We start from the raw sequence: 144,179 nt of genomic DNA on the forward strand, positions 1-144,179 counted from the left end.
CTTCAATGGAGTTAAATCTAGGCCTGCATAACCTAAAATAAATCTAATTAAAAGAAATCTAGTTCCTATTTCCTTTTTATAGCAATACACCTATCTTTTAATTGATGATTGAAACAATCATGCTTGACTAGTGATTATTCTTTCACAAGTATTAAGCTTTCTTTAGTACAAAAACAGAATTCAAAAAGAATAATGGGGTAAGGAATTAAATTTGAATCTTCTCTGCATTTTAACCATTCACTCACACCATTTGTTGCCCTGCTGCAGCTCTGACAATTATATACAAACAACCTGCAATTTAAAAACCTTTAGCAAAGTAAAAGGTACTGTTTATTAACATGATTGAGGAATACATAAAAAAATATAAGCAGCTTAGTAATATATAATCAAAATAATCAGTACAGTAAATATATTTTAATGGTGTACACTGAAGGTTTTCATTCACAAGTGAAGAGCAGTTTACGTCACATTTCCATAAAAAATCAAAGTTGCATTATTTCAGGGATGATTTCCATGCCCAGAGCCTTTACTGGCTGTTTCTTTCTTTTTTTCTTGATTTTTATTAATCTTCTTTCACCTTTTTTCTTATTGAATCCTAAAGGTAAAATTAACAAAGTAAGATTAGAAGACATCCAAGATTATCAGAAACAAGAGACAAGGCTCATTTCCGTTAATCTAAAAAAAAAAAAGAAAAGAAAAAAAACATTGTCTTACCTAAAATCTTCATATGCCTGACCAATGCCAAGTTGTCTTTTTGCTGTTCTTTTACACTGCACTTACTGTCCCTCCTTCTCTGCCTAGCTCTGTGTCTCTCCCGATTTCCATTTTCATTTTTCTGAGACTTTCAACTCTTACATTTGATCAGGCCAATCCTCACTACCAAAAGTGGCAAGAGAATGTTTTGACCCACACAATATTTACCTCTTAACGATAGCCGGGGGCAGTATCACTTCCCATACCTTTCTTACAGATCCTCAAACACGACTTTCTGGAGACGAAATTATTCTCATTCCCACCACAACCGCTGTAGCTAAATGGGTGACACCTTCCAGTCGAGAAGTTGTAGAAAAATCTTAATTCTTTGGCTCTGCAAAGCCCTCTGTCCATAGGGGTCATGCACAAAGAAGGGATAGGAGGGGGTTCTGGAAGTACCAAGAAAAACAAGGTGAGACAACACTGCAGCCTTTCAGTTTTAGGTCAATATTATTTGAAATTTTTGCTGGCAAATTTAATTCTGCTCTCCTGAAAATCCAAGATACTTGGCATAAGCATCTTTTTATTATTACAGAAAAAAAAAAAAAAAAAAGCAGAGTAAAATGTCATTCTGTCTTTGGATTTCCAGCAAATGCTTACCTGAAAGCTATACCTTTACCTGTGTTAATGATAAAATTGCCATTTCTGCCATAGGTGAGAGCACACAAGTTCATTTTGTGGGGTTTCAAGTGAAGCACTTGTAGAAAGTGATGTGAAATGAATTAAACGTGGATAGCTTTAAAAATATGGTAAATATTTCTAATAATTAATGGAGTGAATAGCTGCTAGACATTCTGAAAACAAGGAGAAGGCAAAAGTACCCAGCATTTCCAATGTAAGATTCAATACCTCAGTGCTCAGTTTGTTGAATGACTACAGAAAACTTGACCTAAGTAACAGGGTCTGTCAGCAGCCATTCAGCAGCTCTAAAACAAGAGCTTGTAACTTGCAGAATAAAAGAAGGACTGAATGTGAAGAAGAAGTGCACAAATTAATGGAGATGCTGGTGTGTTAGAGCTGCTGGCAGGATTTTACCATTCCAAGGAGAGGCTGATGGTTTGCTCCTTCAGGGTTGCTGCAAGTGAGATCTGAAACACTGGAGGATGAACCCGAGGTAGCCAAAGGACCTGGGCACTGGAAATAGTTCAAGAAGCAAATCCATGCCAGAATTCCCAAATCTGGAAGAACTCCATCATCCACCACCCAAGAGTGACTAATATACAAATGGGAACTGGTAAAATTGCTGCACAGGCTGCAAGAAGCTGAACGGGAGCCATTATATCACCAGTTATGTGAAAATCCAAAGAACACCATATTTCCTCAGGAAGCTGCAGAGCTGAGGTAGCTGCATGCATAAATGCAATAAATGAATGCATAAATGCAATAAATGAATGAATAAATGCACATGTGAAGCCAGTCAGATGGAACTCTGGAAGATACAAAGCCACACAAGAGGAGTTCGGTGGAAAAACAAAGTAAAAATTTGAGGAAATATTTGGGTTACAGCAAAGCTGAAGACATCCTGTGGTCACAAAAGTGGGAAGCAGATGAGTTGCTGAAAGTGAGAAGTTATGCATTAAAACCTGGGCAATTCAGGAGGCTGACAAAATATCCAAAAAGCACGTGCTACGTCTTAGGTGTCTTACATATGGTACAGCTGCTAAAAAAAGGCTAATCTGAAACGTATAATAGCTGATCTGGTGTGAAAAAGTATGAAAAACTGCTGGGAAAGAAATAGAATGGTGTGTTAGCAACATCATACTATTAAAAAAATATAATTTCAGAACCGAGTAATGAGTTGCTTTTTCAAGATAGACTAAGTTAGTTTCAAGTTATAAAATGAGAACCTCTTAACTTCTTTTCATAATTGCATGACTAAATTTCACTCTGGGTTCAGAGTAGAAGCCCACAATGTGATAAAATCTTTATTAAACCTACTGGTTTTTATTATGAAAATGGTAGTTCAATTAATTAAGGCAATGCTTTTGGTACTGCTGTGAGAACTCTTGAGCCTGGAACTAATTTAATCTCTCTCTAGCCGGAGAGGATGTTAGTTTTCAAAGCATATGTTCAGCATAGCATACCTATTTTAACCTGCCAATTTCTGAACCTACAAAGAACAGAGCAGAAAGGCTTGCCAGTGAGCAAAGGGCCAAACAGCACAGGCGTGTTAATTATAACAGAGAATTCAAATATACACTTTGTAATGTCAATTACTTATCTGGCATGTAGAATTCTCCAGGGAGTCCACAGTCCCCTCCTGAAGGAGTTCTCACAATGACTGCAAGATTTGGGGGAACCGTGGAGCCAGCGATGAGGTAAACAGGGACTGCCTGTGTACGTACAGCGCACCACAGAGAGAGCCAGGTGCTAGAATCCCTCTTGTATTCTTCCCAAAAATTGTTATTCCTTATATCACTGTCAGATAAATGCCCTAAATACCAAGCACTGTTCCTTTTTTATCTTCAAAATACCTGCATGTTCTTCACTCGCAGAAGCAACCAGCCTGTGAAGAAAATCTCTTAATTTTGCCACCTAGAGCCATTTTTTTCCAACAAAACCGTATTTTAAAATAAAAACTAAATAACCTATCATAATTTCCTCTATGCTGAAGATCATAAAAATTATAAATTTATTTGAATGCACTGATGACTAAAAGACTTGACTTCTTTTAGGTAAGCAGAAAACATTCCCTGTGTCATGCCCAGCATGTCTATTGGCAGGACAATGTGAAAGCCTGTGAGGCAGTGTGTAAACAATGTCACCAGGACATTACAGCAGGTGAGCTGTCTCTGTTCAGCTCCAGTTCCTAGTGCTGTATGTGATGGAACAGAAAATTGAGCTGTTATACCTGTTCTTGAGTTTCTCTCCCAAATGTTTCTATTTTACAACTCCATTTTTCTGAGAGTTGTTGAAAAGTTTTCTCTCCTGCTTTTTTTATCAAGAAAAAAAAAAAAAAAAAGAAAATGAAAGAAACAAAAGTCCCACAAGCTGCAAAACCACATAAAAAAGAAGAGGTACACATTGTATGGTTTAAGATTCAATTTCTATAATACAGCCCTTTCTTGAGTCCCATCCCCCTGAGGTATAAAGACATGACGTGATCATAACCTCAGAATCTCTGAAAAATGCACATCCAGATACAGACTCACATTTATCAGAAATAACACCAACTCTGCATTGCAGCAATAATCTTTTACCCCTCTTGCTTTGCAGGGCTTGTGTGACAACAGACTGCTAATTATTCACACTAGAAAACAAGTTTGAAATGATCTTGGGAGGAAAGGGAATGCAGTGAGCATTATTTCTCCCCAAACATGAGTGTGTGACATTCATGAAGCTTCAGGTTTATTGCCAGATTTTCAATATGTGCAGACTTCAGCTCCTCATTTCTGGTTGCAGCAAAGCAAAAATAAAAATCTTCAAGTGGACAAGCTATTACAAAAATAATGAGTCATCTGCACTTGACAGTAATCCACAGATATAAATTGGTGCAGATCCATTAAAGCAAATAGAACTGTGCCAATTTATATCAGCAAAAGATGACCCTCACTCTGTACTCACAGGACCTGCATCCTTGTGCTATTCTGAATTCACTGAGCTGAAAATTGACTTTTAATCCTGTCTCCCACTCAAATGTCACAAATCAAATGTAGGTATAGCGCTTGCAATTTTCTACCATAGATCACACAAAATGAAAGCTTTGATTCTTAGCCTCACTCTTTCTTAGTTTGCACAGAGAAAAAGTTATTATAGATGTTTCAGCAGAGTGAGGCCAGAACAATCCTCAATCTCTGCAGAAAGTTCATTGCTGAGAGTGCTACAAACTTCATGTCTGTATCCATGGTTTGCTTTATTTGGCCATAGAACAGTTTAATCTTCTGAAGATCAAGAACTATACTGTAAATCTAAAACCCTGATATTGTTACAGAGTTACACATACCAACAAAGTTTTTTTTTTTCTTAAAATCAAGATGAAATAGCATGTCAATTGTGAGGTGAGGTATTCTATAAGAGACAACTGCTTGTAATTTTTTTTTCATGTTTTAATGTAAATTAACTAAATTATATTTAATTTTTTAAAAGGTCTTTGAAAAAGATACATAGCCAGGCCAATATACATAGCAAATAGATATTACAATGGCAGATCAATTTGCCTGTGCTTGAGGAGAAGGACATCAGCTACTCCATCCCAAACTGTTCACCCTGATCCTCACCTCCTATGTCAAGTCTAATTCTTGTCCCTCACAGAAAGCTACAGACAGTCACCCTGCATGTTTGTGTGACATGGCTCTGCCCTGGAGCTTCACTTTATAGCTGCACCTCTAGAAACAGCAGCAATGGAGACAATGTTCTCCATGTCTCTGTGGAGAATTCAGCTGTCAGCTTTGGCCTTCCTCTCTAGTGGGATTGCACAAAGCACCTGATTTTAGCCCGTTCCAGCAGCCTGAAGGGTACAAGCTGATGAAGAGAATAGGAGCTGCATGAGGCAGACAAGTGCAAGACAGAGGTCACACAATTAGGAAGAACCTGTTGGGTCTTCAGACTTTCCACTGAAATTCCCTGGTCCTTCCACGGCTGTGCTTCTCACCCAACCCATTCTGCTACACTGACTCCTTGTTCCATCAATCTTCAGTTCTCTTTCTCTCACCCTCAAAGTCTGCTGTGCAGGAAAATTCCCTAATGCTGACACAATCAAATCCCCTTCCATTTCCTCTGAGAAAACATGGTGAAGCATGCTCCTTTCCTGGTATAAATTTGCTGTTTGGAGGGTTCAGGCATTCATACTATGACTAAAAACCTTCAGAGAATGTACATGCCCCTTAATGCCCCTAGACTTATTACCAGACCTGATGTAATTCACAGAGTTTTCAGTGAAATAGGCTGCCAAAAGCTTTACTGTTTTCTATTCATTCATTTAAAAAACAGAGTGCATTGATGCTTTGCATGTGGTAAACAAACACAACTGTACAGAAACTTACATCAAACCAGCGGTGCCTGTAGATTACAGTGCAGGAAAAAAACAGGGTACAACACACATTCATGCTTTATTAGACACTCCACTCTAAGCAAAGAGCACAGGAATGCCACCTACACATCTGTTAGCTCACAGAACATATAAACTGCAAAAACCTTAGCGAGTCTCTATGCCATCACTCAGTCCTCAAAAGTACAAGCAAGTGCAAATGCAAAAAACCAACATAAATACTTGGTGACAGTGCTCAGGCTCTTTCCAACTGTTTGTTGCTTCCTCTTGCACAACTGTGGATCATAAAAATGACACGCTTCAAATTCAATCACCCTGTACAGTGTGAGCAAGCACCAGCCATCTACAGTGGACAGTGTCCACTGCTGGTACTGTTAAAGCCTAGCCCTCCTCAGCAAAGGTCCAGAGTCCCATCTGCATTATAACACATAGGGCAAAAACACCTTGGAGCAACATATTAAATTAATTAAATTAAAATTAATTAAATTAATTAAAGCGTTTTAAATTAATTCATACTCACTGTGATTATACTCAACCCAAAACTGAGTTTAATATGGTCACAGTGAAAATAAAAACATTATGGTATTAAATATATTATACTATGCTATGTTCTAAAATCCAAGTGTCTTTCTCTTTTAGTGGGTGAAAAGAATTTAAATCACTTGCCTATCAGAGCCTCAGAAAAATATTAATTTTGACTGAAAGAATTATGCATCACTGCTTTTGCTCTTTGTATTAATCAGGCCTTTAGGAAGTGCACACTTTTAACAGAGAGGGGTCAGTCTTCCACTTGCTGATATTTATGAAAGATCCATAAGTTGTGACGTATTTCTTTGCTTTAGATTTCTCTGCTTATCAAATCCTTTGGCAAAGAGGAAAGCCCATTCTTTAGTCTCAGGTATGTCAGAAAATGGGTTGAAAAGGAAATGCAATCCATATAAAAGACTGAGAGCTAAGAACTGCAGAAGCCAATTCTTACCAAAAAAAATAGGGAACTGGTTGGGCTCCTCCTTTGGGGAACTGCTATTCAGGGTGTTGGACTTGTCATTTGGAGCAGCTGGCAACAAATTAACTAAAAGAAAAAGAGACAGCTGGTGTGAAACAGTCAAGGGTGTAGGCACATCCAAGCTCTGGAAATCAGCTGTGATTGGCCCTGCTCAAACCCACTACTGATGCCAATTGCCAAGCAGCATCTCTAAGGCCCCAAGGCTCAGCAAACTCAGGTTGCTCAAACAACTTTGCAATGGGATCCTTTTTCTTCCTTAATTTTACTGATGTAAAATTTAGATCGTACAGAGTTTGGTAAGGTTATTTTTATACTGCCAGAAGACATTCTAACCTTTGCAATTGTAAGCCTTTTTCAAAATGAGTATTGCTGGCAAGAAAGTGGCTCTGAAGCTACTTTTAATGTTAATGACTTCCCTGTGCTCAAGTATTTCCAGTGATATACAAATAAATGGGGAAAATCAGTGGCCAAACCAAGGAGCACCAAAGGGGTTGATTATAAACAGCAAAAGCAAATTCTTACCAAAAATCCCAGGAGACTGGCTGGGTTCTTCTGCTGGGGAACTGCTGCTCACAGTGCTGGGATGCTCTCCTGCTGGGGAACTGCTGCTCACAGTGCTGGGATGTTCTCCTGCTGGGGAACTGCTGCTCACAGTGCTGGGATGCTCTTCAACTGGCAATAAATTTGCTAAATTAAAAAAAAAAAAAAAAAAAGGAAGTGAAAACTTTTAAGAAAAGAAACAAACAAAAATTGGTATCAATGATTCAATATCTCAAAAGTAAAACTTTTGATTTATTTAGACTGTGGCAATAGCCCCTAACCATCTCTTCTTGGGTGTCCATGCAAATTTACCTAAAGGTACTATTTTAGACTAAAGTAATGAAAAAGAATATTCTGCAGCTTTTAGTCCAGAAGCTAAAAGTGGAATTACAGCCCAGGAAGAAATGCTTCAGCAAAAGTAGGAAAAATGCACATGGATCTATATTTATAATAATAATAATGAAAAAAAACCTTTAAAAAGAAGCATAGTGGGTCTTTTCTACTCTAAGTGTGAATAAGCTCGAGTTCCCCTTGCCAAAATGACAGCTTATGAAACAGTGCTGGAAAAAGGCCCACTAGAGACAAGCAAGATAAAAAGGTCTGGAGGCTCTCGATGGGAAAATGTATTCACATTATGAATAAAATGAGGCACTTGGTGAAGGGAGTTCTGAAGGTTACTGCATCCTGATGTTGAATAATTTGTTGGAATGAGCAGGACAAGGAAGCAAATGACTGGTCTGTGGTCAGTCTGAGTGGCTTTGGTAGCCTAAGCTGCACGGCCAAGTCATTCCCAATTGCTAGTGGGAAGCTAGCAATACATAGTGAGTTAAAAATTCCTGTATGGGCACCTCTTGTCATTACAAGACTTGGTTGAAAGGAGTATATGCAGAACTCTGGGTTAAAAACATACAGAAGGGGTCTATGGTATTATAAAGCCAAACAAATGACAGATTTTAGAGTAGCTGTCATGAGAAAAGTAAAAATGTAGGAGGCCTGTAATATTCCTTAAATAGTACCTGCCAATTTTTTACTCCATACTTTACATTTTGGTACTTTTATTTAAAAATATGTATAATTACTATAAATTTCATATATCAATTACTGCTGCCTCAGGGCACCCTAAATTGCCTTATTTCCATGCAAATACCTTCAAAACACACTGCTTTTTATACAAGAGTAAAGCTAAGTGATTAAAAACATCAACTCACAGTTGTCTTGGCAGGTAGTCTGGCACTCCTCCAAACTCCTGAAGTTGTTCTGGTTTCCTAGGCACCCACCATACTTGAATGCCTCACACAGTTTTGTCTCTTTGTTGTAGAAGTACCTGGTAAAATACCCTCGGCAGACCCCCGGCTCTTGGGCGTGGAAGCAGAAGTCAGGCTGTCCTAGAAACAATGTTAAATGATGAACAGGGTTTATCATTTAGTTTTCATATGAGATGATGGTCTTCATTGAAGAAAAAAACTAAAATGCATCACAAGACAACAACAGAACTGGAGGAGGTTTACAAAATAAACTTGTGACTTTGGGCTAAAAGCCAACTATAAAATTACTGTGTTTTTTTGGCTGTTTTTGTTCTATATTTAATTATAATATTATTCAATTGAATAATTATAGGAATAAATTATTAAACACAATATTATAATTAGTAAATATAATTATAATAATGAAATATGTTATATTTTAATTATAGTAATTATTTAATTTACTTTGTTCTATGTTTAATTATTTATATTTACATTGGAACATTATAGGGATATTTATTGCTCTGTTCAAGTAGCCACTAAACTACATCTTGAGAAATGCCAACTAATGAGTCCTTTAAAAATTCCAAAACATTGACATTCTAAGTAGAAAAATAGTTTTTATTCTGATTTAAAAGAAGACCTGAACCTCAGCTGGATCACTTGCACTTAAGTACACATCCTTGTTATTTATGTTTCACTCAATGTTAACACAAAGCAACGCTCAAATAGAAGAAAAAAAAGGAAGGAGTTTTAAAATAGAACAGAAAACAAATCTAGCAGTGCAGTTTGTCTAGGGCAGTTTATCCTTGTAAAAGGGTACTGGAAACAGGGAGACAGAGCAGCTATTCTACAATATTTCAGTCCCAGTTCTGAGTTTGCAATCAGTAACTACAATATCAACCAAGGAAAAGTTAACAAATGAATATTGCATAATTTGACTGAATATCACAGCATGATATCACATCCTTTGGCAGGGAAGAAAAACACACAGTCATATGACAATCCCCAAAAGTCAACTTCTCACCATATTCAGTTTTTGCTTAAAATAGTTTGCTTAAAATCATGGTAACAATAATGAATATATGTGGAGGAATTCTCAGATTCTTGCTAATAGATATTTTGAAACATGATTCTTGTCTGAGCTGACTTGCTAAGAAAAATCTACTTAACCATCATATAGGAAAATCCTATCCAGTGTAACATATAAAGGCCTTACTTAGCTGTGAAAATTCACAAAATATTGAGACTAAAATGGTGTGCAGCCAGCTGTCATTAAAAAAAATGGATATAGAATAATTACTTTGAAATGCCTAACATTTTAGAAGTAGGTTATCAACTTGCAAAGAAGTTAATCCTGTAACACCTATTTTAGGTATGTACATATTCAAATTCATTGCTAGAACAAGATGATTTTTAAAGGCTGTTGATGCACATGTTGAATTTCTACAAAATATTATAATAGCTCATAACAAGTGTTTTTCTAAGAATTAATTGGCAATACATTGCATTTCAATTTTTATAATACTTCATGAACAGCAAAAATTAATTTTCAGAGCCCACACGCAAAACTAAATCACTAAAATATTCTTGAATAAAGCAACCAAATCAACTCTTTTCAGCATTCCTGAATGGCTTAAGTTTGATTCTTCATTATAAATTTCATTCTCTGCCAGTAAGTGTAATCCACAGGTCAGGTGCTTCACCTCTCTCATTATGCAAAGGCAGCACCTGTTGATGTGCACAGATTCAGAAAGCTAAGCCCACACAGAGAAATAAATATGAGAAATACATGCAAGGCACGTGCTGTACTGTCAGCTGAAAACAGAGGTGAGACAGGTGCCTAGACAATGAGCAGCAAGGCTCCACCAGGAGTATCTGTTCCATCAGCTAGGAGCTCACAGACAACGGGAGCTACAGAAAAAATTCTCTCATCAAACATTGTACAAGAGCATGAAATAACACAAAGGGATTATTAGATAGACATTAACTGAAAAAGGAAGGTAAATAAGGGTATGCAAAGTAGGCTACAGGACTATGACTGATTCTTAAAAACAGATGTCTTTAATTTAGAATATTCTTATGTTAAAATAGTTCTTGCAGGTTCTTGGAAATGAAATTAAGTCCAAACTAGCTGAGTTCCCAGCTAACTTTTATAGCCACTTTTGAAGAGAGAGCTCATGAAGGCAATATAATCCTAACCATACAAACCAGTACTATACTTCTAAATGCCACATCTTTCTCCAAGGACTCAATATTCAAGACTACATTAGTGGAAACAACAGTACCTGTGCAATAAGGCTGATGACAGCCATGGGCTGAATTTTACAGGATGTGTTCTGGTTTGTCATTAAAAGCAGGGAATTAGGGTCAGCCCTTAAAGGAAACAGTGCCAAAGTCTGCAGTGTGTGTGGAAAATCAACCTTAGTAGCTTCCATATATAATCACAATTTTTTTAAACACATTAAGAATAGAAAAGCCAGTAGAAAACAGGAAAAGAAGACCATCATCTCATATGAAAATATCCCAAATACCATTCTGTAAAGATAGGTAATTCGATTATAATCTATTTCAAAATGTATGTGCAAATGCTTGCGTTTCTGCAAATTACTAAATGCACACCCATTCAGGAAGACCCAAGTAGAAGGAGAAATGAAGGAGAGTAAGCAGAAAAAGAGGAGCTGACTTGTGAAAAAGTGTACTCAAGTCTGTGTTTGTAGAGCTCTGGCTGCCCACAGTGGGCCCCGTCCAGGCGAGTCTCCAATGTGCAAAAGGGAAGGGTAGAGTAAGTCTTCACAAGCTCCAGTCTGAGTGTTAAAGTGAAATATCCTTGTTAGGAACATCAGTTTTCTCAACAGACCAACAGTGTTCCAAGTAAGGGACTCCCAGTACTTTAGCACTGGCTATTTTGGGAGTCTGGGGTATCAGGAATTTAAAGTTCTGTTTCAAGCCTGTCCCTTCAGGAATGGGAAGCTTGCTCCCTTGTTTGATTTGCAATTAGGGCATCTGCCCTAACCTCTGGTAGCTCCTCCACAGACAATGCATAGAGAGTTCTGCTTCAGAGCAGTTTTTCCTACTTTTCTAAAAGTAAAAAGGCATTAGTGCAAAGCATTTAGCTTGTTCTCAAAATACACTGTAAGAGCTCCCTGTCATGGCTAATTATACCATGCTTGGATCTCTGCCGAGTCCCTCTTTTTACTGAAGAAAGAGAAAAGAATCATGATGTATTTATTTTCATTTTGTGCAGAAGAGGTTGCAGCTACCATCTTCAGTGACCACAACTGACCTCAAATTCTTTGATGAAGACAGAAGATTTGGACTAAGAACTCACTTTAATCTGACATTCCTGTTTCTGTTAGAAGATAATTTATGTATTGTTCTGAGCTAATAAAATAAAATAAATCCCTTATTTAGAAGGGAAGAATCTTAGAAGTAGAAGAATCTTAGATTATGATGTAAATATAATTACCTTTCTTAATTTTTGCTAACGCCATCTTCTGAGGAAATTCTGCAAGATAAATAAAAGTAAAAGTATTTAGCAAAAGCAGATATGTTAAGTCTGGCCTGTGATACCAGTGTGTTTTGCAGTGACAGCAAGCACTGAGAAGCAAGAAAACATAATCTCTTCCTTTCCTTCTTCTCTTTATTTGAGAAGTAGTGCAAAAGCTCATTGCAGAGAACTGAAGTATCATTTCCTTTGTACAGGAAGACCTGCTGTACTGGAAACTTGACAATACAGCAAGTACTGAAATAAAATTATGCTGATTTAGAACTGAACAGGGAAAAAACTCCTCTTGCTACTGCATCCAGGATCCTGTATCATGCAATCTCACTCCTCAAAAGAGGAATAATTAACAGACTAAGAACCCGACTGCTAATACTGCTCATAGCTTTGGAGCTGGCTGAGGGAGACAGTAGGACTTCCCTCATCCTACCCAATTCCCTTTGCTCTGCCATCCAGGGCCTGAGTGAAACTTTCCTCATGCAGTTAATGATATTAAGGCCACTTTGGCCAAATATCTCCAGGTATCCCAGGGGCTGTAGATGAAAACTTGGTCTGCGTGGTTCTCTCTGTGCACGACCCGCAGCAAAGTTGTTATTGTCATTTTTAATGCAGGAGTCTGGGTTTTATTGTATCAGCTCAAGAAACTGGGTATCTTAATTCAACCCCAAATTCCTTTTTAGGGATTGAAAACAAACCTTCTTCTCCTTGTAGGAGACAGTCTAATGATAAAACTGCAAAGGAGTCCAAGGGCAGAGCAGATCATCCAATGTCTGAGAAAGGCTGACAGTATTTGGACAGCTGAGAGAAAGGTGGCCAGCAGCCTCTGGACTCTGCCATAGTCACCTTATTTGCATTGCTTCATAATTCTTGTTTTGTACTTCACTGCCCTTTTGTATTATATTTCTACCCTAGTTTTCTCTGGAAACCTGCTGATGTTGTATTTTCAAAGCAGATCTATTAGGTAGAAATTCTGTCATGACACATTTTTCCTTCCACCTCTGGGACAAGGCAGCTGTTACCCTTTAAAAAATACTAAAGACATGGCACACACTTCAGAGTGATGTAGCATTTCTTTGAACAGATTTCCAGTTTTTCCTGTTAGTAGGAGGCTTGGCCCTCAGCATTTAAACCCATGACCTAAACACGGACACGCACGTCAGGCTGTTTCACTAATCTCACTCAGCTGTCCCCTTCAGGGCAAAATCAGCAATCATACTTTGGCATATGATCTCTACTCTTCTGGCAGAGAAAAGGAAAATTTTATTGTGAGTTTTTACAGGCCTAGAATATTTTAATCTTACTACCATGTCAACTGTGTTTTTGCTTCTGGTTTCAGTCAAAAATTCAAATCCACATCTGAATTGTTTTCTTTTTTGTAAACAAAGTGTATTTCTTAGTAGATCCACTCTAAATAATAGACATAAGAATTGCCATCATGACCAGAACCATTTATCAGCAGGTATTTTCCCATAGTAGCAAGCTTAACTAGCCTAAAATTGATATTCACTGCCTTGAAAATTAAGGTCTTCGTGCAAGTGATGACATTTGTGACTATACTCATATCCAGTAAACAATGGAGCCTATAGGCAAATTCCTCTTAGAAAGTACTTTTTCATTCCCTGAAGTTGCGAGTATTGGGCACAAGAAACAAACAATACAGCTGATTTCTAGGAAGCTTGATTCAGAAGTAACCATCTTGTCTCAGAGAGCCAGCCTGCAGCTGGGCCCTCTGAACTCTGTTGTACTGATGTCAGTCAGTTCTGCCTGGTGGCTTATTGATTCCAAGAGATAACAAGTTATCCTGATCTGGCAATTCACTCATGCTGCCTCATTCATTCTTGTATTTGTGCTGAATATTGAAAATCAAAAACTTTGACCAGTCACATTATTTCTTCTGAATTTTTGCATACATTAGATAGCTGCCCTTGACTTTATATTTATCAATACTGGTCTTCACATTCTTCAAAGTGATAATTTAGTATTTCAGATTTTTCTTTATTTCTAAGCACTTCTGTGTCACTCATACTCTCTCTTCAGACTCATTTCTACGGTCACTAAATAGCGATCTCCTACAGTAACAAATACTGCAAATATAAGTAAGATGGATACAAGTACATACTGCAAGACTGTACAGACTGAGTTAGATTTAACAAAAATTCACATAATTATGCAGGGTTTTGCTGTATTATGTTAGCAAAAGGGATTAATTTAAGGGTTTACTTTGCTTTATGCCTGATAGTCTGCAGCACACTGTACGTAACACCAAATCATTTTATCTGTATTCAGCGAATACAGAGATCTTGAGCCTTTGTTTTTCCTCTTCCTACAAGCAGATCCAGCCCTTGGAGAGTCTTGGATCACTGTTATTCATACACAGAAAAGTGTTCATGAGCTGAGTACCAAGATGTAGACACAAAGCCAGTTCTCATTTTAAATAACTTTCAGTTTTATACTACAGAGTTATGCCAAATATATGCCATACAGTACAGGACTTGGTCTAGAAGATCTGTTTCAGATCCAACATATGTGTCAGAATCAAAGTAACACTGGGTCCCTTCCAACTCAGCTTGTTCTGTGAAAACAGCAACATCAGATGGAAGAAATAATGTGATAAATTGTCACTCATGACACCTGTTATGACTTTTGGACACTTAATTCCAAATTCTGCATCTATCAGCCCAGCCTTTTCCCTTTTATTCCTCTGTCTTTAGCCTTTAAACTGAAATTGAGGGCAAACACTTCAAATTTCCTGTGACAGGAAGTGTCAAGTTTTGGATGAGATACTGGCAGGTGCAAATAACCCCACTCCAAACATGGTGAAGATGCTGTGGGTCCTGCTGAAACCCCAAACCAAATACTAGCTGGAAACCACCAAGAGCCAGCCTGGTGTCAGACAAAGAAGAGCTAATTCCCATCCTGGACTCCAGGTCTTTCTGAAACTGAGTGCTATTCAAGGAAACAATAATTTTCAATTTTTTATCTTGAAGGACTCTACTCTTTAAACTTGGTGGAGTCATAACTAGAAACAGATTAATCATCTGTAATGAATTCCTTCACTGTTTGATTTTCTGCCCAGAAATAAGATCTGCTCCCATACAATAGTCTGTAAGGAAGATTTTTAAAACCTACGACTTGAATTCTATCTTACTTTGGTATTTTTTTAAAACTCAGGTATGATTAATCAAAGGCACAAATAGTATAGTTTGGGGAAGGAACAGTGTTGTAAACAGCTTTTATCCTTACCAATTGCTAAAATACCAAATACAGGCAAATGAGCACCAAAATAGTAATCTGCACTTCTGGAAGTATCCGACTTCAACATAAAAAGAAATCCATTAGTATAAAGGTTCTTCCCCTTTAGAGCCACTTCAGGAAGAGTTTGCTTAAGATCTGTTTCAGATCCAAGTAGGACAGGGGTTCCTGAGCTTTGTGTCTGCTTGCATGTAGAGCAAAATGTTTTTCTTCATGTCATCCCTTTTCCTTTCTTTTTTTTTTAACTTTAAATGCTAGATTGTTATTTAGTATTTAAAGAATTGTGATTTCCACATACTGTTTTTTTTTTATGGGATCACATTTTAATAATTAATACTATTTTAATATCATTACCACTGTGTTTAGCCATGTATTGCACCTGAAAACAGAGCAAGGCTATGACTGATTCTTGCCACTTCTTCCCTGGAGCACCTCTGGTCTCTGAGGCTTATTAGTAAATCTGTCCAAAAACCATCAAAAGGTAAGATTCAAATTAATCCTTAGAGTAGAATGCACTGGAAAATTGTCAAAGTCAAAACTGTTACTCCATTTTTTAAGTGGATGACAAGTTCTTAGTGAAACTTTTTAATGTTTTTCTTTTTTTCCATCCTGATAGAGATAGCTTTATAAGCATGCAGTTGTTTAAAAGCAAAACCTAACTGAACAGAAATTATGGTGGCACCAGCAGATCAGAAAAATAGATCTGAAAGGTAAATAATATCTGGAGTTAATAAGTGGTGAGTAAATAAAATGCGTGCAGCCTCCTCTTTGGAAAGACCAAAGGCATTGAAACTAGGTATGCTTTCAAGGAACATGGAAATGGCTTATTAACATTTGCAGATTGTTAAGATTAGAGGCATTAAAACTAGCAAACACTCTTGAAATGTTACTTTGGGTAATGTGTAACCAGATCCAGCCAGTATTGTAACACTGGGTTGGGAAACAGGCACTTTGATTTCTAAGTAAATTTAGCAGTAAGATGCAGTGTAATTTTGATCAGGAAATACAGATGTGTTGAGAAACAGAATGTAACAGATTTAAAGCCTGACCTAAACACTATGTAGACATGAATTCTGGAAGGGACAGAAAAAAAAATTAGGTAAGAGAAATTTACATTTGTTGCCAGACAAAACCTGATGCTATAAATTACCTTGTCACATATGAAGTCAGCTTTGGCCAGAAAACCCAAATAAGAGCTTCTGAAATCAACTTTCTAATCTGAAATTTCTTGGAAGTATTTTTTGTAACCTATAAAAACTTGCTGTGCTTACAAGCAACCTTTGCTAATCCTAGAAGATACAAGTCTTCTAATTTTCATCCAGTTGTATGAGGAATTTGTACAATGTTAAAAACCTTAATTAAAAGCTTGAATTTTAATAGCAAAACCAGCATTCACAAGGCACTTGGTGCACATTGTGCTGTGTATCATATGTTAGATCTCATTTTCTTCTTTCCAATGATTAACTGAGGAGGTTTCAATAAAACAAAGTTGGAAAATGGCCATAACTGACATTTTTAATGAGAATTATCTACTACTGTAGTAACAATTATGTTGAAACAGAGAAGATGGCCAAATTTTTTGATACCTTCTCTCAGCTTCTCAAGTAAAGGACAAACCTGGGATCAAAACTTGGGTTAGACACTCTGAAAGCAATAAAGAACATCTTTGCTACCCACCAGGTTAGCCTAGCCTCAAAATCAATTTCACTTAGGAACTCATCCAAAACAGGGCCCTAGCTAGAAAATAATATGCCTTGCATTGGTGGCTCTATTCCACAGGTACACTACAAAACCCACCTATCTTTCCAAATCCTGAATGTCTGCTTGCACCATGTGAAATAATTCTGATGACTAAAACCTACTTGGGAATATAATTAGAGGAATCCTATTTCTGTAATAGTAGGAACTGAAGAGGGCTTCTACTTCCCCAATTCAAGTGCTTTGTGAATGAGAAATAACAGATGCAAATGAAGAATTGGTAGGAGGGTGAGGGGATGGGTACTGGCCTTTTGCCACACACTTCTCCTGGCATTCCTCCAGCGTTAGGAAGTTGTTCTCATTGCCGTGGCATCCACCATATTCAAATACTTCACACTTGCGGCTTTTGATGTTGAAGAAGTAGCGGATGTGGATGGCTTTGCACGGACCATCGTCTGCTTTCATGGCACAGAACGAGTGCACGAGCTTCAGTGGTGGCAAACCAGCACCTGGAACACAGAGGAGAAGCAGAATAGCTGAGTTAGTTTGCTGCATAGTGTAACTCCCCAGTGAGATTGCTTGTGTGTTCTGCTAGAGAGGCACTGCACAACATCTGTCTGCAAAGCTCCGAGCACGCTGAACAGATGGAAAAAGAAAAACATCATCTGCGTCGGAACACAAATTCCATTCGATCGGTTCAGATGTGTGGCTTCAATTTTCCACCAAAACAGCTCACAGTATAAACTTCAACTCCTCATCACAAACCTCTAAACAGTTGTGGAGTGTGGCTTAGTCGCACGAGCTGGGGTGCAATGCTGAATAACAAAAACACACAAAGACACAAAGACCACCAGGGCAGAAAGGTTTCCTTGGGCTCTATTCCATGCACTACTCCCAGAGAACTTGGCTTGTAAAGGATCTGCCAGGGAACAATGTAGGATGGCCAGAGCCCTGCAGAGGGCATCCCTCTCCTGTCAGATGGCACTTCATGGGTACACAAACCCTGTTGGCACCACTGACAGGCACCAGACTCCTTTTTCTTTCATCTCACCCTTCTTGCATTACAGCTTTCAACAGCAGACAACTAGAAAGTCAAGGCAAAACAAAACTGAATGTTTTCAAATGGTGTCCTTTCTGTCTTTCAATATATATTTGGTCAGGGAATGTTGTGTATAAATTGTCATATGCATTGTGAAGAACCCTAGCAAGTTTCACCTGGTCAATGTCCATAAGGAAATTCTGACTAGCAGTCCAGTTCCTGATACTGTTCCCTTATAAATATATGGTTTTCTATATTTTTCTGTTTTGCTTTTCCAAGGCAGTATTTTATCCTAGAGGGTTTTGAAAGCTCTACAGAGCTTGTGTGCTTGCCATAGGAGCCAGAAGAACAGACCTAAAGTTTTTCATTCATTCTCCTACAGCTAATCAGAACACTGATATCTCAGAACATATATGCAAACATATCTATCTGTGCTCTTTGCAGTGGCCCAGGAAGAACACAAAAAAAAAAAGGAAGAGGAGAGGAGTTTGTATGATCATGTAATCATTATAGATTTCTACTATTACTAGTTTGTTTCCAGTATTAATTAAAAGAAGGCTTATGATATGGTGAAAAGGGAACTTGTGCACTTACTACCCACCTGCTCTATGGATATCTAATTTTAGCATCTAAAATTTACCTCATTATGCAATCTTTGAATTAAATTCTAAGAGCTGAGATAAATCCTCAGAAGCACTGAGGTCCATGGAAGTTTACTGGTTTTATTTAATTTGATTATAACTATCAAACTTACAGAAAATAAACAAATTTCAGCACTAAAATCTTTTCAAGAATAGCATTTAAGCCCTTGAAAAACTAACAACCTCTATTACATGATTACTAGCAACAGAACAATTGTAGCACACAATCAGATCCTCCAAAAGTGGACCATTTGGTGTTAAAATACATATAAAAAGGATTCAATTAATAGAATTTAAGTTCTATGTAAATATTCAGTCCCCAAAATAGTTTGTGACTTATGCAATATTGGTGAAAATACATTTTCAGATTTTGAAGCTGGGTATAATAGATTTGAAAATATCTGAATACTGTACAATAAGAAATATTGATGAAATAAAATTATTAATTATAACAGGTGTTAGATTTGGTAAACTTGCTGTGAAGCTCAGCTTGCCAAACAAGATTTCAGAACATTTTTTCTTTCCAGTTACATTAGCTGGGTCTTCCTGAGTCCACAAAGATTTTATATTTAGTAGTCACAATAAATGCCAGGTTGGACTTCAAAGGTTCTAAAGTTCTCCAAAAGGCTTGAGAATCCTTTGGAAGGGACTTAAAAAGGCTCAACTTAAAAAGTTGAGAGGATACTGCATTGCAAAATGAAATTTTGGATTTCCCCTGCTCAGTACCAGGGAAAAATACCTTCAAAACACCAAAGTTTTCATAAGTTATCAAGTCACTCCCAAAATGCTAAAATCAAGCACTCAGAGCTCCACAGAAACCAATCCAACTCAGATGTGTTGGGGTGAGGGCTGGCAGCTGGTTTATGAACACGTCATTTTCTTGGCACCTGAGAAATGAGATCCCCTCTGTGACCTCTGCCAGTGGCCCAGTTCAGCCTACAAGAGGTTGTGAAAACTTACCAGTGGTTTCTTAAGCACTGAAATTTCAGACACACAGTTATGTCTGCTCGTTTTCTTGCTGCATTGCACCACCCCAGTGTGGTGGGCTATCCAAACAAAACCAGTATGCAAGCATTGTTACAAAACTACACCAAGAGGAGGAACAAATGGCTTAGCAGAGTTCATCCTGGGAACTTTCTGGTCTCCACTCCTAGCCCACTTCCCATCAGAACCACGGAACAAAATCATTGTTTTGGTTACCTCCTAAGGCCTTTCCCCTGCAGTCACAGGGATGCTGTTAACCACCGTCAGATGTCCTGACATCTGCTGAGAACATAATGACTAACCGTGTCACACTTCTTGGCAATCTCTCAGTTCCCTAGGAATGCTAGAAAGCTGCCATAGTTTGAGTAAAATCTGTACCCTGTCAAACCCCCAGGGGCCAAACCCTCCAACTCCAAACAGTAACCAAGTGACTCTGAAGAAAGAGGTCTCCACGGGATTCGTCGGAACTGAATCATTCTTCTGTCTGGAAACAGTGAAAGAATTCTTCCCCATTATTTTACACCTGGGAACACTTAACTCACACAGATGATATAAAATTAGCTTTCCTTCTTAGATTAGAGCAGCAGATGAGAGGGCAAGCAGGAGTAGATCAGCACAGACACACATCTGCCTGTACTCGTTTCACTTGTGGAATATACCTTGACAAAATTAATTCTTAGTGTAAAGGCTCATCCTCTGCTCTTGAACACTGGGACAAAGTGTTATTACATTTTAGGTGCTGTGTGAAAAGCACAGGATAGGACATTTAATGAAGATGTCTGTCAGGAACGTCTGTGGAAATTCCTCAGCAGGAACAGAGGAAGATAACACTGGAACACTCATCCAAGTGAAGTAAAACTCCAAGCAATCTGAAGCAGTCAGTTCTAGGATTTCACTACTCTCCTTGTAAAACAGCCCCTTTTTTTGGTAATATACTGCCTGAATATTCTTTATTATATACTAAATAATATTTATTTCCTTCATGCATAGACAAAATAATTTAAACCCATACATATACACACATGGTAAATCAATTTCAATTTTCCAATTCACCATTAGTGGCTTGCAATTCAAGGCTGCTGCAGGAGAGAAAGTTGTTTTCTATACTCTCAACCTTGATTTTGGGCTCTCCAAGTTGCTTCCTTGGCTGCTTGAAGCCTTGGTGGTGCAGCAGCTGCCCTGCACTCACCGCATCACTTCAGTAGCCCAAACCTCTGTCTACTTTCTTTTTATGGGAAAATTTTGTCTCCTCTTAATTATCTCCATACTAAATAAACTCCTTTCTTCCCATCTTTTTATTGGCCTTGCTTTCTAATCCTCTCATAACTCTTATTTGGATGATTCCTATTGGTCTGGATTTATGATAAAATGTGCTGTGGAGAATTAAATATAATCCCCTATCTGACGCATTACTAGTGGCAAATAGAGTGGAATAATCATCCTTTGGTTTTTTCCCTTAATCCAACACAAAATCACTTGCCTTTGTTTTTAAAACAACATTGAACTAATTTTGTAATGCTATGTAACTTCCATTGACTTTCCAGCAAATAGAACCTTGTTATAGAGATACTTCAACATTAATTTTCTATCTTGTATTTATGATTGCATTAATTCTTCTCCTTAAGTATAGCACATTGCATTTGTCATTTTAAAAAATTAATTTAACCCCTCATGTTAGATCTGATTCTGTTGGATATTTATTACTCATCCAATTTAGACATCTGGTCCAAATATATGAAGAATTCCTGAATAATTGTAGGACTGTATTAGCCTAGACCAAGACCATTTTGTTATAAATACATTAAATAATGATTACAGCTGGTGTTCACTGTCAGACAGAAGTCACTACTTCCCATACTAAAACTGAAAAAAAAACCCAGCAAAATCTCCTCTCCCTTTTTTCCTCCTCCTCCCCAACTTTTTAATGTAATGACTTCCTTGCATCAGCTGCATGAGCCCTAAACACCCATTGCTGTGTTCTAACAGTCACTGCACTCCCCAGTCTGTGTTAAGACCAAAGTAATGATCAAAAAAGCCCATGAGATGGCTGACAATGAGAATGAGCTCATTGCAGGTATTTTTTTGTCACTACTTTCTTCCTCCAGTCCTTCAGCCTTCCTGCTTTTTGCAGCTGCCCAGCAAGATGGGGCCAAGACTGTCCCTATACAGCACAGCCATTCTCACTTTTGTTGTCACTCTGGTGGCAGCTTTTGCCGCTCAAGGGGACACTTTGGACACCACTCCTCATTTCAGTGCAGTCATTTCTGCCCTGGAAGAGGCAGTTTTTCCTCTAATAAGCTGCAGCCAGCCCTGATGCAGCCCTGAGCACACGGGCTGTGGGTGATCCAGGCAAGGCTCTGTTATCACTTCACCAGAAAGCAGAGCAGTATTACAAAAGCAGGAGTGGTGAATAAAGTCTCTCATCCTGTTACATTAGTACAAGTGAAAACAATGCCTTTCCTCTGGATGTAGGCATAACAAAAGACTCTAATTTGGCCTTCAGACTCTTGTGGATAATCTGCAGGATAAAAATACCTCCTTTTAATTAGAAAATGAACTGATTTCTATACTAGACATGCAGCACAATAAATATGAAAGGTAAGTGTGTTATGGAGGAGGTGCTTTTCAGAACAGAGAGATATGAATTGGGAAAATAAAGACCATGTCTATTTCTGAATATTTATGCAAAAATACTTTGTTTTAGTTTGCTTAGGTTATGTGTTCTTAACTTTATGAGAATTTCCATGGTTATCCTTAATTATAAAGATATGCTGCCATCTTTGCAGCCTTCCTGGGCAATGTCTCCCTTTGATAAGTGGTATCAATACTAAGCACCTTGTCACTAATGAATAGCTGTTTCTTTTCTCTCCATCTTTGTCAATTTGACAGCTTTCCACCCACACACTGTTCAGTGCTCTTCCTACCCTGTGTTTCCTACATTTTTTTATAGGCGGGCACATTTATTCTTGGCAAGCTTTCACATATGAATAAAAAGCAATTCAATTTGTGAGTCATTTTCTTCAGGCTTTGGAGCATCAGCTAAAGTGCTGCCTACCACATAAGGGATTAATGAACCATATACATAACCTGGTTATTTTTATACCTTTCATTGTTTTATTACACTTATCTATTGATGGAAAAATGACAGATTTTGCTGGAAGGGAACAAATGAAAAATATTTCTATTACATTGGGCTTGACCCTGCAATCTTGATTATTACTGTAATTAAAATAGACAAATTCCCACCTCTTAAATTCACAAAGCACTTGTACTCAATGTGATCCAAAAATATGACATTAAAAATAATGGATGCACACAATTAATTTTATACTTTAATACCTGAAATTTATGGAATGCTGGGGTAAAATGTCATTGCTTTATAATCATCTAACTTCAAAAATAGATGTTATCAATGATATTGCAGCCCACAAAAATGTCAACATTTAAACTCCGAGTCCAGAAGGCAAATCTTGAGAAACCACAAATAAAATTTTAATTGACAACAATCCAAATATTTAGTTTAAACAGTATAGCAAAAGCTTTTTTATTGTAAACACTGCAACTGAGTCCTCAGTAGTCACAAAACCAAGATCCTAGTTTAATATCTAAGCCCCACATCTGATAGGATTTTACTTCAGAATTAAAGCCAGAAGTTCAGAAATGTTTCTCATACTAAATCAGTTAGTGGTCACATAATCCTAAGTAACCAGCTGCAAAATAACCACTGAAAAAATAATCCTCAGCAAAATGACTATTCAATTTCCTTGAGATTATTTACTTATTTTCTTTTATAAACAAAGCAAATAGAGGAAAAAATTAAGCCAGTGGATTTCTTGTTATGGTGACAAAGTGTGCAAGCTGATTTGGCCTTCATGACCTGCAAGCTTGGCTAAGAATTTATACAGCATTAAGAGTTGTGGGGCAAAGATAAATGTGACTTTGCTCTCAAACAAAAAGGGAATTTTTGTACTTCAGAGTTTAAAAGAAACAAGTTCATTCTGAATGAACCAGTCTTTACTACACAGCCATTCTAGTCATACACTTAACCTGGAACATCACATATTTTAAATTGTAGTGACTAATTGTGACATGGTCCTATCTTAGTGTAGCCATGACTGTGCACAGCTACTCTTTCTGCCTCAAAGAGCACTGGTGCAAAAGTCTGATAGAGAGTAATAATCTGGATGGAAATAGGAGAAAAGATAACAAAAAGCTGCACTTTCATTTGCACTTCAAAATCAGACTTGTCAAACAAAAGCATCCACTTCAGAGTCCTCTGCAGCTTAGGGAAGTGATCACAGTTTCAAGTCATTTCCTCAAAGGAAAAAGGAACATTTTAGTGTGGCCCCAGCAGTGTATTTTTCCCTCATCTCTCTCAGAATTGTTTGTGAAGAAATTGAAATACCCTTCACAATGATATATAGTCTAAAATTCTGACAGATCTTAATTTCAGTGAAGTAAACAATGATCTTACCATGGTGAAAAATCAAGAACATCCCCATTTCTAAAATTCACACTGCTTTTCTAACAAAAATTTTCAACTGGTGATTTTTTAGTCATAGAATTGTAGAATATCCTGAGTTGGAAGGGATTAACAAGGATCAAGTCCAACTCCTTTACTTATTCAGTGATATCAAATCACTTGGGCAATACAAAGATCTTTGTTAAGGCCCAGGAAAGCTACCAGGACAACAATTGTATCATCTTTAAATCCAACTTTGCAAATTAACTGTGACTCAAGAGATCTGTGACATCAATCTACAATGGTATTAATCATATGCTTTTTCTGGGTGAGGAAATAAAGCCTGAGCTAACCAGCTCTATGTTTCCTTGCCTGAACATTGAACGTTTCCATGCTCTTAAAGCAGAGCTTTAAAGGTATCATCTTGATACCTAACCCAGTGTTTGATTAGGATTAGATGTTCCAAGTATCTTGGTAAACAGAAGCTCCAGCAGAAGGCAATTTTGCTAAAGCTTGATAATTCTAAGCATCTCTCTCTTTGTTAGAGGCCATTTTTAGCTCAGTCTCAATTTCCAAAGTTTCCCACAAAAGTTCTCAAGTACAGAATTATATTTGCAGTGCATTTTAACATAGTGGGCTTTGGTGTTTGAGTGTTTGGCTTTTGTTGGTTGAATTTTAGGTGTTTTCTAGGATCTCTTACCCACAGCATGCTCTTCTTTGCTGCCATCCAGCTCAGCAGTTGTGTGCCCGGCGATACAGAAGAACAGCAAGATAAAGGGTGGAGGTAAGGCATGTCCCTCTTTTCTTCCCTTCATCTTCCCTGTATGACAAAAATGAGAATTGACAAACTCAGTCAGGTTCCTAGAGCGTTCTGCAGAAGTCATTAGTGGGGCAGAGCACAGCCCTGTGGGCAGGCACACTAACTGGGAGCTTTGCAGAGAATGTGAGCTCCTTTAGCGTCATCTTCTTGCAAGCACAATGAAACACAAGACAAGCTGGGCACCCCCACGCTTGGGCCAGCTCCCAACAGGAGCAGTGCAGGCTGTGCACAGCATCTCTGCCTCGCTGCAGTGTCTCCTGAGCAAACACAACCTCCCAGATCTTCCTGCTGACCTTCCCAGGAGGTCACACAGGCCCAGAACATTGGGTCAGGCTTGGGTGGAGGTGGGATGAGTGGGGTGAAGGATTTGGTAATAAAATGTTTAAATTCTTCTGTAGTTCAATTACATCTTCTTATTCCTAAAGGAAGAATGAAATCCCAGATCAAAGTGTACTTGGCACTGGTTTTTCAATTAAAACCCAAAACCTCTAGAAAAAGTCCAGGTTTTCTGACTGGATGTTCAACTGCCCAGTAACAGAACTTTAAAGCTGTAAGCCTCTTATCATATCGGTATAATTTTTTTAAACATTCTGATATTTTTATTGTTGTATTTGTATGGAGTGAAAAATTCAAAATACTTCATCTATGATATTTGTCTAAGTAAAATGTCAAATGCACACATTAGTGAAAAACGATCATGAGAAAAATAGGAAAATAGGAAATGTTTCAATTTTAAATAGGTCATGTTTAACGGTCTCATTATTTCAGCCACATTCTGAAAGCTTCTGAGAGTAAATAAAGCCTTTTCCTCCACAAGGATTCTAGCTTAGGACAGCCAGGCATCAGTCCAGCATTAATATTCTACATTATTGTGTTATTCATGTATATTTCATACAGACAACTCCTTAGGAACTGGCATTCTACTGCTCCCAAACTCCCCACCTTTTAATGAGACATTCTATAACAGACTACAAGAATTTTACTTGACAGAGGAGATCAAAGGTCTGCGGGTAATAATTGGCACTGATTTATTTACTGATTTAATTAACCACTTTCATTTAGTGCCATTAGCTTCCCTCAGGCTGAAATACAGGTAGCCAAGGCAGACCACAAGCAATTAAGGAAGCTCCCAATTACAGATCCTTACTATCTGGCCTTATAATCAAACCTTTTTCCTCCTGACACCCAAACAAAAATAGAAGCAAGATCTCAATGTGTTTTTTGCCAAAACTAGGAAAGTATAAAACTCAGTGTCATGTCCATGAAGCTTGCAGCCTTTGGAGACAGGACTTTTATTATTTTTTTTTTTAACCTAGCAATCTCTTCAACACCACTTTCTATAGTTCCCTGAATGTTTAGTCACAAACTTTTTTTTTTTTTTTTTTTCTTCCAGTGTGGTATTTATCTCTAACATGATAACTGGAAAAAGAAAAATAAAACTAGTGTTTCCCATAGTAGCCAAAAAAAGACATCCTTGAAAAAGGCCTAAAGTGATATTGCAATGCCCGTAAAAGTGACTCATTCTTGCTGACAGCCCAGGAAACAGAAACACACACACAAAAAGGCAGATGATATAATTAAGTAGAGGGATTAATAGCAAAAGGTAGGATCTGCATAGCCAGAGGTCCATTTTAGCACACCCTAAAATTAAAGATTAAGAGGTTCAACTAGACTATAACAACTAGATCACAAGACTTCTGATATAAAAGCAGCCCTTCTTCAGTTCACTATGGTTCAGAGGCATTGTCTTTGCCCTGGGATATCTTGCACTGCCTACTAGGACTTGTGTGACAAAGGTTTCATTAGTCTTATCTGCAGCATTGTCTCCCAGCTGGCAGAGTCAGTGATCCCTTAAAAATTATTTTATTACATGTACTGGTTTGGAGCTGTTTTCTCATTCCCTCAGCTGTAAATATGAAGAATGGAGTGAGCAGGAATTCCATCACCTCTGTTCTGATGGTGATACCCGAGTCAGTGTTGAGCTGTCAATTAAAGTGATTTCCACCAGAGCCTTGTGCTGTCACAGCAGCTTTTTTAAGTTCAGGCAGTGCACTGTGAATCATGAGCATGCAAATATTACTGACTGAAAGGAAAAGCTATGGAAATCCCACCCCCCCATTCCAAATTATCTCCCTTTTTCTGTGCCCTGCTGTAGCAGCTCTCATAGTCTGTGTCAGCCCTGGGACCAGGGACTCCATCTGCTTCCTCCAGGAACTTCAAATTCCCTCTTGTCATGAAAGAGAATTTTGGTTGGTTACCTACCTTTCACCATTTGTCGTAAATGCTTTTCTGCTGCACTATTCCAGTCTCTGAAATTACCTAGTGAGAACTGGAAAGTGAAGTGAAGTGAAAACTGGGAACTATGGAGAAAATTTGAAAAAACTAATGTTTTTATTAGCTTTTATGCTGAAAAGTTGTATAACCTGATGTCACTGTTTCAGATACAAATTCCCACCTTGTTTCTGCTTTTATGAAGGTTGTGAATGCTGCTTTCCAAGCACACCTGGTAAAAGAATTGAAAAGAAAAACCTTGTCATATTTTGAAATGGAAATATAAAAAAAAAGTTTATTAATAAACCCAGCACAAGAAGTCCCTTCTTTCTTATATGCCTGTAGACCTCTTGCCTTTTCATTATCCTTGTTAACTTCTTTCACTCTCGCTTTAAAACTGTCTTCCATTTCCCCAGCTTAGGTCCAGGACCTATTTTTTCCCTTCTGCTGGTCTGTTCACATCTGGCACTAGGTACTTCTGCCATCCTGTCTCCATCCAACTTCTCTTGTGACACAGCTCCAGACTCTAAATTCCTCCTCCACTGAGTTCTCCTTCTTGCCTGGCTCAGTCAGGAGTCCCATCCATGACCCAAGAGCTAAGAACTGGATCTAATCAGGTAGGCAGAGCTGTAGTGACAGTAAGCCTTGGCTACAGAAACTTGCAAACAATTTTCCTAACTCCCTGGCCAAGCAGTGCAGAGCACCTGATGCAACAGTCAAAGTGAATTATAACTTCTGAAATTAAGACTGATTTATTAAAATAACTGCACTTTTTACAGGACCACTGGGTTTGCCTACAGCAAATCACATAACTAGTTCATTTCCATTTTGATATAACTTTCAACAGGGAAAAGAAATCTTTTGGTCCTACCAAAATATTTTTACATGTGGGCTAAAGCAAATAACTTGTTTACATAATTTCATAAATCTTAATAAACAAAAAACACCCACTACACTCAGGCCTGAACTGCTCAGACAGAAACTACCCATTGGTAGCAAAAATATTGGCCATCTGATCTTATTTTCAAACAGGGAATGCTTTCAGTATCCTAATAAAAACCACTCCAGAGCACAAGATCCACTAGCAACGCAAACAAGCAGCAACATTACTTACATCTAAGCACTATAAAGTGTCTAACCTGTTTTTTCCCCTAGCAGTTTGGACTGGAAAAGTCAAGTCCATGTGTTATGGACATACAGAATTGAATTTAGACATCAATTAACTTAGCACAACCTGCTTTTCTAGTGGGTAGAGTAATTTCAGCACTATATTATATGTATGTAACCCAGTGGTGTGTAATTTCCCATTTGAACACACTGTGGAAGCATGACTACTCAATCAGGTGCTGAAAACACCACAGGCAGGCACAGGAGGAAACTACTGCCACAGTGATGCCTCTTGTGACTGGTTTTGGTCATACCCATTCACCTTTTGTCACCTCACCATCACATCAATCACATTTTCACACAGGTTCAAAATGCAAATTTCCCTGCTCTGTCAGGCAAGTTTAGCTCACCTGGTCAATCTTCCCAGCTGGGGTCACCACAGACACTTTTCCTGCAGTGGATGTGACTGTCACACAGGTTAGAAATGCTGGAACTACCTTCAGTGGGAATCACCCAGGATTCAGACTGCCTCAGATTATCACCCTACAGCCACTTTAAACCAACATGAAATAACAATGCCATAGAAAAAAAAGGATTGTATTGCCTTCATCTCCCACAGTGCCAGCTCCTCTGGACATAGAGCAAATGCCAACATGCTTTCTTGAAGTTCATAAAAACAATACCAATTTCCTTTACATAAAATCTGTATTTCTAACTTACTTGCTGCAACTGCTCTTTTCAATGTAGTTACATTAAAATTAGTTCTCTTGGAATGTTTTATTTTCTAAAGGAAGGTTAAATTTTCTGAAAGAAATTTGAACTTTCTTGTGGTCCAACTTATACCCTGGGAGTAAAAAGCCTAGTTTTATTTTCTCACTAAAGTGTAAATCTAATTACCTGATTCAGAGCTTCACTCAGTTACTCATAAGGGAAGGTGGCAGCAATACTAAAGATGGAAATAAACAGCTGTATTAACAGCACAGGAAGTAATTAAAAAAACGAACACAGAGTTGTGAGAGAAAATGAAAAGGATTAAAATAAATCTATTTTGCTCTGAAGTAACTATGAGGGGAAAGGAATTCTACAATTCTCCATATGGTTTTGCTTCATTCTGTCCCCAGGGGCACTCTGCCCCCATTGTAAAGTTAAAATGGTTTCATAAGACAAACATACAGAAGTGAGTAATTTATCCTTGTTTTCAAGACAGTTTTCCTGGTTTCACTGTGAAGAGCAACTTCAGATAGGTAAGAGTCCATCAGCCCCTCCTGACTCTCTAGAGAGAAAATCTGACTGTTCAGAATGCAGCCCAATCAAACAACATCAATAACTACTGGAACTTGACAGATTTTAAACCCTTTGCTCAAAACTGAGATAGGACAGTCATGTAAACCTCAGTGCTGTAAGTTTTACTGATATTTTTTTTTTTAATTTTAAAATTTATTTTCTTCTTCCTATACAAATGCTTTGAGTCCTTCTGGCAGACATTCTCAGAATGAACTGAATGCACACCAACAAAATGATGACAGTAAAAAAGCACTTAAAGCAGATACCAACTTATCTTACAAAGCAAGCTAAAATTACTGCCAGAATCACCTTTTTTAAAGTAAATGTAGATATTAAAGCAACTTTCTAGAATGTGAAAGACTTTGTAACAGTTTTCTTTTTCCAGAGGAGATTTAATTTTTCAGAAAGAAACCTAATCCCACCGATACATCAGTGGGAAAAGTCTGTGTTCTGTGCTCTAAAAGTGATCCAAGATGCACAGAATCAGAATAGCATAAAGGATATCAGTGCCCCTATGCTGGTGAACACCTGGGTACCAGTGTCTGTTTCTGTTTATTCACTTGGAAGAGTTATTTGAGAAACAAGCAGTCCTTGCAGGTAGAACTGGAGCTGAGTAATTCTCCTTTTCTAACTGTGGATCTGGACATGTTCTGAGAGTCTGCTAGGTTGCTCCTTCTTTTACACCCTTGCTTTGTTTCCAAGATCACTTTTCCTTCCATTTCTTAAAATTTTCTTTTCCCAGAAAACTGGGAACTTTTAGAATGTTGTCCCTCACTTCCCTATAGATCTAAAATAGACACCAAAGAGTCAAATTTTTACCGCTGGGCTTTCAAGATTACTCTCCAATGAGATTAGGGATAGATAAACTCAATGCCATTAAATATCTATCTGTCCTGAGTCAGAAACATAAAACTATACTTCAGCATTTAGAATATTACTAGATGAATAACAATTAAGTTTTCATGAGCAATATTAGTAAATTTGGGCACTGCACTAAAAAACTAAATGCACCTTAAATGTCAGGTGGCTACACCAGAGAGCTGAAATGCTTTAAAACTCAAAATTACAAACTATGCAATGCACAGTGTGAGGACAAACACACAGATTACTGAAAGGCAATTTAGAGGGCACTCGGTGACTCTCTGGCATAAAAGCCATAAAATATTCAAATAAATGAATTCATCAAACAATTGGTCACGTGGCTGCTTTTTAATGAACCATTTCACATGAGGCATTATTTGACAAGAGAAAAGGTCCGAGCAGGATGTGCTTTAATCACCTTTACCTCCTCAGCATTGTTCTGTGCACACTACACATAAAATAAACTTGATTATAATTCTCAAATTCAGCTTAAACAATAATTCATAGGAATCTGCTGTGGATACAGATATTTGCTGCCTTCACAGACAATAATAAATGTCTCCTGGTGAAATTAAATAATGGGCAGAAGGCTCCAAAGGTCAAAGGCTGACAGCTTTGCCCAAGTAGGTGCCTAGCAATTCCTCAGCACGCCCTTGCTGTCCCTATCTGCACTGACAGCTGCACTTCCTGTCTCTGTGTCTGCCCATAAGACACTCAGGAAGGAAGGTTTATATCTTTACATGTTTCCCATGACACTTTCATGGCTAATTCCTGGAGCACTGAGTCAGACTGACCATCCACACGCTCCTCCCCCAATCCAAATTGCTATTTTTCTCCCTACCTCTAATTTCCCATTGTTATGGGCTTTTGCCTCATTTAAATTGCAATTTTTTAAAACATATTAGCCAATTCTAGCAATATTTTAAATACAGGCTAGTATCACTTCTTTGTTTTACACGGTTACTAAAAATGAAGTTTACATAAATTATTCTAAGTAAAATATTACAAAAGTCACGAAAAATATTCTGTTTTTTTGAGGTGCAGCATGTGTTTGTTACACTGATACGACTGGATGCCTCATTCACTAGTTTCTTGTAAATTTCAAATATACTGTGAGTGAAATTGGCTTATCCTTAACAGCTTAATTTGATTCTCCTAAAATCTTGCTGTATGTCTCAAAATATTGATTGCTTCAGATACTAGTTGTCTCAGACTGATTTGAAACAGCCTGACAGAGCACTCTGCTTGAATCAAGCCTCTTGGATCCACTGCAGTGGAGAAATTGCTTCAAAAAAGCAAGAGCTTTTCTTCAAACTCAAGCTATTGTTCAGAATGAGCTTATTCAGCTTTAGGATAGCTTCCTTTCCAAGAACTGACTTACAGTTTAAAATACCTGCGACTGAGATTATGGCAACCAAATGTTGGTTGTATTAATCTTGCAAGTATAGCCATTGTCCTGCTGTTTCATATCTGCAGAGGAAAAGAAGTCTCGCCCTTTTTGCAGCACTCTTTGCTGGACTTTGAGCCTAAACATCTGACTACTGCATCTGAAGAAAAGCCACCAGTTGATACTGCGTTCGGCAGCTAAAGGAAAAATAATTACTCAGTTAAAACCGAAAGTCTGTTGCAAAGTACTCACCAAACTCCTAGCAACAGCTCTTGAAGAAAGAGGGAATTCCTGAATCAGAGCTGAATGCGATCCTCCCCTACTAATCCACGTTGGAGGGGTGTGGTGTAAAAGCTCCAAAGGCAGGGCTGCAACCTGATCTGGCTGTCGCGGGCTCCTGCCTGCGGATTGCTCCGCTCAGGCTGCGGCTTTCACACGGGCTCGCTCTGGGCACGAGTCAGAGATCCCCGGCAGCGGCGGGAACGCTTCCTGCTGGAAGTTCTCATCCGCCCGGGGCTTGGAGCAGCTGCTCGCCAAACAGCACGAGTTAAATGAAGGGCACCTTTACAGAGCGAGGGACTGTGACATAGTTTAGTCGCTGTACCTGGCAGGCTCTGACGCGGCCCGTGAGGATGCCCTGTTGTTCCTTGCAAGTTTAAGGGATGCGGTGTGATGGACTGCAGCGTTTTGTTCTTTTTCTGCTCTCTTTAAACGAAGCCACGCTGCTCACCCGGCTGTCTGGAGGTGTTCACAGAGGCTTTTCTGCCTGCAGCTACAACATCCCATCTACTTAAACATCACACCAGTATGTGCTGAAACTCGAGCTCAGCGTCATTAAGAGTACCATGGCTGATGACAGGGATGGGCACCCTCAGAGACCTTGTAACTCGTGCACGTAGAGACATGTCCAGAAGCTGTCTTGGACACATAGGATGGGAATTGTCCAGATAAGGAATTAAGCAGTAAGAGAAACAACAGCTGAAGCACAATAACTTACACAGTCAGCAGCTGTAACTCACTGTAATTATGTCTAGGCAAAAACAAACAGGTAGTTAAATCACTTCCATTGAATGTTATGTTCGGCTGTTCATCACCATCCTGAAACAGACTGGCAGTTTGTCCTGGCCAGTTAATGGATTAACTATCTCTGACACAAAGAGAAGGGCTCCTAGCAGCTCCTTAGATCTCCTGGCTGTTGTTCCTGACTGTAAAAATGTCTGTAATACTTTTCAGAACAAAGTCAGTAGTCAGCTGAGTCTACTTACTATTAACTGGGTCAATAATCAGATGGATTAACTGTCCTGAAATGGACTAGAAGCACTCGCAAAGTAGAGGGACAGCTCCAATGCTGGGGGCCAGGTTCTGCCGTGCAGTTACTAATTAGCAGCTCAGATAAAGCAAGAGGCAAGTCAGCTACAGAGGTCAGTGAAAAGGAAATGGGCAGTCTGTCATTTGTGTCACACCACAGCAAATGAAAAACACTGTGTTAAGAATTAATGTCTATCAGTGCTATCCATAAATCTATTTGAGGGTCACAAGAAAGACAGTGCAAAGCAGATGCACTAAAATTACACCATGACTTAAAGAAATGTCTGTACATTTACAATAGAAACAAAACTCAATAGATTTCAAAAAATGTACTTACTTCTCCACTTTGATAATGTACCTAGATGGATGAGCAAGGATCTGTGTCGATAGTCTCAAACTTGCTCCACTCTACAAGCAATTTACAAAGAAAGTCACTTTGGTTTTAGTTGTACTGGGTGCTAATGGTCTGAGTTTACAAGTCCATGCAAATTTACTTCAAATCTAGGGACTGGGCCTGGCCATAATTTCAAATGGATTTTTTTTGTTTCTGAGATTTTTTTATATGAACACCTACAAAAATAATTTTTATAGTTGGTGTCAATGTGTTCACATCAGTCTTTTTCTCACAAGATCTTACTCAGGTAACTCAAAGGAATTCTGAAAGCTATAGTCCACACAGACGTGAAAAAATAAAAGGGAAAAACTACAGTTTAAAACACATTTGACATCTTATTGTCAAATAAGGGGAGAAAAACATATAAAGAAAAGAACTTTAAAGAACATATAAGAGAATGAAACCCTTATTTTGATTAATAGTTAGATTAAGAAATCTTTGGTAAATAATAAAATGGGATGAGAGTAAAAATGCCACCGTGTGCTTGAGGAACACATACTCGAAAGAAAAATTCCGAAAAAAGCTATTTCATTTTCAGATAAACAGTTTTGCTTTCTATTCTGTTGATGCCTCTCCAGCTCCTCCTAATTTAGTTGCCAGAAATTAATTTAGTTGTCCTCTTTATTAAGTTTGTATTATAACTACAACATAAAAGGCCTCAGTTGAAACTGGAACCAGTCTTTGAAGATGAAAACAAAACTGATTTGAACCTTTAGTGTGATCAGAGAGTTCCATTCAGCTCTGGCCTGGCCTAGACAATCACACTAATCTCTGGCCTGCCCTGCTGATAACTCTTGTCTGTCCACAGTGGAAAACATCCCTACCTGAGGAGGTACCAATCAGCAGATACATTTTAGCTCGAGTAAACTAAAACTGAGGTGCCATAAAAAAAGATTATTTGTACATACTGGCAGTACTCAGTACTTGGCTCTCAAGAGTCCAAAGCTGAGGTGATTAGAATTTAGTCTTCTGAAAGTGCATAGATTTATTCCCAACAAATTGGGAGAGCAGGGAATTAAAAAATGAAGGTCTGTGTAAGAGGTCAGCATCATTACAAGCCTGATGAACAAACAGACACTGCTTAAAAAGGCACACTGCCAGCTACCCTCTGACCACAGAAAACATCCTTTACGCCCTGATGTCAGCTGGGAGCTCTCACAATGAAGCTGCTTCTGGTGACAGCCTCATTTTTTCCAAGAGCCAAAACAGGAGGCAATGTGCAATCCCAGGAAATCCCTAGCCTCGAGCTCTGTCTTGACTGCTGGCCTGCACAAGGTAGGCAAGGATTACAATACTAATGGTAAAAGTCTTGGCATCTGCAAAATGCTTACAACACAGATTAAAAACACCTGACTCTTCCTTGAGACCCAGCAGTGGCTTCAGGCTGGGATCTCCATCCTTCTCTCCACCATGTAGTCCCTGTACTACACAGCCTACATTTCTACCACAGCGTGGCAAGCTAGTTTTACACTGACAACTCTGTTAGTGCCAGCAGGACATCAGGAAATGGAAGGTAAGAGCTAATAACTACCCTAAAAGCTGCAGAGGACTGGGGCAGGGTCACTGCCCGCTGCAATGTCTCACCAGTTTGGGTTGGTGCTCATGCTGACTGAAAGGGAGAGAAGGAAAGACAATGAAGTACAAATTCAAATTTTCCTAACCTGTACATTTTTATTCGTATATGGTGCATGAGTTTTTAGGAGAATATGTTATACTTGACCATAGCCCTAAGTTTATGCTGTTATATATATATGTAGCATACATATACACATATATGTAATTCCTGTATATGCAGAAATTAAAATGATGATCAAATATCCAATCTGTACCAGGATAGAGATAAAGCAATACAAAATTTTAAGCTTTGTTTGTGCATATATAATACAATTAATATTTTAAGCGCTGTCGTTTCTGGAGCAAGATTCACTATGTTACACAGCAGGGAAAGGCTTACATACACAAAGGCTTACATAAGCTGCTCCTCAAGCAGCTGTTCCTCGGTGAGGGTGGGACATTGCTCGAGCTTTAGCACCACAGCCTGTGATGTCTTGTTGCCCTCTAGCGATGCCACTTGATTTTCCCACTGCTTAGATCTTGACAAATTTCCTCAGAGCCGAGAGCTGCCTCCCTCCAACAAACTGAATCATAACTTAATACTCCTACTGGTGCTCGAATGGGGCAGGACAGCACGGGTATTTCTGAATCCTCATAGGGAGTCAGGAACCCGAGATCAATCTGGCAGGAGAACCACCGCCAGCACAGCTGGCTCAGCCCAGTGAGCCTGGAGGCACAGCTGAGGCAGTCACTGTCACCACAGCCACACAAAACCCTAGCTAGGTTCTAAGAGAGGAACGTAGAGAAAGAAAAAAGAACATAGCTTAATTTCCTTTTAGTATTAGAGTTTTACAAATGGCTCTATGACTGGTTTATACTTGTTTCATTATAGTGGTCTCTGTAGTATTTAATATTTCAATGCCAACTTAAAGCACGTGATCAGAAGTGAAAGATTTTCCTTGGTGAAAGCAACATCAAAATCCAGCAGCTGTCACTTGAAGAGCTGTCTCTCTGATGCACTCCTCTCTCCCCTCTTATTATTTCTTTCCTGTAACTTTCTGATCTTATTTTAAAACCACAGCTATCTCAAGGGTTTTCTAAAGACTGAAACTGAAATGAACATAGAGGGTGACTATTTTTCCTGAAAGTAATTGAGATGAGGCAGCTCTGAAAATTCAGGCTTTGTTTCTGTCCTCACTCCAAAGTAGTAATAACTAAGTAACACATACCATTACTAATGGAAATGTAGTATTTAAACATCGTTAAAAGATATTTTAAACATCTAAATATTTAATATTTAAAAGGGAGAATCTTCAACACTTAACACCCAAATTTATTTTTGCTGCGTTTTTTTTCTTGGGGTTTTGTTCTTTGAAAGTCAAATTTTTAACAGGGCTATCAAAGGTAAGTTGGGTAAGAGGACTATCCTAATGTGTTTTCTTCACGGGTGAGAAGAGGAAAGCAACTGAGTGATGGATCAGAGGAAAGTGATTATCAGATCAACTTATTACTAGCTGAAAATCTTCCCAAGCTGAGCTACCCAGCCTGTTTGAGCAGCAGCAAGGAATGCATTCAGCATCTGCCTTTCTGATTTCTAAGAACAGTTGTCTTATGGTGAGCAATCAGTTCTCTTGAAATTAAACTTCTGCTTTGCCCAGCAGAAGTACAGAGGTTCTGCAGTCAGCTGGTGCTGTTGTTCTTTTTCCTGAAAGAAGTTGAGCCTTTAAAATTTTCCCTCCATCAAACCCAGGGCTTAAAAAAAAAAGAAATCACCAAAAAGCCTCTCCTGTTATTAGGCAGAACACTTTGTCATCTTGTACCCTATAGAAACCCAGTATTAGCATATCACCAGCACATGACATTCCCTGTGTTGATACCAGATGAAGCAGGGGTTAAATACCCAGCATATTTTATTGTCTGAATGTTGTTTAGAACAAGAAGGGAGAAGCAATGCAACCCTAAGGTTTTGATTTCTCATATTTTCCTGTATCACAATCAAACTACTGCCTCTTGCCAGAGGACAAATGTGACAAACTTTGACAAATTTCTTGTTCCCATCTGGGCAGTTGTTTCCCTTGTAATTATTTTAATTCATTTTTCTGTGCATTTCTTTTTGCTTATCACCTTACGTAACGCATATGCTTCTTTTTAACTCATCAATTTCTTAAGAGTAAAACATGGACAGCTTGGAGCATGCTTTGAAGCTGAAATCCTAAAAAATTAGTTCCCATTACTAACTTTTTTGAAAGCCCAGAGATAAGCTACTTCTGTAGTTCAATTACAGGAATCAAAGTACAGCAGGTATCATGTGACATTTGGAATTATGCAGAGATTTCATGACTCATATCTAGTAAAAAAAAATGGATAACTAAGGAAGTAGATGGTCAGGTCAGAATCAAATGCCACTAATTTTTAGAGCCAGCAGCTTTTTGAAGTGTGAATGTCGTTAAACCTCACAATATCTTCAACCAAAACAGAGAAAGGGATGTCTTATGTAAAGAACAGTAAGCATTTTATTACCTTCCCTACAAAAGGCAGGTTTCTTATTTCTTTTTGGTCTTTTTATTTCATTCATTTGAAAAATTGAAAGAACATTCCATCATACAGCTGCATTTAGATCTGAGGTAGATCATATCTGCAGCAAAATAGAGTAGAAGCATTGCCTACTGAATTCTGTTTTGTTAAATAATAGAAAAGGGTGTGTGTGTAGGCTCATAGAACAAATTGCCTCACTGGACAAAGCACTTGTTTTAAAATAATATATTCCTTACTTGGCTCAGCAAATGCTTATTTCTGAAACAGGATTAATTCAATACATCATTTGTCATGATTACCTATTTATCATGCTGTTCATTCTCCCGTGGCCTTTCTAATTATCCTCTTAATGAGTCCAGTGTTGCACTAAAAGTCTTAGCAAACAAACGTCCCTTTCCATCCACGTCCTTTAGTGCTCATTCCAAATGCAGCCCGAGCCCAGGGCTGGCTGCCTTAGTCACTGGATGTCACTGTTGCAGCACTGAGAGCCTCGGTGTTTTATGTGCAAGCAGCAACTACACTCGTGTTTATTCCTTCATTATTGTTATTATTATTGGTCTGCATTCCTGCTCAGGCTGCAGTCAGTATGAGTTTTTATCATAAGTTAAATATTTATAAGTATTCAGGCCTGAGGATAATTTCTGCTTTCAGGGGAAAATATTCCATTAAACTTTTAAAACTCTTTCCTTTTTAATTTAAGTGTGCCCATTTTTATTTCCACCGCTCTGGTAAGAGATTTATTTCTGAATATCTTTTTATGTATGCACAGTATACATATTTCTGCCATTACTTATATACATACATACACCATACCGGAATAATATACTTATTTATGAATACATATGCATATATGAAATTGATATAATATTTCCTTAATCATTCAAAAATAGTTTCTGGTAGGTTCACATAAGCTGTAAATTTAAATGATTGACTATTGCAATATCTAAAATACCTATCCCTCGCTTTAACAAAACTGAGACAAGGCTAAATAGTGCAAGAAACACAGCTCTACATTCTCAGAATGTTGAAAATTGACTAATTTAAGCATGTATATAAGCAGCTTACGTTGTCAGAGACTTCATACATGGGTTTTTCCAACCCCCCTTGAAATGGATTCTAGCAGCACCAAAATCATCAATTAGAAGTATACTCTGACTGTAATATTCAGCTGTTACTAACTCTTGGCTAAATGCAACAAATTGAAATTAAATGGAGTGTGCTTTTAGGTAGAAAACCACAAAACAAGCAGAACTTCCCATTCATTGGACTTTCTACTGATTTCTCAGAAAGCTGTGAGCACACCTGTATTTTATCTTGGCATAAGATGAATAGAAGTGAAAGCTATTTTCTTTTTAGAGGATGTGGCTGAGAGGCTCTAGTTACAGTTGCTCCTCCAGACTGCACCCAGGCCACCTTCTGTGTCATTTTGGGCTTTGCACTATGCCAGTTTCCCCCGGGCTGAGCCTCCCTCTGTGGTGTGGCTGGTGAATAAATCAGGTGCAGGAGATGCACAAGCCGTGCCATAAGGAGCAGCAGCAGGAGTCCCACAGTACACTCTCAGGAAGGTATTTTAAGGGTTTCAGTAAGTGAAGGAGGTGGCAGCTGAGGACACCACCATGTGCTGCCAGCTCTGGGGAGCCTGAGCAGCCCGTGAGAGGCATTTCCTGGCAGACAGAGCTGGACCCAGCCCCAGGTGCCACGGGGCCAGACCTGCTGCCTTGTGCTCCCCCCAGCCCCACTGTGGGTACCCTGGAGCCAGGAGTGCCTCCCAGAACCTCTGCCCACTTGTCATTTCTGCTCCATCACCTCCTGGCTGCTCATGCTCCAGACACAGGAAGGCAACCCAGGCACACGGAGCAGGAAACCTGTTTTCCAATCTGCTAAAATCCAAAATAAAGCATTACCAACAACTACTGTGATAAAGGCCTGCACTTCCTGGGGCTGGCTGCTGCCTCTCCAGACCACTGACTTGAAGTCTTTCCATTTGGAGAGGAAAAGGCTTCTCTAGGAATCACAGAGACAGCAAAAGCCTTTGGGAAACACCACCTAAACTTTGGCTCTTATCAGTTGCTATCCAGTATCTAAGACAGCATCTCTAAGCAAAACAAACACTTCAAGTGTGTTCAGAAGAAGTCATTAGACAGCTAAGCCCAGCCAGTTGTTCCTGTTACAGTTCCTGTAGTGCACATGCTCACCAGGGAACAGATATTTTTTCTGTTGGTTTTATTAGTTTTTATACAGATGGGGGCAACAGAGGTGTTTTAAAAGATTTTATTCCATTATCAGTCTCGATGAATAGCGAGACACAAGAGATATAAAATTCAATGCCATTCTATCAGAAGCTAACTTATTTCTTGGTTGCAATATTTTATAAATGTTTTTTAGCCTATTAGCTTTTGCCACACAATGCTGCTATTATTAAATAATGGCATAAATAATTTACTTCCTAAATCAACACACCTTACCTCAATATTTAAATACAAATATACCAAACTGCATAAACTTTCTATCAAGCTTTAAAAATTCTTTGCAAATCCATTTCTCAGAGCTTACAACTCTCAGAACAATTGTCTGCCCTTTACCAAGTTCCTGCCCTCCAAGAAACTGGAAACAATTTGTGTTTCACAGGTGACAGAGCGCTGATCCATCTTCAGCAAAGCTCACGTTGCCTAGCAGTGAGAACAAGATTTTTATTCTTTTAGTATTTAATATTACTTTTCTGGTAATAGAAAATAAGAAATAATGAGATTAGACACACGGAAGAAGACTAAACAATAGATTGCATTTCAAAAAAGGGAGAAGTACTGGATTAGAAATGAATGAAAAAATCTTGTTTGAAGTCCCAAACTAATCAATCAAGAGAAGCCTGTGCCAAACATGGAATACTCTGTACACTGTGCCACTGAAACTCGTGACATGGTAAAAGTGTGACACAGGTCCTGTCAGACTGCCCTTTCCAACTCATTAGGCAAGAGCTGCCTTAAGTGACTGATATCCATCAAATTAGTCAGTGGTAAAATCATTTGCTCCTTTTTTCAGAAGCAAAATTACTGCAAGGAAGATGCTGGATTCAAAACATCTCTTCCGTGCAACTGTTTCATGGCAAACACCCCAAACAATAACAAACCAAAACAGATCCTTGGCAAGATCACCTCTCTCAGGAGACAGAAAATGGAAGATAATGCCTTCCACAGGAGTTTTCCATTTTGGCTCAATGGTTTCAAAACAAAGAGTAAACATCCGGAATGCTGAGCAGCCAAAGTCTTTCAAGTGTGTGCCTAACTCTACACATGCAAGTGATAACTCTGGAATAAGGCAGTGCTTTTGAAAGGAGAACAACACAACTGGTTGCTGCAGAGAAATTTCCTGATGCTGCATTCATGCAGCAAGTTCAGACACGTTGGTCTGCTCAGTAACTGGATGAATGAAGCAATTTAAAGTATCCACAGCAGTTCTCTAGCAGAAATGAGTTAATGGTGGCTCGCGTGCAAGATTTACTCAGGGTTACCAGAGGACAAGTCAGAAAGGAATCTGAGAAGTCTGTGGAGGACTGAGAGCAATGCAATAATACTGCTTTGCTCACTAGAAAGAAACCCAGTATTTAAAGGTGTTTCCTGGGTGCTAAGTACATCCTTAGTAAAGCAGAGTTTAACAGGACTGTTCAGAATGCTTACAAAAGCTATATTCACAACATATGGACAACTGTGTGGCTTTTGTGGGAAAATCCAAACAGTTACAGTAAAATCCTAGTTTGCTGAGTGGCAAATTTTTAACTGGCAAGAATCTCTCCCTGCAATATTCTCATCACATTTCCTGAATTAGCCCGTTTTAATCAGAAAACAGGCAGTGAAGGACAATTTTTCATAAAGCTTGTGTGCTATTGGTAAAAGAAGATTAAGAATTACTCAATATTTTTCTTTGATCCTCTGGAATCTATTTCTAGCACTATACAAATCTCTACTAGATTCTGGCAGAAGCCTGTCAGCTTATTTGATTTCTTTCCAGCCTGGGAGATAGCTGGGGTGATATATTTTGCTTACTTACACCACAGGGTACAAAAATTTGCCCAGAGCTAAGATGCTGTAATACACACACCCTGCTCTAATGCACAGATAACTCTTCTAACAGACACATGTAAATTTCTTTGACAGAATAACCCTCACAAAAACAACTTAAAATTGCTGGCACTTATGTTTCAAAGAAGCTTTTAATACAAGCTACTTGCAGTAAATCAAACACAGAAACAGTTTCTTCTCAACAGCTAAACACATGCTGAACACAGATTTTTTTTATGATTGGAGTGCTGTGTTAGACCATATTCAATTAAAGATGTTGAAATATTCCCCCCCACAACAGATTTAATTCCTCCAATTCTATATTTAAAAGTTTGTTGCTTGTTAGAGAAATAGCTGGTATACAGATACAAGATACCTGCTCATGGGGGCTTTTCATCTTAACATATTCACATATAATTTGACCAAATTAATTTTTCCTTTAAATGCTTCGTAATAATAATAATAACAACAAAAATAATAAAATAGAAACAGCAGCTTACTTTGATAGATGCAAAAGAAAGCATGTAACTAATAGATGGATTTAAATAGTTCCAATTTTAAATATTTTGAGGCACAACTACAATAGATAGGTCCATCCTTCCCCTCCCACCCTGCAGTTCTGGAATACACTGGCATAGATTCCAGCCAGGAATGAAAACTAAGAGAAGAGCTATATATGCAGAAAGACAGATTGTGATTACCAGCTTCCTTTAAGAAGGCTCTGCTCATTCACTTGTTTAGTTCTTCCTTCCAGTTTTATTTTACAATGAGCTGTAATAGCATGCAGAACATTTCCTACTTGGTCAGGACAGAGGATGCCAAATTTTGAGAGCAAATCATTTCAGAAATGTGACAAATGGCAAGCTTCTCTCTTATTTTTGTTTCCTTACTACTGAACTGACAAAAATAGAAGTGTGGAAGCTTTGTAAGCAAGAGAGACTTGAGCAGATTATGGACGCAGACTAGGGTTGGAATTGTTCATACACCAAAATGCAAGGAGAAAATGAAGTTTTTCAGGACTTGTTCCACAGAATATGAAGTGATGTGTACAGGAGAAAGTATTTTTAAATTTCAAGAGGTTTTCTTCATTTTTATTACTGTAGTGCAGGGAACAGAAGATGGGGCCAAGCATAATAAGAAAGCAAAGCTGAGTGTTTTTGAGTTATCAGTTGCTCATGAGAAAAAATATTAAATTATTCACAAGAACATATATTATAATAATTAACCATTTTCAACATGGGCATCTTGGACTTTACTATGCAATTTTCTTTCTTACACAATGACCATTGGTCAAATTAGTGCTATTGATCAGGATACAAATTTGGGCTTTTTTGGTTGGGTTTTATGGTTTAGTGTGTTTTTTTTCTATATTATGTCAATGTTTTAGAAATAAATGAAGAACACAGGCATTATCACTGTTTTGTTCCATTTAAAACAGAAACATCTCATGGGTTTCTGAACTTTGGTTTTGGATACAAACTGTAAGCAGGTGGACAGGCCAGCTGGAAAGCAGAAGGAAAAGAAAATAACAGAAAGAAGTTTTAATTGCTCAAAGCAAGAGACGCTTATTTAAAGACGAAACCTTGTGGCAGTTTTGTAAGTATTTCTGGGAAAAAAAATCATGATAAAATAGGTCTTCCTTCAGTAAAGAGCATTTTTCTGAAACTAAAGTGCTTTTTGTAAAACATAGATGATTCACATCATTGAAAGAAGGTCCTTTGATTTTTAAAGAGAATACTCGTTTTTCTCACCAAAATATTCTCAACTACCAATACTTTTCTCACAAGAGACAACAGCAAAATTTTATCCCAAATAGCTGTGTGAATAATGAGCTACCAGTTCTTTCTGCTTATGAAATTAAGGAGTGCTGATTAACCAATTAAGTGATCTATTGTCAAGACCTGCCATGGCTGTAAGACATATTGAGGCTCAAAACACCAAACATGAAAAAGAGTTTCTTGGTGACTTGTTACTGCTCTTTTGTGAAAAGAGTTAAACTTCACAATATTCCATTTGATTACTCGCTACTGATTCCTCAGGATCATTTGGGACTTCGGTGTAGTTTTTATTACTATTAAAGAGGGAAGATGGCATTTCTTCCTTCCTTGTGTCCAGCCACTCCTGTGCCTGTGAAATCCAAGGAAGTACCTTCAGCTCTGCAATAACCAGCAGGGCTGTGCAGAGCACACCCAGCCTGGAGCTCTCCCCCAGCTCACAGATGGACCTTTATGTTTTATGCCAATGCCTGTGATGTGTCTGCAAAGAACTTTTTCTATCCAAACCCCTTGGAAGCAGACAGCCTGCTCAGTGTAGCTTTATCAGCCCCAATACAATCCACACATCTGAGGTTAAACAGTACAATATGTTACTGGATGAAAATAGGATTGGTGATTTGTTTACCTACTGTATGATATGTGAAGATTGTTTTGTTCACATGCTTGGATTTTCTAAAACATAAGGATTCAAACAAACAAACAGACAAAAAACAAACCCACAAAAACACCCCTCAACAAATAAAAACCCCAAAACACCAACTGACAACTGTTTTTCCCACATATAGGTGATACAGAAAATATTTTCTGTATGTGGTACCAAGCAATGGCTGTGGAGAAAAAAAAGTCAATCCTCCACTGAGGATGTTTTGGTACAGTAAAGAACCACACTAATTCTCTGGTATTACAGTGGCTACTTGTGAGAACATCTCTTTGCCTCCAAAATAAGCAGACTTTAAATAAAGTGTAAAGCTGAATAATTACCACCACACAGTTGGAGATACTCCAACATCCTCTGGCACATCTGCAAGTGTTTGGCTCTGGCAGATTTTGGAAGTCCACTGCTCAGAAAAGCAGTTTAACCACTTGAGGGGGAGGAAGCATTCCCAAGGGTTCAGCTGTGTCACTGCATGGCCAGGATGTGATGCATTATAGTTCTGTAGTACATGCTTATTAATTTCCTTTTTTTCCACTTGCTTATTCTATACCTTCTTGGAATTACACATGAAATTACAGAGGTGTTTCAGAGCTGGACCATACAGAAACCTGTGAGGTTCAACTTCCCTGTGCACAAGGGGCTCCTATTAATCTCGAAGCCTAAAGTACACAGAAGCTCTAGCCAGGATTTAGAACACATTTTTTTTGGTGGGATGACAAATAACACAACCCAATAAGAAACTATGCTTTACTTATTGCTGTTGGTATAAGCTTTAAGGCCTTGAAAATAAAAACCAGAACCTGAAAACTGGGTATCTTAGCAGACCTCAGTAGTAAAGAATTCACAGGTTTGCTCTGCTTGGAGTTCTGGAGCACTCAAAAATATATTGACTGCTTTAAAAAGCTTCCCAGGGAAACTTCTGTATCTCTTTAGAAATACAGCAGTTACTCTTTTGGTCAATATCACCACAAAACGATATAAAAAATTATCTCTCAGCCCTAAATTTGTCTCTGCATTAGTGTTGTTATTATTATTTGTTATTAAAGTCATTGCAATACAGTTAAGGCTTTCTACACAGAGCAGTTTCCTATCTGAACAAATGCTTCTGATTATAAAGACTTCATTTTTGGAATCTGCCACAAGAAAACATGAAGCACACATCTTGACTGATTACAAAATGATGCCAAATTATAACTCATAGCTCTTTAAAGCCCACACAAACACACAAAGCCCCCCCATATGGAACATCCACTAGGTCTGTTCAATCACTTAAATCACTTCAAAAATAAAAGAATTACTCTAACAGTAGGGAATCCTACTGTACAGAATAAAAGAGTTTTTTTCCCAGCATATTTTTAGTCAAATTCCTCTTCCAAAATGGCAATTTAAATCCAAGACAACAGAAAGAAAATTCTAAATGAATGGTGCAGCTAATGGAGATACAACTCCTTTTTTTCTTGCAGGATCAATCCACAGGTCACCTCTCAACTTGCCTGCACATCTGGTGGCTGACAAAGGCTTTATTGTTCCAATTAGAGAGAAACATCTTGGTAGAATGACCCTTTTCTAACTGTTCCTACCCATAGTTTCAGACCTGAAGGAGATGAAGAAATAAATACCTGAATGAAGGTATCTTTTTTATTTTGTATGAGGTGTCTGCTCATCCACAGCTGCTAGATTAAAAGCAGAAAACCTGCCCCAGGTTTTCTTATTTTTTTAGGATAAGAACGAGCTAAAATATTTCAAACTATTTGCTACAAAAGAAGGTAAATGATGGCTTGAATTCGTGCTCCTTCCAACTCACTACTGAAACATAAGAAGCAGGGATTAAGGAATAAATTTTCCTACTTGCTAAGTGCTCAACCTCTTCCTGCCCAGTCACTGTAATTTTTTACTAGTTTTTCTTTTGTTTATTTGGTCAGATTTCTAAGTCTGAGTTATAGCCATAAAGGTTCTTGATTTGGAGGTAAATCAGGTTATACAAAGAGTAAATTTCCAGAAAAGACACATCTCTACAGACAATCTTAGCAAAAAGAAATACTATAACTGAAAAAAAAAAATCTGTGTCTGCAGCAGTCTATTTTAAGAAGCAACAAATTAATTGAATCATTTAATTAGAATCCATTTTCATTTCTTGATGTTTCTTATTTTCAAAATGAGCTATTTAAGCATTCCATGCTTCCAGGGATAATGCAGGGGCTTTCAGAAACTATGTATCAATTTAGGACAAGACCTAATTAAGATTAACTTCTGTAAGATACAGTTATTTAACAAGCTATAGAACAAGTTATCCTATCTGTTAATACAATATAAAGTTCTATAAAACAAAATAAATCAGAGAGAGAAAATAAGAAAAGAAAATCATTGATAAGAGGGTAAATAGAAATTATAGCCTCTGGGGAATTAAGAAGTTAACCCTTCAAGCATTATCTGCTGCTGTGAAAGTACAGAACCGACCTATAGTGCATGAACAGGACTTGAAAGTAAGGCTTTCAATCAGTGTGAAATATGCAAATTGAAGTAATTATTAAGCAATTTTATTCATAGACAAAATGTGATGCAAATGGACCTAAGCCCAAGGCAAGGCAGCTCAGCTCTGCTGCTGTGCAGAGAGGGTGAGCCTTTGCACTGCTTTCAGCACCCTTGATTAGAAAAACCCATTTGGTGGCCAAGCAGTGAAGTCACTTTGAGCCCCACAGCTCTCAAGCCAAGGAAGAAGGAAGCTCACAGTGACAGAGTTCTGGAGAACTGCAGCACAGCTTCAGGAAATTTTCTTTTTCATTGGACCAGTATGTTATACACTTCCACAAGCTCCTCAAGGTTATAAAACACACATTCTATGCCAGAAACACAGAGCAGAGAAGCAGGGCCATTGCCCCCAACTGGCTTTTCTTACAAAGCATGTTTTGAACAACGTGCTCACACTGCTGGCTGGTTGTCAAGAGCCACATTCTTCACACACAACCACACTAAAAGGTGGTTGCTCCTTGCTGTTGTCTTTAGCTCCTTGCTGTTGTCTTTAGCTCCTTGCATAATGTAAGTAAAAATACTGGAAACTTCAGTAGACATTACATTTATGAAGCAATGTCTCTCTGGTTCTTGCTTGTCACTATAAATGAGAGCAAACTACTCTAATCAGTGTTGTAGCAGCTTTGTTGGCTGAAAACCAGCTTACTTCTCTCTGACATTAAAATTGTGCATGTTTTAATTGTTAGGCATTTCATTATAGATAACAAGCCCCAGTGACCCTCAAAGAGTGATTAGATGCACTGATCTATTAAAAATAAACAAAGCCACAAAAAGCAAGGGCTGCCAATCCCTCTTTTAGATTTTTCATGTTTTTATGTTTCTTCCTTTCTCCATTGTTTCTTCAACACCTTCCCAATGCAAAAGATCATGTAGCAATATTTACAGCAGAATTTTTTTGTCCAAAGGTAAATATAAAGCACAATACAAGAAAAGTATCTGTACAATTGTAAAGATATCTTCAGAAACAAATGGTATCTCTGTTATAGGAAGCTGCAGGGACAGCTATTATCACTAAATATCACTTCTTACAAAACACAAAGTTCTGCCAGTGATGTTTCCTCATATCATCTGGCACCAGTCTTGTTCACTGTCATAAAAGGGACAATTCCTTCTATGTTCCTGACAATTTCCCTTTCAGCTGCCTGTAGTGCTTGACTAGGAAGAACAAACCCTTCTGTCCTCTTCTTTGCAACCATTAGAGACAGAGAACTTAAAAGTCTCCTTAGTTAATATTCCCCACAGTTTCTATGAAAATGCATAATACACTAAATATGCCACATGCTTGAATTGGTGCCAGCGGAGCACCAATCCCTGTTATAGATTTAATTTCAGAACAGATCATACAGTACATTTAACTGATTTGACTGGAGCTCATCAGTAAGTAACACCAACACTCCCTAAGAGGACAGTGCAGCACTAATGCTTTACAACAGTTTAAGAGTCAACTGTAAGCCAATGGCACAAGAAAACACTTGGGCAGCCACAGCTGGAAATTTTTGAGGAGAGTGGGAGGTTTTGCATTTGACCATGATAATTCTGACTGTTGAGGGAGTAGTTTTTCATTAAGACTGCCAAAAATCACAAAAAAAATAAAGTTCTAAAAGTCTAAACAAATACAGAATTTATAGCTTAGAGATAAAAATATGCCTGTAAATTAACCTGGAATATTTGGAACTGGAATAAAGGTACTTCTTCAGGAAATGCAAAGCCTGTCAGAAATCTAGAAAAAAATCTTCCAGCTCACATCAATGCAATGTACTATTTGGATAGTTTGCTTTTTGTCCTTATACAGAGTTCAGCTGAAAAGTTCCTGGTTACAAAGTTTTAACCTCTGAAGTTTCAGTTTGTGTGTCTGCAATGTAATTTCCATACTAAAATGTAACCCATGCTAGTAATGTCAGTGTTTACTTGCACTGTCACTGGAACTTGAAATTTAAATCAAGAGGAAAAAAGTGAAGCTTTTATTTTCAACTAAAAACCTTGGGAAGTTATTTCTTTAAAAGGCATTTGAGTTACTTTTTTCATTTTTGCTCAGACAAATCAGCAGGAAGATCCTACTTGATCCAAATACCTCTCATAATTTGGCAATGGTACAAAAGGACCTAAGCATGGGAAGGAAAAATGACATTTTGAAAACAAAAGTAATAATTCTAACCCCTGAGATGAGAATGTCCAGAGATGCACAGTTCCCTTGGAACACATTTGGTGCCTCACCCACCAAATCCAGCTTGGAAGGAAGGAAAGACAGTCCTAAGCCCAGGAAGCAACTGCAAGTGGGACGTGGGAAGAGCACTGAAGGCTGCACATTAAAGGAGATGATTTGTTCTTAGAACTCTCTACTGTTATGCAAAATCTTTGATTTAAAGACTTGAGAGAACAACGATAGCCCAATACACGTTCACAAATACACCTGATAATCCTCACCACATGCATCTTATTCCTAAAAGGAATATGCTGCTCTTGATCCCCAAAAGAGCTGGCTTGCTATGAATCCAGCTATCAGCAATTTCTTCCCAAGCTCTTGGAGGAGCACAAAGACAACAAAATTTTTAGAATGAAAATTCTTTAATTTCTCTTAGTTATTCACTCATTTCCTCCTCAGACAATGTCCAGTTGCTAATTAACTTTGCCAGGAGTGATGTGAGGGCCACTATCTAAAGCCTAATAATTTTTCAAATCAATCTGCCAAATATATAATCACAGAGCCAGAGAAGTGTGCTATCTTCAAAATAACATAACTGGGCCATTTTGCTGCATTTTCTCTGCGTGCAGAAGTAAAAGTACCTCAAAGTCCAGCTGCTCAACCAGCAGTACAGCCTGAACTAGGAATTTTGGACTAATTCAATTTAATAAGGTCCCAAATAACGTCCCCTGAGTGGCTACCCTGTGATGGAGTGAATTCTGCTCCACAGTTAATTGGCAAAATGCAGCTGATATCCCACACAACCAAACAGTCTAACTTATTGTCAGATATTTTACCTGGACTGGAATGAGGTATAAAGAGTTATTAAGAATCTCAGCTAAAGGAAGACAGAAATATATTCATGTCTTTTGCAACTTTCACTTTGTAGCAGATTCCATAGAAGGACAAAAAAAGGAAATCTATAAAGATTAAAACTGCATAGTGATTACAGATTTGCCAGTAGAAATCTGAAGTTATTAAACTGCTATATTGTAAGATGCCATATTCTATAAACATTCCTACTTTGACTTCAGCTACTGCAGTATATCTTAATGCAAGTACAGTTAAAGGGCTTACTGCAAAAAGAAATAAAGCCTCTAAAAATTTAGAAGAAGAAATATGAAAAAGAAACTTGCACGTTCTTTATGTATCAAGATGAAAGCTTTGTACAGCTGCTCTGCACTAATCTTATTAATGCTTTTCTTTATAAAAATAGAGTCTTTCTCAAACTTCTCTCTGCAAGGCTATTAAATCATGTCTATATACTGATTAACAACCACCTAAAATGTTGTATATAGATTTGGAAAGCAAGACATCCTGTAAATGTGGGTAGGCTGTACAAATAGTGATGATTTACCATGAACAGCTTTCAATCACAAAATACCCATCCAATAAAGCTTAATTTTCCCTGGGAATATATCAGTAGAAAACTACAAACAAAAATCTATGCAGAAAGCCAGAACCTGAAGACATATGCCAGAAGTGCCAGTATCATTTAGGGCTAATGACTTAAAAGAAAAAATGGTCTCAGGAAAGTACTCTTCTTGCTAGTCTCCTTTTCATTTTGCCCTTTTTATCGGGTGACTTATAAAGTGGCAACATGAAAAGTCTGGGCTCTCACCTGCCACAGCAGGATAAAATTCTGAAACTGTTTAAAAACCATGAAAAATCATTAAATATAAAACTCATCTCAGTAATTAGATAAAAATCCACAAGCTGTTATTGCTTATACAACACTCAAGAGTCTTTACTCCTTTCAAGCCTTCTTATGAACTTGTAGTTCAGTGCCAGGAAATTATAATCTATCCAAAGTTCCAAGTGCTTTCTCCAGTAAGGTAGTTCATTATTTCAAAGGATGATTTGTCTGCAGCAACAAACAACCATTGCTCTCTGACATGGGCCACACTTACTGCATAAAGCTGTAGCAGAAGAAAGTGTATCAAGGTCCTGAGGCTTCCTCTTTCTTCAGCATTACATAATATTACTAAAACCATGTGAGACATTTTCCATATTTGGGGCTTTTTTATAATTAGATTTCTAGCATTAGGTGATGAACAGGCTTTAGAAGTCACTAAGAGTTGCAACAAAGCTACTGAAAATCAGGTGTCCTTCTGCCTCCCTCTCTGCCTGAATTTACTGGTAGGATTTCAAAATGTAGAAATCCAGGTATGACTATAGAGATAAAAATGGAAATTGCCAAAGCAGATGAAGTCAGCAGGACAAATATCTCTTGACCAACTTTGGGTGAAAGACTGGCATCAGTTACAAACGACAGAGTCACACTACATGACAGAAATATGAGATTTAATAGCAAAAAAGTGAACAGTACTTAAACTGAAATGGAAGCTGAATGAGTGCATGTCTCTAAAAAGTTAATCACTTTGCAATAACAGTGTCCTTTCACATCCTGCCTGCCTAAGCCTAAGGCTTGAGTAGGAAAAGGGAAAAAATATCATTCTAAGATGGAAAAGAATGGAAACTGCCACAGAAAACCTAGTGCAGCCAACTCCTGCCCCTTTGGGCAGGTGTCTGACATGGACAGGCAAGAGCTGCTGTCAGCAATGGAGCAGAGTTAGTGTGACCGTGGAATGGGGACACAAAAACATGAGACAGGTTGCCTTCTGCAGCTGAAGGCTGGCTCACTCCATCGATTTCCTTCACTTTCCTGCCACAGCATTTTCCACATTTGCCTGGTCAGCTTTTGTGTCCTTACTCCTTACACAATCTCTACAACTCACGTGATCTGAGCTTCTCCTGCTGGACAAGACAATGCTCAGAGCATTTTTAAATCCAGCTACTACTTCTGCTCAGTTTGAAGCCAGCTGTGCTAGAGAGACCTTCCTTTTCTGATACACATATAGACCGGGAGAACCAAAATTGCTGCCCTGTCAGCAGAACCTCTGCTTGCAGCATGGTACCTGCAGGTAATGCCTTAACCAGATACAGAGTGCTTTGTGGTCCACACACTTCCCTGCCTTTTTGAAAAAAAGAAGTATTTTCTCTGAATGACCTTAGTAACTTTTATAATTTTGTTTTACTTGGAAATAAAATTTGTCATCCTTTTATGTCTGAGGGTGTACTTACAATCTTCTGACATGAAACAGCAAAAGAAAATCCTCTAGTGACTCTCTAAACCACACTCATTCAATATGTTTTTGCTCTGCTCTTTGTAATCTCTAAACTGAATGAACTTATCTTTCTGATTTTTTTGGGAAATATTTTCCTCCTTAATCTTATTGATTTTCCACTTGTACCCTACCTGATTGACAGTAAATAAACTGGGCACTGTATTTAAGGCAGTGCATACCTTTAGTGAAAGTACAATGCAAACATCATAACAATTTTATGACATTCTTTCTCTGGTCATCTTATTTTCTTGATAAGATCTTCTTAGAACTTTTCATCAGTACTTTGCCACAACTACTGTTTTCTTCTACCTTATTTTCACACAAAGCAACCTTGAAGAATTACTTGGGATGGGTTAATACAATTTTAAACCTTAATTGAAATATTAATATACTTAGAACATTCTCTCTTGGGGCTTGAGGCTCACAGCAAAATTATTTTATCAAGAAAACAAACCCAAAAATTTATGCAGATTTTGTTACCTCAGTTATATACCAAGTATCTTCAAAGCACACAACATAAAAAAATCAATTATAATACAGCATTACAATCTATAAATGAAGAGGTGACCTAATGACTTTCTTAGGTAGAAGCAATAGACATTATTAAAAATCAGCAATGACTGCAGTATCAAAAAATACATAAAGATGGCCCATTGCTCACTTAAAAGCATTCAATACTGTAGCTGGAAATAATTGGAAGTTATTCCAAAATAAACCTGTCTGTCCTATACCAGTCCTTGCACAAAAATAATCTGACCATTTACTTAATTTAACATTTTTATTTGATGCAGGCAAAGAAGGATTAAAACATTGAGACACTGGACAGAAGAAACCAATCCCTGAACTTGGCACAAAGGAGACCTAATATCCCTTCCTATCCTTTCAATTCCTTTGCAGCCTTCTCTCTGTGCAGTTCATTCCCAGAACACAGGCCCTCTCTATTTTCTCTCTTCACTCCAGCAAAGCTGCTTTTCTATAAAAGTCTGACAGACTTGTAAAACAAGGGTATCCCCATCACCCTTAAAATAAGACAGATCAAGGAAGGGCCTGACTTTAGAAACTTTTCCAGTGAACTTGGAACTATATAGCACAGAAAGAAGTCACTGCAGTCTGGCTTTGCTGTTCTGTAGAGTTATGAAGAGTTTCAATGGCTCATAAGAGAAAAACTGCTTTTTAACTGCTCCTCTCATTTTGGAAGCATTTGTGTTTATGCTGAAACCTGCTCCACTGGAAAACAAATTATTTCAAACCAATAAACAGCACAAAAGTAGCAAAACAAGTAGTCTTTGTCAAGTTTCATTAAGGCATTTCTATCTGCTGATACAAAACCAGATATGATTTCTGCTTATATCTTGGCTAGAGAAATGTGCTGCATGAGAAGCAGACTACCAGGAAGGTTCATTTCCTTGAAGAGCTGGGCACGAGGTCTGCTGCATCTATTTCCCTGTGAAAATTGAGTCCTTTTTGTAGTAGTTGGTGCTGAAAAACAATAACTTGCAGTGCCTTTCCCATAAAGCTGGTTTCAATTTCAATAAATCCAATTTTGCCCTACTAACAGAGACCAAAATGAAAATCCAGTAGTAATGCAAGAGCTGCTTTTTTTGTTTGTCTGCAGAATAGTGTTCTTGAATGGGGTAATATCCAGCTTCCAGAGTAGCAGATGACCTACAATATATGTCCAATTGTTATCACCCAGAATTTTGTTTATCCTTCTTTATGCCCATCCACCTTCATACAAAAATTCTTCTTTTTGACTGATTGTTTTAGGATAAACAGTGTCTCTCCCACCTGAATTTCTTTACTTACTACCTTAAGGTCTTTGTTTAAATCCCTTACTCATTTAAATCACACAGCTTGTTGCACTGGATCTTTCTGGGTGAAAGGAGATATATATTACCAGAGTTTGGCAACCTTATGACTTTTTCTGTGTAAAAAGTAATTTCCATGAGGCGAGCATAATTTCACCTTTAGCTTTTTCAGTAAAAAGCCAAAAAGAAAAGGAAAAGTTTAATTTCCTTTGATGGAGCTCATTGTTTTAAGAGTTGTGTTTAATTTTGCAGGGATTTTGTTTTTGTTTGTTTCCTTGTTTTTCTTAATATTTAGGTGACCAGTGCTACTACTGACATCTGTCCAGAACGAGTTAGAAAAAACAAAGAAATTTCTTGATTATTTGTGTGTGGTCAAACCAAAAATGAACTGACAGAAGAGGCTGGGGATGACAAGGAAATGGCTCAGTCTATATTTGTTATGCAGATGGGTAGAAAAATTTGGTCAACAACAATTTCACCTTCAGGAATACAAGCTGGAAAGCCCAAAGTAAACTCAGAGGCCACCCCTGCTGCATTTATCAGTAAACCCAAAGGCACAGGCCTTCACTCTGTAAACTGAATTGCAGCTGTTATTAGCCAGTTATGCAGAAAAATGTACAGACACAGCAAGCAATACCTCTCTACAGCAAAAGAGAAAATTACAGCTCGTGCAATAAATACTCTCCATTTAGGCAGAACTACTTGCCCTGCACTTATTTGCTCACACTGTTGACAAAATAACAAGAAAAACTCCACTCTTTTCAGCCTCCTGTCCACAAAGGGATTGACAGTTTCTTCCATCTGGCCCCGTTTGGCACAGCTTACTCCATGTAAATATAAATAACAAGAGGGGGAGGGAACTGCCTGCAATGGGCTGAAGTACAGGATTTCCAAATGCTGTGCAGGAGGCATTACTGAGCTATATTTGCCATCCATTCTAGCTCTCACATGTTTAGGCTGTGTTTAAACTCTGGCAGTGCAGCAATGATTACTGGATGAACATAAATCCATTAGTATTCCTAGCCTGGAAAACCCAGGCAGTCCCAGAAGAGCCCTTAACACTTTTCTTCCTCTTGAGTAAATCCAGTGCAAGGGTCAACAACTCTGAAGAGAGAGCCTGCATGCCATATACTCTGCTATTGAATTTTTGTTGCAATATTAAAATTGCAGCACAGCATAATTCCTAAAGATTCACTGAAGCAAAGTGTAAGATGTTGCCACTTTTCCCTCCAATCAGATATTTTCCCCTCCAGGACAATACAACATTTGTTCCTGTTGAACAGTTTTTACCTTAGCCCTAGCAACATATTTTAAGGCTTCGTGTTTAAGAATATGTTTTGTATGGCTTATCTGAGACATTCTGGCTTACAATTAAAAAAAAACAAAACACCCTTAACAAAACAAAAAGCCCACTGCACAAAAAAACCCCCATAAAACCTAACAAAAGCCCTTTGTTTAAGGTATATGTAAATTTAAGGTACTGCATAAAATATGAACATGAAATTCAGTGGGCACTGGCATAACGGGAAACTTTGCATTCAGAGATCTCACACATTTGTGACTTCTGAGGTATTTTTTCTAGGAAAACCAGGCAACCTGAGTAAGAACTCCAGTTATATCTCAGATCTTCTCTCTTTCAAAAGGCCAGTAATTTTGCCACTCTTTCCCTATTCAAAAACATGAATCATTCCACGTAAAGGACACATTGGATCAAAAAATGTACCAGGTACTTATAAATCTTAACCATGTTTGAATAAGTTTAAGGGTGAAGGCAGATTCTGTGGATTTAATCAATAAAAACACTTACTGAAGTATGGAAAACCCACCTGTGAATCCAGAGAAAGTTTGACATTATTAAAACCCTTCTATTTTTCTCCCAATCCTTTGTTACAGTAAGAGGCCAAACCTGCAAAACTTGCACTGTTTGTGAAAAGTGCATCTCATGAAGATGCCTGTCATGCTCTCTTGATCATGCAGTTTCATACTAAATATTACTTCAATAAAACAAATTTGATGTTATAGCATATTTCATATATATATATATTACATAGCATGTTACTACATTTTTGAACCAAGGTGAACGATGAAAATTGTTTGTAAGAGCAGCTGTGCAATTGTAAAACCAACCTCGCTTTCAATTAATGCAGAACCCATTTGTGAATCCTGTCATGGATCTAAACAGATTTCCTTTAAATACCTATAGGTGGTGCTGAAATACAACTGTTCCTTAAAAAAGCAGCAATCACAAAGTAACTGTAGCACCACTACCCGCTGAAATGGGTTTTACTCCTGGCTGTGCAGATTTACCCCAGGGAAACACAGCTGAATCACAATTTGAGTGCATTACTGGTGTTTTCCTCAGGTACTTATCAGAACAGATTTCCCTCACATGGTCATGATGCCTTATAGCCAAAGACTGCAGTTGCAAAAAAAATGAGGCTATTTTTTAAAATCAATAGAAATACCCAATAAAAACAACAGGGCCTATGAACACATAGTTGCCCTGACCATGGCATAACTAGAAATGAAAAGAAACACGAACGTGTTTGGCCAAGAATTTCCCTTTCAGGTTCACCCTGATAATCAAACATTTTGCCATTCAGTATAAATAATAACAATGAAGCTACTAATAGTTGTCTGGGCATTAGCCCAGTTTGCTGAAATGAAGCAGAACTAACTGGCTTCTCCACAAACATATAGTGGAAAAGAAAAAAAAAATTGCCAGGCATAATTAACATGTGGTAACATGATAATCAGTGCCAGATGAACCCATACTTTCTGGTTTTAAAAAATACACAATAATTTCACACTGGTGCTTATTTATAGAGAAATTGAAGTGCTAATGATTACAAACATAGTTTATGGTAAAATTCATAGTTTGATCCATTTCCTGTAATGCTAAAACTCAACAATTTCCAAATTATATTCAGGCTTATAAAATATGAATATTGAGGAAACAAGTTACAGTAACAAAATAAATGTATGATTTCTATAACTTTTAAAATATAAATAGTGCACAGAAAAAATGTGGCATCAAAAATTTGTATAAATAATTAAATGTTTACAAAGTTTTTGAACAAAGGTTCATGCACATGACATAAAACAAGTGAATGACATGAAGCATGAAAGTTAAGAAACAACTTAGTCCCTGAATACATCTGTGTATTTTAAGTCAAAACATGCAGAACACCAAACTGCCTCTCCTTCACCTTGCACCATAAACTGCAAGCCACAGAAGTGACTTTTTCCTCTGTTCATTATAAAACCCACAAAACACAGAAAACTACACTCACCCCTCAATTTTTCTCTCAGCAAGAGAAAAAAAAGACAATACATTAAGTTCCTAAAAGAATGGAGAAAATTCTGAGATCAGTATGAAAATGGATATTTATTTATTCTTGCTTTCCTTTAGTTGCCAATTTAAGCTACTTTCAGAAAACAAAAAAAAATAGCTTGTATGGGAAGTAGAGGTGTACATCACCACAAGATGTACATCACCCTTTCTCTCAGTATATTCTGTTGATTAAGATGTAATCCATTTTTTCTTTTCCCCCCCCCCATCTTTCAGGCATTCCAGCTAATTTGGAAGTTTAAACCCAGTGTAGGATGACTCAGATGCAGTAAAGCAGCGCAGCACACACACAGGCAGGTTGAAAATAAGATATGAAATCCACAGAGACCATTCTGCTGCTTCACAGCTAAGGCAGACTCTTGCTCTAGACACACGAGGATATTATCATGACCTTCAGGCCTAATTTTTAAAAATGAAAATATAAAAAAATATCTTTTGTCCAGGCTATCTCATTTGAAGTTTCAAGTCTGCACAGGATGAGCAACTCAGTTATTTCCTTTGGAAAATCCTGGCCTATATTTGTCCACCTCTCCTCAGAGTTCTTTTTGAATTAGAGGACATTGTTTGTCTTCAAATTTGCTTCCCAATGTCTTCGCAGACTTGGGTCATATATTTTAGTAGGAAAAATTGGATTACAAATTGGTATTCCTAGGGAAAATGAATTCCTGTTAAAAACAAGAGAAGCAACGCTTGCCATCTGTTTTCTGATCTTTGGCAGACTTCTATAAACATAGAACTGAGTCTAAATCTGATTTAAGTCGTTTAAAGAAGCTACAAAAAAGTGGAATTCCTTGGAATAAAAGTAGTTTTAATCTCCCCCAGCAAAAGGCAGGCAGCATAAATCAGACATTGTGGTTAATGCTTAAAATTATACTTAATTATATCTCTATTAAGTAGTTTGATTACACAGGGAGTATTTAAGCAAACCTTACCTTTAGCTAACACCTAATTCTCAAAGTTGCAAGACCTCATCTGCCACTATAAAAACCTCTAAAAACAAACACCTGTGTTTTAAGTACAAATGCAGGTGAAAATGACCAGCAAAATTGCCTTTCTCACCTCCTTGTTCCCTCTTGCATAGTAACCACCCTCTTGCATAGTAACCACCCCAGTGGTTTTTGAGGTTTTTTCCCTCCCTTATTGCTTTCAGAAATATTATGGAACTCTCATCTACCTCTTCTGCACACCCCCACACTCCAGAGTCACTACACGACTCTGATCAGCAATAAAAACTAGTCCTACTCCTCCCATCAGCCCTCCTGCTACTCCACCTACACATGGGCTGCTTATAGACATCAGCTGCTCAAGCAAAGAATCTCTACCAGCTGGTACAAACAGCTCTCTAAACATGACACAGCCACTGTGTACTTACCACAAAAGACCACATTAACTAAGAGATGTAAGTGTTGTGCCATTTTTTAACCCAAGTTCACCCTGCCTCACAATTTTATTCATGGCATGGGAGTTGAACTCTTATTACTAAGGCAGGGGAACACCAAACTGACTGCAAGAAAAACAGGCCACATTTCTAGGAGAGGCTGCTAGACAATGAATCCTCTTAAGCTATTCTACTAAGTCATTACAGAGCAAAGTAGATACTGTTCACTACAGAACAATTTCACCAAATTTAAAAGTGGAATTTATTAAGTTACAACCCAGACAGATTTTACTCCCATCCAATGTGTTAGTCTCAGACTAAAGTTTGAACTCTTCTGAAACCAACTTACTAGCTACAATCCTGCCTCTTGATGGCAAGACAGCACAGCACAGAAGTAGAAAAATGGCAAAAATTGAAATAGTCATATTAATTAGCATGGCATTATCCTAAAATACACATAAAATTCTGCTCTCCGACTGTAACATAACTACTTTTCTTGAATAATGTAACTGTTGGTGAACAAATAACTCTTTCCAATGCTCATGTGCACGTTCTCTGAAAAGCCTTGGAAAGATTATTGTCACAAAAAATGCCAAATCTGAGCAAGACAAAAAATATAGCCAGATAAAAGCTGCTAAAAAGCCATACATTTTTTTCTTTCTACTCTAGAAATCTGTGTTTTAGTCAGTCTGGCTAATTTTGGTGCCCAATTCTACAGAGCACTAGCATCCTAACTGAGTAAAATTACATCGAGGGAGAGCAAAAGAAAGGATCAGTCTATATACTCAGGCCTCTGGGTTGGTCAGAAGTGATTAAGTTAATATTTATCAATTTATGTGTATTTTTACAGTGGGGGAAAAATAAGTAAAGACAAAGGAGCAGCCACTATGCAATCCTTATCCTTCAACAACTTTGTCCAGCACAACTCATGAGAACTCTGCTAAGATAATTTGTCATTATCTAATCATTTGATCATCAGTAACCACAAACAACAGGAGAAAGTTTAAGCAGCAGTGACTTTCACAGGCCAGATTGGAGAGAGTGGGATTTTCATGGTCTGTCTTGGAAACTGAACAGGAAAGAAAATCCTGAGCCTTAAACACACTGTCTCATCAATATTCTATGAATGGTTTTGCTTCCACTCTTGGAAAATAATAAATTATTTGTTCTATTCTAATGATTAACTGCATGCAATGCACAATTCTGTTAAATACACTCAGTATTCACAGCTAGCCCTTCAGGACTAGGTAGAGAATAAAACTGCCCCTTATATTGCATCTGATGGTATAACTGAAATTTTCATTCATTCTATCATTTCCCATTGACCCAGGCTGAGGTCAGACTGCTGCAGCACTGTGCTTATGAATACAAAAGTTATTTTATTTACTAGAAAGGCTCCCCAAAGCCTATCTAAGGCTGTTAAGCTTCTCAAATATTCATGTGGTTTATTTTTTTTTATTGTAGCGACACCTAGACAAAAAGGTATTCTCATACTCAAAAGAGAAGCATTTTTTTCTTACCTTCAAGGAGTTTACTCAGCAGTTTACATACATGGCAAACAGATGCTACTACCCTAATTTATTCATAACGCACTGTGATGGTATCTAGAGAAGCACAGAGCAGACTTGTGTGGCTTCTACCATCCCTTATCTCTGCTGCAATTCATACATTGTAATTGCAGAAGCTTTGCAATACCCAAGGAGTACTTTGGGATGCTGGCAGCTACTAATGAAAACATCTCTTTCCTCTTCCTCCTGCCTCAGAGAAGCTAATAGCTTTCATGAGGTACAAAGCAGAACAAAAACATTGTTTCTGTAATCACTTCATTAATAACTTATTCCAAACCACACACAGTTCTGCTTTCTCTCCTATCAGGATGCAGCAGACGCTACAATTCCAAATTACTCATGAATTTGATTAGTTACTACCCTCATCAGCTAAACCACTGAACACAGTTAGCAAAGTCTGTCACGGTGGAAAAAGGGCAGTGTAAGTTGCAGCCAGCATTTGCAGTATTTCAGAAAGCCACATTTCCATGCAAACCTGACCTGAAAACAGGCACAGCACATCCCATTCCTGTGGTTTCCATAGGCTTTTCCCATCGGCTGTGGCTACTCCAGCAGCTCCTCCACCAGCGCGTGTTGAGCAATGAGCAGCACTGGGCAAAGACAACAAATAAAAACATGTGAGTAAATTATTAATTTTCCCACATCCTTAGTAAAAAGCTGATGGCAATAGTGATGAATCACCCTTTGGCCCTGCTCACCTGGAAGGGAGACTGCTGGACTGCGAGCCACCTTCATTCCTAACTTAAACTAAGGAAAAAAAAAAAAAGCCCAACAAGCTGCCATAATACCCAAACCCACACAAAGAACACAAACCGAACCTGTTCAAGGGGAGTTAAGCACAGCAGCTCCTACAGAACTCCTCTCTAGAGCCGGCTGTGGGACTGATGGGCAGCGCTCCCACTCCTGCCTTATAAACCCCGCGCGCAGCTCACCTGCAATTAATTACCGCAATTAATGACCGCAATTAGGCCGGGGCGGGAGCGCAACCCCGGCTCGGGCCGGCCCAGCGCTGCCTTCGTTAGGGAAGAAGGCTGGGACAGATCCCGTCCCTGAGGGAGCCAGGGGCGGCTGCGGCTCCATAGCCTCCATCCCCGGGCACACCGGCACTGCCTTGCCTGGAGGGCGTGATGGTCCTCAAATCACAGGGAATACGGAAAAAAAAAAAAAAAAAAAAGGGAAAGAAGCCAGAGGCCTCTTTCTCAAGGGATTAAGGGTCACTTTTGAAAGAATCGAGGTTTCAAAGATCAGCATAAATCTGTTTTGAAACACGTGGAAAAGAGGTTTTACACAGAATAAGAGAGCAAAGACTACGGTTGCAGTCACCCTGCTCTCGATGTGGCTCAGTGTGACTTTTCCTGATGTTACTGCTTTCACCTGAGTGTCTGAGCCATAATTAGCTCACCTGACAAGACACCAGCACCCCAATCAGCACAGGCCATGCCCCTGACCGTGCCACAGCACAAACTGCCCCTCGCAAACACGTCTCAGGTGACACCACTTAGCACAGTGGGCTGCAGCCCTCCACTGCCTGATAAACAACTGGTGTTACTGGTACAAGTGCTCTGATGATTGGATTTTGTACATTTCTTGGGGCTTCAATAACATCTCATTATGTTCATAGTTGCACTCAGTTTGGTTCCACTATGTAGGTGGAATTCTCACAATGTGCTCTGGGTGTTCGTACTGTTCAAGCACGTTCTGATGCAGGCCAGCTCTGATTAGAAGCAGATTGGAGGAACTACATTCCAGAAGTAGTTAAATACCATTCAGTAGAAGTAATTTCATCCAGTTCTTGAACTACATGTTTCAAATCCCTTTAGCACTTATTGCTTCCTCCATTTTTAACAGTGACCCTGGGCTTGATTATTTCTCCTGCCTGTGCAGGGTGATTCCCAGAATATTGGTGATGACATGAATGAGACAATTGCCTTGCTCACTCCCTTGTCTGTTTTTATCCTACATCCTCTTGTCCAGTCAACAAAAAAAAAAGATAACATTCACGGGTTCCTTGATCTTGAGCAAAGGCTTGATTTCCATATTCACAAATAGAAATATTTTCAGCTTGTTGAGAAGATTCTGGTGGGAAGCTGTGGTTTACCTCCAGAAGCAGAGTTTGGGTACAGCACTGAGGTATGTCAGCGAGAAGAGCTGAAGGGTTTGGGTTTCCACAGCAGAGCCCAGAAGAGTTTGCAGTGAGCAGAATGGTTTGAGCAGGAGGAGCTGAGGTGGTACTACTGTGTTTGGGCAGGAAACAATGAATTATTCACAAAAGCATTTGGGTGACAGCTGTATGTAATAGACATAAAGAGTGTGTCAGCTGATTCATTGGGCAAAAAGGGCTGAAGAATCAGGTGAGAAATCCGACTACTCCTTTGGGTGAAGGAGTAGCACAAGCAGAGAGCCCTTGAAGGAAGAGCAGTATGTGGAGAAGCAAAAAGCTGAGGAAAATCCTTACTGGAAAGTTGAAAAAAGATGAAGGTTAGTGTGTGAGAGGGTAGGTCAAAGCTGGTAAATATATAAAGCAGGAGACAGGGTGAAGATCACAGTAGGAAATGCCAAAATCGCTTTCTTGGCCACTGACAGGTGCTCTGGGTGCTAAGTAAAATTCACTAGAGCTGAGTCACGGGCTATACCTCATGGTTTGACACAGGTTAGAAAAAAATAGAAATAGCATCACACAAAGGAAAGATAACAATCTTCACAGACTTTTCAAGACCACCAGGGAACAAGAGGAATTACACTTAGAAAAGTAGTAATTCCTAAAAAATTGAGAAAGCAAGTCTTAAGCCCCCAGCTTAAACCTTTTTATTATTTTGTACCCTTACAGCACAAGAACAAATATGGGACTGGGACTGAGACTGAGAGACAATTTTCAAGAAAACAGAACAAAAAAGTAGAAAGGAGGTCGGTATTCAGGAGCCCTTTGAAGGACAGAGCAGTGTGGACAGCTTTGTCAGACAGGGGGAGAGATGCCTCCTTTTTGTGCCTTGGTTTTGGCTGCTTTAATGAGCAGGACAGAAGGAAGACTCTGGAAGGATGGAAGAAATTAATTCCTATTTTTCCTTCTGGTACCACCACTTCCCCAGTCCTAGAAAATTTGCTCAGAAGATGAAGTCCTGCCCTGGGGTCTCTGCAGCTGCTCCCAAGGGTGAAGGAATGGAAAGTACTTTATAAGCAATAAGACAAATATCTTGGTGGTAATAATCATATGTTCAAAAAAAAAAACAAACAAACAAACAAACAAACAAAAAAAAAAACAACAAAAAAAATTCAAGCAAGTGTTTCTGGCAGTAGTGCACTGGTATAATGGATTCCTGATTTATTTACCATACCTGCTACTCACTTTCAGCTCTAGCAAGACTCAATATTCCTTCACACACAGATTCCATACAAATTCTCCTCACAGGGACCACATTCATAACTAGTATTTGTTTACAGTCATATTATAGAGATGTGAGTAAAATACATTATTCTTCATAAAGCCTGTAGGCCACATAAAACAAGTATAACTCTCAGTCGTGTCACTTCCCATAACTCAGGCTCTGAAAAGCATGACAAGATTCATCAATTCTTGTTAGTCCCAGTATTAAATAATGTATGAACATATGAATAAACAAAACAAAGAAAAATCCAGGTTGGTTTTGTACATGCAAAGTACACAGAGTCCTAAGAGCTTTATTATTTTATTTTCTTTATAAAATCTTACTCAGTGTATGCTCACTCTGTTTTCCTGATGGAAACCAGTGGCATAATGTAACTATTTTCAGCCTGGCCAGCAGTTTATTGAAAATTATGTTACCAACCTGGATTTACACTCAGTGTAATCCTCCTGTTTAATTTGAAGAAGGTATTTTTCCTGTGTTTTTTAAACATCTACAAAGAAATGCAGGGAAGACTATTAATGATATCTGCAGTAGCAAGGGAGTTGCCAACACTTTCCTTTCTTCAAATCCAATTGCAAGTTTGAGTCCATAGTCTTAACATTCTGCTTCTTAAAAACTGGTGGGTATCTTGAGAGGTATCCAACAAATCCCTAAGTGGTATTACAACCAGGAAAGATTATCAGCCTCCAGCATTTTGAGCTGGAGCATAACAGTCATTTTGTTTCCATTAGATAGAAGATGTATCACAGAACCAAATTGTTTAAAAGCCACTAAACTCAATCAGCCCACACATTATTCCAAATCTGAAAAATCTATGTAGTGTCATGCTAATGAAATGTGCCTTAATGCTGATATCCTTGTAGAAACACCACTGTGCAAATAAAGGTAAAAGAATGCTGTAGTGGGACCCAGACCGGTATTAAAATGTAAGGGCTATTTACTAATAATACATGGAAAAGACTGAGGATTTTTAATAAATATTTAATAATAAAAAGACTGAGGATTTTAAAATAAATATTTAATAATAAAAAGACTGAGGATTTTTAATAAATAATTTTTAATGTATTTATCCTCTTCTATATGCACAGAGCTCACCATCAGAATGGCTTGATCAGAGTATAATGGAAATAAATACGTTTGTATCTTTATTAATTCAGCAAGCATTTCCTAATTAAGTGATACTGTCACTAAGCTGTCTGATTTTGCTGTGTTTGCTGGTTTTAGTTTCACACAAAGAATTAGAAATACAAGTGATCTCTTTCATATTCCTTCTCAGCATTGTTTGAATATTACTGCTTTTACTCTGAGAATGTCATCTCTTTGAAGAGAATGCTTGTGCCATCCATATATTTCACTGGGAGAAAGATGAGTTAATGTTATTGTAAAATTACTTGGCATGTGCTGTAAAAGCAAGATCATCTAATTTTGTGGTAAATACAATCTACAAGAGGGAAGAGATAGAACTGTCTATTTTCATATCATGTTTTCAAACAGCAATGAAAACAATATTAAAGATGCTAGATTTGCAGTTTGAAGGAACAGAACTGCTCTGTCTGTGAAGATGATGGAGGGGGAGACCCACCCTGTTTTCACAGTACTCCTCATTTTTGTCCAATTCATTTCATAGGAACTATTGATAAGCCATTAATTCTTATTACTCTCCTGTATAATTAGACTATCTATATGAAGGATGAAATTACAGCTGTTGCAGAATTATTCACCAAGTCATCTCCCCAGATTTTTTTTTTGATAGCATGAGTTCTTGAGATACACAATTGCTTCACTCAAAATAATTGCTCACTTTTTTTACCCTTTCATTTTCCTTGACTTTATTAGGTGATGCTCAGATTGAAGGAGGCCACTTTGTAAGGGCTCATCCCACCAGCTGACCAGTTCTCTTCCTTTATTGTTTTTTTCTGAAATACCCCCCCCCAGAGGGAGCCCTGTAACTGCTGATTTTAAGATGTTTCTTGGGTCCATACAAAGCCCTTTGAGATAGCGTGGAACTAGGAGTAGCTGATGGTGACAGAGCTTAGGAAAATTTGCATTAAAAGTTTGTTGTGCATTGGTAAGCTCATGAAAACATTATCTTCTGTAGAGTTTTAATCCAAGATTGAATGACAATCTATTAGGGTACATATTTTGAATAACTTTTTAAATACCATAATGCTGGTATAACTTGAAATCCTTAAGTAACTTTCTGACAGCAGCAGAGATGTGCAGTACAATGAGTACAAATTGATATAGCTTTGAGTTTATTTGGTCAGAAAAAAACACCATGTGAAAGTTTCATTTTCTAAAGTGATTATCAGTTACTAAATAACTATTTGAAGGGAATAATTTGAAACTAGGACAAATGCATAGCTCAAATTTGTGCAAAATTGTTTATCTGGTGTAACCTGAATTCTGCCTAGACTGAAGTAAATCTGTATTTATGCCACATGAAAACAGCAGTAGCCATCTCTCTGTCCACAATCAGAAGATAAAAATGATCTTTTATGGCCCCCTCCAATGACCATAATTCGTGATCAATGGAAAGTTCCTCTTTTGTTGTAATGGAAAACTGTTTACTTCAAAACAAAAGTCAAGAAAAGGAATTATTATATTCTGTTTCTAGATGATAGGTAATGCAATGAGAAAATCATTATTGTGGTACTTAGGATGACATCACAAACTTATTAACCGAGATCATAACTATTTTGTGTAGTTAAGACAGACACTTCCTGCATTTTGGTTTCTTTTTGACACAATGACAATAATTTAAACTTCCTAATTTTGTACTGTATTATTTGAATAACCAAATTAAATATTCTATTATGAAAAATAAGAGTAATAACATAGAGACTGTTATATCTGCTTTAAATTTACAGAGGATATGATGAATTCAGATACTGTGGCTACCCTAAGAGAGAGACTTTTCCTCATCTTCCATGAAATCATATTGTCAAAGGCACTTCCTGCTCCTAGCCCAGTGAATGAAGACACTTTGCTCAACTGCTCCTAACCTTGAATATTTCAATTGATTATGTATTGGTTGAAATACTTTTAATAAACACAAAACACTTCATTGTGTATTAAATTCTGTCCAGTTCACATTTGACTAGAAGTGAGCACAGTGACATGGAACAAAAAGTGTGTGGAGTAAAAAGACTAACTTAGTGATAAGAAGCATCACATGAGAGCCAGGTTAGACAAGAAAGGAAATATATATGCATCAATTTTGTCCATTTATTAGAGCATGCATCTGTGTTCTATAACAGAACTAAAATTGGAGGTAGGGGAAGAGAAGTAAAGCATGTTATTAGACAAAGTCCCCAGTTCTACTAAGGCTAATTTTAGGGTTTTCAGGAGCTTCTTCACTTCTTAAAGTTCACCTTAATATTTTCTCTCTGTTAACCTCTTCCCAGAACAAATGTTTTTATGGACTTCCTGATAGTACAAGCAATCATTTATCCTAGCACAGGGACAAAGGAACAGTAGATATTGTAGTGGTTTCCATTGCCATTACCACCTGCTCCCTATCTTTGTTGGCAATGACTAATTAAAAACAACAAAAAAGGAAAACACTGACTCAAACTAGAGAGTTTCCGTTTTTAAAGTATTTTGCCTTCAATTTAGCAGTAACAGAACATTTCCCTGTGTGGAGATCAATGCATTAATAGAAAGAAAAGAAAAAAGAACAAGAAAAAGTTCAATAATTTGTGGTTCTTGCTACCACTTTGTTGTCCCAGCTTGTGCTATATACAAACAGGTCAAGCACTGCTTGTTATTTCTTCTTGTATTAAAGCACAGCAAGTTCTCTTCAACAGGGCTTGCAATTTCTGGGACTCTTCTCCACTTACAAGTGAACTGTTTTGATAATAAGACAAAGAATATAACCAAATTAAGAGCAGGAAACAAACACAGTAGAATGATGTTCTACACAAGGAAACCCTGGTACAAAAATCATATTTATTGTAATTATAAGGAATATGTAGTTACCTGTTTCTTAATTTGCTATCCATAATGAATAGAAGAAAACAACTTCAGAATTTTTTTCTTATGGGATAGGTTAAAAGCAGATTCACCCCCCATGAACAGATTCAAAAGTAAAGTGATCCTCTACTGCTTAAAGAGAAGAAATATCCAGTCAGAATAAAAATTATAGAACTTTTTTTAGATCAATGTGAAGGAAAAACTAGAATTTACCAAATTCTAGTTTACCGGAGTCTATTTCAACAAGACATGACTGATACTATCAGATTAGAATACAATAACAAAACAAACAACCTTTTCCCCTTTAAAAATAGTTTCTTCTCAAGTCCTCACATTTTTGCAAAATTCAATCCAAAATGAATTCTTCTAAAGTATCTATAAGCATTTAATGAGCATCTGTAGGACAACCCCTTTAGTATCTTGATGGAAACCACATAGTTGAAAACTCTGATCGTGCACCAACAGCTCCTCTCTCAAGCCACTCAGTCTTTTACCCTTATTATGTTGAAACTGTCTGGAAAAATCATTCATTTCTAGACCACCATTTTCCCTGTGACTGCATATATCCAATACAAGATGATTCCCTAGATAGGCAAATGACAGGCTTTTTTTGGTAACAGACCTAAAAGCCTCAACTCTCTGCTTCACCTGTGGCTCCAGTCTCTCCAGGTCACCAAAGACTTAATATTCTTCATTGTTATGTAAAAATCTTCATCGAGCAAGAATGTGATCAAAGCATCTTCACTGCTTTTGAAGTGGATGCAGGGAATGGTTATGTGATGATTAGTATGATTTATCTTTGAGAAATTATTTCAGATTAGGAAAGGAAAAAGCAATTGCTACTGAGGCAGTCACTTGGAAGTCACAAAGAAAACAAAATGTAACAGGGTTTGGGTTTTTTCATGCTTTAATCTTTTATGGCTCAATTACTAAACCTGTGCTCCCAAGGAGCTCTCATTACCTGAGAGCAATAAATTTCTCTAAGTAGAGGTAACACACAGTGTACCAAATCAGAACACCCTTGGTCAAAGACATATGCTGAGCCTCCAGCACTACTTTCCATAAGAGTTTTCCTTGCTTTGTTCCAGCATTTTCCTGAAACTGGTTAATTCATCTCTTGAGAGCTGAAGACTTGAAAGCATTTTAACAATGGTAGTCCTGATAATGCCTTGTTCCAGTTTAAGCCCAAATACAAAACACCACAGAAAGAAAATACACAGAATATCAGAGAAATACAAAATGTTCTTACTGCTATTATTGTACTGTTTGTTTCCCATTGTTACCTCACTAAAATATGCAAAGCTTAGCAGTACAGAAACAGTTACATAGAAGGCAAAGCAGCTAATCAGTAGATACTAAGGAATTTTACTCTTTAGCATCCTAGTTACTAAAGAAAAAAAAAAATTTTGGTCTCTAGAAACCATTCCTTAACATTTAGACTATAACTGATCTCTTTCATACATGAGACTGTTTCCAGAAAGATTTAAGCAACTGGGGAGTCATTTTAATTCAACGACTTTAGACATTATATACCTCTCCCCTCCCATTCCTTTGTCTACCAGCACCAGCAGCTCAAGGAATGTATATTTCCATTTCTTTCAGTATCTCTATTTGTGAAGAATGGCATTTATTTCAGAAACTACTTACAGATAAAACTGAGGCAGCTCAACCAAAATAATGCTGGATATGAACACAGGCACAGGTCTGACAGCAACAAATAATTCAAGTCCAAGTTTCACTTAAAAATAAAAATTGAAATACAGTTCAGTTTAATGAATGGCTCATTAATGATTGTGAGATCTGTATGTCCCATTTTGCCACTAATTCATTGAATTATCGTAGCTGAATTGCTTTCAATTTTACTGCTGCTGTTTACCCATCTTTTTCTCCTCTTTCTCATTCTCATTTATTTAAGACTACAAAGGCTCTTAATGTGGCGTAGCCTGAGTTCTCAAAGCTATAAAACTTCCAGTTACACTTTAGTACTGTAATAATTTTTTTGAGAAAAATAAAGTAATTTAAATGAATTTCAATTTTCCCTCTCAGTTGTCTCAGTGATCTTTTTGGTTCCCGACTGATTTATTCTTGGGCCAAAATACTGGGTTTGTATCTGTGACGTGAACTGAATTTGGTTACTAATAAAAAGAATTTAAATGAACACTTTAAAAACCAAATCAGTTCACTGACACAGCATAAAATACCACATTCCAGACTCAACAACTATTTTGCCTTTCTAGATACATTCTCTACTTGTATTAGAATATTGTAGTTCTCATTTTCTATCTCAAACTTTTACATAACCTTCTCAAGGAGTGCTAAATTTTGTTAGTTTCACCACGAGTTTCACCTGAGATGTAAATAAGGTATAAATAAAGTGATCAAGGTATCAGAAAAATTGCCACTATTATATTTCCAAATAAGTTATATGTGCTAATCAGACAGATGTTCTTATTTTTCAGGAATTCTGACCAGAAAATTCCCCTGGGTGTTGGGAGGTAATAGGTTGTGTCACTCATAAGGGCATATAAGATCCATATGACTATACGATTTTTATCATGCATGGGTCACTTTTTCCCTAATTCTCTTCTCCAGTCCCTCCCCCCACATTATTAACTTAATGTTTATTATTCTAAAACATAGGTTAACAATAATGGACAGTCCTGCTGGGCATCATGGCATGAGGACATTGCTGCTCTTAATCTATAATTACAGTGTAAGTAGCAGAATGAGGCATTCTGCTGACATTTCTTCCTCATTCTGAAAAGCACTGATTTAGAGCTACTTAAGGTAATGATGCTAATGGACATTCTTGGTGTAATTCATACTTCTGTTAGAAGGGTTTTTTTTAATTATTATTTTTTTAGTTTCAGTGTTTCCTCATTTAGGATTGGAAAGAGAAAATCTCTGATAACCAGAGCCAGTGGAACTAAACTTCATGCTCACAAGCAATAGTAGAACATTAAATTCAAATGATTTTGCCTTGGACAACATACAGGGCAAAGTATTCTGGTTTTCATTACACTGCTCCTTTAAACTTACTTTTTTGTAAACTCATGTAGCACCTGGTGCAATACACATTTGGCCTTATAAAATATTAATCACAGAACTTAGCTTTTGCACAATGATACTGATGAATGCAAACTAAGGTCAAATGTGATCATTCATCAGCTGTGTAAAATTCTGTTAACTGATTTACCTGAATAAAAAGTTAAGAATTTGAAGACCAACTGGTTCAGTTTTAATAGAAGAACACAAAAAATGATAACATAATGTCTCAAGATACTATTTCCTGTACTTGGCACGCATACATTTTAGAAGGACAGAATGATTTCTGTCTGTGTATCACAACATGATTCACTGCCAAACTTCCTGACAACTACTGCTAATCATTTTATTGCAAAAAAATAACTCCCTGTCATTTTAAAACTTTTTTTAGATTTCACTTGCACCTTAATGGAGATCTAAAAAGTTAATTGCTTTAGTAATTGCAGTCTTGATCAATAGGAAAAAAATTAAATCTGTCAAGTACAAATGTTTTTCTTTATTATACACCAAATTAAGTCATCTTGATGTTCTGGAATGTGTCAGTCTTTTATTGCAAAGAAGAAACTAATGAAGTAGGTTTGCTTGTGGCTTTCAGATAGCAATTATACTGAAGTATTTAATGTATCTCAGCAATTATTTTCAGTTCTTCAAAGTTAACTATCATTTTTTCTGTGAAATACTGCATCACAACATGAAAGAGGGGAGAATTTGAAATTAGAATCATGCTCTTTATCATTATCTTCAATCATAAGAGTATCACCTTTTATGATTAAAAAAAAATAAAAAGACTAAAAGTTGGGGCTTTTTCCAGAGATCTCTGGACATCACTGACAAAGGTCTAAGAAAACAATTTTGAGGCAGTAGTGTGAAAGAGAACAAATGAAACATTTAAGATGAACACTAGGAATGTTTTACTAATACTGAGATCTGCTAAATTCTGAAGAGTCTCCCTGAAGAAAAGCTTGCAGCCCATTCAACAGAAACTGATAGAAAATCCACACTTGATAGCACATCACAACAAACAAGTCAATATTGAACGAAATGATGAAAATGCATCAGTGTTGTGTTTTTAAATGTCTGAGAAAGTGGAGAAATAAGTAGCCACTTGTGGCACACATAAGAGTTTCAAGGATGGATGCAGCAGAGTGATCTGCATATCCAGAAACATTCACTGCTCCAAAATACTCCTGTGCTGGAAGACGAGAAAGTCTCAATATAATTGATCCCAGCATAGCTTCCATAATTTTGTTTTGAAGAATCATTTCAGATGAATGATTTCAACAATCATTACATTGGATATTTTGTAATACAATCTGTACTGCAAAATTTTATCTTTCAGTAAGTATACACAGTCATTAACTTCACTCAGCTATTATACTATACTCTTTAATGTTCTATTTTCTGTAACAGAAATTTTCATTAAAGTTTGATAAAAAACTTGAATTACCAAACTACCTAAGTGACATTGGAAAATCAACTTTCTAAATGTAAATTAGAAAAAAATAGAAAATTGTAAATTGCCAATCTGTGTCAATTAACTTCTACTTAAAAGAAAAGACAGAGGGTCAACTTAAAATGACCCTTTCAAGAAAGTGAGTGTTATTTCATGTAGAGCCATAAGAAGTGCATGAAAAATACACACAATACAATATTATTGTGCTTAAGGGAAGACAGCCCTCTAACATGAACAATTATTTCTCTGGTAGTGATTTTCATTGACCCTGAGGGATGGTTTTCTTTTAATTTCACCTAATGAGCTGGCTAGACTATCAGTTCTCTCATTTCCACACAAATTAGCTCTTGCATAACTAGAATACTGAGGGGATGAGAGAATGCAGAAAACAGCTCCAATTTCCACATCACCAGAGCTATCAGAAAAATGCCAGCACTTCCATTTAGGAAAGCTTTTTTAAAAAGTGGAATTCTACTGTCAAATAGTACAAAGCCACTTCAATGGATAATATCTCATGAGCACATTCCCAGATTTGTATGAAAAGAAAAAAAAGAAGGAAAAGGAAAGGTGAATGCATTTAGAATCATTTTAGATGCATTTCTACGTTGCTAGGTGATATCTTACTGCCACTTCAAAGGAAGGCATTTTAATCATTGTCCCATCCCAGGGTTAATAACACAGAACCATATCCTCACATGACGATGGTTGCTCTTACTCCAGTGAAACTGTTTCAAAGAAGACCAGCAGAAGATCTGATTCTGCTTGAAAATCCCTCAGAAGTCAGTGAGCCAGCACTATGACTATTAGTTGAGATAGAGAGTTAAAAAGCTTGCCTTGAATCATTCAGAAAATGCGAGTAGTCATGGTTTGAATCCAAGTAATTTAGAATCTTACATCAGCATCAGTGGCATCAACTTTAAGAGCTACCACTTTGCATAAAGATCAAGCAAAATCCTAATGACTGAAGAAAAAGCCAAAAGTTCACACTGATCTCTCTTTGTTTTCCTGGAGAGTAAACTTAAACCATAATGAAAACAATGAAAATTCTGTAAGCACATGAATTCACACACCAAAAACTTCCTGAAAGACAAGATTCACAGAGACAGTCCTCTCCACATCCCTTCTTCTGAAGGATTTCAGCTATGCACAGCAGATCTTTTTTTGGCTGCTCCAACAGTGGCTTTGATGGGACAGAGCCTGTGGAAGAGATGGATCCTGTGCAACGACAACTGTCTTGTTGTTTTAGTCAAAGGCTTGAGCATGGTGTGTTGGGTGAGTCTTGGAAAGAATCTGAAAATCTCTGTTCCTGTGAATTTTAACTTCTGCTCTTGTGCCTAATTTCTCTAAGATGAAGAAAGCCTGTAGATGATGAAAGCCATTTGTGCCAGTCTATAAATTAACATCACTTGTTACAGCTTTGCTTTTGGTTAGGTGTCCCTTGACTCTACCTCTTCTATAATGTTCTATGGCTTTTCAAGAGGTTGTTTTTACCCAAGTACCACTCAGCTGACTCAACTTCATATCCACTAAAGTGTGTGTTATCAGATGCTCTAATGTTAAGGACACTGCAAAACTGGTGTTGTCAAGTAATTACATTACAAGTAATCGTCTCTCTCACTATCATATCTTCTAGAAATGAAGAGAAAGAACATCAGAAATTCTGTTTATTATATTAAAATACTTTTCTCACCCCAATCAGCATAAACAAATGTATGTATAGACTCTGGGGAGTAATTCTTGTTAGGTCACCAAAACCTTTCTCTTTTAATTGGTGTCATATGAAGACAAAACTTTGCATCAGTTGCCCGCTGTTCATCCAAAGCAAGTGTAACAACAATTAAAACTCGCAATTTCCCCAAGAGTGGGATTTATATATCAAGATTACATTTAGCTCTGGGCTTGGGAACAGCTTTTTTATTGTTTTAGGATTGCATCTGCAACTATTAAGAGACTTGGAGGTTTACATTCAACTTTTAAATCATGCACTTATACTGCAAAATAACCTCTATTTCTAGGATTTGCTTGATCTCTTTCAAATTTGGTTTTGTCTACTTTACAGTGTCTTTCTGCAAATAAGGATATAAAACCTCCTATACTTGAATTAGACACACAGTTCCTTCCTCTATTTGATCATATAATCTTGTTTTTCTTAGAACCAGTGAAACAGAAAGCCCTGATCACAACTTTTGACTAAAAACACTCCTCTATGCAGCAGCTATCAGTCACCTGTTCTGTGCAAAGAATTATTGTAAGGGCTTCTTGCAAATTCACCTATCCCTGCTAACTGTTTATGGAAAATTGCAGATTTTTAATGAAGGTGATTCAAGCTTTAAAGAAAATGAGTGCATTTATTCAGGTATATTTACTAGCTAATGAATCAAATGGAAAAACATGTTAAAGTGATTGTATGTATGAAACACTGCACTAGAAAATAACAGAGGTCTCACTCTGTTTGAAGCTGATTTATCAGACAAAATACCCTCCACTGGCATAAGCAGAGATAAAATGGGATCAAACTGCATCTCTTCAACTTACCAGCTTTTAGAAAAAGTGGTGACATGAAGCTCCCTGTCACGGAGATGATGAAACTTTCTGATTTCTGTAAAAAAGTGTAATATATGGTGGAGAAAGTGAGCATGAATTCTTTGCAGGACACAAGCCAGATTACACTGCTGAAGAATGGTGTCCCTGTTGCCTTGGCTAGTGACCCATGACAGTGACATCACTGCCTGCTTTGGGCATGATAATGCCATATAAATCTTGCCATGTAATTTTCTTCATTTATGATGGAAAGTAGAAAAGTGAAAAATAAGATCTGTCCTAATTCAATAATGTATGCAGTGCACTGCTTTGAATAGTATTCACCTGAGATATGACATTCAATAGATTAAATTTTTGATACAGGAGGATACATTTCCTGCCTTGGACAAACTTCAGCTCAATCATTCTCAGCCTATCAGAGATAGTGGCCTTGCAAGCTGGCATTCTTTGATGCATGCTCTCCTTCTGTAAATAAATCTGGCCCTTCAGAGTTTAATTACATGCCCTGTGTCAGACATCTTTCATCGTGCTCATTTATGTCTGGCAGTAGCAGTGCTGCTGCACAGCACATCTGTGTGGGGTCAGGCAGCTCCTTTCTGAACAGGAATCCTGAATGGTTGGGTACTGCCACGGCAGAGGTCTGTTCTGAGCAGTTCTGCCTCTCCTCTTCGAACATTTTCCAAGCACCTTCACTTCAGGCACACTTACAGAAAAGCTCTTATGTGAGATGCAAGCTCTGCAGTTCAAGCAAATTGTGATTTATTGCCCCCAGCTGTCCCCTACAGGAACTCAAAAAGACTGAATACAGACACCCTCAAGAGGCTGTCATTGACTCTCCAGGAAAGGGTTAACTTCACTGGTCTCATGAAACTTGGCAGCTGACAGAAGACTCAAGAGGGAGGATGGACCTTGGTCTCTCCTTCTTTTAATTAAAATACAAAAGTCACAGAATATCTTCCCTTCCTTTGAAGGACTTATCAAATTCATGAAAATATGATTCTCCCATGCATTCTAAAGTGTCTTTCTTTACAGCTCTTTCATTCATCCACATCTGAGCAAAATGTACTTATTAAAAATCAAGCTGTCTAAAATACCTCATATAGCTCAGAACTGCAGAACAGGGTCCATCTGAAGAGGTACATTTCTCAGAGCTGAACAGTCTATTGATGCTTTTGCAAAAGACACAAAAGAAATTAAATTTCAGTTACTGAGAGACTGGAATTGATCAATATCATATATAATTATACTTTCAAAACAAAAATAGGAAGAAAGTGCACCTTTGATATTGGAGTTTGGGCTTCAAAAGGGCTTATAATTAACAATGGAATTTTCTTTAAAAGTTGGTGTTATCTGCCACAGAGAACAGGCATAGTAGATTAGGAAGCCTGCTAGCTCAACACTAGCTCTGAAACCAGATGGACCTCCCCAGGTAAAGATCTGTGTTGTTAAAGACCACCAGACTCCATTTGTTTAGATCTCCCATTAGCTGGATTCATAATGTGTCTTGGGGTTTTTTGCATCTGTAAGGGAAGTAAGAGCTGTTTTCTATTCACCTGCTCATCCTTCTATTGCTAAAAGAACCCCCATGCATGAAATCCAGACTTAATTAAAATTAATTTAAATTGTAATTTAGACCTGTGGGTGCTGTTCCACAGTATCTCTGCTTATTCATCCCCCTACAGGCATGGCCTTGATCATGAAATACACAGAGGAACACTGAGAAATTCACTGGTGAGGAAAACTTGCAGTACTTCATTGGTAAGGTTACCCCATGCCACAGCTCATTTCTGCAAGCCAAGCCTTGCTGTCTGTGATAATGAAAAAAGAGGCTTTCAATTTGTAAGCAGTGCCATTTCCTTCAGCAGCTCCCAAGAGCAGCCCTGGGTTGAGGTAAGGTAAAGCTCCTCCAGTGGTTTCAGGTCATCTCAGCTGCTTTTGGAAGGGTAGAAGATGAATTTTGTCACACCCACTAGAACAAAAAGAACAGTTTCTCATGCTTTTCAGCCTTTTGTTAGAGATTAATCCATGCAAGTAACGGAGAGAGAGAAACAAAATCTGAATCCCACAGTGAGAAAGAGATTTGTGAGGGAGCTAAAAGTAATCTCCACATTAAAGTTGCTGGCCCATTTTTATACACAGAGCCAATGTAAAAAGGCAGCTTCAGGAAGCATTGGAAGTTAAGGATGGTTCAGGCCTATCTACAGTTTTGCCTTTTCAAGGTATGACTTGATATTTTTTAATATCAAGTATTTGATATTCAAGTTTGAATATCAAGGGTTTTTTTGAAGATATTTTTAATCACTTAGAATTTTGTCTGATTCTAGGCAGGTAAACTCCACTAAAGCTGCTGCTGGCACACAGATGCACACTTGTTGAATGGGAAGGCCTTCCATGAGTTTCCTGACTTGGTTTCAAATGCTGTTGTAAGAATTTACCTTGATCATAAATCTTCTTTCACTGATGGGAAGGGGTGGTAGGAATCTGGTGGAATACCCACCCTAGGGGGTCTTGAACTTGGAGAAAATAGTAAGAGGTCTGTGATATGCAGAAATATTTTCAAAATATTTTGAAGCATGCTACTTGATAGCACAATTTTTTACTACTTCTGTCTCAAGCAGGTGAACAGCTAATTTTTATTGCCAATGGGTATCCAAAAGGACATCTGGTGTGCTCAGGAGCCAATGCAATCAGAAAGTGCTCTCCAAAGAGAGATGATCACTGTCTCCTCCTGTGATATGGAAAGGTAAATTGGAACAATTGTTTTCTGCTACTTTTCAAAAATCACATATTTTCCAGCAGGCTGTTAAAAGTATGATTTAAGACATCAGCATCTTGTAAGGATTCAGCCTGAGAATTAAAATATATATTACTTAATACCCAGTTTATGCATTGAGGCAGTGTTGTAAAAGATTAGCCAAAGAGGATTGAAAAGAGGTTAATTTACTACACACACAGCTTGGATTACTAACAATAAATATGATTGATGAGGACTGGCTCATAAAGAAGCAGAGCTGCAGTCAGCATGAACCTTGTGAAATAACTCTCAGTCTCTCCCAAGGGGGAGTTCTGTCCTACTTCATCCAAGTGGACTTTGAAAACTTTATGATAAAAGTCTTCCCTGCACTGACTTCATTTTTCTCCACATATTCTTGTTTCAGATCACATAGATGTTTTTAAAAAAAAACCAAAAAACGGAAACAACTTTTAAAACACAGTCGAATGATTCATTAAGGTTCATACACTCATTTTTAAATCCACCTCTATTTCTTGAGAGCACTGAACTACAAAGGTTATAATGAGGCAATAATCTGTATGAAAGTGATAAGAAATCTAGATCTCCATGGCCTCCACAGACTACTTCACACTCTAGAAGTTAGTGCTGACCTCTTAAAATAAGTTGGAAGCTTTTCTAAAAATTGTTACAATTCAAGAATCTTTTCTTTTGAATCAACATCACGTTCTTTTGAACTTGTGATTTGTGCCAAGCAAAGCAATTCTCCTGTAATAACTCTTCACACACACACAGCCCCAGTTACTATTAGCAGAAAAATTTAAAATAGAAACAGAGTACCATCAGAAGGGATCACAGACCAAGCACCAGATGCTTAATTAAAAATAATTAGGAGGAAAAAACCAAATAATTGTATTAAAAATAATTAAAACACTATTATCAGGATAATTACTGGTATATATCTGTACTACATTAAATTATGCATTTTAGTTGCGGGTTGATACCTCCACTCTATTTGGAGTCTTTCTGGTTTTGCTAATTTTAAGTGCTAATACTTGGGATGTTTTGCAAGCACTTGCAGAATGTGCTCCATGGGTAAAGAGATACTAATTAAATTGGTTGGTTTGGTACAGTTAATACAGAATTGCACAACTCATTAGATGCTCAGTGATTGTATTTCACTTTATTTCTTTAGTGTTTTCTGAAGTGTCTGATTTGAAATAATGTTATTGACCCCTGAATCATGACTGCATTACATGCACTAAAAACAGATTAAATGCAAACATAGCACAAAACTTCCCAGACTACTGAAGTCAGACGCCAAGGCAGTATACTTTTGTTTTCCCTCTAACATTGGTTCAGACTTTAAGGTAAAGAGATGCAAACAAAACATAACAAAAGGTTGAAGAGATATCAATATTTCTTTGTCAGTCCTCAGAACTCAGCTCTGGCAACGGGCTTGGCATGAAAACAGATTGAGAAAATACAGTGCTTACCAACACTACACGGGTCTCTGTAGAGCAAGCAAGGATGCAGGCAGAATGCGGTGAATAAATACAGAAACATGAGTTTACCTATAAGCAGTTGTTCTTACAAGTTAAGATTACACCTAATTTAAAGCTGAGCAAGGATAAAAATTGATTTTCTGTAAACAGAAACAAATGTGAAGCTGAATGAAGCTGGATGAAGTATCCCCTTGCGAAAACCAGGGAAAAAAACATTGACTACTATTATATGTTCCAGACAACAACCTTCAAAGAGGTCAGGCAGGAAAATCCAGGGATTTGGCTCTTGAGAAAACCACAAGATTTTATAAAAATGGATTTTAACAATCACTCAATTCAATGCAGGACATAGAAGAAACATAATAAAAATGTGAAAGACCAGCTTTCACACTAGAGGATGAGGATCTGCAGTGAAGCTTTTACAGCCTGTTTCTCAAAGGAGAACACACTGTGTACAGTGAGACTGAACTATATTGCTGAGAGACTATGAAAATGAAATTCTAGCACTGCAAATGGAGCTGCCCGTGTCATGGTTTTTCCTGTCACTGGTAGGGATTTCAGGAGCTGCTGTTCAAGCTGAAACCCACAAACACAGCACAGCTGGAACAGAAGAGAACCACAGAATGTTCTGAGTTGGAAGGACACCCAAGGACAATCAAGTGCAATCCTTAAGTTGGCCCATACACAGAGATCAAACCCACAATCTTGGTGTTAAATGGCATCATGCTTTAACCAACTGAGCTAATCTCAGGGCCAGACTCTGGTGGAGATGTGTATGGGACAGGTAAGTAACTGTCCCATTTGAGGGGCACAGAGAAGTATTTTAGAGCAGTATTTATAGGGATTAGTTTGTGCAAACTATCTGCATTGTCTTGGGCTACCGGAAAAAGTTGTATAGAGCTAAAGAGGTGGAAGCCTGAGAAAATCCCTAAGTCATCAGGTTCATCTGCAGCACACAAGTGCTGAAATACTGCACTCAACTGGCCCATCAGCACCACCATGCAGCTCTCCTTTTTGCAGTTTTATTTATTTTAAGGAGCCAGAGGTGAGTTTGCCTAGTTATACTGCAGTCTGTGTCATTTCAGAGGAGACTTGTTTCTACTCTGCCTTAAGAGCTGCAAAACCTTAAAGAATATAAATACCTTATACTACGGAGAGTTATGGCATCTATCTGAACTGCTGACAGAACATACAAAGCATGCATAAAAACTCTTCAAGAAGGGAAACAGACTCCTGAGAAATATTCAGGAAACTGGCTGGCCAGAGAAGCTGTGGCTGCTCCATTCCTGGAAGTGTTCAAGGCCAGGTTGGAGAGGCTTGGAACAACCTGGGACAGCAGAAGGTGTCCCTGCCTTTGGCAGGGGCTTGGAACTGGAAGGGCTTTAAGGTCCTTTCCAAGCCAAGTCATTCCATGCTTCTGTAAAACAAGGCAGATTGGTGGCTAGAATAAAAACACAACCAATCCACCCATGTACCAAAAGAGCAACAGCTTTCCTAATAGACTTCTATTATTTCTGCAAATATGTCAGCCTGGGATATCCTGAATGAGTTCAAACAAGTACATAAGCAGACACAGCATTTATTCCAGTTCTCTGAAAATAGTACCACAGCTTCAATAAAAAATATAACACCTTTTAAGTCAAGAGTCAGAGAACAGTATTTACACATGGTTAACAAGAGAAAACCAGTCCAAAAGGAAACAAACAAACAATAAAATCCATCAAATTCACAAGGGAGAATTTCCTTTGACTAACATGAAAGTGGGACAAGTAAAATATAAGAAAAAATACCCCAATGTGGTGGTTTTATTCTTTCCTGTGATTGTGAAAACAGCCTTTTCAGGAGGTTGAAAAAGTCTGTGTTCACACTGCCTGTCTGAAGGGCAAAGTTTGATGTGTGGGCAGCTCTCACTTTTCAAGCTGAACTTTTCCCATGGAGTTAGTGAGAACACATGCCCAAGAACACAGAACAACATAAAAGATTAGGGCTTGCACATGAATTCAAAATTAGGAAAAATAAAAAATGCAAATAATTTTAATTTTTTGACCTAGAAAACATGTGCAAACAGTCATACACAGAAAACAAACTAGTCAAAGTATATAAAACTGCTAAGATACAAAAAGTCAATTTACGATTCAAAAAAGATATCTTAGGATAGAAAAGCTGCTTAATTTCAGCCTGCTATTCACCTCCCAGCGCCCAAACTGAAAAACATAGATGTATATAGGAAAAATAGGTTGTTTTAAATGTATTTAAATGCAAACAAAACATACATTCCAAAGGAAATGCCAGAATCCCTGGTATGACCCTCCCAGTCCCAAAACGCCCTGTGAGACAACCCCTTTTTCCTCCCATAAGCCATATGACTGTTTAAATTGTTGCTCCTTCAAGTTATTTGGGAAAATGACACATTTTGTCTTGGTTCTGAAAAAAAAAACCTTGAGCCATTAATATACAAAGATTAAAATATCTTCTTTTTAAATTCAAATTGTACAATTGCAGATTCAGCCCTGTGCTGTGAGCCAGCAAATCTCTCGCTGAAGTGCCTACATTTTTTGATCACAAAATATAGACAGAATTATGCCCACAATGCTTTTGGAATGACTTTAAAAACTTTCTGCATGTAATAAATGAGAATTCCCATCTTTCTGTTTACACTGATCTATTTTTTTCTCACTTCCCTCACTAAATAAGAAGACTATGCAGGCAAGTTGGATGATGTATTGCTGCACTTAAGCTTTCAAAATCCTTTAGCAATATTTTTGTTTCTTCAGTTTTTAAGAGCAAATTTTTCTTCCAGATATGTGTTAACATCTTTTCCACAGGTCATATTCTTGTGATGGTGGCAAAATGTTTTTGCTATAGAGCATAAGTTTATGGAAGAGTTTTTTTGCTTTGGAAATTTTCGATGCCCACATACAACGACAGTTTGTGACACCAGTACAAGTTGCTTACTGGAAATTCTGTGTGTAACTGTGCCAGATATTGTGAAACCAATCATTTGAAAGTACATGTATTCATTAGTTTAAAAATAACCTTTGAGTTTGGGCTACCACACTTATATTCCATGCAGTTTTCCAAATAAATAGCAGTCTTTCCACACAGCACTTTAAACAGAAGGTATGAGTAAAACTATAAAGTGGGCACAATAAAAAATAATGGAGTTATTGACCAAATTTCAAGCTGGAAAACGAGACTATTTGTAAATAAAGTGCACAAAGCTGTCCTTTTTTTACCTTGGATGAACTCAAGCATAAGTCCCCTTTTCTGCAACTTTGAGAGCTGAGAAAAATCTCTGAGGCAAGTACTTTATAATAGTAAAATCCTCCATCAAAACCTTCTTTTTGAATAACCTCTTGGCATGTTCCTGTGTTGTAGTCACTCCTTGTCTGCTGAGTCTCAATTTTCTGAACAATAACTGAGGTTTCTCAAACAGCTCAGAAAACTGAAAGTGAGAGGAAAATTTAATTTAATGTCCCTGTCATCACACTGGATCAGAAGAGCCTCATGGAGAAATAATACATAGCTCTCACTTCAGTTTCTATACCATAACTCCAAGTCTCTGAGGGCTGTGAAAATCCAGCAGGGACCTGAAACTGGCAGGTGTCATATTTAATGTATGTGCAGTCACATTCCAAACAAATAACTACACTCCAGGAACAAGCTAATAATTCTTCTGAGTAAAAGAATGCAGATATGTACTTTGAACTGCAGAAGAGATATTCCTTAAAAAGACTGTCTGTAGAGGCCACCCCTTCCTGGTGGTTCAGATATTCAATCTTTCAACAAAATCATCAATCTTGTTTTTTACTGGGAACTCAGAGTCATACCAAGGGCAAGACTCTGCTGATTTTGCTGTAAACAGAACTAATCATCCAAAATTTTCAATTAATTCAGCTGTGTTGAGGGCAATTTCTGCTTCAGCAGTCTGATGAATTCAGCAAGCCAGAGAAGCTGAGGCTGCTGCAAGGCCAGTGTGAAACCAACAGAGCCAGTTTGCACAGTTTGGATCTTGGACTCAACCAGAACTACAGCTGCCTATCAAGGGCTACATAGCAGCTAAAGGACACTGTGGGGGATACCCTACCACAATAAACAAACCAAAAATATTTGTTCCCTGAAAGGTACCCAAGATCCCCTTTCTCTGTGGCCTTACTGCCTGTGTCCATTCTGTTGCAATACCTGGAGAAGTGGCAAACCCCAGGCGGACGTGATCAAATCTCCACTCTGTGAGATGGGTTCCAAAGCTGCAGGAAATCTCAGGGTTGATTGCCAACCCTGGAAGACAGTAATTTTTTTTTTTTTTTTCTAATAGCTTAAGGTACACTGAAAGCTTTTATAGCTGAGCTATACCAAGAAAACAGTAAAACTATAACATTTATTACCAAACCAGGTGAGAGTAATTCTTCATGTATTAAAAGACACATTCTATCTCTCCATGACAAGGTTACAAAAATCCTATAACATCTTAGTATTGATTAGTTAAGTCAAATAAAGTAATTTTAAAATTTGTTCTGTTACATTTAAGATATAGCCTTACATATAACCATTCCCACCTTATGGTTCTAAGGATTGTTTCTTACATGTAGAGTACAAATAGTACTTCTGAAACAAAACATTGCCAAAGTCTAAGGCTCAGTGCTTTCAGACTGATTTTCAGTGGTGTTCAACACATGACACTTTCACTATAATTGGTGTAAGCATAGGACAAATGAATCAGATCGTTAAATCTCGCTGGTTATAATCTAGGAAAATTCTTATCTGCTTCAACTAAGAAGAGAATTATCAGTTTCCTGTTCTTTCTGTTTCTTTTAAAGGACATTGAGATGCTACTGATAATTCTGGTACAGAGAAAGGAATAAGCATATTGATATTTATTCCAGTAAATCAATATACCTGGTATCTATGTATTGTCTGTAGATTTACCAGTTTAATTTTACCTTCTTAAGTAATTGTTTTACCTTTGTGCTTAGATATGATGCTGTGAAACAAAGTTGTATCTGTGAATTTACTCAGTGAATCAACGTCCTCTATATTAATTTTTCTTGGCTAATTCACAGTGAGGATACAGCATTCCTTTACTGACAGATGATATTATTAAATATTTAGCTCACACAGTAGATAATTGGAGTGTTTCTGTTGTAAGTATTAATTTACTCATGCTGGTGATTCATGCTGATTTTCTCATCCACATGAGAAAAACTGTAGCTAAATCCACACTTTAAGCCATAGGAATCAGCAGCTGAATCAGAAGATAGAAATTGCCATCTAACCCACACAGTGGCAGAGAGATGGAACACAGGCACCTAAACAATTCATCACATTAGCTTTGTCCACAATTTAAATTTTTTTGCAATTTCTTCTTAGGATGCACAGTACATTGTTGGACTGTATCATGCTATTTCCCTTTTCAAATTCTAACTCTAAAAAGAATAGTGTATTACTTAAATCTAAAGTTAACTTAGGCTTTTTAAATGGAAGTTGTTTGGGTACTGGTTTATAATTCTGTATATGGCTGGTGTTTCATCTAACCTGTGATGCTTGGAACATGGATAAACTGGCAAAGGCTTCCTGTGCTATTAATCCATGGCAAAATAAGGTTATTGCCTAGAGGAAGACACTAGTCTAATAATACGCAAATTCTTAAATGAGCTGGTTTCCATTAATATTGTGTAATAAACCAAACTCAAATTCTCCTACTTCAATTCACATTTACTCAGTCCCTTTAGAGTCCTGTGCTATAGACTGAATGTAGCTTGGAGAGCTGTGTCTAAGCAGTATTAGAAAATGGAATGGATTTTAGTTCCATGAAGACACAACCCAAAAGCCTCAGCATGGTCTCATGCTCTCTATGGTATGGATGGATATGTGTGTTGGATCCCTGGAATCTACATCCCATTCCCACCCCTCAGCATAGTGCCTTTTTTCCTGTTCAACTGGAATAAATGCAGCAAGCAAAATAAATACCACAAGAACACTTCGGCCATCTTTTTCTTTATAGTAGGAGTGTAAATCTTTATCTGTTCAGAATATTGTTTTGAAAACTGAAGGCATCACAGATTATGCAGGTGCCATAGAACCTCTGCAAGGGCTGATAGCTCATGACAATGGGAGCAAAGTCTCTTCACTTGACACACATTTTCATGGTGGTTGAACAGGCAGCTGCAGTTTCAGGATTTGTTCAATTTTCATGGTATTTTATCAGGGAAGAATAGCAATACTACATGTTCATTAATAGATTTAATAATTTTTCCTACCTCTCCATGTTTGCAGAACATATTTATATTTGAATTACTTGGATACAGTTTCCACTAAACACTAGGCTGGCACGAGGACTGTGGCAACCTCACACACGAGTAAAAGAATTGTGGAATTGCACAGACTGACTCGTGGGTGGGAAGCAGAATCAGGAAAACACAAACCAAAAATTTTCCTAGGATTCTTCTAAATGGATAATGCCCCTACAACTTGACTATTTATAAGTTGTCTGTATTTGACTTGGAAGTTTCCCTGATACCCTCTTGCTGTTCAGACACTAGAAATAGTAATCCTGTATAAATGACTGAGTGAAAACTTGACTTGAGAGATTACTTTACACAGAGATCCTGTGAGTACCTTGTCAGATGTCTCTCTGTACACGCATGGTATAAAAAATGAACTCCTGTTTCCCCACGTTTCCCCCCTCTGTCGAACAGATATCAATTCAATATTCATCTGGGTTTCTTTCAGAGGCTAACAAAAACCAAAACCTGTTTTAATTGTTTGGTTATCTGCCCTGTGGATGGTTTCTTCATCCTTTTCACACACATTCTGGGGTCATGGCTTATGAATGCTGCTAATCAACACAGCTACCAGCTGCCACTTTGGTTTCATCAGCAGGCTGATATTCTGGGTTAGGGTAATCTTGTTCATGTATTGATCTTTCTCTTGAAGCTAACACTCTTCTATCAAACAATCATGAACCTGATGGTTCACATTTAAACAGCTGCAGAGTCATTAATTAAAAAGTAATGCATGGTAGTAATTTAAAGTATGTGCTTGAATATTTATGTTCCTCTCTGAACTAGAAAGTGAGTATACAGCACTCATTAATGGAGATTTAATTTAATTTGTCAATTTTTTTGAGTTAAACTCCACTAGATTAAAAACCAACAGTAAACAAGGAAAGAAACAGCTGCAGCTACAGCTGCTGCTTTGTAGCCATTTCAGTTTGGCTCTCCCCAGCATGTACGTGTAACTTATAAATTACATCAAAAGACAAATTAAAAAAATGAGAAGTTGGGCGAGTGTGGAGGAGGAAGAGAGAGAGATAGTGCTTAGCAGGACATGAATTTCTTACCAATAAATTGTCATTTGAAAACCAGCAGGTGACAATGTAATAAAAATTGTGTAGAGAGCTGAAATGAATACAAATATCAGGAATATGCTGGAAGTGTCCGGCAGTTCTGCTCTGCAGTGGGTCTGCTTGACAACCATTGCTCTGCAGCAGGCATGAACTATTCAGCAGGATTAAATATTTAGCTGTGCATCACCATATCTCAGTCCTGGGCCCTTGTGAGCCCAGCTTTTAGCAAACTGACAGTTCTGAGGCAATACCATGGGGCCATAAATTGCCATCGTGGTGGTGGCCCCAGCACAACCAGAGCCTTGCACTGTGCAGCAGAACGTTTGCAGAGGTGTCGTGGTTGGCAGAGTTGGGCTCTCTTTGAACTGTGTTACCACTGAGCACAGTTAGAAATGAAACACCACATATTTAGAAAAAAGGAGTATGAAGAGAGATGTGGTTTAAGGTCAATTGAAAATGTTTCACTGCAGTGGCTCGTGCTGAAGCCTCTCAGACAAACAAGCAGCAGCTCAAAGCAAATAGAATGGTTAAATGAACAGCTCTGGAATGAGAGCCTGAGAGAAGCATTAATGTGCTGGGGACACAGCACTCTCCACGTGTTTAATATCATGTGTGCCCAATACGATATGCCAAGGTACCAACAAATCAAGCATTTGGGTACCATGAAGTCTCTAAGCAGAGAATTGTGTACTATCAGACAGCTAAAAACCCTTTTGATTTGTTCTAAGTAGTAAAATCTTAATTTCTGAGAGGAACAAAATCCACAAGTCTCTTTAAAACAGAAAAGTTGTAATGCAAAACTGAAGGAAAATCAGTGTTTGTAAGATCAAGTGTAAAAAAGAAGAGATATAGTCAAGAAAATATTCCCTTGGTTTCCTCTCAGTAAAGCTTCCTACAAAAAAATGTGAGATTTAATCATAAAATAAGGGAAGAAAATTAGAAAATACTGCCTACAATAAATAAAACAGTCAGCTGTGTTCAGTTTGAAAAGCCTGACTTGCTCTTGGCTCTGTAGTACAAGTGTGTTAATTGTTCCCTTTGGAGAGGAAGTTTTTGCATCTTTCGCACTACAGTTGTTCTACAAATCCCCAGCAAACTACTTTTATTTTTCATACTTGTTAAACTGACATGGGGATCCAAAAAAAAAAAAAAAATCTAATTATTGCAGCAATTAATAATTGTAGATAGTTCTACAGAAGCACAGCTCTGAGAACTACAACTCCCTCTGCGCTGAAGAAAAATATATGAGTATGGTCTGGAAAATTAAAATAATTTTAATAACTAAAGAGTTACAGAAGTAAAATGTAGAACAATGTTCTACAGTTGCAAACCATAAGAACAAATCATAAATGTAACTATATTAAGGCCCTATTTCTTTTTTAGCCTAAGATAGTTTAAAAGTCATGGAGGGAGAAGGTATACATTCTTTATGTATGCATTCTTTAGGTCATGAATTCCTTTCTACAGATTTGTATGCTGATGATATTGGACAGTAGAGTCAACCTCAGCAGAAGAATGCAGGTCAAGTATTTTGCCATGAGATTCATACTTTTTAATTTTCTGCCCAATCTACAATCCATGCAGTCTTGTATCATCAGCTTCCAGTAATTCTCGTTTCATCCTTTACCTCAGTCTTTAAGTTTTCTTTCCTGGAGTTTTTGTTATAGTATTACAGGTTTTAATAAACCAGACCAATAACTTCCTACCTCAGTATATTTGTTAGCTACCTGTTATCTAATACTATATCCAGTTTGATAAATTTATTTAAATTTTTTTTTTTTCAAAGAGCAGTTTCATTGCGGTTTCAGTATTCTGGAATGGAAATTGTCTATCTCCTCTTCATCCTTATTATGACACTTAATTTCCGTTTTTTTTTGGAGATTTGCTTATTTTCATTTCAGCAGTTATCCTGCCTCCATCCTCGTGCTCCTCGTTATCACCCTGGCTGGAAACTGACTTAATGTATTCCTTTAGTCCAGGCACAGTATCTTGATCAGCTCCAATCTCACCTTTATTGTCCAAACATGAACTCACCATTTTATTTTATGACCAAAATATCATTTAATCAGTTTTAATTTCCCTCCTAAAATATAATTGTGTTTTTCTCTTGACAGTTATTGCTTAGGTCTGATAGTTCCTCAACCTTTAAGATCCAGCTTTCTATGGTATACATCTTCCTCTGTGGGCTGCTTGTAATTTTCCTTATATCCTTTCTGAGACAGTAATTCTTCCATTTATCACTGCACTTTGCCCCTCAGGGAAAGTTCCCTTCAGGCAAAGTTACTTTCCCTTCATTGCCTTCCCCCTCCCTTCTGGAATACAATACAAAATGTGTTATTTTCAGTGCTATGCTCCCACCACAAATATTTGCCATGAGTCACTCATAGCAGTTGTAAAATCCCTCTAAGTTTCTTGACTGGACAACTGAATAATTTTAAAATAGAAAATGTAGAAATATGAAAAGTCTACTCCCTGAAATAATAACCAAACGAAAATAAAAGAATGATTCCCCAATATAATCCATCACACAAAAAATTATCATAACTCAGACAACATATATTTTTTAAAAAATACAGAGGAATAAAACATCCAGCAGTGAATTAACAATTCTGGGCTACATTTGGAAGGTTCAGTAATGAAAACTCTTTTGATAAATAATGTTTTCCATTTTTGCAAACATAATTTCCCTTAAATTTTTCATTTTGTAACAAAACACTATTCAGATTAAAGTTACTATAATGCTACTATGACTTCTGAAAAGAAAAAAACTTTCAAGGACAGGAATTTATCAATAGATAAGTATAGATGCTTGTAGACCTTTCTTTTCCCAACTGTGCCAGCTCAAATCGTATCTTCAGACTAAACAGCTCCTCTTTCTGCCTGCATCAGGATAAAGACTGAATTGCACCTGGAAAGTTTTCCAAGGGTTCCATGAGAATTGTTGTATTTTATATTAAATAGAAAATTCTCTTTCAGAGAACAATCCCTGTGTAGGAGCTGTATACTTATGGTGTCCATTAAGGAATACAAACAGCATCTATTGCATGTAAAATGAATAAAAAACCATTTTTTTTTGCCATGACCTACAGTGGAAGAGTCTCCTGACTAGGTCAGGATATTCTCAGTCATAAACACTCCAAACCTACACCTTCAAAGCTCCACCTTTGTTATTTCACACTGGAGGAGTGCCTGTGCCCTTCCGACACGGGGCCAAGAGCTCTGAACCATCATGCACCCGATGCGGCAGCCAACTGTTTTTCCTGGCTGAAATCCTGTATTCTGCTTCCTCCAAATATCCCTCAGCTATTTTAATGTAACAGGCAGTTTATCTTAAAATTGAACCAGCATTAGCTTCTGCACAGAAGGTGCCATTTCAGTTTGAACTGATGGTCCTTCTGGTGAGTGTTGCTTGATTAAATTCCTGAGAGAAATTCAGCCAGGATGCACAAGAAATTTCACTGCGAGAAGATCTGGAGTAAGAGAAGTTTTTGTGAACATAATTTAGATTGTACTGAATTTAGATTTTACTGCAAGCACTTCTAGGTCCTAGACCTCATTTCATAGCAGATCTTCAGTATTTATTTCAGTTTTATCTGAGTACAAAACCTTGACTAGCACAGCAGGGGAAAAGGTTGTTCAGGTTATTTGTCCATTACCATTTTTAACATTACGCTTGTGACTTACATGCAATTCTGCACCACTAGACAAAATATTGCCCATACATTTTTAAAATAAACAGCAAAGGAAAGACCTAAATAAATATCAGAGGAAATGTCCTAAATAAATATCCAAGGACACTACCTAAATAAATACCATATGAGTCAATACAGGAGAATTCTGTGAATTTCTTTAAAGGTCCATCATGCCGAACAATGACCCCCTAGGAATTGTATGCTCTACTGATCTCAAACCAAAATACAACACTGCCTCCTCCCTCCATCCTTGTCACTGTTCCAATAGAGAAACCTGTTCTTTAGATTATGCCTTTCTGAAAAACTCCTCTTCAAGGTGCACTGTTAGGGTGAGATGCCTTTACTAAGGAGTTAACACCACGGAAAATCAGATTAAATAAACCCTCAGAGATGTACCTACAATTGCTTTTGTTTCTTAGAGTTTGCAATCTTGCATTGTTAAATGAACACCACAAAATAAAACTAACTAGAAACAGAGATCAGCTTTCTATTATTATATTATCTTTAAAGAAAGGATCACCAGAAAGAGAAGTGGGGAATTACATAGCAGTGACTTCTAGGCTGTTGCAAATTTCACCTTTGAGAAATCAGAATCTCCCTAAGCTTTTAATTATTAATAAAGAGACACCAACCAGGCAAAATGCCTGCAGCCTTGCTGCTGCCTTAAGCACCCTACACCTGTTCAGCACACCTTTGCACCTCACCTGCTAATTTCAGCCACAACATATTTAGAAATTGCACTAGAAAGAGAATCCCAGTGTGTTCTTCTCCTATTTATTAGAAACAAATGCACCATTGGCTGGTCTTGAAATAAGATTTCATTTTCAAGATCTTATCCATTTTAAAAGAAGGTCTAATAAAATGCTGCACAGTGAGCCTCAGATCAGATAGACTCTGCAGTAATGTTTATATATGGAAATATCCCATGCAGTCTGTAATACATTTTCTGATTTTTGAGAATAGTTTTTTCCAATAGCCCTTCTGGAAAATTTAATTTTAGAATGGCACACTGAGAAATCCATACCCCATCACATAATACTGTCCTCAACATGTATTGGAACACACACACACACATATATATGTATTTTCTAATAGTCATAATATATATTTCTTTATATTTTTCTGATTATTTGGAGAGAAATGTTCTTCTCCAGGAAGCTTGCACAAAACAAACAAAACTTTAAAACCTGAAGTTCCCCTTCAAAAGATGTTTGTTTCTTAGAACAGATATTCCCAAAGTAGTTTTAGTTATCTTAGCATTTATAGATGCTTTATACACTAATTAGGTAGAAAAATCAGAACTTACTTGGCTCATGATTTACTTGCTCATCAATCTGACAACAGCCACAGAGGAGGCTTGCAGTGGAGAACACAAGAGCACCACAACAATGAAAAATCCTGCTGGATTAGTTCATTTAATGCACATCAGCAGTTTAAATTAAGCTAACCGACCTTACACACAACTAAGCCACATTTACCACCTGTTAAATGAATTTGTCAGCTTCTGCTAGAGATCTTGAGCCATAACCTGAACCTAAGGAAGGAAAGCACAAGATAGAAACATTCTAAATCCAGATTTTGAGTGTTTGTATAGTCACTCTTTCTCTTACAAATCACCTGCTCCCTCCATCCTACCCCCAAACCTCATTAAGCTGCAGGTAAGAACTTCCCCACTATCAGAAGTTTGATGTCGCTATTGGACATGAAGTACATAAATACTTGGTAAGTTCAAAGGCCAAAAAAGAGTGTTCTATTTGAGCATCTATCTGATATTTATAGAATTCCAGAGGTGACAGTGGATTGGAGGATGGAATTACCACCTCTCCAGCCACACTGGTCAAACCAACAGTCCATCAATTCTCTCCTCCCACAAAGAAGAATGCAAAACAATTGTTATTTACATGACAGTGTGTGAGAACTCCAGTAGAAATATGTAAACAGATCAGAAGCCTGAAAAAGTTTTACGAGAACTTTAAGACTTTCAAAAGACCTATAAAAGAAAACTTAACACTTTGAAAAATCAGGGCAACAGTTCTTGTCACTTTAAACCAGGTACTTTTCCTAACAACTAAATCCTGAAACATGATTTATTCCATTAAAGATGTTATGATCACAGGAAAGGCTGATTTAAAAGCTCACTATAGAATGAAGCTTCAGCAATATCTGTATTTTGACAGCTCTCTCACTGGTGGTATGGTTGGGAATTGTGACCTAGAGGAAATGTTTCAGAAAGTCTTCAGGATCATAGAGCACAAGAATTAAATCTCCAGCTGGTGTTGCCAACTAAGGGTTTTTATCCATTCCAAGTATTGAAAATATATCCTTTTAATAAGAAATAGATATAAAGCCTTCAACACTAAGGACTGTCAGTTAAGGAGAAATTTACATGGAACACCTGTTTTCATCATATAACTTATGAATAAAAGAAGAGCAGAATGACTAACATGTTCAATCAATATTATAATAAACAGGGGTCAGTTAGAGAGGTTTTGGCTATTAGTTTCAAACATTTCTTCTCTCAAATAAAGACCCTCCTAGTGACAGCATATTCAATGCCAAATGTCTAAACAGAAACATCCCATAAAGATTGCCTTGCTTTTCAAAGCTGTTGTTTTTTTGCTTTAAAATATACTGCAGCTCACATACCATAACATCTTTTCTTCACAATATTACACATATTTAAAATTAATTTTAACATTTTAATTTTTTTCCTGAAATATATAGATTTCTTTTTAAATCCCATACAAACTACATTAAAATCCACTGACAATCCAGAATTAAGCATTCATATATATGGAATTCTAAAATGCCTGTATATAGTCTCTATAAAATCTGATTTCATGGAATCTTTGGAATAAAGAATACAGCAACACCTTTCAAATAAGAAGTTATGAATACAACTAATGGTGCTTTTATGGAACTAAGCTTGACACTACTTAAATCAGAATTACATGTTTATTTCAGCATTTGAATTTTCTATTGTTTCTTCCTTTCTTGAGAGCATTATCATCTCAAAGCTAGAATACTATGGAAAAAAGAAATCCAATTTAGACACTTCGCCCTTGGAGTTAGATTATCATTCCATTCAGGGTGGTTAGTTTTCCATTAGCAAATGCAAAGATAATGAAACTGAAGAAATGCAAAAGTGGAGCCCATAAATAAACACCAATTTCCTCTTTAATTCTTGAAGATATCTCCAGGAGTACATAATGATTTTCAGGTTTTAATTCCTACAAAGTATATCCAAAGAATAACATTCTCTCAACCACATTAACATAACAGATTTTCACTCCATACCAACTGTTACAGCTCCACTGACAACACAAATGTTTATATGGGGCACTCAAGAGTCTTAAAATGGAAAAACACTGAATTTCATTGCCCCTCTCCTACAGCCTGACCTTCAGTCAGTTTGCAGAGGCACCAACATGATATAATCCACAATACCATATGCTGCTTTATTCCTTAGTTTATGATTAAGTTACACTTCTGAAAGCTGAAAAGGATTTTGATATAGATATGCCACTGTTCCTGCTTCTGAAATTCAAGCATTTCCCTTTTAGACTCTTCTGGTCTTTCCATTCTATTCCAGTGTCTACTTCAACATTTTTAGCAAGGTGACTGTTTCCTGAGGACCTTAACAGAAGACATTTCCTGCTCATATTTGGATGAATAGTTCATTAATATTCCTGTGCCCTTCACAGAAAGTTGTTTTTATATTCTAATCATCTTTTCAGAGGCCAAAAACATAAACCAGGTCATTATGAGTTAATTCAAATCAATGTCCAATGACTTTCTAATTTTCATTTCACACTTGATAGCCTAAGTGGCAGCTTTTGGCAAGAGTTCCAATGAAATATTCTTATCAGATATTTTGGGAAGTTTTTTCATCCTTCTGAAGCCATGCCTAATCAAGAGGGCAGAAGCATAAACACATACTATTTAATAGGAAAATGCCTGGAAGTTGGAACTGTCTTAAATTTAAACATCTCTAAAGCTTCTCTAGGATTTATGCTGAGTAAATGCAGGGCAGAAAAATGTAAATAAAGATTCAGGCTTAAATTGAATTTGGAGCATACTTTCAGTTCTGTTTCCTTGCAGGATGTGTTAAGGACCAACACCAGCATGGCAAAAAAGGGATGCATTTATGGCTTATGTAGCACAGACCATACAAGGAATGTAGAACTCCAAGTTTTGGTGTGTACTGAAAAGAATTGTTCTTGTGGGTTTGGAATTAGTGCTTGAAGAAAGGATTAGTGCACTCTGACACTATAGGATTTTATTTTATTTCTGTTAAATTGGGCAGTAAAACCTCCCTTCCTAAAGGATTTTAGTGATTAATGAGTACCATAGTCTTCAAAGAAGCATGCATTACTCTGTTCTATTTGGAAAGAATAAAATTCTATTCTGGTGGTGTTTTTCCTCTGCAATCCTTATATTTGAAGGATATCTAACTACAACTTTCTTGATTTTAGTTTACAAAATAATGGTTGACTGAAAAAATGTACATTTTTGAGGTACACTTGACCTTTATCTCCAGATTTAGCATATTTTTTCAGTTTGCTTGTGGGGGTTGGTTGGTTGGTCGGTCGGTCATCCTCTTGATGATGCATAAACCCTGTACCCTCAGATGGAGAATTTTAAACCCAGTGTTGTTTTCAACGTTTAGACAACTTCTGCTAATCTAAAAGGTTGTTACAATTCTCTGAAGGCTGTACTGAAATTTCTTGGCTAGTTCAAATACAACTCAACTCACTCCTTTATATATTCCTTATTTTACAACACTCCTACCCAAGTCACTTCTAAAACAAAGGAATAAACTTTGTTTTCATGAATCCTACCCTTACACTTCTGGGCTAACCTTTAATTATTCAATTATGTCTGTCATTCCTAATCGGTTTCAGACTCACCTGATTAAAAATGGTGGATTGGGATGGTTTGGATCTGAGGCTCCTTGGGGATTTTATTTTTCCTGAACAGCAGGGGGGATTCTGTTGTATATAGAAATCATCATGTTATTCCAAGGAGACAAATTTATGATTTATTACATAATGAGACCCAAGTAAGCAATTCATATAAATTTAATTACTGCTTACAAGAATAACATGAATCAGAACATTGGTTTCATATTATTCTGTTGCTTGATTTTTTTCCTGTTTAAACACCTATTACATTATTAAATTTTGGACTCTTGTGGGATGAAGTTACACTAAGGCTCTACAAAATTATTTTACTACCACTTTTACATTTTGTGGATTTTTTCCAGTTTCATTTGTTTCTTTTAGTCTAACACTCCATACTTTTTAGATTGCTGTACTCTAACTACGACCATGTCACTTTGGAAACAAAGAGGTTTCTATGTTTATAAAATTTTGAATCTTTCCTTTATTCTGTGTAATTCTTTCTTTTCTGCTGTTTGAAATCTTGGAAATGAGATCTCATTATTAATTACTAATTAATTTCAACATTAATCTGAAAAATACTTTGAGAAGTGCTTCACTGACTCATATGGATCTCTCGTGGTATAGCCCCAAGGGCAGATATATAAATGAACAATATTAATGTGAAAGTTATTTGATGCAAAAGTTTGGACACAACTGTAGCAAATGTTATGTATTAATACTCTACTGCTCAGATTTGAATTCAAGATCAGAAGCAGAAGAACTGAAAGATCACTTGAGAAGGCTTCAAGATGAAAGTACATAGCTGTCAAAAAAAATACCCCCAATTCTGCTTAACATCCAATTCCACCTCCTTCTCCCCCCATCATTCTAAAACTAAGAAACCAGTGTGCAATGATGAATTAACCCTGAATTATCCCTGTGGAATTCTATTTGGAAAACGTGGAGTAGCAGCAGGTTATGCTTTGGCCCTTCTCTAAAGAGTGTAATGCTTTGTAAAGTGTAGTTTACTCTGACGTTGTGTTTTGGTTCTGGTCACTGATACATGTGTAAAGACCAGCATATAAATCAGGATCATAACATCACCAGTCCAGGTCTCAATCCTGAACATATTTTAAGCAAAAAAATTTCCAATTCCCCCTTTCCTCCCTAGCCAATTTACATAACCCATCCATTAGCAAGTCAAGACTTTAGAGAAATATTGTTTTCAGCAAAAGTATTTGAATGAAGAGAGAGTTTTGGAGGATTTTTTGCAAACAGAGTACAGATAACACAAAAATGAGAGAAATCAACTTTCTAAATGTGATCACTCCCTATGATTAAATTCTCTCCATATATGTGCTTCATCAATTTTTTCTTTTGATTTACAGACGCACTTGACATGTCTTGATATGCTCTGTAACCAAATAAACTACATCGTGGACTTTCTCATTTTTACATAAAGCAGCTATTCCTAGTTCCTCTAAAGCATTTATATTTAATTTAAAGCCTAGCACAGAGTTTCTAAGTGCATATTCCTGATTTCAGAGGGATGCATGAAGCCATACATACCTCAGAACACACTCTGCTTTAATTTAGACAGCTTTTGCTTATGTATCATATCCAGTGATGTTCAGGAAAAAAAAATACTCACAAAAGAATAAGGTACTTTAGAAACAATGGGAACCAAGTGAGATAAAAATAAATCATAGATTTACCCTTTTAAGATATAGACACCAAGCTTTATGGCCAATAAAGCACTATCATGTCTTTGAAAACAACAGTGTTAAATTAATGAAACATACATTTCTCTGCACATGACATATGAAGAGGAAGTTTCTCTACAGTGTAAAGGTTCTTCTGTCTGCTGCCTTATGTTAACTGTGTTGTGGATTCTTTAAATAAGAGGTTGGGGTTTGGGTTCCATTAGACTTCCCTGTAAATGATAAGGCTGCAGCACAACAGTGGGCATTTAGGCCTCAAGAAATCAGTATTTCCATCAAGGAGATTCCAAGTAAACAGTGCATTCACAAGGGATTTATTTTTTGTGAAAAACATTTTGCAATAATTTAGTATACATAGAAGCTGTAATTATTTGAAGATTTTTCATTATAAAACCTCTGAAGTCTCTTTCGTGCCTCTAGAATGTGAAAAGTCCACACTTTTCTTGTGCTCTGTGGATAAGGAATTTTCAGGAGTGCTCTATGCTTATTTTCTCCCAGGCTGAGGAACCAGATGGCTTTGATCTACTTCTTTATAAAAATTTCAATTCTCTGCTGCTTATTGCTCATTAGGTTTAGTATGGCAAAACTAGTACCATGAACCAGTACTGAAATGAGGAATTGCTTGAGAATACTCTGCAGACTGTGGAAAGATTCTTACTGCTGTGCTGCTAAAAAATTAATTTGAATCTTCATTAATTATAAGTGAACACATATCTTCTTTTAAACTGACAATACAATAAAATGCTGTTTGGGATGAATAACAGCAAAATACTGAATTTTTAAAAAAACCTCTTCTGAGAGTACTGTAGGAGGGAATGTAAACCGTGATGGAAGTGCCATATGGTAAGCTCTTAGTGCCAACATTAACTGAATCCTCCAAAGCAGCATTTTGCTCTTAAACAATAGGGAGAAAAAAGGAAACCTGCTTGTATGGAGAAAGAAAAGCCAACACCAATTCATGTCAGAACCGATCTCAGCAGAAGTTATCTATAGTGATATCAAACCTTATTTTCTAAGGAAACTGTCCTTGAAAGCACTTTCTGTCCTGAGCATGAGGTCTGGACAGATGCTGTGTGGCAGTGAAGGATTTCAATCCTGCAGTCTCTGGTGCTTTTGCCTTGCCTCTAGCCCTTGCTGCTCCATTGCTTTCTCTCCCCTAGCTAAGGAAACAGCGCCTCAGCAACTCTTCCAGAGGGCTCCCCCAGGCTCTGACCCTGCCATTTCCCTCTCTTTATCATGGGCATGTTCTGCAAGGTCAGAAGTAAAGACACGCTCAGCCTCTCCCTTGCAGCACCACGAGTATGAGATCCCTAGAAGAAAGAGCATCAATTATATCTGTGCCTATTATGGGAAGCACTGATGTCCTGGAATGCATCACGTGCCCCACAGAAACTTCCACATCCCACTACAACGCTCCACTCTGTAATACGTGTCCTCTGCAAATATCTGCCTGCAAAACAAGAGAGTTAGTCATCCCCCATTAAGCCTAACTGAGCAGAACAAGATCCCTCTGAGCCTTTCTGGACACGCAAGAAATTCAAATTATTCTGTGAAGGCCTGACCTTGCTGTCCCATTGAGCTATACAGAAGAATTTTGTTGACTCCAGAGGAGTTTTATCCAGCTCTTGATAAAACAATTTCTTTCAAAATGCACCTGTTTTAGGTACTATCCTTAAATACATCTGCTACTGGGAACACTGAACCAAAAAATACTTGTAGCATTTCTTAAGCCTCAAGGTGGGCAAGTGCATTTAATTTTCCCCATGACAAAGTGGAATTCACCAGAACATCTTCAGCATTTTCAAGAGTTGGGGCAACACAGTACTGCTACCTTAAGTGAGAGCTCCCTGCAAAATTAATGTTTGCTTCAGATACAGCAAGAAAAGAATCTCTCTTTCTAATTTTTTCCAACTCAAAAGACTATGAAGTACAGAAATTTTAAGTCTTTTTAAAAAGAAAATTATTCTACTGCTATATTATCCCTGTCTGATTTGTAATGAGAAAGCTATGCAATGAAAAACTTAAAATATACATTATAGGATGATTTATACTTATGTGTTATAAGAACGTTTGTTTCACAGGGAAAATAAAGACAGTGCCATCTGCACCAAAAAGCAGGACACCAAAAAGGAGCCTATTGGACACACATTCAACTCACACTAGACACTAATAAACAGCTCACAGATTCATATATTTTAATCAACCAGAAAAATATTGGCTATTCCTTACTAGAGGATTCCTTCATACAATTTTTTCAGCTTTGTATGCATGATGAAAATGTGGAGAAATATACCAAAAAGAGAAATATTTTTCTTTAAAATAATCTTTTCTGGAGGAGAGGGGAAGACAGATTTCTTGAATAATGGAAAAACAAAGCAAAACAAGCCTTACAAATGTTTTCAGAACTATTTTCTTTAGCTTAAAAGGTATTGAAATAAGGTTTAATTTGGATACCCAGTATCAAGCTTCATGAGTGCAATAAACTGGAATGTTAAATAGCTTGAGAAAAGCCACTCCAATGATATTTCTGTTTTGACCCGAGGCTGAGACAGAAACTAGATCGAATTAGGCTATTGAACTGGATATTTCAGAGTTTTAAAGGAGTGTTGGTTTGGCATAAGGAGATCCTGTATTACAGGAAGTGTTTCATGCATCTGTATTCATTCTCAAGTTTTTTTTCTGTATAATGCATCTGTCTTCTTAATACAAAGTCAGCCCTGGGAATGCCTGGAGACCTAGGAAATGAAATAAATTTCATTTTACTCAGAACAAGTAATTAAGAAGAGAGAAGGGTTTAGAAAACCTGCTGTTGTGGGAGGGGTCAAGAAAAGTAACGTCCTAAATATAAGAACCTTTTTGCCATTCACCAGACATTTGTGAGCTTGTGTCTTTAACAAATATTGATCTTTCCTTTCACATAAACAGAAACCATTAGGCTAAATTAATTTTTTTTCTCTCCAGATTTCTTCCTTGTTTTGATGTGGGCATTCTCCATACAGAGCCTGTTCAAAAGGAAATTTTCAGTTTCACGGTCTCAGGGGTCTGTGACAGATGAACAGAGCCAGCCTCAGGGCAGATAGCTCTTCTCTCACAGTGCAAACAGCTGGGAAGGCAGGGTTTTCCAAACAGTGTCTCAAAACTCATCTGGGAGGAGAGAATTCAAGCAGCATTACGAAGGAAAACAATATAAATAAAAAGCAGGAACAATTGAAAGCAGTGACTCAGCTCCCTGGGCTAGGACAGGGCATTGCCCTAGGTGCAGAAGAGGGTGCAGTTTCTCCTTTGTGGCTCTCTCCCTGAGCCTGGAGCTGCTGATTTCTGTTACCTGCTGCTGGTTTTCTAGGGATTTTCTAGTTCAGGGGACTGTGTGCATTGTGGTAGCCAGGAATTACACCTGGTTTTGATGCTACTGCACTAAAACCAGTGATGTCCTGACTAAATGCTGCAGGGAGACGTGTAAACCAAGATCTGGACTTTTGGAAATTGTGTGAAATCCTAGTGGAAAGAACGAGTGGTGTGGCCAGAAGGGCAGTACCAAAGGCAGGAACTGTTCTGCTTTTGGTGGATGCAGAAGAAGACAGAGCTCAGTGGTCTCAGTGAAGTCCCTGGACTTTCACAGCCCCTCGTCCTGTCCCTGTTTGTACAGCCACCAAACCTGCCTGCTCAGCCTTGTGGGCTCTCTGTCGAGTAAGAAGAAAAGCTGATCTCTGAGGCAATCAGAGACCAGCATTTTTGCTTGAGCTGGGCAATATTAGGGAGTCTGTTTGTCCACATGAGCCAGAAACAGAAGGAATAAGTCAGCCAAAATCAGAACAGAAAATTAGGAGTATGAGAGAATTGATCCTGGAGGAAAATGAGGAGGAACAGAATTTACCTGGCTCAAAAAGGGAATTTTGTTTTTTACTCATTTCTGATATATGTTTTCTTTTCAGAATTCATAACTCACATAAGCTTTGAGGGAAGGATAAATAGAAGCAATGCTTGGAAACCAAAACTGAGAAAAGATTTCTGTAAACTCCTTAGCTGGAAACTACTGGGTATAGGACCTCTCTAATCTGAACAGAATTACACAAGCTTGTTTCTTTTAGGAAAATAAGCTGCAATTCATAATAATTTCCAAATGCAATGAAATCAATTGGGTACCCACCTTACAATATTTTAGGTTTTTTGCCACTGAGAATAATAGGCTACCAGTTATTAGGATTGTTTTTCTTTTTCTGTGTACAGAGTAAGTGATGAATACATTCTCATATTAGACTGCTCCACATTCTCATTGAAGTTATAGAAAAAATAAGATTTACAAAACTGACACTGGTACAAGATAACCAAGAGTTTTGTGTAAAAGATGTTTCTTCATGACCTGTTTTTCACTTTGAGAGTGAAAATGTGCATGCATTCAGGTATACGTAGCAGCACTTAAGCCTCAGACACATATTTATTTTTGATTACTTTGATACAGCTCTGAATATTACAGACCTGCTGGATAAGAAATTGCAAATACTTGTCAAACCCCAGTGATTTAATCAGGAAGGAAGTTCAGTCTCTGAATCAAGTGTATGACTATAAACAAAGTCTCTTCTTGATTTTAATGATGAGAAATAAATAAGTTCCTCTTCAGCTTGTACGAGCTTATACTGTATATTACCTTTCTCTAAACTATACCTTGTGATTGAGCAGGGAAGATTTTGGCCCAGTGTCCTTTTTTAGTTTTTTGAGTTTAAATCAAATCCCTTCAGCCTTTCAGTAATAGAAATGAAACAAAATATTTTAGGAAATAGTTCTTTCATTTTTGTCTATCAATAGCAAAACATTATGGAGAAAAAAGAAAGCATTTGAAACTCAAATTTCCATCAATGGGAACTGCTCAGAATTTCAAAACAAGGAGAAAAGTGGAGAAAACCACTGGGAGCTGCAAGTTTGTGATAAATACTGAAATACCAAATCAAATTTCTACCTAATTGTGCTAAATTCATTGTGTCACTCTAGAAGCAAACTCTATATCCTGTTTCCCTGACACTGCAGTCAGTGGTTAAACACAAGAACAAGTTCAGACTGAAAGCAATTTAAAAAGTGAAGTTCATTTGTCTTGTAAAATGCAAAGTTCAGTTCTCATAATTCAAATGGCTTCAGACAGTGCTGGTGCCTTGTGCTTTCTGCAGGCCAGGAACAGATTTAAAAGATTCTGTGGGCTGACTCTATTAATCATAACTTCTGAAGAAATTGAAAACACGCGCTTGAATATTCTGCTGAGATTCCCTGCATTCATTCTTCTGACAATTGTTTTTCTTGAGAAACCATTTATAAAGCTCTAATTATTCACAGTTCCATTTATTGAGTCTGGGGCTCTGCAATAGATAGAGCTTTTTATCATTTCATGATAACCATTGCACCATTTCATCAGGCATTGCTCAAAAAGCAGAAGAGCCCTCTGCTCACAAAGACAGGAACTAAATGTTCTTGACCCTGAAATACCTAACATAAATTAAGAGCTGCTACAAAATACTATCTAAATACTCCAAGGAAAGCTCTGTATACCATTTCTTTTTGTCCTAGTCAGATCCTATTGATCCTATTGTCAATCCTGTTAACACGGAGAAGAGTTTGGAGCCCACCCACCTGCTCAGTTTTTGCAGCAATTCATCAGTCAAAACATATTTCAGTGTATCAGAGGCTCCAAGTATCATAACACTGTGGTCTGAACATGATAACTGTGACTAAGGAAAGCCTTTGCTTACACTGACTGGGGCAGGAAAAGGAGAGAGCTGCCTGCAAATCCCTCCAGAGTGCAGAAAGTCATCAGGACTCCTACAGCAACATTTCCATAGGGTGAAGCATTTACCTCAAGAGCTTGAGAGCCCCTCTGTCACAATGCTGTGCCCTCACTGACATGTATTAAAATAGCATGCAATATCACCTATTGTCATAAAAATAATTTATTATTAAGCTAAAGGCTCTGCTGAGTGCCTTCAGGCTATCTTCAGCATACTTTTACAAGGAATTTCTAAAGTAATGTATATGCAAGAAATGCTCTCGAGATACAAAAGCATAAGAAAGCAAAGAGCACCTCTTTACCTCAGCTCAACACTGAGGCAGAGCACCCAGACCTTTGGGCTCAGCACACTCTCAGAGGCCAGGAGGTTTGAGCACCACCAGTGGGTACAGGAGACAAGTCCCCTCTACTCTGGAACAGAGCTTTCATCCCAAATGTTCTGCTCTTCCTTCATCAGTGTCTTCTTCAAAAGCAGGGTTCAAAAACATCTACTTTGGAAGAAAGGAGATGAGCCTTCAAGTAAGGGAGTGTTGCCAGAGATGGGGGGTAAATATCCCCCCTCTTGCTAGTGGAGTGGAGGTGAAATCTCAGCAGGGCACTGGCTTTCAAATCCCTCTGTATCCTTGCAGAGGGAGCTCCCAGGGTCCTCCTTGGGGCAGACACCTGGCCCCCAGGGATCCCATCCTGGACTGCTCTCCCTCCACTGGGGTGGGACAGACTGTGTTAAGGAGACTTCTTACTCATCCCATTTCATTAAGGTCATTTTTGTACACTGACAAATTATCATTATTTAATTTGGATGCATTAACTTTTGGCTATAGCTTCAGTGTCTCTGAAATGGAATGGCTACTGTGCTATATATGAAGGGACTATTAACTCAGATTAGAGAGCCAATTTGGCAGGTATAGCACATACACAGGATGAATTTTTATTCTGAGGCTTGAGCAACACAGCAAATTCTCACTTGGCCAAAGGTGAATCCTGTCAGATGACATCATGTCAGATAGCTCTAAACAGCAATTGAATGTTCTGTGACAATATTTAGCCACACTTGCATAGCAGCAGAAAGTCATCACAAACGGGAACGAGGTGAAGTTGTCTGAGTGTGAGCAGGTGTCCTGGAGTGTAATTAGCACTTCACAGCCCTTTTGTTCCTTCAGACTAATCTGCCTAGAATTAGCAACTTGTACTGGCACACTGCAGCTGATAGGCCCCCTGCATCTGCCATGCCTATCAACCCCGGATCCTTCTCAGCTTTGGGACAGCTTCTTTCCTCTCTAGCTGACAAGCTAGGCTGAATTTTCTAATGGTTTCTGCTTTTCACATTTTTAAATAATTTGTGATACACATCGCATCCCATTTCCCCTAACATTCTTTTTAACCTATTTTGAAAGAGAGCAATCAAAGCCTCTCGTAGCAAATGTAGTTGAACATTCAAGATCTTGAACAGAGGGAGAGGAACAAAAAATAAATCTCAGTTTATGGTCTAAATCAAGTTTTCCATCTAGACTCAATTCTTTTCCCATTTCAACCTTTATGTGAAAAGAAATAAGACTCATTTTGAAACATTTAAAGAGAGAGACATGGACCTCTGGATATTTTTCTCCTGGATTCAACTCTGATAAGCCTATTATATATTACCAAGCTAACAGTCAAAACACAATTCCAATACACCTTTTAAAGCTACAGACTATGTCCTTTGATCTAAATATCTAGGTTAACGTGCCTTTAGAGATAATATTTAAGCTTTTGTTAACATCCTGCTAACACAGTTCCCCAGGGAAAAAAGAAATCATAAAAAAAAAGCAAAAAACAAACCAAAACATAAAACACAGACCAAAGAAGAATTGATTGGTAAATTTGCATTAGTAAGCATCAATCTATTTTTCAAGAGGAAAAGAAAATATAAGTTCTACTACAAGAGATCTGTCAGGGAAGAAAGAGTAAAAACTCTATCACAGAAGGAGTTAGCAATTAGATTAAATTTAGAAATACAGACTAGTGTTTTAAAGCTAATATTGTATAGGAAAAACAATATTTAAAACGTTACAGAAAGGAGATACTAGAGTTACCAAAAATAAAATGACAACAAAAGTCACCAGGAACACCTAGCAAATGCACTCATCAGATTTCTGTCAATAAGGCTAGTGCTCAAAATATAAATATTGCTTCAATTTGTTCATGCCAAAATGTCTTGGTATTATTTTTTCGCTTCTGTTTAAATTTAACTCACTGGTAAAGAAGATAGTGAAGAGCTGGCTCTTTTCTCTGTGCTGTGACCACAGCTTTGCTTAGAGTGGATTTGTCACGAGCTGTTGGGGATGTCAGAGCAAACCCTCCCGCTGCCACAGCGGGATGTGGTGCCAAGGTGAACCCGCTGGGCTTGAGAAATGGAAAGCAGACTTAAATCTGCTCAGTTCCATTGAGAAACTGGGCAAAGCAGCTCTGCTCAGTCTGTACAGACTACAGGGTTTATCCCACTCAATGAACTTCCCTTTTCTGAGGTTACATTTCTCTGGGAGAAGATACCTGGTAGTTGTTAAACCTTGAGTTGCACATAGGAAAACAACTGAAATCCATCTCATAAAAGAGAAGGAAAATCACCTACTACTTTCAAGTAGCTATAAACCAGTGTGTGTTAGCAACTCACTAAGCCATTAAATAAACTTGTTCCCAGGCTTGAATTCCCCAAGGTCCCATTTAAAAGAAATTAGGAGCTTTTTATATGCAGAAAACACTAAAGTGCATACTAAAATAATGTCTCAAAAATTATATAAATTCAGAAGCGGTTGGTTGACTAAAACAGCTTTGCCAGCAATGTGTTTATAAATGTATTGGTTGTTATTAGGAAGTACTAGAGCTATTACAAAAGTATACAAATGCATTAATAAATCATAGCAATTACACAGCATTTTACATCTTTACAATGCCATGCAGAAGTGCAAGACACAAATACATTTCATTATTAGACTTTTAGTGTTTAGTTAGATGCTTTCCTCCCATCTTTGTGGCAAGCTTCGCAACTGGATATTCCCTCAGACTCATTCTCCTTTTTCCAGCTCACTTTAAGCCACTCAATTAAATAGAAAAGGCATTTTCAGGCCAGGGCAGAAGTTTCTTTATAAAATAGGAAATCAGAAATCAACTGATTCAAAATCAGAAATCAACTTCAGGTTGAAAAATTATTAAATTTCCATTTGAGAAACAAAAAATCCCCCAGACCTCTTCTACTAATGCTTAGACTAAGCTCATTCAAAATTATTTTCAAGTAAATCTTTGTGCTCCTGACATTCAAAGAGCAGCTTTTTTACTATAACTCTTCTGAAGTATTCCATTTAACACACAGAATTGAAAAAATATGAGAAGGTGTCTATTGACAAGAAAGATAAATTACACTGTTTAGCCTTCATTTACAACAGACATTCTCTCAGACAGAGGAATAATAGGGGTTACAGTCACTCAAGAAATATTTTTTCTGTGAATGGATTTTTCAGAGAATGTTAGGTCCATACAAGCACATTCTGGGAAATATGAGCCTTGTCTTGTCCATGTTCTTAACCACATAAACAAAACTTGTTTTGAAATTATTTTACATGAAAAATCATCAGTTTCTCAGAAACTAATAGGAATCAAAGAACCCTTGATTCCATCTAGATGAGACATTTGGATTAGGCTCCATATGGGATTGCTCAACGGCACCAAAGAAGAAGAGAGAGCATAAACCTGGAGGAAAGCTCACTGAGGTTCTCAACCAGCTCGAGACAGAATAGGGTCAGAGCAGAGACCTCTGACAAAATGAATCTGGCTAAGAAAGTAGGAAACCTCCTAAGGGATCAGCATGAACAAACCTAACCAAATAAGGGGTCATCTTCACCACTCTTTTGCTCTTTCCAATGCAAATTCTTGGCAAACAAAACAATACAAATCCAAATAGAATAATTTAAGAACAGCTGTGATGTGTTTTGGTTTTTTTTTTACCTAGACTACAAGCTGAAAGAGAAAGGCTCTTTAGTATAAAGAATAACCAATATGAGATGAAATGCTGACAACAGAGATTTTCATACTCAATGGGAAAAAACATACATATTCTATAAGTCTCACTGCAATTTAAGTAGTTTGACCGTACCCTCTGGATTTGTAACTGTGATTGTGGAAGTAGCTGCAAATTTCACAACTAGCTGCCTTGGCATCTAAGGATGAAAATGTTTGGGTTTGGTTGTTTTTTTTTTATATCAGAACTTCTTTGTGTACAGCCCACACAGGCCCATCAGCATATGAAATGTAAAATGTAAAATAAACCTCCACAAACTAAAACACTGGGATAGCCTTACTTACATACCACCACCACCCCTCTTTTTCTCAGAAAATTCTGAGAGATACTGAAAGATAGACCAAAATAGCTACAAGCTTGAACTTGATACAAATTTCATCAGAACTGAGAATTCATTCTATTCCATGAAATAAGATTCCTGCTGAGTGTAATGGCATCATTTCAAACAACGTGAGAAAACAGTATTCCATCTCCCATTTTATTGTAAATTGCCCACACGTAGAACCAGATTATATTCTCACAAAGAGACCCCTATCTAGAGCAATCTTTTTTAAATTTGTGAAGAGTATACTGGAGGATTGGAGACTTCTCAGCTATACAGAACTCCCTTAAAACCTCTCCTGAGATTCTAGACATAGACTACAGATGCTCTCCCTTTTTTTTTTTTTTTTTTTAATGTGTTTGATCAGTTTGGCTTTGATGACCCAAATGCTACAAAGCTTCCTGTCACATGCTGGTAACAGCAGAAGTGGTTTTGAATAGAGAAATATATCTTTGCACAGCCACAGCAGCACCCAAGGTTTTTAAAATGATTGTAGGTATTTTCCCCCTAAGGCAGTAGGAGCTTATGGGTAATATCCCTCGCCTTCCCCATCTCTGACCCAACAGCAGACATTTGCAGTACTCCACTCATCTGAGTCCAAACATGAAGAAAACAAACCAATTCCCTTCAGATGGTAATTGCTAATATAATCGATCCCATCATCCTTTTTATCTCATGGAAAAATACACTGAATAAGCCTCATGCCATTACTACAAAGTGCCCGAGTTCATAATTGTCACATAACAAATTCCCTTTCCTGCTTCTAGCTATGGGGTATCTACCTATTGCAATTTAAGTGAACTTACTCTGCCTGTCTGCTGCCACATCAATCTTCCAGATAAATTGCTCTTTTGCTTAATTTGAAGAACTCGACTGATACCAGGTGCTAGGGTAAGGAAGGCTTCTTCATTCTAAAGGGACAAAATTGTCTGAGAAATTGTGAAAGACACTAGAAAATAAATGCAATCAAAAAAGTGAAGTGGAAGGTGGGGTAGGAGGAAGACTGAAAATAAAGGATGATGGAAAACCACATAAGGACAAGAGGACTGAAAAAGAGACCCAGAACTCCTTACATCAATGCTTAGCCTGTGAGAACGCATCTCAGTGCTTCTCTAAATGACTTGCTCCCCAGGGATTCTCAGTTCCTGCCCAGGGGCCTGTGCAGAGCTTTTCTGACACTTTTCTATGCAGTCTTTCTTTTCCAAGTGCTACCTGCTCAAGGCTTCATATTTTCACATTTCCAAGCCTCTGCTTAGGTGCACACATTTGAAGAAGGTTGAAGGGAGAAGAAATCACTATCAAATAATGAAATTACAAAGCCTACATCTCTAAGGTGACAGGTCATGCTTTGCTGCCCACCAAATATGCTTACATGGCAGATGCTTTCAGCTCATACTAGAATCTACTTGCTTTAGTTTTAGCCATACCAGACCATAGCAACTTATTTTTGGAATGGTTAGGCAGATAATGTGGCTGACAAGCTGAATATTAATCTAGACAATTAAATGACAAATATGATGGGAACGTGCAAGTCTGAGTGGATATGTCTCAGGCTGTGTTTCTCTGATTTTAGAATGAATGCCCTAAGCTGAATAAACAATTTATATCTGCACTATTCCCAATCAGAGACATCAAAACTCATTAATCCTTGTTAAGTAAAAAGAACCCTTCCTGTCAATTCCTTGCTTGTGTTGGAAAGCAAGTTCAGCAAAAGCATTATTCAGCATCCATGCACCTGTGCAATAGACTATAGTAGGAATTCTACTGCCTCTTACAAAAGGCAGTGACTTACAGGACAGCTGAGGTCAAGGAAAAAACATACAGAGAAAAAAATTAAAAGGTCCTTTGGAAGATATTGGGTATTTTTTTTTCCTGCTTAGAGTTTTAATAAATTCTTATCTTGTTCATATTATCACAATAATTGGTAACTTATATACTATTCTTGATTCATGCAGTAGTGTTTTTTAACTCGAGCACACGCAACATACATGTTTTATCTGATAAACTTTATGCTGAATAATTGGACTGATGTTGGCCCCAATCCAGAGCTTTTCCTTGATCTTCCTGAATCCTGCTTCTTTTATATTTAATTTAGCATAAAGTCTAGCACTGCATCTCAGCTGTCAGCAGCAAGTAAGAGCTGCACGACAGAACAAGACACCCCCTTCACCCACCTGTGTGACAGCTCCTGGTGCCAGCTTAAAGCAGCTTTTGCAGCACTGCTGACAGTGCAGGGAGAGCTTAGGTGGAACAAACTGCTCTGCTCCGAGCTGGAATGGGAGAGTATTGACAGCCTGTACAAAACAAGGAGCAGGCTCAGTGTCTCAGTGGCTCTGTGAGTGCTGTGTCAGCACTCCCACACAGAGCACCCACACAGCTTCTCACAGCCAAATCACTTCACTGGGACTTAAAGAAGGAAGAGACACTCAGAAGATCGGTAATATTTAATAATGTGAGCAATGGCTTTCAGAAGCCAGTACTTAGTGGTATTTTTAGCCTGAGTTTCTGATGAATTTTGTGTTATTCCATCACCTCCTCTGACCTCATTTTTGACCACAGCAAAGTGCAAAATATTAAAAATTACAAATTATGTGGGAAAGCGAGTAACACTGGCTCATGTTTGGACGTCAATTAAATTGAACATGGAGACACCAGAATTACACGTCTCTTTCATCAGTACTATTCTGCTGAGAAAGAAGTGAAGTTTTCTGACAAAGGATTCCATGAAGCCAACAGAAACAGTAGTGCACATTCAGCCCCAAAGAACATTTAAGAGAGAAGAAAACCTGAAGTGTCAATGAACTTTACTTTGAAATTACAAGCTTATCTACTGGTATTTCAACTAATTTGTTTTCCATAGCAAAAGCATATATGATGAAAGCTGTCTCAAAAAGCACATCCATGGAGACAGTGAGCAGAGCAGCTCACTCGACTGCAGCGAGGCAGCCCTGGGAGCAGCAGAGACTTGTCACTGCTTGCAGGGAGAGCTGAAAGCCACTTGGCCACAGATGGTAGTGCACAAAAAGAGCAGCAGCGCTCTTGTCACCTCTGGGAGCAGCCCAAAGTGTGCCCAGACTCACTCCCAGCAGCTCAGCTGGCAGGTAAACCCTGAGGTTTGTTCGTGTCTGTACAATGCAGATATTCAAACCCAAATTGAGAATAATTGGATTAAAGCTAAATTGAATTTGGAATGTATGTGTATTCCTTCTATTGCCAGAAGGAATTACCAAGGCACTCATGCAGACTACTGCTCTACTAATTGCTATGACATTGTCCAATAACTGAAGGTAAAAACATTAGTAATGTTGATAAGAAGCATACAAACCACTTGAGATTTAACTCAAGTAGCAGTCTAAATCTCTTACTATTGTGTAATTTCTTTTTGTTTAGATTTTTTCTTTTCATAGAATATGCTCATTAATGTTCACAAGGTTTACAGTCAAGGTTTATGAACTTATTTTCTCAGTTTCAACTTCTGATTTTTATTGCTTCATTTCATTAAAAAAGTGACCTTTTTTCTATCACAAAACACAAGAACTGGGAAATACAAGAAAATATATAGAGAATAAAAAGGGTTATTTCAATCTGTCATGAACAATTCTAGTAAAAGCCTAAATTTTATTGTAAAAAAATTTTTAAAGCACTTTAATGTGTTTAAGTGGCTAATGGATGCAGAGGTGAACAACCAATGCTGTGCTTCTCAAGCAAAATGAGGCAAAATGAGGAAAGAATTTTTGCAATAGAAAGACGATTACTTTTTTATGACCTCCTTTGAGCAATAAGGTTACTCTAACAATCTTGAACACAAAAACCACTTGTTTTATCCTTTATTCCCTATTGAACTTAATTTGCTACATTCTGCCTTAAAGTAACTAAAGAGGAAGGAATTTCACATGCAAGCTTTCAAGCAAATTACTTGTTCTGTAAAAAGAAATGTTCATAATGTCAGTAGTAAACATCTTGGTTCATAAAAGCTTTCCAGGTCTCTACTTTTCGGTAAAAAGCAGTTGGAATTATAGGAAACTTCTGAAAATTCAGATTTTCCATAGTACTTTGCAGTGAAGTATGCATTATTATCTATTATGCATTTGTGCTGCATACATCTTTGATATAAAACCAAATAACATGTATATATATATACATATGTTCCTTCTCTTCCTGCATTCATATTTTTGACAGAAGATGAATGACCTCTTTCTTTCTAGTTTAATCTTTTATTTTTAATATTAAAGAAAATACATTAAAAATTGTGGTTGCATCTATTATTGGCTGTTTTCCTCCCTGTGAGATAGAAAATCATTGACACTCACATCTGGAGTGTTACAGGATGAAATTAAAGCCTCATACTGAAAAAAAACACAGGGAATTCACTTTTTCACCCATCCAGTTGAAAAGATTTTTCAATGAAATAAATTATTAGAAATAGAGATTTTGGAATATGGATCATTTCTAGTCGATTTCCAGCAAGAAATAGGAAACATACTATAAGATATTGAGAAAAAACTGTGGGTTTAGCTCTCTAATATCTAATTCTCTTGAATTAGACCCCCTAAAACTGCTCTATTCAGAACGTTTTCTTCAGTTTTGAATGACAAAGAAAAGAAAGTTATTCCATTGCTATAACTGAGGACAAAACCTTGTCCTCTAAACATTTGTGCTTATAAATATGCTAATCTTGCTATCATTTTGCCTTAAAAGGCAGCAGCCTTTCCTTTACAGCTCCTGACACACTTTGATGTGCTGCCCATTTAACTGGTTTAGATGATATTTTAAACCAGAATTTAAGAGCATCAGACAACACTGTCACTGTCTTCAAAAAGAAGCTGTTGTTGCTGTAACCAAAGTTTAATAACCATGTGGGAGGGAGATGAGTTCAAAGCAGAGATGGGAAACCTGGGACCTCAGTAACATCTGGTGCCTTTTCCACAGGTTATGGGAGTTAAATTGCACAGGGCTTGGGAGAAACGATTCTATTTGCTTCAATATCCAAAGATAATGCAAGCCACAGAAGATGACAGGAAGGTCAGGGATCCTGATAAATCAGGTATTTAGAACAGTCTATCTCTTTTTACAGTACCCATTAAAAACTTACCAGAGCTCTCAGGCAGAAAAAGAAGACCTTTTTTCAAGTGCAAGGACCACTTGCACTAAATACCCCTGAAAAGCAGATTTATTCCAGCATGAATATTTACAGCTTCTGGCTGTCTGAAAGCAATCAGTTTTAAGAAGAGATAAATACATCTTTGGCTTAGTAAATGATATGGCTGGGAAGTTTTATATTTCTTCAGTGAGAACCAGATCCAGGGACTAATGGGGAGAATGACATCCTTTCCACTGAGTTCAGGGAATTTTGGATTAGGCTCTTGATTTAAGTTATTATTTTTTATTTTAAAATAACATCCAGTATTTAGAATTTTTCCACGGTCCTTAGTAAGTATGATTCAAATGTATCACAGGAAAATCAGTCCCCTCCCTTTAGAGATAATGGCTAAAAAACTCCAAACACCTTTTTTCAAGTTACGCCCCTGTTACCAAAAGCAATGAAAAAAACAAATTTTGTTAACTCAGATTACTCAAACCCAGCTTTGCATCTTTATCTTTGTTTCTAAAGAGAGAAAATAATAACATTTGGTGCTTTCTATTTCTCTCTATTGTTCCTTCTCTCCTCTCCTACTAAAGCAAGTCAGAATTTATAAGAAAAGCAGATAATACAGAGAAAAGAGATAAGTTCTTCATATTTCTCTCACTCTCAGGTTGGAGAGTTTATTATTTTCATACAGCCTCCTCCCCCATTTGTGGGCTTCTCATAGAGGGACAAACATTCAGCCTCAGGCTCTCAAACAGGCCTCAAGAGGAGGAGTGATTCTCAGATTTGTTCCTTTCTCCCAATGGACAAAAGCCGTTTTATTTTTCTGATCATTTTTTATAGCAGTACTTGCATAACATTGCATTTTTGTCTCACTGTCTGTCAGCTAGCACCAAGAAGTATCCTGCTTTTTTCCTGCCACTTCTAAAGCCAAATGGATTAAGCTCAGCCTCTCCAAATTAGCCCTTCAAACCTTCTTGGTTGATTCTTCTGTTTCTAAGCTTCCATCTACAGGGAAATTTCACTTTTGGGAACTTAGTCCAGGTGACTGAGCCAAGTATTCTTCATCATTAATTTACATTTCTGTTTCTGATTAAAAAACCATCACAGAAGTCAGGTATTCATAGGATGAATCCTCCCTCAAGCCCCAGAGCACTGAATGCCACATGTTTTTATCACATCCTGACACTAACAGTCCTTTGAGGTGCATTTTACTGGGGAACTAAAACCTGGTTAAGTGTCTAGGTCTGATTACAACTCTGGACTGGGACCTTTACTTATGAAATACTTGTCTAGAGGGAAACCTTTTCAGATTTGAAAATATTGTTGAAAATAGAATTTTAACAATTTTCTAAAAACCTTAGAACTACATTTTCATAAATAATGTTGTTACAATATAAGAGCCACAGTATAAAGAGTTTGAGAAATGGATCCTTCCCAATTCCTCTTTTTTTACCATTTTCAGTCACCTGGGACTTCAGAACTGTTTGAAAATAAATTTCATATTTTCTTATTGTTGCCCAAACTGCTATCTAGAATGAGAAAAAAATAATTTGCCACAAAACAATAAATCTAGATCTATTTTTTTTCCTATTTCATAGACATTTAATAGCAAAAGCTCACAGAGAAGAACACCTTCTGTGGCTTCCCTACATGAGGGAGGTTTAGGTTGGTTATTGGAAAAGTTCTTCACCCAGAGGGTGGCTGGGGACTAGACAGGCTGCCTGGGGAAGTGATCATGGCACCAAGCCCAACAGAGTTCCACAAACATCTGGCAGTGCTCAGGGACAGGGTGTCATCCCTGGGGTGTCCTGTGCAGGGCCAGGAGCTGGACTCAATGACCCTTGTGGGTCCTTTCCCACCCAGCAAAACACAGTAAATAAATTACAAACAAAATGAAATAAAATGAAACCATCACATTAAATTCTTCAGGATGCTATCATGGTTTCAAATACCCAGAAGTTATAAAAAAACCCAGCATTTTTTCTCATTATAATACCACAAATGCCACATAAAAGTTTATATTAGTCCTCTGGTGCAGGCATGGGAAAGGAAGCACTTTATTATAGATGCAGTTCTTACTGCTCACAAAGGCCACATTCCATGCCAGGGCTGGGAGCTGGATGGCAGGGCAGTCAAGGATTTATTCTCACACATTCAATGGTTTGTACACAACGTGATTAATAAGGTACAAGGAGGACTGATGCACATCCAAAACCCATACATCCAAATGGCTATCTACTTTAGTTTTTGCTTCTTCCTATTTTCAAATCAAAAAGTAACATAGGTTTAAAGTAATTTTAATTGAAGACTTTTGTTTGTTTATTTAAAAGCTAAATGAATTAGAATTTAGGTTTCTTTCACTTTTCTTTACAGCTTCAGTTCACAAACAGCATTGCCACTTGGAATTCCTGCAGTAATCCGTGAAGACTGTAACAGAAAGGGCAAAATAGGAGCTAAGAGAAATTGGCTTTAACCCTAATTTAATCAATGGCTCATTCAATGAAACACCACCAAGACAACTCCAGCTCAGCTGGAAAAAAGGGTTCACCAAACAGAGCTAGCCTGGGGAATTTCTCACAATAGAAAAAGGGTTACAGAAATATATGGTGAACGAGAGAAATTTTTTAAATGAAAAGACTGCAAGGCAGTTTTCAGACTAAGCCAGGATTTATTCATGTGTTTCAAGTATGCTACTGTACAAGAATGGCTGCAGATTCTCTGTCCTTACTGTGCTCCTTGTTGTTATCCTTAAATTTGATCTTGCATTGATCAATGTAAGGCATGACAGTGACCAAAGGCATCAGGATGCTTCAAGGACAGACTTTATGGAAATATAGGGAGATAACTTGTAATAAATTTTATTCACACCACTGTACATGCTTTACATTTTTTCCAGTCACCAATTTCCATTCACACAGCCCTGGCTGTAGGGAGAAGCAAAACCCTGTGACCAAACTCCTTGTTTTCTAAATATGAATGGCACTTTGTCATGGACTTGTGAAACCACAGCTGTGACTAGTTTCTCTACTTTCTTTTTTGCTTTTTGTGCAGAAATCCATTTGATTCCTGACACTTAAGAACGTAGTAAATGGTAAGAAATGTTCCTCCATTTTGTGTTACACCCATCACATGAGCCCACTCCTACAAGGATGAATCACTGCATTCACTGCAGTTCAAACACTGCACAGCACTTCCATCCAGACTGTCCAAAGCATGGCAGCTCTATTTGTGTGTTAACCAGAAGCCAGCATGGCCAGGATAGGTATGTATTGGACTTCCCTTAGACCATGACTTTTAATCATTTGGAAATGATCTTTTCACTGTCTTTTCCAAGCATTCTCAGCCAGCTGATATTACACTGGCATTTTGCCTTCTCATGATGCCATATGCCAGTTTCTGGAGACCATCATGCAAATGACAAGAATTTAAATATTTTGTTACATCCTAAAAGCTCTAAGTGCCTTCTGTATGGCACTGTCATACAACTGCCAGCTTGGCTGCCAGCTTGTTCTTGTTGATTTAGGAAGTTAGGAAAAAAAAAAGTAAAAACATGGAAGCTAAAGAATCAGAATGATAACAAGTAAAATGAGATTATTACAATGACTGAAATTGCAATGTAATACAACTTTTTGTCCATCACAGGCAGAGAAGGATTTAACCTTGAAAAATAAGTGAACACTTACACAGAAAACAAATGTTTCTATATTTACAAGGGCTGAAATCATACCATAGGCAAATAAAACACAAAACTAATTTTCACAAAATCTCACAAGTCTATCCACAATCCTATTTTGATAGTCTAAACTATTCCAAAAACTTTTAAGATAGTACAGTTTCAGAAGTTTCTCTCCCCTACCCCCTTCCAACATTAAAAACCTAGGTTGTTGGGTTTTTTCTTTAATAATTAAATATCTATGTAACTAAATATTAAAATTAAGATCCATTCACAGTTCTTATCCTGACCCTCAAATACATTTAGCTACACATGAGGAAAAAAAAAATCCAGCTTGTCTAGTACGGCAATGAATACCATAATGGAAATTGTATATAAAAGAAGAAAAAAAAAAAAAACATGAAATAAAGAAAATCCAAATCTCAGCACAGCTGATCCTACAGTGGACAGTAACGGAGGAAGCCATCAGGAATTTTATCCTGCTAAATGCCAGCATATTTCACTCACTTGTACCTACAAACACCAGGCCTATGCTAAAGCAGCAAGCAAAGCATGGAATATGACAATTGATCACTCCTAGAGCAGCAAATTCAGAGTAGTGACTCTGCCCTGTGATTCACTCCTGCAGAACACATATTACCCACTTTTAAAACAGCGACAGCAGGGATATATCAAATCATTCACCCAAGGCCTCTTTGAGCACTCTGTGACCATTTCTGAGGGGAAAAAAGCAAACCCCCCTGAGTGACCTGGCCCCAGGTCACTGCTCCCAGGCATCCCAACAAGGGGTGCTTCAGGTGAAATGGATTTGATCCATTTGTTAAATAATATCCTAAAGGCAGCAATGTCAGAGAGGTAAAGAGTTCTTTTAAAAAGAAAGCTGCATAGTAAGCCCAAGACCTTTATGAAATGGGATTTTAAGCTCTGCTGAAAATGTATCTGCTGTCCTAAAACCAAAACATAAATGGAGGAATTCCTATGGGCTGTTTCCTGATCTCAGATTTGCTCTAACAGTTCATCTCCCTGAAAGGCTCTTAGAGCAGCAGTGAGGGCAAAGCAGCTCTCTCTACATATTGACTCTGGGATAATGATACAAATTCAGCTGATAAATGGTAACACTTAACTTGCTATTGTCTGCATCCACAGGAGGCTTATATCTCTGAATATCTGCAGTAAATCACCATTTTAATTGGGGCACTACTTCACATTCATCTTGGTGGTTACTTTTGAGTTTTCATTTTTTTTTAATAAGCCACTCATTTTGCAGCTAAACAGACAAATCATTGTTCACTGATGTCAAGAAGCAGGTCACTGTAATTGACCTGACATGAAAATAGGAGGGAAATACCCTGACTTCATTTGAAATTACACTGTTGATCCTGAGATACTATTCACTCCTTGTCCTTGTGAAGTTCCTGTCGTGTTCTTGGGAGCAGCTGGCATTATTTCATAGTTTAGTTACTTTATTAGGTGCTTCCAAGCATCAGTTGGTGAAGATATAGGTACAACTACACAATTCTGCCAACTCTTCAAAAACTATTTTCTAAATAAGTAAGAAAAATCACAAGTGTGTGACCCCATCCTTTTCAAAGCAAGTAAGCAAACAAAGACTAATAATAAACATTTGTGTGATATGGTAATAGGGATAGGATGTTAAGCATTAAAAATTCAGTTATCTTGATACTCTGATATCAGCAGCTATCTAATCAAAGAAATCAGATTACTCAACCTGCTGAATTCTGTAAGTGTTACTTCTTGTCTGGCTAACATGGCTCAGCAGAATAGATAAAGCAAGGTTTGTATCAGACTCAAATATTTCTAAATTCTAAGTCTCAGTCATTGAGGTGTTAAGGTCAGCTCCAGTGACTCTGTGTTTTGATTCCATAAGTGTCATAGTATAGACTGTGTGGCAACAGTTCAATCCCAGATTGCCACTGAAGCAATGACAGTATAAAATTCATTTATGACTGAAGAAGAGTAGAGATGCCAAGTGCCCATTTAGCACATTTATTATCCAAAAAAAACGGTGGTGTCTATTCTGTGATTGAATACATTTCCTTAAGTGGCCTGACTATTGGAGGGAATTGAATTTTAATTACTTTCTGATAGAAGATTATGAAACTTATTTAGGCACAGAACTTAAGTATATGGTTTAATATTTCCCTTTCACTGAGGAAAGCAATTAAAAGAGAACTGAGGAATACTTTCTAAACTGTCTACCTATTTCAGGAATCTCAATTTGAGTTACCAGGATGGTGTATCCTGAAGGAACTTGAACCTTTGTACCAAAATTCAGCAAATATCACCTGAAGCATAAATAGCTGTTGCCTAGGTTAGAGTGACCAAGCCTAAAGTTAAAAAAGAGCTGTTAGGCACCAACTGATACTATGACTTTCTAAGATGAAAGATGCCAGCTGAATTCAGGGTAACTGAATGCAGCTGGAAACTATTGTTTAGTCAGGTAAAATAACTTTGTAGTTCATAGGACAGGAACCCAATGTGTTGCAATTCATTAGTCACATTGCAAAATAATTGATTCCACACAATTCCATTTCTAACAATGGAACAGTTTGAGGGTGTGGATATTCACCTTTTGGAACAAATAGAAGGCAGACTGTGCTCCAGCACACTAAAGAGGTTAGAGAGTGAATAATAATTACAGAGAACTGAAAGAGCCTGAAAATATTTTCTCTGAACTCTTTTAGGTGTAAACAGAAAACCAGGGTTGGGGTTTTAAAATGATCAGCAAGGGCAGCAATTACTTGTTTTTCCCCAGTGGCTGGAGTAGTTTAAGAGCTCTTTTTGCGATGTAAGCCTGTGCAGAACTCTGTCCTTAGTCCAAGAGACTTCATTTTCTAGTATTTTCTTAAATAGTAACTTAGAGGACTGAGCACCAGTCCTCATCACTGAGGGGTTTCCATTCCTCATCACAGGTGTGAAATCAAGAAAGAAAATCATTCCATCTGCATCCCTTAGCAAATACATAGCCAGAGGATAAAAATCCTGAATAAAGTGAAACCCTTCAGCAAGAGAATTCACATAACCAACCAGACACTTGTCATGTCACACTGAAATTTTACCAGTGAGGACAATATCCAGTTCTATGAAGTAGCACCAAAATCTTTATTGACTGTCCAACTATGAGTCCCTGGAGCCATTCATGCTTTATTTCTGTCCACTATGCTTATTTCAAAAAATACCTCCTTTTGGAACAAAGTCAATCTGTAAATAAGAACATTATGCAGATTGTTAAAAGTGCATTGCTTTATGAGTTCCTGTTGGGTTTTCTAAACTGCAGTGAACAGAATTATCTTGGGAATTATGGATTAATATGTGTATTTAGCTTCTGACGCCTTCATTAAACTTGGTAACAGCAGCACATGCTAGCTTTTCATTTCAACAACTTGTTACAGTAATTTTCCTGATTTATTTTGCTAACTGTGTCTTCAGATGTTGACTCAGACCATTTTCTCTTTTCATTACCAAACACAACAAGGAAAGGGAAATAATTCAAAAATAGAATGCTATGCTGTTAAGATAGTTCCATCACAGGAAACATTCCTGATGAATCAGTTTCTACCCCATTTCTGCTATCAAAACATAATCAACAACGTAGCTTAGTTTCAAAGGACAAAACCTGAAGTTTCAGAGGCTGAGGGGCTCTTTGCCTCCATGTTTTGCTTTTTGCATTATATCGAGAACAGAAAGTCCTGACCCTGAAGCGCTCAGCTGTACCTACCTACAGATACACTTCTGAATGCAGTACATACTGCAAAATTTAATCATGTATCAGAAAAAGCCAGCTCTATTTCTCATACCAAAATACTTCACCACAAAATTATGTTTCAGATTAAAAAAATGTCATTATCTTTGGGCAGTGACATCTTCCATAGCTGAATTGTGTCTCTCCTACAAAATTGAGCTGCTTCAGAGTCAGGGTTACACAGAGGCAGAAGTGGATAAAACACTGCTCCTGGCAAAATAGTCAGTGGAACAGTCATGCCTCTAGTCTGGCTGCAGGAACAGGAGGAAAATGCCAAGTGAATATGTCCAGTAGATAAAATTCCATGTGTTACCAGTGTTTCAAAATGCATAATTATGTGAACTTATGCATTTCTGGCAAGTCGAAACAGCTGTTGCTGAAAAAAATTTTCATAATGTGCACATAACAGAGGGAAAGCTGAAAGTTAAAAACTCACTGTTCAGCTAGGTGAAGTTCATTGCTGGTACACTGCAGTCATGCAGTTACACTTCAGGAGTGTAAGACAAAAACATTAACTCTGTATGCTAATGTACAAAAGGCATGGAGAAAAATTCCTAATGCTTGCAGTTTTCCAGGGTATTAAAAACTAAAACAATATCAAAAGTTTATTTATGAAAACTAAACCGAAATATTTTTATAAGGTAAATATATTTAATTTTAAACTTGTTCTTAAATGTTGTGGCTTTAGAATATGAGGTGAAATATTGATAGAAGTACAATCTACCTAAGACTTAAAGGCACTGGGGAGGTTCTCACTTGCAGAATGCCAGGGAGACATTTGGGAAGGAGTTCAAAACCTGCCACCACCTAAAAGAGATGTCTGGGTGCTTGGTTACTAAAGAATATTAGCTACAGAGGGACAGCTGTTGGATAAGTTTGCTCTCACCTATTAGACATCAAAACGCCTTAGCTTCAGCCTGCTAACATGACTTAAATCTGGATGGACTTTGAATTAGAATGAAATGTTTACATAAAGAAATATTGTGATCATATCTAGTTTATAGCCTTCTAACAGAAAAAAAGAACTAAGAAACATCCTCAGAACTGTAAGAAAAAGAAGTATTCTCGCAGCACATTCTGAAAACTCCCATGCAGAAACTGTCCCATGAGTACATTGTTCCACCAGTCTGACATATCTGTTCATTTGCAGGTGATGATTTCTCACAAGAAATATGTTTCAGCATTTAAACATAGGGGGAGTTTTGGGAATTTTATTTAGTTTTTCATACAGCAAATCATGGCTGTGATGTGTACCTAAAACCATAAAAGAATAGAATTGAGGAGGATGGAAGGAGAGGTCATATTTAATAATCTATAGCACATGTATAGACCATACAAATACAAAATTGGTTTTGAGATAAAGAAAGCAGAAAAAAAAGATTGTATATGATGATTCATAATGGTAATGTAAAACTATAGACTCCACTAATGTGATCTGGATGAGATTTACACAATATCTTTATTTAAAGAGGAGAAACAGAAGTTGGTTCTGCAGTCTTCCTCAAGTACTTCTCAAGTTAGGCAGTTCAGGGGTGAAAGGGTTTTGTTCTAACCTTGGGCCACTGAAAGTTCTTGCAATCAACTGATGACTCAGGGCTCTGCAAAGGAGCCCAGGAGCCCCAGCCCTGAGGCTGATGAGCAGGAGCTGCCTGCACACAGCAGACATCCAGAGTGAATCCAAAGGCAGCAGGGGCTCAGGAGCTGCCACCTGTGTGGTCTGGGGACATTAATTCCCGTGAGCTGGCACACTGGTCACCTGGGCTGCAGTGTAACTGTGTACAAGGGTGGCACTGATTCTCCAGCCACTGGCAGGAGCCTCTGCTGTGTTCCAGCTTCCACTGGTGGCACACTCAGTGTCAGCAGGCTCTGAGAGCAGATTCCTGTCCTGCACCAGAATGGCACCAATCTTTGGGAGCAAGGTCACCGTGAAGTTAAATGCCAGATTTAACCACCCATCTTAAAATTGTTCAGTTAAGAAATTGCTTTATTTTAGCTCCTTGCTGACTTTCATAAGAACTGGAAGGACTCAGGAAAGATAAAAATGTGCAGACATGAATAAGAGACTGGTTGTGTTTGTTACAGCTGAGAATTTATCATGGTACACTAGGATAATTTCATCTGCAAAGAATATTGACAGAGACTTCCACAGAATTAATATTTCAAATCATTTCCTTGTTCCATCAGCACGTCTCTGCATTTGCCACTCTTCCACATTTAATGTAGTAGTGTCAGTCTGTAGGAAAAGCTGCAGCTAATTTGTCTAGTGACCCTAATGAATGAAACAAATTATTCTATTTACTTGAGCAGCGTTCTGATTCAACAGCAATTTTCTCAGCACAGCAATTTCACTGCAGTTCCAGTGCAGAGAAATATTTTCAGCCAATGTTTAGTCATTCTCACAAGTGTTATTAAACACTGTTAGTCATACACCAGCCATCCGTATCTTAAAGCACTCCAATCTTGTATGAAGAACTGAGTATGTTATGGGGAAAGTCAGGGAAAAAATAGCAGAAAATATTACTGATAATTCCAAGTCAGTCTATAAACTGAGTAAGATTCCATAGGGTTCACTTGGATATTACTTGAAATAAAATGTTAAGACTATTGCCCATTGTTTATATTTAACATTTGAGTATTTTCTGCAGTGATGTGCAGATAACACTCATTTGTCCAAAATCGTATCATTACAAAACAAGACAAAGAATTAATGAATAAAAGCCTTAATATTTCACTTAGTTTATCATCGTGGAAGTAGAAACAGCATTGCTAGGTAAGAAATTATCTATAGGGCAACACATTTGTGAGATAGATTTAATTGTATAACCAAGTTAAAGGATAAATTCAAGGTTAACTGTTTGAAAGTCCTCATTAGAAAGAGTTTGTGGTGAATAGGTATCATAAAGTCACTGTTAGAAATTTTTTGGTGTTGTTTTTGTGGTGAACTAGATTTCTGATATTGTTGGGTACCTCTCTCATAATTCAGCATTTGACTGTGCTCTCTGCAATCTGATTAAGGCTTAAAAATTTAAGAATTATTAATGATTCGGATGGAAATTTATACTTAACAAACCCCATCTCTTTCACGAGCTGGTTATTTGTATAAAACCTTTACATGCATAACTTTGTTCCAATTTTAATATATAGGCTTTTTTTTTCTCCCAGTGTTTTTTAAACTACTAACCAGAGGCTGAAATAAACATAGCTTAAATGGTGTTTTAAAAACACCCCTGTGCTTAGAATGCAATAAAATTTTCCCTAAATTAAATTAAAACAACATCTCATATGCAAGTATAGTCATGTGCACACAGCGTGTATAGAAACAGAAAAAAAGGCTTTTTCCAAGATATCTCTGCTGCTAAGATACAACTCAGTAGCTGAAGCATGCAGTGCTTTTGTGAAACCTTATTCTCTCCCACACTTCAGCCCTGGCTTTCCACATCCCTTCAGGCTACACAAAAACACCACCATAATTCAGAGAGATGACACTCTAAAAAACACTGTTATGATTCCTACTGTTAGTTTGTCACTTTAATCATCTGACACCAAATTCTAGTGCCAACCTGGACTTTGAGCATGTGTGAATAGCTGAAAATTACTTGTGGGATGGGGGAATATGAGCAACAAGTTAGGGGAAATTCCAATTTCATCTACTTCTAAATGACAGGTATTTGCAAGGTTGGCCTTGAGGGTGTATTCATCTCCTTTTAGACATACTGACTAGCATCACAGACCACTGCCAACGTTTGTTACTGGACAAAAGGCTATCATTTAAAGCTTTACATACTGCTGAAATTGTAGTTTCTGCCTCATCATTGTTTGACAACTCTGACAGAGGTTTTACAGAGGGCTTTGAAATCAAGCTTTCAATGAATTGGTCATGTCATATATACAGATGGATCCCTGAGAGATGGCAAACACACAGCAGTCCCCTAACACATGAACATATCTAAACTCAGGAACCTCAAAGCATTAGTAGTTGTTTAATACAACCCTGATGTTAATTATTAAGCAGTCCCAATGCCAAAACAATATTTTCCTACTAAAATAGCTGTAACATTTACTCTGAAAGCATTTGCACATGCAGAAATCAATTGTATACACCAATATGTTCTTCAGGTTCATACCTGGAGTAACCATAAAATATCATTTGCAAGGTGTTGTTAGAGATCACTTGCTACTGCTAAGATCCAGCTCCAGACCCACTCGTGTGGCATGACCACTTCAGGGCAGCTGGTCACAAGGGGAGACAAGGGGCTCGACATGCAGATCCTGCAAATCCTTTAAACTTTTGATGCAAAAGACATGCAATAAAAATCTCCAGAGAGACAACACCCCCTTAAACAGTTTTATCCCATTAAATTGTGGGGCTAGAGTCAGATGATGGCATTTTGGGCATTAGGCAGTGAAGACCCTCTTTAGGAATCTCTGTTTAGGGCAGACATTTGGAGCAGAATTTATTTATCCTTTCCTGCCATTTACAAATAAAAACACTTCCATTTTGGAATTCTGAAACTTTCTCTTGTTCTCCTAAGAATATGTTAAAGCCCCTCTAATAAAAGATAATTGGAAATCTATCAACTCACTAACCAATTTCTTCTAACTACTTGGAATCAATGTTACTGTCATTTTTCTTTAAAGGTTTAAGAGCGCGACTAAGTTTGGGGAATAACACAGCAATGCTACTAAAGTGCTTCAGTTTGAAAGAGTTATGGAAACTCCATCCAATATTATTGATAGCAATATGACAATTAATTTGAACAGCAGAGAGTAATCCAATTTGTGCTCTAAAGGAAAACTATTTGCATCACACAGAAATACACTCACTTAAAATAACTGATGCCAGGAGAATATAAAATTAAGCTATTCTAATATATTACTGGTATATCACACCATTTAATGAGATTTATTATCAGATTTTCCTCCCAGAATGCTAAGTCAGATGTTGGTATAGGCACTTTGCTCATATCTTATTTATACATACTATTTGACACTAAGTACTTAATTTCACTTTCTTCACCCAGACACCAACTTTGAAAGATCCTTTTCCAGGAACCTCAGTTATTGCCATTCTCAACAAAGGCAGCTAATATAAACAGAATTAAACATTTATTTGTATTTGATTTCATTTATTCTATATTTCTGGGTTTTGGTACACTGTAATACATATTTAAATATGTCAGATTAAGTGAAAAATATGAGAGGTTGACTGCATCACAGCCACTGGAAAACACTTAATAGTTTTTTCCCTTTCTTATTAAAGTACGCTTTATGTAGCACACATCACTAAACTTTTTATTGGCTTTAGTAAACCTTCAACCACAAACATTTAGAAAATAACTTATAAATGGAAAGGTGAGCTTGATTACCTTATATATATATGAGAATGAAGCATTGCAAATCTTGTGCAACTCTACAGCACAGAAGAAGCTCTTGTGTAAATGCAAGCTCTTCACCTAGAAAGCACAGGACAGCAAAAAAATAAAAAAGATTTTCTAGTTCAGCTTTACAGTTTTAAGTGACTACATTTAAATAGTTCCAAAGTTCTGTCACAGCACTGTTGTCTGCTGAGCCTTGACCACAAACAGCTGTGACCAACATTAGGGCTCCAAGTGAAAAAATGTTGGAGAGCTTCTTTTAAAATCAGCTTAGAAATTAAGGACTCGTATCAGAAGCAACAGCCAGCATAACAATTAACTATTATATTAACAATTAACTATTAATTAACAATTAGCTATTAACTATTCATAGGAAAGAATAAAAATCAGATGTTTTCAATCAAGTGCCTTTTAACCATTTCAGAAAAGGTTTATGTGGTAATTATGGCAAATACCCAGAATTCTTCTCTTAGTCTGATATCAATTTCTCTACCAGAATGTTCAGGACAGGAACAGGTGTGAACTTCCTGCTATGTTGTATATTAAAAAGTCAGCAAACCTGGTAAAAAGAACCCAATGCATTGAAAAGTATATTTTTTGGTCCATATGCATTCATTTCCTTCACCTATTGACTTGCAATTAAAGAAAATAACTTTGTGATTTTTTTCCCCTAAGGGAAGATTCATTTTCTTGTAATTCCCCACATAGTTAGAGGGGGTAAAATATATTTTTCAACCAAAGAACCTATTTTTAGTTCCAGGGCTTGCAGAGCTGACTTGCAATATATTTTAAAGTTGCCCATGTGACATTTTCCATTTTGGACATTTAGATCTAGTGAATTCTGTAAACACACCTTTCATATTTTTTCTTTCTAATCCTACCCATCATAGACTGTGCTTCCGTAGTTTTTAATTATTTTAAGAATTATGGAAAATTCTGTTCTTGGCTTTTCTAATTTATTTCTATTACCTAAAACATTTTAATTGGGAAAATTTTCATTTGGTATTCAGTTTGCCCCAGATGGAGTCTCTCATTTTACCTGTTGTTGTTTCCTCACCTCTGCAAGGATGGACTGCTCAGGCTGATCACTGACTCTGTGAAAGCTGCTGACTGCACACTCCTGGAGCTCCCTGTCACTAAGGAAAAGGTCCAGGCTTCCAAACCTATAAAATTTTCTTAGGTAACTACAAGAACATGCCAGCAAACTTCCCCACTTTGCAGATGCAAGAACTGAAACAAAAGTTGAAATACTTGATGTAAAGTCACAATAACAGACTATAAAAATATTTATATCCAAACCAGCTTTTAAATGTAGTCAACTAACTGGATTTCATAATGTCAAATGTTGAATTTATAAGTAGTAAATATGTTCTGTGATATGTTCAAGATGGGAAATAATGTGCACTGAGCCCATGGGAGTTCCTCCACTGCTTCACCCAGTTCTTCATAATCCAGCAGCTGAAGATTCTAATGTATATCTGACTATTTTTTCATTATTTCATCTTCTCTCCTCATGATCCCAATCTGGTGCCCACTGAATTCAAAAGAACCAGATCAATGGCTTCACAGGGTTTTCAATCAGCTGCAGGACTGAGATAAGGCTCGTTTCACAGAGCAGGCAAATGTCAGAGCAGGAGAGAGGCAGCAGCACCCCCAGCCCTGGCAGCCCTGCAGGGGAGGAGGTGTGCATGGGCTGTCTGAGGGGTCGTGCTGCCTTCAGCCCTTCCCAAGGTGAGCCAAATGCAAGTGCTCTCCTGCCCATCCCTAACTGCCCTCCAGCAGGGCTCCTCCAGGCCCTGTCTGCCTCCAGAGGAAGGAAATCAGCCTTTGTAAGGCTGACCGAGAACAGAGGCTAGATGGAGCTAAAGAATAAAGCAGGGATTTATTAAAATCCTTGGGCAGCAACAAGAGGCCAGCCAGGGCCACACCCAAGATGAACCAAAATGGTCACAAAATGGACAACTGGTCACGGGGTCTCTCACTTTTATAAGTTCTGCTCCATTTGCATATTGGAGTTAATTGTGCAATTACAGCTCTAGGTTATGAAGTCCCATCCTTCTTGTTTTTCTCTCTTCAGCCCACGTTGTTTGTGCTCTTGGGCCTGAGATTTGGATCATTTGTCCTTGGTCCCCAGCTGGAGAAGGAATTGTTTTGTCTCCCTACTCTGTGAAGAGAGCTCACCATCCCCTGATATGAAGCTCAGAATTACACACTACAGCAGCACAGAATCAGAAAAATATAAAAGCTAAAACCTGAGGCATCAGAAACATTGCTCTGTATTCTGTACACAGCCTTACCCTCATTAGAGTATTTTGCACCATTTTAAACTCCTCACAGCACTTTTAACAACTGCTCTTCAGTGCCTGCTATAAGGAGTAATCCTAATGGTACTTGTAAGAATATCACATGTCAAATAGTATCCTTTGCACAGCAGCCTTTTATCATAGCTGGGAGAAAACATAGCAAGACAATGACATTAAAACCAAAATATTAGATTGAAAGAGCTACTTCATTCACCCAGGAATAACATCCTAATGCTGTATATATGTACAGTGTATAATTAAATGAGTGTTCTACCTAATTATTTAGTCATCAAAGTGCAGACCTTAATATATAAAGCAAAATCAGAACTGGATATCTTCTCCCCCAGAGTGCTAAGCAAAAGAGCAGTTGTCATACATATTCATATAGCTGAGAATAGGCAATTCTTGCAGTTCAAAACTGGAAACTTTCCTTTCTTGTACTTTGGGCTCACAGCTGAGATAAATAATCTGCATGGAAACAGAAACCACTGTTTGCTGTCTTGAAAGATCTATCCATTTCAAAAAGGAAAAGTTGGTGGCATGACAGCAAAGAAACCCAAACAATCACCCCCTAATGATGTACTTTAACATAAATCACAGATTTTAAAAAGGATTTTGATAGCTAAGGTTAAACTCTCAGGCTTGATTCCAAAAATACAGAAATTTATTGAATAGATTGATAAACAGCACTAGAATCTATAACCCTAAGGACAATGAGCTTTTTGAAATATCAAAAGAAATCTAATTCAGTGTGTGTTTGATTGCCTTTCAATAGAAATCACTGAAGTTCAGTTTGGAACCATAAATACTGAAATATAGACAAGCTAATTGCACAATATTTGTGTTCAAAACTTCTTTTAGAAATGAGAAATCTTGTACATTTTCATGCTTTACAACATGATTCAAATTCAATTCTACCATAGCACTGTCCTTTATTGGTTTAAATTTTTTCTTGGAGAAGACTGATAATTGCTATTAACTAAACATTTAAAGAAATGCAAACCCTTATTAAAATTTAGTCAAAATTGAAGCTTCAATTCACATTTCTTTCACAATTACTTAACTGATCTCAGTGGAGCTCCCTAAATTTACAATGTTTAATTAAGATTAATTCTAGACTCCAACTGGTACAAAACGTACAGGCTAGAGAGAAACAAAAAGTTTCTATTTGTCTGACAGAGAGAGCATAGAAAACTACTCACACTCTGCTTGCTCTTGTATTTGATCCTTGTTCTTCACTCATCAAAGAGAGACTTCCTCTAAAGGCAGGGGATAAAGCTCCTTCCTCACTGAGGTCAGTGAAACCAGTTTTTCATAGAATGCTTCTCTCTCAACTGATGAAGTCCTTGGGCAGCACAAAGCTAAAAAAAGGAATAATCAGTTTCAACTGCATCTTTACTGCTTTTGGTCCACAACTAAATGCAAAAACATTTTACAAAAGCAGTAAGTTCCACTGAAAAATTAAGTAGTAAGGTTTATTCTGGCCTAAGTCAAAAGCAGAATAAATTGCTCATGGTAGACAGGCCTGTGGCACTGTTTATTCTGGAACCTTCCTAACATCCATGGCCTTTAACATGACCTGGTGCTTTTCATTGATCATACACAACTGGGTTAAATTTTTGCCAATTCCCCTTGATAAAAAATCTCTGGTAACTTAAGGGTTATTCCATAGTCTCTTTGAATTTAATTAAAAACATTTCTTGGAGTGATCTAACACATTCCATCTCCTAGCAACTGAATTAACAATTACTTAAGTAACTTAAAAGACTGTCCCTAAGGCCATAACTAGGACAGGGGAAAACATTGATATTCTGCAGTGCCACCCAGGAACTCTCGGTCCTTTCCCTCATGGTGACATTCCTGCAAGGGCAGTACCTGGCACAGTGACTTCCTGGCGTGTTCACAGCGCCGGAAATAACGCGACAGGATTGCTCTGCACTCGTTCCTTGGCTGCAGCTGTGACAAAGGGGCTGCAAATGAGGCCACAAGGACAAACAGCACTACTTAACCTCACAGAAAAACTTCTCATGCTTCCCTGCATAATGTCCTGTTTGCCTCAGGAGTGAACCAGGCTCTTTGCAAAACACAGCATCACTGAGTACAGCTGAAAGATTTGTTGACTTGGGAAGGAACAGCTGTGGTCATTACCCAGGTGTTACTGCTTAGGCACACCCAGGCAAACAGAGCAAGAGAACCAAAAGCTGGAAAATTTCAAGTATAGCCTGTACTATTGATAGTGTAATTAAAGCAGCAGTACAGGAAACTGAGGCACAAACTGCCCGAGTCCCTTAAATTGACATTCATTAGACACTCCAGAAAAGAAACTTGATGAAGCTCAAGGACATAAAAGGGTATATTCTACAAAGACCACCTAAACCTCATTGACATAATATCTCATTCCACGTACTGCACACAAGAAACAAAGCATCAATAATCTCTAATCCACACAAAGGACTCATTGTGAAAGCACTTTTAGGCAAACTAGTTTGACAAAACCAGGTTGCATAGTCAACTTTTTTCAAAGCCATGTAGGAGATATGGATTTTCATTTCTATTCAGATAAATGTACTAAGCTTATTGAAGTTTTGCTTAACTGGGAAAAGAAATCACATCCACCTGCTACAAGATGGAACATAATATGTCAGACAACAGAAGGACAATAAAAAGACACAGCATCAGAAGAGACAGACAAGATCTGGGTGACAAAACCACCACTTACAGTATTTCCTCCCTCAGACCAGTGCTATATCTATTCTACACACCCTAAATTAGGCAATAAGATGTTTGACCTTGACAAGAATTAGCTAGAGCACAGAACAACGTTTCGTGGAATAAAAATTTACAGCAACAGCCTGAGACATGGTTCAGAAAGGAGGCCCTGGCAGGCAGTCCCAAGGGTGCAGCAGTACTCAGTGCCAGCAGGGAGGTGATGTGGCAGAAACTGGGAAATGTCACAGTAGAAAATGTAAAAGTTAATTAAAAAAAGGTTGGATTACTCTGTCTGCCAGTACACCAAATCCATGCCTGCTCTCATGAAGTAGTCTTTAAAGTGAACTCCAGCCTGTGCCAGATTTGGTAGATTTCAGTCTCCCCGTGCAAGAAGCAACAAATAGTGCTGCAAAATAGGATAGTGGTAGTGGAGAGAGATGAAAACCCAACTTCCCAGCCTACCCCTCAGGCCTACCAAAATGCAGCAGCTTCAAAGAGTTACTCTCCCCTGAAACTCCAAAATCAGCAGGGCCAAAGTAAGACTGGGAGTGGTGCAAACTCCACAACCAGACTATTTAGAGCCCAAATGAAATAGGCACAGGGATCTCTTGGAGGAAGCCCTTCCACGTTGAAGATTTAAAAAGGATGAGCAAATAGAACCCTCAGGCTACCTCTGCCTTTGATGCTGAGCAAAGAGTGACATGCATGAATTTGTGATGTATTTGCCCTTGTTTCTTATTGAAGTTTCTTAATGATAACAGTATATTTCAGCCTCCATCTGTTAGAAAAATGCTGATCATTTTTGTATTTATTTCCTAAATTGAATCCAGAAGTTGTGAAAGATGCAAGATTGATTTCACCGTGTTTGCCAGCTGCTGAAAAGACAGCAGGACTTCAGCCAACCCAGAGGACTAATTCCACTGCTTATTACTGCAGATAAACACCCAGAGCAGAGCCCTCTGCTCTCCCAGCCATAAGTCAATCACAAGAGTCAGAAGGCAGTTTGCTCTTTGCTAGACTAATAGCCTGGCAATTATAAGCACACTTCATTTCTTGCTAGACATCCCATTTTTTTTCCATGAATGCACCTTGTACAGAGTGCAGCCCAGCAGCTTTCACATCTTCATTTCCATTCCTAGGAAGGCAAACAGGAATCCTTGCAGAGGTGCTAGGTTTCAAAGTATTTTTCCATAGGGAAACCTACCCATCACTGCCTGTGTGCACATCTTTCTATCATAATTTTTAATGGGCTGCATCAGCTCTACCTGCTTTTCTGCACCTGATTAACTGCTTTACAGACTATGACACCTTAATAACCACAGAAAATGAAATATAGCCAGTGCACAGCCATGATGGAATGCACAGCTTGATATTTTAGTGACATGGATGTCTTCTGAGTGAACCTTGAAAAAATGCAAAGACTTTAGAATTATGTCTCCCACAAATATTTACCTAAGAGGGTAGAAAACAGCAATTTTGTTACACCAAGGGCTTTTCAGGGCATCCCTGGTATTTACAGGGCAGTCCATGACCCAAGTAGATTGTTTCTAAATAAGTCACATCACAACAATCATTAATTTAGATGTAAAATCTGGCAACCAGGCAAGATTTCTTCAACAATCTTATTGGTGTCTTTAAGCCTCAGGTGTCTGCAAAGTTCAGTTTTTATTTTAATGGGGTCTGTGAAAAACTTTTGCAGATTCTACAAAACTGGAACAAAATATACTTTAGACAAGTGGGGGATATAGAATGACCAGAGACATAAAAGTCAAATAATTCTATAAAATTCTATAATTCTAGTATAAAAAACATGTTACAAGAAGTCATGTGTAGAGATAATAACCTGAAAATATATAAATAATGCAAAGGTATTTCTATATTTTAGGCATATAGATAGTATAAATAGGATCTTCTGAACAATCCTAAAAAGCATCAATAGATATTTTTGCCAGGTAAAAACTTCAATTTCTCTACTTACACTTTCTTTTCTTTCTTTGTTTAATATTCAAACCTTTGTTAATTTGAGTTTTATAGCCAGCCTTCTCCCCTTTTTTCTTCTTCAAGACTTTTTCATTTCAGTGAACCAGCTAACCTGATATTTCATGCACTGTGGGCTGTCAGGCAAGAAACTGAACTTTTTTGTCTACTTCAGTCACATAATCTAGGTCAGTGGCTCAAGACCCAAAGAAACATTACAGGTGCTCTATTTTTTCCATCTCACTCCGCTATGTAAAACTGAAAGCATAGTAAATTCTGATTTCTGAGCTGAGAAATGACATGTACCAATTATCTCTCCAAACACAGACAGCAAAGCACTGATGGCCCCAAATGAAATCTCAGCCATCCACCAGAGGTAGCAGCATGGGAAAGCACAAAGCATAGCTTGGGCAGTGACAGGGGTCACTAGAAACACAGCCTAACAACTACAATTAACAAACTTTATTTGCTTCTGCCACCCTTGAAAATGCCTATTTCCAGGTGGTTTCTTCCCTCTGTTAACTAGCAGGGGTTAGCATACCTGCAGATACATATCCATTGATGCTCCCCCCCAATCTATTTATTTCTACATTTCAGTAAACTCAACAAGCTGAACTCTTTTACTCCTACGGTAGTAAAGAGATAAGATACTTCACCCAAAAGGAAGCTTTCCTTCCTTTTGAAGAAAAAAAAAAAAGGCAAATCAGATTCTGATTTCATTTGAGAGAGTCAACTGAACTGTTGACTCTACAGCTGAAAAAATGATGCCATCTAGTTCTGTTCCATCCAGAGGGCTCCCAAAAACATTGTGAGAACTCAGCCTTGCAGAATGAATAAAGAGAATGGAGCTCCAGGTCTTAGACCTTCAGGATACTGCAACCACTAAGAATTACACTCAGTCCCCAGGCCTGACTGCTCAGAAGTTCAGGAAGCTGCTGTAAAGGACAGGTGGGTTATTACAGGTAAACATTTTGGTAAGATGAGGCTAGGCTAAGCACTTTTGTTGCCAATGCCAGCCAGAACTATCACTGCACTCATGAATCCTGGATGCAAGCAGTCTTAAAACCACAGAACACAGAGGAACTCCCTAAAACAGAAGCTTAAATAGCTCAGGAACAGCAAAACAGATATTATAACTATGCTAGCAGTGTGAAATGTTATAAATAACTTCAGTTTTTTAGACAGAAATATTGCTTGCCTACAGCACTTACACAAGTCATGGCTGCAGTTTCAGCTGCAGAAGTCTTTGTATTCTTTTATTGATTTTAAAATTGCCTGCCACATACCCTAGAAAAAATAATTTGTAGCCTACTGTACTATGGATAAACAAGTATGAGTAGTCCCATGGACAAATAAATGCATTTGTACCCAACCTCTCTTCTCCTCTTTGCCTCCTGTTTTCCTGTTTGGTAGTAATGTGATGATGATGCTACACAACACCTGGATATCTTGTTCTGATTTGATCAGTCTCCCTAGCTAAATTCAAAACCAAGGGAAGGAATTTGCTTGTTCATTTTGCTGAGCAACAGGGAAAGGGCAAACCTCCTCCAAGCAGAAATTAAACTTTGCAACTCATAATTAAATTTCTGCAGAGACAGTCTTAGCAACAAAAAGACTCAACTTATAAAAAAGCTTTCTGCTTGTAGGTATCACAGCAGTTTGATTGGACAGATTTTACACCTTTCTCTTTACTCTAAAATAGTAAGTTTTAATTACCAATTATTTATTGGCTTGGAGCAGCCTATACAAGCTGTGGCAAAACACCATTCTCACAATTTGTTTTACAAACATTCATTTTCACTTCAAGTAGCACTTATTTGAAAGTGCATCTTCAAAACTGAATTGTGTTTTCCAATACTGAAAGGTAACACAGTTATATTAAGGAAAATTCATAAGCAAGCATGCTGTTACTGTGTGAATGTCAATAGGTCTTTGTTTGAATTCCTATCTCAACTTTAATTACTTATATATGTGGGGAGGTGTAAATACACACACAGAGCATTTTCTGAGTATCCCATTCCCCATTCCAGCTGGAGTTTGATTGAAAACTCATTTCTCAGGTCAACTTCAAGTTAGTAAAATATTCAAGCTAACCAGGTCTGCTAGAAATCTCATTTATCCACAAAAATGAAAAACATCTTCCTGAATTAGGACCCAAGTTTCTAGTCTACAAGCACAATCTAATGCAAAGCTGATTTTCAAAGGATGTATGCTTATCAAGACATCTTTGCAGTGGGTAGCTAAATAGGTTTTTGCCATCTTTCATATAAAAACGTTATTTTAATTATGAATTATCTTCTGATTTAACATTTTCCTTTAATTGGCAAATATTTGTAGCAATTAACTCCTCCAGACTGTCTCAGTGTGAGTCATGTCTTCCCTTGAGGATTTAGCAATTACATAACTCTGCTTATCCATACCACCACATATAACACCTGGATGTCAAGTTGCTGGAAGTGTTTCTATCCTTATAAATAATGCAGTATCCTAATGCTGCTAATTATGACATGTACATAGTTTACTGCTCCCTAGAGGCAACAGAAATTTCTCTCTTCTACAGAAGGCATAATATTAGTTTTTCTAGTGGCAATTTTGAGGAAAATTATCTCAGAGCAGGAAGGTGGCTGGAATTCTTGTCTTCCTGCTTATGAATAGAGTGGGAATTTTCAGTAATTGTCTGATTTAGAACAATATTCAAACCCCTGCTCCTAAGTAAACATTAGAGCTTCCAAGTGCATCAGTTTGCAAAGAATTTTCAAGGGCATGTATGGCAATTTCTGCCTTTGACACCCCGAATTCACCAAGAGAATTTTAGTAGAATAAAACATAATGATTATGTTCAGATTTTTTGGTTTTGAGTCTTGTTTTTCCTTTTTAGTAGTCCAAAAATTGGTGTACATTGAATCAGATCTGTGGAGATACTTCAAAGATCTGGATGACAAATTAAGTTTAGCAGATTCATTACATGACAAAAAAGTTTAATTAACATAACAGGCTCGTGTTGGTATGCAGTTTGAGAGGAGTAGACACAGTAAATTGCAAGGAATTAGCAGTTTAAGATTTTCATTAACCGGTAACAAACTGGGGCATGTTTAGTTTTCAATATGCAACTTGAGAAACGTGAAAAAACTCTGATTCTTGATAAATAACTGTTTAACTTATTTCTCATCCACTACAAAAGGCTTCAAGTCCTTACTCACTCTTGGAAACCCTGACTGTATATTGCCTATGTGCTCTTTATTAAGAGGCTTCATCTTGTTTCCTTTGTTTCCTGGGAACGTGAGAGTTTTCATGGGTAACCAGTCTGACTGCAAAGCTGAACTGTTATCACCATGTTAAAATTGATCTGTAAAAATCCCCAGTGCATTAGAAAATCTGCTCTCACAAGATTCATCACAGCCTCTTTGTTGGGCTTTCCCCATTCCAGCATCAAATCATGTTTGAGCATACAGACTGCATTTAACACATTTGCTGTTTTGAGGGGAATTTAGCTTTCAGTAGGAAGAAAACTCCATGCAGAAGTGTGTCTGAACTCAGTAGCAAGTGACCAACAGAGACCCCAAGCACACATCAAGCTGGGTTTGCTTGCTCTACTTTATCCTGCTGAACACAAAGTTCTTGTTTAATTTCAGCAATGCATATTCATGTTATTTCAACAACTTGACCTTTATCCTCTTATTATAGGATATGATATTTAGTGTTGGCAGTTAAATCCTAAAATAAACTCGAATTTTTAAAATTTTACATGAATACCTAATCTAAAAATGATAATATAAAATTTTCTAGAATCCAAGTAGGCACATTTCCAGTAAGCTAATATGAGTCTAACACTTCGTTGGTGAGAAAATCTACTGCACTAAAAAATTCTGCAAGTATTTCATGCCAGCTTTTCCTTACAGAAAGGTGAGAAACCAAGACAAAGAACTGCTTGAAATGAAATTAATTAAAAAAAAAAAAGGTTTACAAAAGTCTTTTTTTCCCCTCAGCAAATTACTATCACCTCCTCTGAACCCTGAGAGTTGTTCTTTGAATATATGCTTTCTTTTGGAAAATGTCACTGCTATTGAATTCCTGCTGCAGCTAAATGGGAGTATTTTCACCGAATTTGTCTAATTTTCTCCATTTACCAGAAAAATCTGACTTTCCCCCTTTGTTTCCTGAGAATTTCATCAATTTAGTCTTTTAGGAATGGGTCTGGGGAGGTAACAGAGAGGTAAAGTGAGTATGACACAAAGATAGTCACCAAACCTTTTTAAACAAAGCTATCTAATACATTTACTGAAAAATAAATGGCTTTTAAAGAGTTTTACAGCATATATCTCACAATATTTGCAGTTCTAAACATCCAAAAAAGATGGCATTTCATCTTAGTTAAGCTGCTTTTATATACGTAATTACATTTCTCTGAAGGTTGATGGGTTTAGCAGCCAATTGTTTCTCATCGATAACTATTACAAAATATGCTCTTTTCATGTGAAGCCTTCTTCCAAGTTCCAAGCTAAGAATTCTCAGTTTTAGTCAGATTTTCTGTATAAAAAGTAGTGAAACACTCTTACCACACCCTCTACATATTTAAGCTTTCTGTATCTTCCAAGCCACAGAGTGGGGATTTATTAAACTCAAATACTGTGTTTCTCCTATGTGAAATCCACAGGTGGATCCCCCTCTGGTCAATTTTTGCTACTGATTTCTCCAAGAGAACTACATGTCAAACACCAGGTAAGCTCTTTAGGCAGCAATTAAACAGAAGGTATTAAAGACTTAAATAAAAATTCCTCTGTTTCTTGCTCAAAAGATCTATAGGACACTTAGTGTATTTCTGACAGTATCATGGTGATGCCATTAGGCACAAAACACAGCAAAATGGGAGGGAGCTCACCTTTGGTCCAAACAAAATTGTCTCATAAAGTTTAAAATCAAAATTAATGCACTAATCACTTATGGCTCATAGGTATAGAGACCTTGAAGCAACCTCAATAAAGAAATTTTGAAGACAGCCTTAATTGTAAAATGTGTCAAGAAGAAATTTTAGGAGCAGTAAGAAAGGTCAAGACAATTAATTTTACTGGATTTTTCTCACTGATTGTTTTTAGACAGAAATAAAGTGATTCAGCGCACCAACGTTGCTGTTTGTTCATCCTTTCATATACCAAGAGATCACAAGTTGCTTATGAAAAAGGAATCTTTAGAGCACTTCATTTAGAATTATCATCTACCACGAGCATAACTGTCCACTTGGACAGGTTTTACCACTGCTTCAATTAAATCTCCTTTCCCCACACTAAATGCAATCAATGTCAATCAATTATTGTGCCACAGCAGAGTCAGGAGACTGAGGCAGAACTGGCTTGTGCTGAGGAGGCTGCGTCTTCATTTCTGGGATTAGTACAGCACCACTCCAAGTCCTCTCCTGGCAGATCATTTATAAGTATTTCTCTTTGCAATTATATTCCCAGCTTGTTCAGGGAAATTGATTTTAAACTAAATAATTACTTCAGACAAAGTCACAGATTTCTCCACTCTGACTGATAGAGAGAGGCAGCTGAACGGGAGGCATTAATAAATTTGTGAACTACTTTGAACAAATTACACATATTGTTACAGGAAGATTTACAGCAATAGCAGATCTAATTAAGTGCTTCATAAAGCAAAACATGAGGCAGATGTCAAACTGATAAATCAGGTTTTGTTAGGTGTTATTCCGATGAGTTTTTACTTCTGTTAAGAAATATTTTCACCCTACATGACAATATTGAGCTATCCCATGGTCTCTAACATTTCAGCAAGATGAAGTCTGTAAATCTCTCATTTTGCAATTCTGTGTTGAGTGAATTGAAGTTCAGTAAAACATAATTCTTAACTCGGAAGTAATATCAGATAATGGTGCTGTTTATGTTTCAGCTGGTCCTACTCCATGCATAGACATGATAGCTGTCTTTTCTAAAAGCAAAATAATATCTATGGAGTATATTTATAAGCAAAATCTTTTACCTAGAAGTAAAGAGAAAAGTCAGAGAATACATCAATGGCTAGAAACATGTTTTTATAATTATTTTATGAGGGAACAGATCAGCATTTTCACATCTCTAGGATTTACCATATTTTAATAGTATATAATTTCATATATTTATAAAATATTTCGATGTGCATTCCTTTACCATGGAGAGGATCAAAAAGGAATCTCAAACTTATTTTCAAAGCTGAATGTCTCTTTGCCACTTGAGCAGCACTCAGGACACAGGACAGACCCAGACAAAATAAATAAAGGAAAGAATCTGCAGCTCATGTGAGCCTCCAACTCTTAGACTGTTTTGTAATCTTTGCACACCACTGAAAGAAGGACACAGGCAAACTAGACTTGGATAATCAAACAAAGAAAATTTTGGAGAGGCTAATTAAGGTCTTAACTGAAATAAGATTGTTTGTTTATGTGATAGCAAAACTGTGGCTTGATAGCCATCCACAAAAGCCTGCAGCAAGTAAATATATATTAGGAGAAGATTTCAACAAGTGCCTTAGGAGGGAATAAAGTAATGAACTAAGAAAACAGAAAATGTGTTATGAGAATAAGAAAAGATATGACTACAAATCCTTCAGAATAACTTTCTCACCTAGAAAGAGTTAATTTTTCAGTGCTGGAGAGCTGAGTTCACCTGCAAAGGTAACCTATTCCTTTCTAGCTCAATGGCAAACCTAAGGAATATCTATTTCTGAGGTTACTTACTGGTAAAGTCAGCATTGCACTTACTTTGCATTACCTTTATAATGTGTCTCCCACTGAGAGTCAGTGATTTTCCATTCAGGAAAACCTTCAAAGAGAGTACCCGAGAAAATGACTGCTGGCTCAAGAACAAGAAAAAAATTAAACGGATTTCATGATCCAAATGATATTGTAGGAACAAGAGTTTGCATTCAGGGTAAAGATGCCTCGTAAAAGAACAAAGTCAATAGGACTATAAGCCCATACCCTGCCCATTTCACCATTGATTTGGAGCAGCCACAGAGAGAAAAGGAAGATTCTGAAAGCATCACAAAAGCAGAAGTCAGCAGATCTTGCAAAGACAAATATCAGTTTTAAGTAGAACACCACTGATCTGTATAATTGATTTTTCTGCCAGCATCTGCATATCCCAAAGGGCAGCCCAATCATGAAAGGAAAAAGCATGCTAAATAAAGCAAAGATCGAGTTGGGTGCTGAACCTCTGCCTTGTAATGGGGAAATGAAGCCCAGACACCTTGTTCTATCAAAAGTAGGTAAGGAAAAGAAAGAGTTGATGTTTTCATCATTAAAATGTTCACTCTGTAGAACAGCACAGCAGCCCCAGTGTGCTGCTGATCAAGACTCCAGTCAGGCTAGAAATGCTTGGGCAATGTCAGTGAGGCTGGAGTCACCTTTCTGTGCCAAGAGCAACAGCCAGGCTTGTCCCAGGGGATCATCCCTCCAGCTGCTGGCTTCCCTTTCAGTGCAAAGTGCAGCTCCATGCACTGGGAGCCTGCTTCAGGCCATGGAGAGAGACCCTGACTTTCCACAGAGCCTGCATAATGCATGCAAATCAGTACCTGCATTAATCAGAAGTAATTACGTGGTGTAAATGAAACCAAGGCTCTAGCAGCTGAACTGCCACATGGGTGAATGTCCTGTCAGGCTCTCTGTCACCTGTGCTGGTCACACTGGGCTGTGTGGGCAGGGTAACCACTCACAGCTTGCATGGCTGCAGCTATTTCCAGCCACCATTAGCAGTGCACACACAGCAGATGGAAATTCAGCCTTATGTTTCCATTCATTGAAGCTTTATAGGGCTGCAAAGAAGGGGAAACTGAGACTTGGATCAGAAAGTGCAATGAATAAAACCATGTTTCATATGTCAGCTTACTCTGGATCACCTCTCACTGTTTTGCTTGCAGGTTGTGGTAGAGTATGTGTCTTTTCTGCCCCATTTCATCTTTACTCTAAAGGCATAAAATAGGAAGCAGTTCCACATAGTTTTACCTGGGCAAACTGTGGGCTTTTTCACCTTGCAGTGTGTACTCAGCTGGGCTGGAGGGGAAAAGCTGGCACTGCATGCATCACAGCTGCAATGGGGCCCAGGTCAGGAGGGTTGCAATTGAGCTTTGTGTTACTCAATGGCATTTTGGGGCTCCAATTTCAAAAAAATAAAAGGTTGGTTATCTGGCACAGTTGTGATTCCTATTGCCTCATGTCTTCTACTGTCTGCATGAAGGTGAATGAATGGAAGATTTTGGGGCTGGACATAATCTACAGACATACTGGAGCTCTACCACTAGAAATCTGAAGGTCGTACAGAGATCCACACAAGCTCCCTTACATGTGCTTATCAAGTTATTTAATCAAGCAAAGGCCATTTCCCCTAATTTTAAAACAGAGAAGTGTTTTTTTAAATTTGTATTCCAAGTTTGTTCAAGCTAAAAATATTTTATTGAAAGTGATTTATTGGGCAAAAATCAGGATTCCAGCTAGATAAAGGCATAAAACATGAACTTTACTGTAAAGACAATAAGCCATTTAAAATTCTTACTCCACAGAATTCAGTAACATTCAGAAGGATTGAAAAAGATTTAGGCTCACTCATTACTTTGACTTCTGGCCTAAGTAATTCTGACTCCATAGTTCAACAAATTAGGTTAATGAAAAGTAATTCCAATGAGTTTTGAATCAAATCTATTCTAACAGAAGGCACAAAAAACTCTATATGAATGGCATAGGAATTTTAAGCAAAGAGAAGTACTGTGATCTAATATTGAAAGCCACAGTCCAGGACATGGTCCCCCTAAAAGAAAAAAAAACAACTTTACTCATTTAAAAACACAAAAAAAACAAACCCACAAACGTCTCCTCTAGACATCAGGACATTTTGTTTTGTGTTTTTTACTACATATTATGAAATTTAGATGAAGTACATTCCCTAATTTTTTACCAGGGTGCAAAATAATTTTTCAAATTATTAATTACTTTCCTACAGTCTTTTACCTCAGGACCTCACAGGATTCAGTCTCCCACGGGTAAACAAGTATAAAAATAATTTATTCCTCTGATGTTTCCACACCTTTACAAAATGCCTAGAAGGCAGCAAAGAAACTCATCTCCTTGTGCTGACTTCTCATAAAGCATCCCAGGTTATTTCTGTCTATTGTGCAGTTATTGTTTCTATTTTACTCTGAAGAATAAGAAAAAACCTTTTAATTTCACCTCAGAAAGCATTAGAGCCACTTGTTCTAAATCTGTAAGATTTTGCTGTCGCTGGTAAAGAGTTATAAGGCTTCAATAGTATCACTCCTCCCCTGATTCTGAAGGTGTCAGATCTGCTGTGCCTTACAAAATCAAGGGAAAGAAAATCTGGAAGTGACAGTCTGCACTGAAACCAGATGATAACTCTTAGCAGCACATATTCCCTGCTCAAAAAGAATTTTGCAGGGCTTGTCGTAAAGATCTTCAGAAGACTTTATTGTTGTTGATGCTCATTTGGAAACCAGGACTGAATTCCAGATAAGAACTTCACAGCACAGCAGCTCCAGGTTTCCTGAAATCAAATGTTCAGTGGGAGGAGGCAGCTCACATTAAGTGACTTATGAAGGGGCAAATGTTAATCTCATTTTACCCATCTTTTCACTCAGGAAATTATTTCTCTTTTGGCAATTGGTGGTGCCAAAGAGATATGGATGACTAATGATGAAGGTCATTTGCTGAACATTGTTCCTTTTTGAAGGAGACTGTCATTTCTCAGCTGCCATGGACAAAATTAGGAAATTTTGTACAGGAGGCAGAATTTTAAGAAACAATGGATTTTTCTTTTTATAAAGGTAGTTCCTTATTTTTAGTCTGTAATTGCAAATGTACCATCACAAACATTTCCACAAACTTGAATAAAAGCACAGGTAATAAATTAACACTTAATAGCTTAACTGTCATTGGTTTAATTCTACAGTTATATTGATTTATGTGGTGAAAGCACCTCAGTCTATTTTACTTCTTTCTTGATAAGAAAGGAAGTTTTATATAGGTATCAAATTATCATTAATAAAATCGTTCTAGGGAAATTTTTGCAGCTGTGTCCTCATATAAAATTGCAGTTGTAGTTCAGTGAACTCTAATCATTCTAATTACCTCAGTTAGAAACTGGTTGGAAAAGACAATTTGCCTACAGTCAAAGAATTAAGTATGACAAATCTAAGGTAGAAATAGTACCTCCAATGTTGTAGTTAATCCCCAGCCAGCCTCTAAGCCCCACACCCTGCCCTGACAAGGTGGGGGAGACAATTAGAAGGGTAAAAGCAAGAAAACTCATGGGTTGAGGTAAGAACAGCTTAATAATTGAAACAATAATTAAGAAAAAAAAAAAAAACAAGAAAAACCCAAACCAACAAAATTTAATGAAAAGAGAAAATACAAAGACAGAAATAAAATCCAAGAAAGGCAAGTGATGCAAATAAAAACCAATTATTTGACTGAGAGCAGCAGCCCACGTTCCCCACAGTTTATACCCTGAGCATGAAGCCTGATGCTCTGGCATGTCCCTGAGGTCAGCTGGGCTCAGCTGTCCAGCTGTGTCCCCTCCCAGCTCCTCGTGCACTTCCAGGCTCCTTGCTGGGCTGAGGAGCAGAGAGGGCCTTGACTGTGCAATCCCTGCTCAGCAATAACCCAAACATTGCTGCACTGTCAAAACTGTTTCCAGCATAACTGCAAACCACAGCCCCACACCAGCTACTGTGAAGAAAATTAACTATTTCAGCCAAAATCAGCACAGCAAATCAGTTTATTCTTTACTAAGAGGCGCTGCAACTTTTGAAAGGTAGCACTGTGCCTTTACATCCAGGCACAGAGACTCAGAGAAGAAAAGGCTTAGACATTCTATTTGATTTAAAGCTTCATTTTTGTTAATGGCATGCTCTTCACAGATACTTAATAGGAAGCTTTTTTTGCAAATTGCAAGGTGTACAGTACACAAAAAGAGATTTCCATTGTAATCATGCAACAGTCTCACACAGTTAAAATTATTTTTTCAAATAAGAATGCTGTGAAAGATGTTTTAAATCAGCCTATTACAGCTGCTAGACATGGTGTACCACAGGTTGTCACCTTCCCAGCTCAAAGGGAGAGCCTGACATAGCACCTGGGGACTCTGACCTGGGCTCCAGAGGGCAGAGCACTCCCCAAAGCCCTGTAACTGCAGCTTTTCCAGGCATGTGGCTGTGCTCAGAACTCCAGTGATTCCTTTGGCCCCAGCTTCCCCACACATTTTTGTTTGCAGTGCACAGACACAGTGCTGGCTCTGCATGGCTGTGTGCACACAGTGTGCACATGGCTGGGACCCCTATCCCAAACAGGCCACAGCTGTTTCTTCTCTGCCTCATCCAACACAAAATGGAAAAGAAAAAAAAAAAATCAGACTTAAGTGGTTTTGATCATAAAGCAGCTATGCATCACAACTATGATGAAAACAATCTGGTTTTCACTTGTTTCAGTATTTACTCAGAAAATAAAGTACAACAAAAAGAGCTGTGAATCAATTCAGTCTCAATTTATGGTTGCACACTGTCCTTTTCCCAGAATGGATTGCACTGCTATAAGCTAACCCAGGAGCACATAAAATAATCACAGCTCTATTTGCCATGGCTTATACTTCTGTGGAACTATTGAAGTAGCTACATACTATCCCACAGGAAAGACATTATCAAAATGCCTCAGAAGAAAGCAGATTTCTGTGTTAAGGCTGCTGTGATTTATCTGTAACATTCACTGAGAAGATTCCTCATATTTTATCACTGTGAAATGGAAAAATACCTTTTGAGTCTATGCAACACCTTTAAATTTCCCAAATACTGAAACAAAGCCATCAACACAAATTTTTTCAACCACTGCATGCCAAAAGAAAATTTTAAAAATATTGATTGATTTATTTAAAAAGTAAATAATTTTGTACTGTCCTGATACAGTTAAATCAACAGATCATACGTAAGATGGTTCATAACATTTAGTATTAAATGTAATAATTAATCAATATTTTAATACAATTACCTTTTTTCTACAAATATACTCTTAAATATCTGTTTTACAATGTAATATCATCAGTGTTCATTAAATAAACTTCAAAGTGAAAAATAACCATTTTGGCTATTTGAAAAACCCCATAGTTTGTGCATGGCCAGTGATTCAGAAAGAAATCCTGTGTGTATAGATAACCATCAAGTAACTCTACAGAGCTGGGATTTCAGGCTGAGAGAATAAAGGAAACAAAGAAAAATGTGGAACATGGAGTCTCCCAACTTGTTTTGGTACCTATTTCCAGATCCCTGTTTCTTAAATACAGAACATTTGCTTGGAACATTCTTGCTTCCACCTGGATTTTAAGATTAATTTTCTCTTTCATCATCATCTGGAGTTCAAAATCCTGACAACTCACCCTGTAATTAACAATTGGATCTAGCTTGCCTTGTGCTCTTTTGCTTTGCTGAATTGACAGCTTTTGAACCAGCTCTGCAGAGTAGCTCGAGGCTGTAGGGTAGAGAACACAGACAAAGAAAAAGTAACAGAATTAGCAAAACAGGAATAGGGTGGGAGAAATACAGCAGTGGTAGTGAGAGCATGGGAGAAAGATAAAAGAGCTGTTCCATCAAATAAGGTGGCTGCTAGTTCCACTTTTTTTCACAGTAGAAGACAGAAAGCACTTTGTGGTGCTGATGTCCACAAGTGAATTTAAAATGAGTGATGAAGCATCCTCCTCCACAGAAGTCACAAATTCTGCTCATCCCTAAAATAGCTACATTGCTATTCCTAGAAATGCTCTAAGTAGTA

At 37.6% G+C, this 144,179-nt stretch overlaps 1 protein-coding gene across 8 annotated transcripts; it reads right to left on the reverse strand.

Moving 5' to 3' along the window:
- Positions 1–297: 297 nt before the first annotated feature.
- TFPI (tissue factor pathway inhibitor) lies at positions 298–60,650 on the reverse strand. 8 transcript variants are annotated; one of them, XM_053948005.1, is made up of 10 exons: positions 60,543–60,649; positions 27,387–27,434; positions 24,812–24,931; positions 17,294–17,494; positions 12,000–12,038; positions 8,495–8,671; positions 7,269–7,433; positions 6,720–6,812; positions 960–1,142; positions 298–595 (listed from the first exon to the last, which is right to left on the reverse strand). In XM_053948005.1, exons 3-10 carry the CDS (start codon positions 24,924–24,926, stop codon positions 483–485), a joined length of 1,086 nt encoding a protein of 361 aa, XP_053803980.1. In that variant the 5' UTR covers positions 24,927–24,931; positions 27,387–27,434; positions 60,543–60,649; the 3' UTR covers positions 298–482. The 8 variants fall into 8 exon arrangements, with proteins under 8 accessions (XP_053803980.1, XP_053803979.1, XP_053803978.1 ...); XM_053948004.1 differs by lacking the exon at positions 60,543–60,649 and adding an exon at positions 33,487–33,529; XM_053948003.1 differs by lacking the exon at positions 60,543–60,649 and adding an exon at positions 32,094–32,317.
- Between the last annotated feature and the right edge of the window lie 83,529 nt (positions 60,651–144,179).

Source organism: Vidua chalybeata, chromosome 7, assembly GCF_026979565.1.
Source record: "Vidua chalybeata isolate OUT-0048 chromosome 7, bVidCha1 merged haplotype, whole genome shotgun sequence".
NCBI classification, from domain to species: domain Eukaryota; kingdom Metazoa; phylum Chordata; class Aves; order Passeriformes; family Viduidae; genus Vidua; species Vidua chalybeata.

Bases quoted from the DNA above. Each gene is read 5' to 3' on its own strand.
- TFPI (XM_053948002.1), bottom strand. The intron at 12,039-17,293 runs GCCAGTACCCAT...TTTATCTTGCAG, and splicing joins GGAGAAGTGTGTGGCAAAAG to AATTTCCTCAGAAGATGGCG. The intron at 8,672-11,999 runs GTAATTATATTT...CATTGTTTCTAG, and splicing joins GTTAGCAAAAATTAAGAAAG to GACAGCCTGACTTCTGCTTC.